This window comes from Anas platyrhynchos, chromosome 3 (assembly GCF_047663525.1).
Source record: "Anas platyrhynchos isolate ZD024472 breed Pekin duck chromosome 3, IASCAAS_PekinDuck_T2T, whole genome shotgun sequence".
In the NCBI taxonomy this organism is placed as follows: Eukaryota; Metazoa; Chordata; class Aves; order Anseriformes; family Anatidae; genus Anas; species Anas platyrhynchos.
The window spans coordinates 44896782-45013394 of NC_092589.1; the positions used below are offsets into that span (position 1 = coordinate 44896782).

Consider the following 116613-nt stretch of genomic DNA (forward strand, 5'->3'; position numbering starts at 1 on the left):
TGGTGGTTGGGGGTATCTCTGCAGCATCTGTGACTTGGTACCTTTTTCTCTCTGCTCCTCTGTGGGGATGAAGAGGCAAGTTAGGATATTAGAAGCACTGCAACATGGAATGTTAAGTTTGGCTTAATGAAGAAAGACTACACTGCTGGAATTATTAATTGCAAATTCTATCGAGAATAATTTAATAGGAGATTGAGTTACTGCATGCCTTGGCCTGATCTGAAAAGATGCCATTGTTTTAAATGACAATGCTGAGGGTGTGCGTGTGTACACGTCTCGGTGTTAATCAGACCCCAGATTTCATAATTTCACAAATTAAATTCCTCGTTTTATTCAATTAGTGTGCTAAAACTGATCCGCACTGCTGCTCACAACTGTGAGCACAGAGCCCGATTACACACCGCATTAGCTCAGGTCGCGGCACATCCAGGGCCCGGTGAGCAAAGCGCTGGGGGTGGTTCTCCAACCGTGACCAAGAACTCAAAGAAATTCCCATTTGGTTCATCACATTGATCGTCCCGGCCAGTGTGTGGCAGGTCTCACTGCAGGGGCCTGTAGCAGCCTCTTTGGGTCCCCTCTGGCTGCAGAGCACGCTTGTGGGCTTGTGGGCTTGTTCGGCTACCTGCAATTGATGAGGTGTGAGAGCCCAGGGGCACTGAGCGTGCCAGACTCTCCTCCCTGCTCCTTCTCTGGTACAGGCCCACTGTAACCCCATTTAGGTTTTCCCCTGCGAGGTTTCTGCTCCCTTTGTGGATTCAAGTTTCCAACAGGTGATGTCTGAGACCCAGCACAGCCGCCCACGTCCCGTGTTCAGCCCTCCCTCTGTTCTCGAAAAGAACGAGGCAGAAAAAGCAAGCAGTAATATATCTGACTGTATTTCAAAGTTGTTGATTGTAAACAAACTTTGTTGAAGAAATAAAATCACATGACAAGATATCAGAGTGATACTATAAATCCATTTTGTTATTGTTGCCACACTTCACATTTTTGGAACTCAGAATTTAGCTCATGGTGTACAAAACTTGTAAAAATTTATTGCAAGCGTGCCTTTGTGTAGAACAAAACTGGTGTCACAAAAGTAGTTCCCTGTCCCATGCAGAAATACAGGTGTGTAGGTCTCTGTGTGAAGAGGTCACACACCTGCATTTCCTGAAAGACTTGGCTGTTACAAAATTGCTCTGAGAAGTTCAAAAAAAAAAAAAAAAAAAAAAAGGAAAAAGAAGAAAAAAGCAATTGCAGTTTATGCTTTACCTCCGGAATTTACATTTTCAACATAAATTTCTAGAATTTTAAAGAGTATGGAACTTGCAACAGAACTGCAGCCGCTGATGTGAGCACAGCCCATTGGATTCGTTTTGCAAGCACTCTGGCAGCTAAGGCCAATCTTCATGTTTGGTGCAGTCACTGCATTTGATGGAATGTCAGTTGCACATTTTTAATGGAAAATTAAAACAAAACATGTATGGGAAGAAGATTCCTTTTCCAAAATTTCCATCATTCATGTCTCTCCTGTGGCACTTGAGACCCACTCCCTCACTGTGTTGATGTGCAGCAGAGCTTTGACCCCCCCGGTCTGCAGCTACCACATGTGTACAGTGTGAGCAAGGGAGTGGAGTGAGGCCAGTGATGGAGCTACAGCAGGGCTTATGCAGCAAAAGCAGCTCTGCGGGGTGGTTGTGTTAAACATCAGCCTTTTATTTTTCATTCAAAGGCAGCAGGGGAGGGGGAATGCGCATGCTAGAAATATAAGTTGGACGGGATCATCGGGCTCCTCTCCCTCTGCATGCCCAACTTCTCTGCTTCCCTCTGCCTCTTCCAGTGTGCTGATTCCCCTTAAAATCCTCATTTATCAGACTGTACCAATTAGCCTCACATACAGTGGATCTATCTCTGGCACAAATCTTAGTTTTGTTGTCTCCAATCTCACCCCAGAACATGGGGTAAAGTTATTTTTAATTTCTCTATTGAAATGCCAGGCAACGATTTGGCTTATAAATAGAGGCGAAGTCCAGGTTGCAAAAGTAAGTCTGAGACCTGGAATACGTTTTCCATCAAATGAGTAACTCGGTTTCATGGAGAGGTGTGAATTGTTCAGCACTCACGTTTTGCACACACCTTGACACACTTTAGTTGGAGCACAAGACCACAAAGTTACTTTGATGCCAAGTGGGTCGGGGTTCTGGACAGATGAACCTAGCGTACGGGGCTTTGCTTTACGGCTTCTAGGATTTTTGGTAGGTAGTGAAGTTAAGTGCTCTTTTTGACATTCAGAGCATGCTGTACATACTTGAAGAGCAGAAGCATTTGCTAGCTTCTTCATTTTAATGAACAGATGTGCCAGGGCTGGAAGCAAATTGTATGGGCCTAGCATGTTCCTTTCCCTAGTAAAACTTAATTTGGCTCCCTCCGGAGTCCCCGTCCTTACCAGGTGTGAGATCAGCCAGGCTGTTTCTTTTTGCCTTGCATCTGTTTGCCCAAGGAGCTTGGATCCCAAATTGCACTCATCTCTCCCTGTTTGCTTATCTGATCAGGTCTTGAATGTCACAGCCCTATAAGAAGGTGTTACGGTCCTTTACCGCTAGGTTCTTCATCCAGATCCCCGAAGCACTCCAGGATTGTTGCATTTACATCAAATGAGCACTTTTGCAGAGTGACGTTTTTTGATGGATAAGGTTTTTGCACTAGACATTGTGTGGACCACCTTGACATCTAATGCTAGCAGTTATTACTTCAGAAGAGTGACACAAAAGAGATTTACCACTTAAGGCCTTTTCGTGATACCTAACAGCTGCTCACCAGACCCATCAGAGTGGTGAGTGTGTGAAGGGTTTAAAAAACCCAAAAGCACAACTCCGCAGCCCCACAAACCAAATCCAATCCCCTCTCTTTGACAGCAATGCAGAGCTGAGGAATGTTTCAGCCATTCCAGTGGGAGCAGCGGGAGGGTGATGCTGAGATCTGCCCCGGGTCCACACGAACCCGATGGGGCAGCATTAATGGGGCAAAGCAGGCAACACCGTCACAGTGACTGCAATTAGTATAGGCTTCCGAAACAATACCCTGTTTCATCGGCGATTTGCCAGGTAGCAGGAAGGATCAGCAAAGTAATACTGTAAAAGCAAAGGGAAAGGCCAGCTCTGCGTTGTCACCTCTCCCAGACTGACCGAGAACTAGTGGGATGATTTGGCTGGGTGTGCTCCTAGTGCAAGGAACAAGGGAAGCAAAGCGTAGGACAGGGAAGCTCTTCAGGGCTAGATTGCTGAAGAGAAAGAAAAGGCTCTCAAGAGGAGAGAAGAGACCCTTTTTGTACAAAAGCACAAGTATTTTCAGCTGTTCCCCCAGCACTGAGATGCTTATGCAGGGGGTTTTCCAGTTTGAGTTCACAATGCTTGTGGAAGGAAAGGTAGGTTTGGGAAGAGCCTTTACAAGGAGGAATATATACCAAGTAGCACTGGTGGTAGGCTTGCATTTGAGCAGATGACGACATGATCTGTCCGTGCACAGTACCCTAGTTAATGACAGGCCACGTACACAAATGTATTGAACTTGGAGTTCCTTGCCTTCCACATCACTGCTAACATTCCTTTGCTGCTTGCACGTTTTTCTCAACCAGACTGAAATGAGCTCTTGTTTTACAAATCACTAATTTCACATCAGCAACAGCAACGAGGAAGTGCCATGGCAAGCTCCACTACAGAGATGGCTGGAAGACTTCACATAGTCTGAGTAATTATTTGTTTGGACTTCACATTGATGACTGGAGGATAGCACAGCTTCAGATTCTCTGTGTATCTCCTCTAAGCTCCTCTAGGCAGGCTGGGCTGCTGTTTTATTTGGTTTTCTCTTACCTTCAGGACATCTTGGTTTTGACGCATGCTGGCCTATGTGGAGCAAAGAACCTGCGCTGACAAAGTCCTACAGCCCCTGCTGAAGAGCAGGACGATGTCTGTCATGCTTTCATCTCAAATTTGGAAAAGTGCATTTGAACAAGAAAATGCAAAACATGGACTTAATGAGAAAGACTGCAAGCTCCACTTCACAGTTTCATCACCTGTGCTGTGCCTCAGTGTCTGATTATGGAAGTGGAAGCTTCTGTCTGAAGGGATAATGACAGCTGATGATTACCGGTGGTGTTAAGAGCACTTTCCAATCCTTGCATGGAAAGAGGCAGACATGCAGAATTACCAGTGCAGCATAAACCCCCACTCACCTCTGCAATCAGCCACAGGACTAGTGGATGCTAAGACATGTAAGACTGAGCCATTGGAGGCCCCCCTCAACACCAATCAGCTAAAGACAGACTGCTAAATAAATGGTAGAAGAAAAGTAAGATCTCTTCAGGAAAAAAAAAAAAGCCACGTAAGTGTAGCTGAAGGTGAAGAATGGGAATGCTGTTTTGAGTTGCTGTTCGTAATGTCAGTCTGGAAAGAGCTAAATTCATTTTTCTCTAGGAATTGTCTGAAGAAAACAAAGTTGTAGCCATTAGTGACATCGGACGTCTTTTAAATTGGCATACTCAGACTACCTTGCAAATGAAGATGGGCCGGGGCTAGAGAAAGGAAATGGAAAACAGAGACAAGATGTTTTTCAGTTGTGCCCTAGTGTCGAGTGCACAAATGGGCTGAAGTAAAAAGTGGCAGAGTTTCTGCAAGCCCTTGAAGCTTTTTTCAGCTAAGACATCAGCAGTGGAAACCATTTCACAGTGGCTTCTAAGCTCTTGTGAGTGTTATATTACACACTGGGAAAAGAAATGCTTTCCAAGAACAGCTCGCGGCAGGACAGACATTTCTTGAAAGAAGTCCTGTGCATAGAAGGTGGTCAGTATGTCTCACTGATGGTCTCAGTTCTCTGAAACAAAGTTTGCATACCACCAATAAACTGTTTTCAGAAGTACACGTGAAGGAAAATTCAGTTCATCAGGAGAGACATGAGCCTTCCCGACCCCATGTCTATTTCAGCTTCAAACTCTTATTTCTCCCCCTGGAAAAATTTAGAAAAGTTCCTCTGTGACCTGTTTGGCATTTCCATTGTCTTTTAACTACTGTTGAGCTTTAAGATCTCTTACCCAGATTGTCTCAAGGATACAAAGAACTAAAGGAAACCAAAAAACTTGGCATCATATCACAAGCCATTGCACAATTAACACACACGCACACACTATAACTAGCATCCTCGCACTACTTTGAGACTAAATTCCTTCTTTTCCTTTAACTAGGGAGAAACTTTAGTGTTACGAGCAGGTGGGGAACCAAATCTGAGTGAGCCAGTTTGCAGGAAAGGAAATGCTACCGAATCTGAGCTGCAGTTAATAAACCTTTGCTCTTCTAAAGTGATGAAATTTCTTCCTTAATTACTTTGCCTTGTTTGTAGGAACTTAGAGAAAGTGCAAGACGCTTTTTTAACAAGGAAAAATCCTAACTTTCCTCAACCGTATCCCCTCCAAGTCAACAGCTGGAGAAGATAAAGTTGAACAGTTATCTGTGGATATAGACTATGCTTTGGTGGGTTTCAGAGCCCAAATTCAGGCATTTTGTACATATAAATATATATAAATATTTTTGCTTATTTATGGAATGTTTGTGCATGTTTAGGGCACCAGTTCAAAACGATGAGGGATGGTTAAGGCTAAGAAAATGAAATTCATTGCAAAGCTATAATTTTGTCTTAACGTTTCTCCTTTACAAAGGAGACTAAAGCATCTTCCCTGTAATAGTCAGCCACTGTGTAATCCCCCATCAACTCCAATTCTAGGGAAAACTACTCAGGACCCAGTCCCTGAGGCAAAAAGCTAGGACCTCGTCATTTGAGCTCAAGTAATCCACATAATTAAAAACATAACTTGGTGGAAAAATTAAACATTCGAAGGCCGTGGGCCTACTGACACCTGAAACTGAAAAGGCATTTTCTGAACAGGAAGGTGTAGAGCCAGGCCTTTGCGCATACACAGCAATGTAACAACTGGCAAAGGGTGCCAGATCTAGCTTGAGAGGGCCAGGATGTAGCTGGAGAGTGCTGTGTTTGCTCCTCAGAGGCACGAAGTGGCTCTCAGGAGGTCATGCGGGCCTCTCCATCTCTGCTGGGGGCACCTGCCTCTTGCATGTGCTCTGGCTCTGCGGGGGTTCAATGCAAGGAGGCCGGGCTCCCAGCAGCTAATCTTCGTTCCTGTTGTCAGACCAGCAGAGTTCTTGCCAGACCTTTCCTCGCTGCCCTAACTCTGACCACTCAATAAATTTGCAGGGCTTAATGATGTTGTAGTTACTCTTCCTGCTGTAATGAAGTCTGGCGTTGGCTGAGCCAGCAGTAAGAGCACCATTTGTCTTCAGGTACCTCTGTGGAGCTTCCTAAGAAGCGGAAACTTGGACGTTTGCTGAACTTTTGTTTTTCACGCCTCATGCTAGCCTCTCTTCCACCCTCAAATATCTAGAAGCCTGACAAGAAGCAGCCATGCCACACGTTCAGTCTGGAGAGGGGTGGCCTCAGTTCCTGCTGGGACAAGATTTGAACTCATCCTTGGCCTCCTACATAGCCTGGCACTGCCAAGGATTAGAGCAGTACAAACCCTCTCCTTCCTCCCGTGCACAAGTTTGTGTCCTTCCCCATGCTTGTCTCCTGGGTGCAGACCTTGTGGACTGAGAGGTGAAGGGGGTGCTTAAGGAACCTGCTGGCAGGCAGGGCAGGCTGCGTGGGGCCATCACCAGGCTGTACTGCAAGCAGAACTACCATGGACCTGGCTGTCCCCTTGCTTTCCCTGCAGCCAGGTGAGATCTGCCTAAGTCTACTCCAAAAAATAGGACTTTGGTGGAAATCGAAAGCTGTCAGTGCAAGAATGCTCTTTGGGCTAGTCAGTAATTTACAAGCCCCTGCTGGATTCTTCTGTGATGATTTACAGGCTTTGCGCTTGCACAGTGCCTTGGCATCTCTGATAACCGTAAGAGTGAAATTTGGAGAGTTCAGAGGGTACTCGGTCGCCTCTCTCCAGACAGAAACATATAACCTGTGGAGTTACAGACTGATAAAGAAATAAATCAATTGCTCTATTCCTCTTAAATCAGCCCAAGTCATTCTTTGGTAACACCTTCCAGAAAATGCCAGGCTTGTGGACCTAAATCCAGCTGGTTCTTTAAGCAACGTGGTTGTGCCCTGTAAGTTAATGACATTCGGTTTGTTTCCATCACTGCTAACCTTTAGGATATGGAGCTTTTTTGTTGATTGAGCTGTAGACTGAAATCAATACTGTGTAGAGGGCAGGGCAGCATTTCACCTCCATGTCAATTCTCTCCTGTTTCGGTCACACTCCCCTCTCTCTCTGTTGCTTTCCAAGGCTTCAGTGGCCTTCGGATTCCACCAACACCAAACCAGAGTGGTTCAGCCACAGGCACCGGCTCACCGTGATGCTCATCCTCTACAGTGCTACTCAGAACAGGTGAACCCTTTGAGCTTGCTCTGTTTTAGTTAGGTTTAACATCTGGTTGCAGTCGGACTTCTTTCTTTTTGCAAAACACAATGCTATGTTATTTTGCTAAACATGTAATCTGCTTAATTACAACTACTGTGGCAAGCCCGGCATTCTAGTAAGAAGAATACTTATAGAACATCCCGCAGTGATGATGCAAAACACACTGCTATTACTGAATTATTTTTTTCCTGCAAACTGTGTGCCAAATGAAGTTCTAAAATGGACTTACAAAAGGAAAAGAAACAAATTGTTTTTCCTAAAAAACTTGAGCCCATTATGTCAGACTTTTAAGCAACATGTAAGATACAGTTGAAATAAAAAAAATATAATTGTTATACTCTCGTTTTTGATCTGTATACTGACCGTGGCAGTTACGATGTGAGGCAGTATTACTTCACTCTCTGGCTGTGTATAAAATGTTTCATTTCATCCTGGTTTAAAAAAAAATCAATGTCACGTTTTTCCATTTTAAATTCACTAATGTATTTGGTTACTTCTAATTTTGCTGTGTTCTAGCTGGGATCAAATTGCCTTATGCTTTTTTTTTTTTTTTAAGAAAACAAAATGGAAAGAAAAAGTTTAACCAGTTCTCAGTTCCTGGCTGCCTGCCTTAAAGGTTTTGCTTGTCAATATACTTGCTTAAGTGTTCGTGTCTCTGAACTGCTTCTTTTAGCACACTGTGAGGACAGCACTGATTCCCTATAAGGTGGTAAGCACTCTCAACCACAGCCCATGGTGCAGACTTACATTACTTGTCCCAGAATTGAGTAACTCCAAGTAAGGTGTACAGAGTTTTTTTGCAATGCCCACCTGGGACTGCTGAGTTATCTCGGCTTATGACAAGCTCTTAGCCCAAGAAGGACTTTACAAGATGACCCTGTTCGACAAATAGTATTGAGAGATAACGAATTTAAGTCCGTTTCTGGTGTACAGATACCCACGGGGCATTCACTTATGCAATTTTTTGTCAGCTTTTCTTGTGGCACTTTCTGTAGAACATGTTTACATCCAGCTGCTACTAGGAACAAAGTTTCCACCTCTCTAGTGGCATCACTTGGCATTTTTGGATAAGGACAGCACTGGTGGTGTCAGAAGTTCCTTGCTTTGCTGTTCCAGGTGTGGTATCTTCTTCTGCTTACCTTCCTCCCCCTGCCTATGCCACCAAGAACATTGCATCAATGGGAGGGTGAGGTGTCTTCCAAGCCCAGGAGCTCCTTTACAAGTCTTTCACCGAACTGTGCACGGCTATACCTTGTCACGTGGTAGGCCTCTGACATTTTGTAGAGGATGTAGGCATTGTTTATAGCGATGCTGATGGCAAACCAGAACACTTGTTGCCAGGTCTTGTTTGGTTTGTGAGAAATGAAATACCTAGAAAGCCAAGAGAGAAAGAAGAAGTAGAAAAAAAAAAGTGGTATTCAGCCATCACTTCCATCTGGGAGGCAAGAAATAACCCTGGAAAAAGATTCCTGCAGTCCCAACGGGGAAGCAGGACCACAGCTTACTGCCAAGTGCAAGTATTAAAGAATTTTGTACAATGCATTTGACAATCATTTACAGTTAGTTATCTGTCTCTTTGGTTTTGTAAATTTCTAGTAGTGATTTGTTTTAAGAGCCAAACCTTAGTAACCCTTCCCTCTGTATCACTGCACATAAGCAAGAGTAATGATGCAGACTCCTAGAGCTTGCCTGTGACAAACATCCAAGTAATGGGAGCTGTGGGTCTGAATCCCTTCAGATTGTAACTTAAAATTGCGCCCCCCTCCCAAACTCAGGCCTATTATGTTGCAGTTCAGGGAAGACTGCTCATGCCTCTCCTCTCGTTTATCTCGATCGTAAGTGAAGAATGATTTCTGCTGTTGTCAACAGCACGTGGGAGGATGTGGGGGTAGAGCCAGAGCGTGCAGTGCTGGTACGTGGAGCACCTCCTCTCCATAAGGCAGGAGAACTAGGAAGGACTGACAACCTTATATTTAGGTTCTGACTAATTCCACAACTACCAGAATATTCTCTTCAGTCATACGATTTCCCACTTCCCTACTTTTCATTTTTTTAGGAACCATTTAAATCTACTACCTCATCTCTTTCTTGTACTGCTTTCCTCAGACCAGATCCCAACACTGGTCTCTAACAACCGCCTCCTCCTCTTTCCTATCTTATGCTCCATTCTTGCTGCTTTGCTCAGAACTGACTTGGAAAATCCCTGCTGCTTTTTCTCTTTCCCCAGTTTTTAGCTCTTGAAATCTTCTGCACCTCACTGCTACTCCCACAGCCAAGCTTCACCACTGCTATTCTTGTGTCTGTTTCTCCCCATTACATTAAGAGCTAGCCAAGAGGCCCACAACTGGAATCCCAGAGCCAAAAAATCTAAATTCCCATGAAAGGCTTACATTCTCCCAGTTTACCTAGATCAGGTTTCCATCCAAAACTGAGTATCCTGTTCTTCTGGCTCAAGGTGACACAAATATCATCAGGACAGATAACCACCTAAACACCATATGATGATAAGGGTGGGGAGCTAGCCAGCCTGAGAGACTTGTAGACCTTTGCTGAATTCTCAAGCTAGCCTTGACTTTGATGTGGCCCAAAACATGACCAACCTGTTGGCTCATCTTCCCAACTCTTCTTACAGGTCATTTTCAAGATGGTAAGAACATAATGCTCTTAATTTTATTTATTTATTTATTTTTAACTGGTGGAAGGGGCCAAAGCAACATTAGCATGCTTTTGGGGATTATTCATAAAGGTGAAAGTTAGGGGAGTAAAAAATTCAATGTGTGCAATGATGTACTCATTCATCTCCTCACTCCTGCAGAGATTCCTACAACACGGCTGGCAATGCAGCTATCCCCATTGTGCAGAGCCAGCTTCTGATCTTTGACTAAAACAGGAGTTTTGTCAGAGATGAATTAAGTGAAAGTAGGTCTGGGCTCTCAGCTGCCGCTCAACATGGAGAGCTCAACCAGTCCAGCCATGGGGAAGGAATGAAAGAAACACATCCACACACAGACATACACATCCTTATTCTCACTTACTTGCTGTATTTGTCGTCGTATTTGCAGATATAGCTAAGGTGAGCAGCAAATGCTTCAACAGCCAAAGGGCATGGAATTTCTCCACTTTTTCTCTTAATTATAACTCCTGCATAAATTAAAAACATAACAGATTTTATTCCATGTGATAGGTTTAGCAATTTAAAGATACATAGTTTATTATAAAATAAACCTTATTGCTGGTTTCTGTCTTCAAATTGGGAAGTGGTTCCTCTGTTATCTGTAACAGAGATGCTAATTTGATTTTTTTTCCATTGGTAGTATATTGAACAAGGGAAAAGGGAAGAAGAGGGATCATTATTCAGTCAGAGATGCTTCTACCTGCTTGTAGAAGAAAGGATGAATAAAATAAACTTGCAGTACTTTACTGAGGAGTCCATTCCCTGATTTTTGACTTCACGTTCCTTCAGGGTTTCATGGTTGGCTCTCAAGGGACCGTCTCTTGCTCCATGTCTATAGCTTACTGTCTAGTGGGGATCCCTGCTCTCTCCCAGGCACAACAGTATTTTTCTCTGGGTCTAGTGAAGCACAGGCTTGGTTGCATCCTTTCTCAGCACTGTTTCAGTACAGATACAATTCTGGGCTTTCTCATTTCTCCAGCCTTCAAGCTCCCATTGCCTGGATTCTGCAAACTCTTTTACAATCGCCCTTAAAATGCTCCTCATGATTTGATTGCAGACTTCACCATTTCATTCCTTCAGCTGGAAGTCTTGTTCCATCCATTATCTCTGTCAAGCCCCCTGTGCTGTCCGGGCTGGCAGGCTCTATTTTGAAGCAAGACTTATGACACATACTAAATGTCATGCTACATCTGAGCCGCGCAGCAATTTATTTCAGTTTTTTAAAGTCTGATTTTTCAGGCATCCAAAACGATACCGCCTCTGAATTGTTCAGCAATTCTCCTTTCAACTCCGTACCCCCAAACTGGGTATAAATGTTCTTCCTCTCCTCCCCCTGCTCTCTTTTTCCCCCTCTTTTCCCTTCCGGAATTTATATTTCCTTTTGCAATTTGCTTTGTATTCGCGATCCTTAAAAATGCATTGTGATGGCAGCTCTGTGGGCATCACACACTCCCTCTCACTTTTTATTATATTCTGTGCAGCATTCCTCTGTATTGAGACCATAAATATCTTTATATGCACATTATTTTTATAGCCGTTCTTGCGTTTGTTCTGCAGCCACAGGGCCATCCCTCCAGGGAGGCAACTGCTGGAGCCGGGTTGTTTTTAGCTGCAGGTCTCTGTGGCGAGCAGCCCCAAGCAAGCTGACTCACCGGCACCTCCGATGAGTTATTTCCCCTCCTGGTCCTCCCCCAGCAGCGCTGTGCTCCGTCCCTGGCAGCCCTCCAGGGGAACACACCGCCTGCTCTGCAGCCCCGGCCTGCCTTCGCCTGCGTGCTGCTCTCCCTGGTGCAGGCTGCTGGCATCAGCTTCGGGTTTGGTGTTTTTTCACCCTGTAAAAACTCGGTACCCGGGATCCTGAGATTAGCCAAGACCCGGGGGGTCTGTTGGAAAGTTTCTAGCCAGTACGCTTGTCAAGGAAAGCTTGGGAAATGGCAGCCTAAATGAAATAAGCAGAAAGACAAGGGCATGTGTGTTTGTTTCCTTAAATAGTTAAGTTTATGCCAATCCATAATTTTTGGAGCTAGAATCCTGCTTTTTTAAAGTGAAGGCTCAGTAATATCAGCACTTACTTCCCCCTTGGCAAGCGTGAAGATTTCATAACATAATATAACAGAGTGGGCACTGCGTGTTCCAAGTGCTATACGGCTTTTTTCAGGACTTGAATTTGTTCCAGTTTTTTATCAGAACTGCAGCCAGGCAGGTTCGTACGAGGTCTCATGTTCATGGTCTTCCCCTCAGAGCCCCACTGGCCCCATCCTCCCTTTCACCGTGCTTGGACGTAACCCTGTGAATTTATTCCCACAAAGGACGCATGGAAATTCAAGGTTAAAATCCTAAGCTACCCTGTCCTCAAACATACTTCTTAATGTTAAGCTGCTTTCCCCAGACTTTCCAGTTCTGAGCCAGTCTCACACTTCCAGCTCCTCCAGGGCTAAGAATCACACTGGGGCTTGCTTGTACAATAGTTTCATACAGCTGCAATGCCTCCACAGCATCTCCTATCTTTTTTCTTCCAGCTGCAGGGTCCTCAAGGCAGGGTGGGCAGAAAAGGTACAGGCAGCAAGGAGAAGCTATTGAGAACTCCCTAGGGAAACCGCAGCCCTTGATACTGGCTGTGTCAGTAGGATTTTATTAGTAGCTGGTTCCTGATGCTACTTCTTTGCTCCCAGCTTTCTCATCGTTACCGCTGTCTCCTCTCCAGCTGCCTCTCCATGCTTCCCTTGCCTCTCTTTAGCTTCCTGTCTAGTCCATCCCCTAAATGTTAAACCCTATTTCCACCTCTTGCCACCCCAATCACTGGTGGGATGCTAACATGCCACTTGCAGCTATTTGGTCCTTGCCTTCTGCACATGGGGCCCAGACTTCATTTTCTGTCCTTAGCTATTGTCCATTTAGCATCTAAGCAGAGCGGGCTGGTGAAGAGCATCTCTGAAAGCTCTTCTCAAAAATAAGCTGCCTCTCCAAAAGATCTGGGGTTCAACAAGTTTCTGTTTAAGCACAATAATGACTGAAAGGAAGCAGCCCAGCCCCTTAACAACTTGCAGAGGAGCTGCTTGCTGCTTCCAGCTCTGCACGCTGCCAAAGCCATGGGATTTCCAGGGTCTGCACTGGGCTGGGAACCCTACATGGCAAACAGGGCCCTGCTTCCCGAGCACCAGGGACCCTGAGGCTCCTCCCTGCAGGTCAGAAAGCCCAGGATTCCCCAAGTTCCTGGCCATCCTGCTGTGCAGCAAGTGAGCTTGCTGCCTGCCCCATTCTGCTTTGCACAAAAAAATAGAGGTTTTAGTTATTTCTAGAACATCATCCTGGAGCTGCTGGGAAAGCAGACACCAGACCTTGAGTGGAAAAACAAAATGCAGCCGTGTCCCACAGATGGGGAGGTTTGAACCAGCACATCACCTGCTTTAGATTAAGGGCAATTTTTTACTCCCTGGGGGTCTCAATCTCTTTTGACTTCTCAGTATTTCTGCAGAATAGGCAAAAGGGAAAAATTCAACTCAAGCTAAAGCTTAAGGGAAATTAAAAACCCTGCTGAATTTTGTTCTAGGCAGAAAATTCATACTTGTTAGCAGCGTAAGCAGGACTTTTTTGCAAGACCAAAGAAATAAGACTCATCCTTTAGCATCTGAGGTGATGTATTATGACACACCGGTTCAAAACATCCATAATAAATAATGTGCTGCGTCTAAGAATAGTATTCATAGATCACCTCTGACAAGTGTACTGCCCTCCTGGTGCCTCTGGCTTGGGTGGGATTTGTACTCTAAGTACTTGCAAGATTTACCTTCTTCTCTACCTTCCTTTCAATTGCAATAAATAGTTCACTATTAGCTACATCAATCCTAGGTCTTGCTTTGAACATCTCATCATCTGTGTTTTTACGTTTTCTTTTCATGGCCTCCTCCACCCCCATCAATGTGTATGCTCAACGTGGAAACACACGATTTATTGGCAAGTGTTCCCACTGGCTCCAGTCTCTGTCTGCCTGCCCTGTATGGGTTTTATTTCCATTTTTCCCTACCTCCTCTCCCATTTAACATACCTGCCCAACCGGCCTGTGCGACAGGCTTGCTTCAGGGAGCACAAATTCTTCGTCTTACTCTTCCTTCTCCTTGTTTACAGCACTTTGAGGAGACTTTGGTGATCAAGCTTCAAGTTGGTTTAAACCAGCATTGCTGCACTGACTTCAGAGATGCCAAATTAGAGGCAGGCAATCTGGTCTCCTATCTTCCCGCTGAGCCTCCATCTGTTCTCAGATTTTCACTCGAGACTCTCTTCCCCCTGGCATGGCTCTGAAAAGCCAGCCTCAAGTTTTCTGCTCTGATTCACCCTGAACTATCTTGGTTGTTCCCGCAAGCATTCGGTGAGCAAGGTATTATGCAGGTCCTGCCCACCACACGCACAGGTCCTAATCAGTGGACCTTAAACCACCTCACATATGCAACCTACAGTCCTGTCCATGCTAAAACCTGCCCAAGGTCACTCACAGGCACAACCATTCACACTGCTCTGTGCTGTGCTGAGGGCCACCGCTAGCTCAGAGTCTCTTTGAAAGGGGCAGTTAACACGGATGCTCACAAACAGAACAGTTTTCTAACTCTCTTTTTCGTAGCATTTATGGATTTATACATTTATGAAACTGCAGGCTCCACACTAGCACGTATCAACCAGGTGACATTTAGTGATATCTCATCCATCTAGAGCACTTGGCGAAGTGCAGACAAGAAGCAGCACAAACCCTGACTGACTGCTCACGTGGGTGGGCACTGCTCCAGCGACTGGTTTCGGCAGCAACGCTGCAGCTTCATTTTTCCTTCGCGTGCTTGTTTTCAGCATCAGCATTCAGACACCAGCCTGTACATGTCACTAAGCCCTCACTGTGCAGTACAGAGGGAGGCGAGGAGCCCAGCAGAAACTCGCAGGATCAGCCCCGCTTTGCCAAGGAAACAAGCCTTGTGGCAAGGCGTTGGAAATGCAAGGGCATGGATGGGTGACTGAGGTTCAAACTCAGTTCAAACTCAGTTTTTCACCCCAGTGCACAAGGTGCACCGTACTTGTACACCTTCATCTGCCTAGGGTTCACCTGGGTTATGAGCAGCACACATGAGCAGGGACATTGCCAGCTTCCCAGCTTATTGTACAGCAATTCATGCTCTTAGCTTCTGCAGTCTAAATGCATATGTGAGAATCACTCGGGGCTCTGAACATGAGCGTACGTGATGTCTGTGACTTGGTGGCTTTACAATCAAAGGTTTAGGTTATTCTTGTCTGTCTCAGCATAGTTCTGAATAACAAAAATTAGGAGAAACTGAAGCAACTTTTTCATTGAAATTGAGTTTCAAAGAGTTCGCTCATCATATTACATCTTTCAGACGTTTCCAAACCATCTTAAAAACATTTGTGTATTTTTGTAAAGAGAAAGGTTTCAAGCATTAAGAAGGTCTTTGAACCTTCATTTGAACTATCCAAGTTATCTGTTTCGGTTTCTTTTCATCAACTGCTAAAATCAATTTAACATATAACAGGAAGCCTTAATCATATTTACTTCTGGCAAAAAGACATTTGTTTGTGACTAGTTTTTTTTACTGGATAAGATAAATTAATTGTCGGATCTGCTCAGAGTTCTAAGTACATCATGACATTTATTAATTTTTCTGTAGCAACAATCCTACAAGATGCTTTGCAAACGTGGCTAGTGTGTTATACAAAAATAACACCCTTCTTCCCTCCTCTGACTATCAGCAGAGATATCATCTTTATACCTAAAGGATGCAGCCTCTACCAGCTCAGGCAAAGGAGGCTGCATTAGCAATAGGCTTTAACCTTTGTATGGGAAACAACCGTAGCTGTAAGAAGACACAAAAGGCAAGTCGTCACCAGTGCAACCGTTTATCTAGGATATTGTGATAAAGCTCTTTGTTCAGGCTTATTACCAACCTCTGTGACTCATCTTACCTTGCCACTTAAAGCACGTGCACTTCCCAGATGAGCAGTACCAACACCGCTTACCTTGTTGAACCGGTGAGTAGGCGTTAGTCAGGAAACGAAAGTGCCCTTTATTGTACCAGCAGATCAGGGACATGTTGCCCTTCATCCTTATTCTGTACTGTCCTCTGGACGGGGGAGTGTCAGGGTTGTTCAGCATGGATAGAGGTAGGCCTGTGCAGTCACTCTTCCTGGTGCTCAGCAACCCACAGCAGTAAATCGCTGCATGTGGAAAAAACCAAAACATTCCCTATCAGCAAACCTTTGCATAGACCCAGAAATCAAGAGCAGTGGAGCAAGTCTGGGTGACCTAACTAGAGAAATAGCTTGTCCACAATGTTCTAGTTGAACAAACGCTTCAGCCAACTGGCCTTCTCCTGCAGTAACATTTAATGTGTTATTTAACATACCTAACATTTGTGTCCTACCTGAATGGCTCTGGAAACTGAGACAAGGGTGGAAAACCTGCCCTCAAAAGGAAATGTATTGACATCTCCTGCACTGACACAATGCAGTGACAAGGAGAAGAATGCAGGGTGTCTTCCCGATAATGACATCTATAATCTGTGTAATATTCTGCACAACATCTTTTAAATTGGACTGAGAAATATAAGCCGTGATATGCATTACAGAACAAATCAGAATTTATGATCCAAGAGAGTCTTTGATGTTTAACTAAGAGAATAAATTGTGGAGGGAGCAGGAATGGAGGGAAAGCTATAACATCTTTGCTGTTAACTGAAATAAATTCTCCTACATAACTCCCATTATGCTTTTAATAACATACATAGCTGACAAACTCGTTTAATCTACTGCTCCACTGTGCCGTCCAGTTCTTGTTCTTCAGCTTGGCATTCCTTGCACCTGCATAATCTGGTTTGTAAGGGAAATACTTGTTAAGCAATTAAGAAAAAAAAAACTTAAACATGGGTTTAATTAAAAAAAAAAAGAAAGAAAAAAGCATATTCCAAAGAATGGAGAGGATGGAAACACAAAGTCCCATGAAAACAGAGTTTAGGGAAAGGAGATAAAAAAAGTCCTGGTGGGTTTACCCTGGGTGGTCACTGGGTGCCCACCCAGCCACTCTCTCATTCCCTTCCTCAGCAGGAGAGGGGGAGAAAAGACAAAGGAATGCTTGTGGGTTGTGATGAGCACAGGGAGATCACTCACTGTTACAGGCAAAACAGACTTGGCTTGGGGAAGATAAATTTAATTTATTGCCAGTTAATAACAGAGTAGGATTGTGAGAGCTAAACCCACATTAAAATAAGCTTCCCCTTGTTCCAGCAAGCAGTGGCCTGGCTGAGTGAGCACTGATCCTGTTCTGCAGGCACTGGAGGCTCCGCACACGGGACACCAGGCAGCACATTCTGCTGCTCACAGCTTCTTGGCCTTTTCATAGGTGAAAGAAGCAATGAATAAAATCTAACTCTGCAAATCACATCTCAATGCAGCCAGGTGGGGACAAGCGAGATTTTGCAACTAAATTAATAATAAAAGTGCCAGAACTTGCCATCAGGCCATTAAATAATAATGGTCTACTTCCATTATTTCAGGAGAAGGGTAACTTCTTGAACAAGTTAATTAAATTCAAGGAAATCTTGGATGGAAATTTCCCCATTCTCCTTTGGTTTTGCTTCAACCCACCTGCGCGGAGAAAATAGATGGACATGGGCAGCTGACATCTGTGCACATCATCCACGTGGCAGCTATGGCCTGTGGTAGTTTAAAGCTTATCTGTCAGCTAAGATTGTTTGATCAAATTTTTCATCAGGATTAATTTTCCACACTGGATAATTGAATATCTTTAAAGGGGAAACGTTAAGTCAGACTACAGTTTCTGGCTTCCCCAGATCATGTTACCTATGATGTTTCCATTTACGTGGCTCTTCTGCCTCTGTCTTTCTGGAATGACACAAGTTCTTGAGGGCGGGTGCAGCCTTTGCCCTTCATTCTTTTAGTGCTTGGTGAACTGAGCATATCCTCAATGGCTAAGGCTCATAGATACGACAGAAATACTAATGTAATAATTGCTAATACTCATGGATCAGTTCAGTTTTTGTGGGCATGTCTATGAGGAACTGAGACTTTCTCATCAGAAATTTGAGACGCTCATGTCAGAAGAAGGTCAACCATCACAGTGGTGGGGCTACTTTATTCGAGAGAGGAAAGCACTCGACTTGTTATTTCTAAGGAATGAATCAATCCCTGGAAATCCGTAAGTTCCCTCCACAAAAGACAAGAAATGTCTGATAGCAACAGGCTTAGAATCAATATAGCAGGAACTGCACCCCCAATCAAAGGCTTTTTTTAAAAAAAATCTTGTCTTGCTATGAGGTATACAAGCACTGGCAGTCACATTCCTGCAAACTTAGGCATTAACATACCAAACTTTTAAAAAGCTTTCTTCTAGCCAACAGTAAGATTTTCCTGCTCTGATAACGCAATCCTGAGAAGTTTCCTTAGCTGCCTAAGGTTTATGACTCACTGAAGGGTGATACTAACTCTCTCCATAAGACTGCAATGGTACAAAACCAAGCTAATAACCACATTAATGTGCTACAGCTTCAAAATAGCAACAGCCATCTCTCCAATACCATAACAATAATTGTAGCCTTCCCTTTACTGCAGGCAGTAAGCCTGCAAAAAGCTTCCAGCAGATGTTTCAGTCCTCATACAGAATGATGGGAACCATTTCCTCACTCGGGAGCACGCAGTGTAACCTCCTTGCTACACAGCCCAGAAAGGTGCAACACTTCTGCAGATTTACTAGGGTCTCCTATCATGGATGACACCCTTAATCTATAGAGATTTTAAAAAACACGCGGTTACTATAGCAATAGAAGTAATAAAAACTAAGCCCATCTGGCTCAATGAAGTTTTTGCATTTAATTAAATCTGAATCACAACAGGTGTTTGCCGCATACATACGAGTCAGTGGAGACAGGTTCTCCTCCTCTGATCTTAAACTGTAACTGCATATAAATGCAAAAATATAAGTTAGCTTGGGCAGTGACTAAAGCAAGTAGAGGAAGTACGGCATGGTCACTCAGGTTCATTCCTGAGTCTTCAGGCTCTGGAGAGCTTGTGCTGACAAGTGTTTCTCCACATCTTCATTTGTACCATTTGCAAAGGCACGAGCCAGTTCAGTTCCTCCAAGTACACATTCTTCAGTCCTATATCCTGAATGCAACATTGGGTTATGTCAGAATCAGCACAAGTGTGGGGCCTGTTGCAGCAGGATTCTGCAAAGCTCCTGCAGGTGCCATGGCCACTCAGGCTGGCAAGTCCTGCAGCTTCTGCCAAGCCCAGCTGCTCTGCAGGACAGAGCCAGCTGCTCCTGCTGGTTCAGAAAGTGCAACAGGGACTTTCAGGGGTCATAACATTAAGGGAAGCACGGGACATGGGGCTTTGGGACATGCTGTCCTCTGCAGGCAACAACGCTTGCTTAGAGGGGAGAAAGGAATGTGCACTATGAATGACTGTCACAGCAAATAACAATGACAGCTGTCTCAAAGAAAAGAGAATTTGGGGCATTTCGGTGCAGGTTTCCAGTTCTATTCAGAGGCCAGAAAAAGAAATGTTTTGTATGTCCCCTGAAAAAGAGCTCTATTCAGGTTTTTGATTTTGAAAAAGATCAAAGTGCCCGGGCTTATTTTTCTGAAGCTTTCTCATCTCTTGGTATCTTCAAAAGCCTTAGAATTATGTTCACTGATATCCCTTTATATTACTAGACACATATTCTCTACCGTGGCACAGTGAAGGTGCTACATGGCAGGCTGTCAGACAAGAACACCGTGTTTTTTTGCAGTAATGCATGTGTGGCTTAGGAAAAGCAAACGGTAGTCGCAGGTCCACAAAAGTCTTCAGAGGATCACAGGATCCTATGGATCATTGACTCATTCAGGTGGGAAGGCAACTCAGGAGATATCTCCAGTCCAAAGAAGGGTCAGCTCTGAGGACAGACAGGGCTGCTCAGGCCTGCTTTATCTTGTCTAGGCTTGAAAACTTCCAGGAACAGAGACTGCACAGCCTCCCTGTGCAGCCTGCTCTGCTGTCCTCAGAAAATCCTTGAGTTTAGTCTGAACTACTTCTTTTGTTCCAACTTAGGTCTGTTGTCTCTCATCCATCCACAAAGCACTACTGAAGAGCTGGCTTCATTCTCTTAATACCCTCCTCTGGGTACAGGAAGGCTGCTGTTGAGTCCTCCTGAAGCCTTTTCTTCTCTGGGCTGAACTAGTTCAGTTCCCTCCTCAGTACGGAACATCTGGTCCAGCCCCTGATACGGTTCACTTACCTGCAGGCTACACTCCTGCACAGCTGATGATAGTGCTGACCATCCTTGCTGCCAGGGCACGCTGCTGAATCACTTTCAGCTCACTGGCAACCAAGAGTCCCAGGTGCTTTTTCCCAAGATTTTGAGAGGAAATAATATATTTTTGGTGAGTGTCTCTTTCTAGATTTTCCAGAATTCCCTTTAGTTCCCTTAAATGTCAATTTAGGTACCAAAAATTTATAGTTTCTCGGCATTACCTTATTGAAATCTTCCCCTATCTCTCTGTCAAGTTACCACGACCCTCCCCTCAAAAGAATAATGTAAAGGAATTGTTAAGATGAACCCCAATTTTTTTCTGTTTACAGCTCTCACTGGGATCTCTCTCTTTCTGCTACTGATCCTAACCCAGAAACTATTTTTTCTTGAAGAAGAAAAGTAAATTTGACAGTTTAAGAATGGATCTTGAACTGTCATGAACACCTCAGCACAGATGCTGTACTTGTCAAAAGGCTCTCATGCCTCTTCATCGTGGTGTGGCCCTGCTCAGGTGTAGTTGGCCAAGTCATGTACCACAAAAGCATTAAGGTCACTGCTGAAGGTGGCTGTGTGATACACTAGGAGAGATCTCTCTGCTGAGTCCAGGCTTCTCTGCCTGCCTCTCCCCAAATGTACAGTCAGTGCAGCAGGATCCCAGCAGGTGCTGGCAACACGTTACCTTACCTGCTCTGCAGTGCAGTCAGCACACACCATCTCCTCCAGAGCTCTTACTGACTCTACCACTGCTTGACATCTCTGGTGTCTGATCTCTTCCAGTGTATCATAGCCCTTCCAGTTCAACACCCCCACCGAATCTGTGACTGAGCCCATAGTACCCCATGGCAAACACAGACAATCCCCTGTCCTTATTAAACATACAGACTACCGTGTTCTCACCATGATCTTCTTTGTAAGGGAGTTCTAACTTATTTTGCAAAGACAGTATATCTGCTGTCTTAGTGTCTGCCTCCCCCACCTCATAGTTTCACCCCTAGGAAAGCGATGGTGTGTACTGGATCATAAATTTAATTTTGGAAGCAGCTGTCAAATATCGTAAAATGTCTCAGGAAGCCATATAACAACTCATGAACCAAACTGAAATCAATATAGCATTAGCATATTAGATCAGACAGTAAGTCAAAACTGCATGTGGTAAGAAGTCATTATTAAATTTGATACCTGCTAGAAATTGTTAATTTGAATGATCTGTTCAGTGTAAAGACCATGAATAATTTACCCCTGTAAACAATTTGAATTATCTGTAAGTACTAAATGGGTTTAGTACCCAAGCACCTTTTCCACAGGGGCTGTGGACCATCTGGGTCATGCTGCATTGTCTCTGACCTCCCCCAGCTAAGCACAAATGGTGTGACTCAGAAGTCAATTTTTGTCTGCCAGTCTTTAAGTTTAAACCTGACACTTCTCAAATATAAGGAGTATATGGGGTATCCTCTAGTTTTTTGACCAGCCAACTCCATTTTAGTTTTGGTAGTCTTAAAAATGTAATTGTTATAATCAACTAATAATAAAAATGGTTATCGACTATAGAACAGAAGAGAAACCATCCAGCGCACCATAAATGTGCTTGACTTTTTCCCATCTGTCTGTTTGCAGCATTTGGGAAACCCATGACCTCTTTTGTGATAATACAGTAGTATTCCTCTGCACTCTGTGAGCTTCCAGTTTACCTAAAATAAATTAGGAACTAAGTCCTGCACAGAGCTCAGCAGACAGCTGTTGGTGCCAGAGCAGTCTGAAGTGCAGGAATGAGGGGCTCAGCTATAGCACTGTTATCAGCTGACTGGTGTTCTTGTTTGAGATAAGAATCAAACTATTGTCTCAATTCCAAGTCATTCCCTCTGCTTTGGACCACATTTCACTAATATAATGCCAGAGGTGTGTTTAATTTTCAGCAATGGAAAACATGTCAAAGGCAAAACTCGGTTGTCAGTGGTATGCTGAAAAGGGAAACAGCCCCGTGGCCTCCTCCTACGTGATGCATAATGGCAACCTCAAGTCTTAGTGCTGCAAAGGATCTACTGAATACACTACGCTGACCCTGAAAGGCTGTGCTGACTGAAGAACTAGCTGAAAATTACACTGAGATAACTTTTAACTGATTATCAGAGTACAAGAGCCTGTAATCCAAGGGAAGTCCTCAGTATTTCTCAAATAAGGTAGTATGGGGCTACTTCACATTAGGTGAAGGGGCATTTGACAGAAAGGATGTCCTGGGGTTACTCTCAGCACCAGCATACTGGCTGGTAGAGCCACACTGACACAACGATGGGCATTCTGCTGGCAAATATGCTTTGGTCAATGTAGAGTTCATTATGCTTTCAAACTAAAAAGTTTCCTACCAAGGCATATTTGTACCAGCAAAAAGATGAACCATGCTAGGGTTTTTGCAATGGCATAAAACCGTCATGCAGAGAAGTCACATCTAACGGATATCCAAACAGCAAGGACTTCTAAGGCACACCTTGCAGGATTCATCCCAGCCTTAGTCTTTTACAGTGGGAACAGAAAAATCACAGGCAGCTAGGGCATGCCTTGAACAGTCCCCCAGGTCATGCAGAAGATTAGACCTCACATTTCTAAGGCAAAGAACAGAAGTAAGGGTTTTGAATACCCTTATTAAAAATGTTTTTATGTTCTCATTTTTAACTTGGAAGATTTAAAGAGCATAGACTCAACTTAGAAAGTCCTCTGCATAGTACCTTTCCATGAATGAGAGCTCTTCCTAGAGATGACCAATTTATTTGTACAGCGATATTTAAAATCTCACTGAAGCCTTTGGGAAGTTTATTGAATTCAGTGGCAGGAGGTCTCTAGGTCTATGATCATTAAAACCCAGTGAGTCACCACATACACACCTTGCTTCTCAAATTCTTCAAAGAGATTGAGGCTGGTAATGCTTGGGCCAGTGAAGATGATGTAGTTCTTCCCAGAGGCATTCTGACAAAGGCTTTTGGCCACCATACTGTGCAGCTGCGGCTTGTTCTTCAAAGCATCCAGCCCGTCAGCACCACTCCCTTCTTTGAGATGGACATAAATCTTAAACGAGAAACAGGAAGAAAAGTCAGAAAATTATAATGAATCCAGAGGGAGCAGATGCAATTGCTAACATACCTTCTCATCTGGACACAAGCTGAGGATCAAGACAGCAGATACTCTTTATAAACTGCTAATATCTAAAGACCGTTTCAAGGAGCTGTTGCTTTAAAACCACCCCAGGTTAGCTGGCATAGCCACCAATAAGCACAGGGTCCTTTGTCTCAGCTCAAGGGCTTCCTGAGGTTTTTGCCACTGCCATTGTGCAGTTTGAAGACTGTTTACTTGGCAGGAAACATCTCAAGTCATAGCAGAGATTACATGTTGTACTGAATCTGCATTGCCTTTACTGCTGCCAGCAAAAGAAGACATGGAAATTTCAGTTCCAAAAAAGTCCTCTACTAGATGACCAGAAGGAAATGGCCCATTAGCTTCCCTGCAGTAATGTTCACATTTATTTCTGCTGGCAGCAACCATTTAGGCTGCAATGCAAGTAAGTGTGTATGAACCCCTGCAAGTGAAACTACTGAGGCACAGCACCAATTCCAAGATCCTTTACTTTGATCAGGATTTGGAGACAACCCACCAGAACAGATTGAACCAGGAAGCAGGGTACACTGCAATATGCTGCTTTAATAGTGAAATAAATGCCTGGCTCATTTGTAAGGCTGCAGTAGCTCTAGCACGTGTGCTGCTGCTGTGCAATTCACACTGCTATGCATGGCAAGACAGCTGCCACCATCATCTGTAGGTGGACATGCATTAGAGGGCAGGAACATTTATCCTTAGCAACATTATTGTAACTGAACACAGACAACTAGCATGGTCACACCAACTGAAAGAGCACTGAAGGAAACTATTCCTGCTTTTCTACAAGTGCTCTCTCTAGAAAAGACCTGCATTGTCATTCAGAAGGAGAAAGCACATAACCCTTTCTTTGTACAGAAGCCTTTGATTTTATTTCACTGACAGTATTTTACAAGCATAACTTTCACCAAAGTTGAACGCCTATCAAAACCAACTAGGCATCTGACCTTCACCTTGTTCCAAAAGTCAGGAGAAATAACCTGCTGGAAAGAGAAATGAGAAGAAGCAGGCTCTGTATTCAGTCACTCGAGTGGCACTGTAACTCCATGCTACTTCCAAAGATTTAAACACACACACACAAATGCAAATTTTCAGTGGAAAGACATGTATTTGCAACAAAACTCAAATCTGCAGAGAGAAAGATTAAACTTGCTAAGTATTCAGGGGTAGGGAAAAGGAATTGTGCCTTGTTTGCTGGAGTGATGTATCCACAACATTTTGTTAAATTTGCTTAAGACATCAGCCATCCAGAATACACAGCATTGCTTTCCTGTAGATGCCATTTTATCTTACCAACAGACTCCTTCATAAAAGAACCTTCATTACAATGTTCAGAGAATAAAAGTACTTGGATGTTTGCAGTAGTGCGCTCTGTAATTTTTGCTATATCAATGATCTTAGAAGGAAACAAAATTAAATTAAAAAGCTTCTCCCTGTTTTAGATGGTGCATCACCCAGCACTGATATTCTAGGGATATTAATATAATATTCCTTAGCTATTCATCCATCATGAAACAGACCCCAGAGGAGTGTGTTATGTATGAAATCTCTGAGCAGTGATGTGTGCTTTGTATTTTGGAGTAACTGTAGTGCTGAAGAAGAAAGTTGGTGCAAGAATAAATACAAACTAATTCCAAAAAAGTAAAGTGCATCTTAAAGGAAGTCTTAAAGACACATTACTTAATAAATAAATAAACAAACAAATCCCCTTTTAATAAAAATAGTTTCCAGTTGAGGACATAGGCAGAAATGTTCATAGACTCTCTGACCATGCTCCACTCCCTTTTGAAAGCTGTCAAATTTGTGCTTTCCCCAATGCTAAACTTAGGACTAGCTAATTATGATAAATCATTTAGATTATTAATTACGACTCAAGAGAGCAGTTTAACAGCGGAATGCATACAAAGGGCAGATTGTTCCAAATTTACAGCAAAGATTGTGTGTGTGATTACTGGCGTGGAAATTAAGATCAGGTTACTAGTGTGGCAGCATAGAGACCACACATCAAGCCCTTAAAAATCTACAGACAAGGAAGAGAAGACAAAAAAGATGCAGACAGGTTAGTTTTGACCTTGAGTCAGTAGTTGAGCTGAAAACAAAGCAGGCATCTGTAAGTCTAGGAAAGTGTCCTGCACTTTCCCTCCTGTATTACAGTAAGTCTAAGCTCCTCAGGAGTCCCTGCTACTTCATGCTGACTTTGTGTTCTCTGCAGAGCCTGCTGCCAGGGGATGAGGCACTCTGCTGGCACTGGTGGGGGCACCACCTGGTCCCTCACCATGGGCTGGTTTGGGTCTGCATGCAGCTACTCTAAAGAGCAGCTAGCTGTCCATGGCGTTATCACTGTTTTCATACCAGGATGCTACATGTTCTGTACATCTTGCTAGCAGAGCTCTCTGTGCACCTGTCACCCTCCCTTTGTGCTCCCCTCTGTCTCAAGGGTCCTTGTAATGGCCTCCTGGTGATTCTCCTTCCCTCTTGCTCTGTTCGCCTCCCCAGTGTCCTTTACCCAACATCCATACCACTGCGGAACATTCCCTCCTCCTCCAATGTTCAATATATACCCTTTTTTAATTCTTGGGCACTCCTTTGCCTATTAAAGCACAGCCTTTGTTCCTGGCACAATTTTTCTTGTTTTGGAGAAGCATCGTTCAAAGCTTTGTTGTGCTCAGCTCTGTGGGGAGGATGGGGGTTGGAAGGCATAATGTTGGAAGGCATTAAGGATGCTGTGCTACTGTGGCTGGGCACAGACAACTGGCAATGGCATAGCTTCAAATATTCCTGCAAGTGCCTAAAATCCCATACGGCCTTTATTTTTCTTCTCCTTGTCCCCTCATCCAGTTTATACCATTCTACCTCAAATCACCAAGACCTCCCCACTGAAGCCCCCAGCACTCCCTCACATTCTGTAATTCACCACAGAGTTAGCAGTTAGCAGTCTGCAGACAAAGCACGGAATTGCCAGAAATTGACTGCAAGACCTTCATAGGTGCAGTCAGAAGCTGCTCCCCTGAAACTGTTTGTTAAACCTTTCACCAGAGCTGCTGGTTTGCCTTGTGACAGTGTTAGAGCTTTGTGCCTCGTCCATGTGCTCCAAGAGGAAAAGATCAGCAGCAGTACAGGCTGGACAACTGCTGCTGGACAACAGATGGAGATGTTGGCAGCAACATCCTCTGCTTCTGCGGGTGACAGTCAAAGCAATGTTTCTCAAATATCTGCAGAGATTCCATTTACTGTGCAGCTTTTTCTAGTGGCTACTGATACTTTCGATCTACAACACCAAATGGGATAATTTATATAGACGAAGCATCATTTCTCTTAAGAGACAAGTACAAGCTGAAGCTCTTTGTCTTGCAGTGCTGGAACAGAAAAGGAGCTTTCTCCAGTCATCCTTCAGTTCTTATCGGAAGAGCTACACTTTAAATTCTGCCATCTTTCTATCTAGGGCAGCCCTACTGCACCAGATACTTCTAATCCAACATTTCTTAATACCACATGCACAATACCAGCTCTCTCTTCTCACACCCTTAACTCATCCCTCAAACTCTCCTCTCTTCTGCCTTCATCTTCCAGGCAGAATCCTAACAGTCTCTTGGTCCCTAAAGCCTGTCAATAAAAGACCTTCACAGTCACTGGCTCTCCTCACGTCCGCTACAACTGCTTCTGCCTTCTCCCATCACAAATAAAAAAGTAGGTATCAATCAATATAACTCAATGCCAGAGCAACATGGTATTGGTAAAGACCACTTACCTACACAGAGGCAAACAGAAAAGACATCACATTTCTGAGCAGGAGATTCCACATGCTGACAGATGAGAGGCAAATCAATCACCTGTCATTCAGAAACTCAAAACAAATATATTTGGCTACAGAAGCAGGCTGTTAGAAGGAGCACTAACAGAGAAAGGAAGATCTCATAGTAGACATCCATGCCACAAGCCAACAGAGCTTTCCTTGCTCTGTGCTGGTGATTTACTGTGTGGAAAATTCATGTAGCAGGTTCATAAGATCTTGCTAGAAATGGGGTAAAATATGAGCACTTAGGAACAATACTTGCATCTTGACCACACACTAAAAACTAAAACATTGACTGTTCTGTTGATAATCATAGCTCAGATAGCAAATTGAAAGCACTTGTGAATAGCACGTCCCAAATACTTTGCATTCATGTATAATCAAATCACCCGAGGGTACAATTCTCAAATAAAGTAGCTGACATTCAGAAGATAAAAAGGGCAGGGGTGGTAACAAGCAGGAGTAGATTTTGAAGGCTACATTGTGCAAAATATCTACCAAAAAGTAGTAGGTGGTAGAGTTGACACTGAAGGCCCAGTATGGCTAAAACTAAAGCTTTGTTTTCCTTCCCCCGACATCCTTCCTCCACGTGATTTGTTCATCACTGAGGACACCACAACATCTTACCTGTATGGTCAATCTACAGCCTGTGGATCACCAAATGCAGACCTCTCTATATCGTTTCCCAGGCCAGCCACATTTAAAGCAGATTCATCGCCTGTAACACCTCTATGATAAAGCCTTTCCTGTTCTGTCAAATACTTAAGAACTGGCTGGCTCTCATCTCAGCTACCTCAATCACCCTTTTGCCTGGTCTTGCGTACATATATCTTGACACCGAGGCAGTATGTCAGGCAAATAACCCTTTGCTTTGACCATGTCAGCCTTCTGACAGCTCCCTCTTCTTTACAGCATCAAAAAGAAGCGGGCCTGGAAGATGGAGACAGGCCCTTGCAGTTTGGCACTCTCTACTGAGCTCTTCCTACACCTTTTGAGTATCCTGATTCCCACCTACGCTTCCCTGAGAAGCCAGACACTCAACTATTGTTGCCAAACAAGGCCATTTTCGCTCCTTTGCATTACTGACCCGGTAGTCAGTAAATCCCCAAGCAGCACAGGCTGGAACTGAGCAATAACCTTCCCTCCCACCCAAAAACAGACGGCAAATGCATGTCAGCTCTGGGAGGGACCTTTGCATTTGGTCACACCTAGATGTTTGTATTTCCCATTCATCTAGAAAGACAGCAAGCTTTTAAACTCCACAGATATGAATAGGGCTGGCCCAACACACATCTACAAAACTACCTTCCTGCATAACACTGGTGAGCAATAGGATTACAGACTTTTAATTGATACCTGAGATTCTCAGATGCTGACAACAGAGAACCACATGCTTTAAAAAGCCAGAGCCTGGTGGGAGCCAGAGGAAGAAAGTAAACAGGATTTTCCAGCCAACAGTGACTGGCAAATGAAGGCGATCAGATTTCCTGGGATCCCCTCCCAGCCAAAGCTTGACCTTGAGAACCCGTCCAAAGCAGCTGCTATATCTGTGTACTCCGAAACTTTTTCGACAACAAGAGAAATTATCAGGGCACTGTTTAAAGAAACCCTTCAGCTCACACTGATCTCTAAACAGAAGTTAAGCAGCCAGTAACACCAACATTTCTAAGCAGCTTTATTAAAAAATGCCATTCTCCCACAACTCCAACCTTGGGAACTGAGTTAATTCCAGGCTTATTTACCCTTGTTTATCCACCACAAAAGGGAACGGGTAAGAACAATTACAGCTTACCAGTGACTGAATGCACCTCTGTGATGCGTTGTGATATTATAAACTCTTTGGGGCACCTTCTCAGCTTCCCTAAGTTCTTACTCTGTGAAATCAGCAGGACTATGAAGTATTCAAGCTAACTCTACTAACCCTATTTGGCATCAAGAAAGAACTACAGCATTTACTATAAAAGTATGATATATGCATTGTTTTCTTTTATTTTTGCTGCAGTTGAATGATGCAATAAGAAATGAAGACATGCTGCAGCAGAAACAAGCAGCAAAAGGTAGCAGATGAGGCACAGCAGTTTGAGTCAGGAGAGCTGAGGTTTATTCCCAGCCCTGCCACTGGTCCGTGGAGTGACCTCAGGCAGCTCACTGCAGCTCTTCAGGGACTTGAAAAAAAGTCCCTGAATTGCTTACCCTCTCAAGCACGGGCCACCCTGATCCGGGTTGAACTCATTAAATACCACCATGGTACAAACTGATAATAATTCAGTAATGTGGCAAGTCTCAAGCTGCAGCAATACAATTCTTTTTTCTGAAACTGTTCTGACTCATCCCTTCTTCAGGATGAACAGTGGAAGATGGAAACTCAAGTTCAGGCCCTGCACAAGGACCTAAAGGACTTCATAAATCTGAGACACACGCTTCAGAAGGATATTAGTGAAAATGAAATGCATTACTGCTGGAACTTTCTGCCAGTGAATAAAACCAAGTGCAGAACCCATAAATTGGGGGGGAAGGGAAATATTGCCCAGAATAGCCTCAGAGAACAAATTGAATCCCAAAGAACAAGAAAAGATACAGGCATCCACAAAGTCATCTCTTCTCATCCTCTGTCATGACGTCACAGTTTTCTAAGCAAATAATTAGGCTGATGAACTAATTCCATTACTGCCCATCATAGTGATTAATACTGCCCAACCATCCCTTTGCAGTGCTCTCTACCATCTACATATTGCCTTCCATTTTGTTGATTAATGGTGCTGGGCCAGGGACTGCCTTTTGGGTTGTCCTTGTGCCATGGGCCTACGGGCCTAGGCTCTATGGGAACACCTCCTCCTGCCTGGCTCTGTGGTGTTCTGTGCAAGGCAGCAGCTGTTTTTGCTTCCTTCTGCTGAAAAAAATGACAAGGAAACACTCTTACTTGTTCCTTATGAAGAACACAAGAGAAGGAAAGAGAAAACATGATGTGTCCTACCAGTACAAAATAACTAAACCTGAATATTTGGGAACTCTCATCAGGTTTTCATGAGCCCTATTGCTGTACCAAAAATGAAAGAGAGACCTACCAATCATATACAGGTGCATCTTTTGCAAGCAAGAGTTCAAGGATTTCTGTGAAAAAAAACACCACTGACACATCTACAGTTTTGGTTTAAATACTTACTCAGCAAATACTTTAAAAGGAAACACTTCTAAGCTACTGCAGCCATTGAAACTGGAATCAAGGTATTAAAATACTAGTTTGAAAAGTGTCTCAGTGGTACACAGGGAAATGTATTGCATGGTCAGCTCATTGTCTGAGCTTGTACTTGGATCTGAGTTATCCTGAAAAAGGTAGCCTGAAGTGCTATTGCTACCTAGTGTAGCATTCTCAAGGGAAACAAATATAATCATCCTGCCTTTAACAGGACTGTGACTGTTCAGTGCCTTCCAGACTAGGTTCCCCCAGCACCGTATAAACCCTAAATAATCCTGTATTTAAACACGGCATAGCCAGCCAGCCAAAAGAGATAATTCTTCTGCTATATTTAGCATTGATGTAGCCTGGCCTTCTGTGTGGCCACGGATGGTAACGCACTACCACCTTCATACTACAAATGCAGCAACAAAATTCCTCGAGTGGGATGCCCACAGCCACCGACCAGATGTGAGGCAGAGGCAGGAGCTCACTAGTCCTCCCACTTCCAATCCACATGCTTTGAAGAAAGTGGGTGCCTTCAGTTACTGCCTGACCATTGATTTCATTTTAATGTCATTTATTTTAATGGGAGTGACTGCAATCTCCCCAGCACTGGGCATTCCCAGAGCTGGTTTAAGGCTTCTCAGCAGTGTCAGCCGAATCAGCTTTTTCTGCTTTACAAATGAGTCTCATAGCCTACTAGAAGGTGGGCTTCTGTCATGGAAAGGAGCAAAGCAAAGAAGATGGAGAAGAACAGGATGCCTGAGGTACTGGAAATTGAGATTGCTGTTCTTACTGAATTAGAGAGAAAGAAATAAGAAGGCCTCAAGTCCTGTCCTGTAGCACTGGCCGCTGCCACCTTGATCTCCAGCATCAAGGACAGGTGAAACAGGCAACAGGATCAGGGCAGTTTTGCTGCCTACTTTGCCATAGTCATTCCTCCTGCAGCAAGACATTTATTTTCATTCTAAACCCCTGGAAGGTTTTGCTCATGTTTCAAGCTGCTGTAGACATGCATTTGCTATGTTTGAATGATCTGTCCTTCCTGCATGTTCCCACTTGGCCAGTTGACTGTGAAAAAAAGATACTCAACAACAAGGTTATTCACTGAAAAATGATGCTTTGCTTTGGAAATTCTGAAGCAGAGATACAATCTGAAATTGAGCACCTGTCTTAAAACAAAGACTTAATTGTCAGGGTGGAGTCGAGTTATTCGTATGACAGAACACAGTTGGAAAAGTAGTCTAAAGTATGTACACTATTTATTTTATGCACGTATATACCTCTGCACCTTCTTATACCCACAAGCAGTATTTTTTAATGCTGCTTCTTTTCCATGATTGACTTACTGAGCTGGATGTTTAAGCAAACACTATTTGCCTAAAAAAAAGGCAATCAAGGAGAAATGTTTCATTACAACAAAAACATAATAGCGACTTTCATTCACAAGAACAAGCAAACAGAAGAATTTAGGGAGTCAAAGAGCTGTAACTCCTAACATTTGCAACTATCTAGTGAGCTGTGTACCAATAGCTGTTCACAGAGTGGCTTAGTATGTGGCTTCAAATCACTGATACCAACTTTACATTAGGAAAACAAGCCAACCCTTTTTGCAGTAAGAAAAGCAGATCACTGGGAAAAATTGATACCCCTGAATGGAGATTTTTCACATCAGGCTAATTAATTAATCAGGTTAAGAGGATCTTGCTTTAGGCCAAGAGTATCATGAAACTCCTGAGGATGCTTCTATCCTCAAGAACCAGTCACATATTGTTCAGTTCCTTCTTCTGCTGGGGCTGCCTCACCTTTTTATAGCTATATATTTTTCAGACTTTTGAAACTGCTTGATTTATGAAGTGTTTGGTGTCATCTTTTATCCCAAATAAAATAATCTCTGATGTCATCATGCAAAAACAACGAGGGACAGAATTCATCCAGACATCATTACAGAATTTCTATGTATTTCCAAGTAGGTGCCTAAGTTTTTTGACATCAGGTAAGTGACAGACTAGTCAGAGCTCAAATATCGGACTATCTTCTTGTTTAGGTCAATTCTCTTCATATGTTAAACATAGAAATAAGATCTTTTTAATACAGAGAATAAACCAAACAACCACCAAATGAGTGCTTTGGATTCATCACAATCCTTCAGAGGTGTGACATATAACTGAACATAGCTCTTCAAACATATGTTAATTGAAGATCACCTCATCCCCAGACTAAGTATTTCCATTTTAGTATGAATATTCATGTTCCTGTATATTCTTTTTCATGGTTCTCTAAGGTCCCTCTCACACAATCATTTTAGCATGGAGATAATCAGAGCCAAGTCACAGAATGAAAATAGAAGGCTGTTAAGAAGATCCTGGACGTCATCCGGATGCAAGTGAAGCGTGAGTATCTGTTTCATTAAGGGAGAAAGAGGATTAGGGTGGTGCTGGGCATCTACTCTGCTTCAACTGACATTCCATTAATTTACTGTCTCAATGGGCAGGAAGGGAGATGCAACGTAATTACAGCTCAGCATCTGAAACCTTTGGCATTTCTGACGACTTATTAGTCTGGTGGTGGTTGGCTGGGGGGAGCATGGCAGTAGAGATCAGCAAACTTTGTGCTCTCTGTACACCTTCAATAAGCTGTGTCTGGGACAGGTGGAGTTCACCTTGGTGATTAGGGACACTGCGTCTGTGTAGCAAATGACTTTCCAAAAGCCTGGAGAGTGGAAACTTCCAAGGCACACTTGATGAGGTAAATCTATTTTGTTTTGGACAAAACTGTTAAAATCTGGACAGAAAATGTATGATCCTCATGTCCTTCTTACAGTGAATAATACTGCTGAAAGTACAAACCTTTTTTTCCTAGACAGGCTCTTTTCTTACGTAGCTACTCAAACAGTTGTAGCGATTCACAGCTCAACTTGTACTGTGAATTCAACCACAGCAAATCCGCAGGCCCCACAGGTCTGACATGCATTCAGCCTGGGTGGTCAGCACTACCAGCACCTCAGCATTGCTACTCTGGGGCATTCATGACACCAGGTTTTCATGGAAGCTCTTGGGAAAAAGAAGGTTCAGAAATTATCTGCCCCCTTACCCTTAGGTACCAAAATAAGTGGCCAGATTTTCAAGAGTGCTCAAGAGTGCTCAAAAATACACCAGCAACTGGGGAATCTGAGAATCTCAAAAGTTGTCCCTAGTGCTTTACAACACTAAATACAAATCTCTTAACACACCTCCCACTCAAGTTTGTATCTCATTTGAAGTCACATCGGATTTTATTTCTTTGGTAGAGAAGTAGAGAGGTGTGAAGAGATGTAAAAGGAAACCCTGTTACTAAGTTTCTCCCAGAAAAATGGACATCTTGATACCATATTAACCTATCCTACTGGACACGGCTGGCTATCACAGTCGCAACATTATACTTGGAGGAAGAAGCTGGCCCATTAGAAAGGACAGGAGTCACAGTACCTAGACCTTTTGATAAACTTAGGATGTACAAACAGACGGACCCTTTAACTCCGCTTCAATTTAATTAGCTTAGGACTGGCAGCCAGATGGATTGTGTTACAGACAGGCACCCTCAGTTAAATCATCAAGCAAACAGAGCACTGGGAACTTCTCATCACCCTCCTTGGGATCAAGTATCTGCAGGCACAAGAAGCCTTGCTGAACTCTGCCTGTAGCCCCTGGCAAGGCTATGGACAAAAGCAACTGTTATCATTCTTCCTGCAACACATTCAGGGGCCTGCTAGGAACTAAATCAAGACACCTGAAGAGGTAAAACCCACCTGGCAGATAAAACCAGTGGATGAGCACTGCCGAACCCAAAGGCTGAATTTCCTCTTTTTCCTCTTGCGCAGCTCCCTCTCTGTGCATGTGGCAATGAAAACAGGATCCTCATCAATCAGGGGCTCGTGTAGTACCTGCAATTGGATAGAAAAGAGGAGAAAAAAAGAAACCAAAGAGTTCATGATTGCTGAAATCCTCCAAGAAAATACAATCCTTGTGTTGTGCTTGTGCACATCACTTCCATACAAAGACGCAAAATTTCTTTTGTTCAGTGCTGCCACCCAACAAAAAAACAAAGCCTGGCCAAGCACACTCTGTTGTGGATGGCTGCTCTACAAGTGCCTTCTACCTCTCACCATCAGCTATAGTTCAATAGCCCTCCGAATTGAGGCAGTGTTAAGGGTGGGGAGATTGTTAGTGGCATGCCGCTCCAAACTTCATCATCAGCTTAATCTTGTTTGGCTGAATGTCTTCCACCCAAGCACCCCCTACAATATGTTGTAAGGTACTTGGTTACAGCAAAGGAAAACACACAGAAAAGGAGAGAAGTGAAGGAAAAAAATATATTTTCTGCTGCCACTTAAGAAGGTGGTGAGAAGATAGAAAACATTTTTTCCTGGTGGCAGCAGCTTCAGGGAAGGCTCTCTTGCCTCAGGAGCTGAAAAATTTGACACAAGGAGATAGAAAGATAGAAAACCAGAGAGGGGAATAGAAAAAGACAAGGTAGACTGGAGAACACAATGAAAATCTGTGGAAATGAAGCAATTTTTGCATTCTGCATCCAGATGTGATTCCCGATTGCTTATAGCTGTTTTGCTACATTTCTCTCCATTAATTCTGCACCAGAGTTATTAGATATTACACCATAAAAACCACCTGCAGAAAAGCACAGTTACTTCCCTCCAGCTCACAGGTAGCTGGGCATTGCGTCCACATCCTTGATTGCACGGTGTGTGAATTGTCTAGCAAGTGACTTCTGAGAGCACAAATGCTCTGAAGCTGTTGAAAAGTCTCAGCTGATGAAAGCAGGTTTCAGCTGACCAAACCTGGACATCTGCATCCAAATCACAGCAAGCCCTGGGAGGCTGCCCTCCTAATACACAAGGGGGACGCATCTCTGTAGGACATAGCTCAACCTTCTTAAAGACATGTGAAATAGTCAGATGGGTTATCTCCAAAGGAGCCCACTCTTTTCCAGTGACTATCACCCTGCAGAGACAGGGCTCTGATAGAGGCATCCACAAGGCAGAGGCTGTCATACCCCCAGAAGGACCCTTTCCACGCATGCACGCGTGTTACTTTTGTGCCCATCTGCATGTATCCAGTGGCCAAAATGAGAACTACGCTGTATTAAAGCACAGAGCACTGTCTGTAGGAGAGATGCGGTGGGTAAGCAGTTAAGCACCACTGATGAGCAGCTGCTGGCCTCCTGAACACAAGATGTTTGCTGAACATCACTCTGTCAGCCCAAAATAGGCATCTGTGCCCTCTCTGTGCAGCGGCGGCTGCACGCTTTCATTTATACGCACTCCACTTCTTAACGGCTCATAAAACATTCACAGGACCATCTGAAAGCACTCTTGTGAAATGCTCAAATTATACACACCAAAATGCAGATGCAAGCAAGGAGTGTCGCATACAAAGCTATTTGTTCTTAAAGCTGCAGCTGCCCCACTACCCCACTGGAGCCAAATCCCGTTCCTCTCTCATTCCAGGTCCCCTCGAAACACTGCTCTTCTTTCCCAAACGTGCCCCTCGGGATGGGGGTGGATACACTGGTAAGAATTCGGCAGCTTTGGAAAGCCCCTCTTACTTGCCAGATGGTGTGGTTGAGCTGCAGTAATCTCCCCCCTGTAGGATGAGGAGCAGCAGAAAGCAAAGGCTGTCTAAGCGTCATTTGAAGACATTTTTTACCCTCTGCCCTTAGCTTGGCTCCCTCTTCTGCAGCACAGCATCAGCTCTCCTCACAGCAGCTCTACTGCATCCTGCTTATACCTTTTGCACTCCCTCCGCCTTCGAAGTCAAAGTAAGGCCTGTCAGTCTTAAATTTAGGAAGCAAATCTGAATTTTGAAAACATCTCCTCATCCTTCCCTTATTCATGCCCATGCTCAGCCCAGCCTTCCCCTGGGTCCCAGAGACTCCTCTTCTTTCTCCTACCCAAAATTTTATGTCATTTGCATTTCTCCAAAAGACCAAAGCTTCCCAGAAGCTCCTACAGAACTGCTCTTTGCTCTTGCTGAAATGAGGGAGCGTGGACAGGCAGAGAAATGGAAATGGCAACCTTGGAGCTTGCACTTCTTGCTTCCCACAGAAAGGGTGGGGGGACAAGTGTTGTGTTCGTTCCCCAACCACCACGTGCAACAGCTGTAAAGGACTTTGCGAGCAGGATGCTGTATGGGCTGTGCCTGCTGCTGGGACAGCCGATCCCCATCTCTTTTTCAAAGGAGGCAATCTGTTGCTTCTGGCACTGACATGGTTGTCTTATGACAAAAGTTATCTGTGTTGCTCCTTGCCAGATCCATTAGTTTATACTCCCTCCATCATCTCAAACTCATCTCCCTGCAAATCCCCATGCAGTGACACTTGCTCCCTTCCCTTTCCCCACTCCTGCTGTGTCTGCAATGCCCACTTTTCCAGGAGCAGGCTTACTGCCCCCACGCCACATTCTTCCCTGCTTTTCTTCTTCCTAGATAAAAATCTACTTTCAAGCTTAATTGACTCCCACACGTATTCTTGGCAGCCTCTTCAGCATCTTTGACTCACTCTGTAAGCTCTCCCTTCTTCCTATTCTGACTTCTTTTGATGCAAGATATCTGTGGGTTTCTTCACAGAAATCTCCCCCATTTTCTTCTCCTAAATCCCCAGTTTAGTTGAGGTCTCTGGAACTCCTCATCTAGCTGCTTCACTCCCTCCCAGCTAGTTCATTGTTGGTGGGTTTTGCTTTTTTTTTTTTCCTTCCTGTTCTTCACAGCCATCTTCAACCGTGATAGGTCTTCTTGCTGTCTCTTCAGTCTGTAACCCTGGAGAAACTGCCCCAGCCCACCTTGTTTCTGGCTTTTGGTGGGTACCATCCAGCTGTGAGCAGGGTCCCCCAGGGAACTGCACTTGTACGCGCAGATTCACCTAATGCTTCTGCGACAGTAGCTTGAATTTCTGCTTCTTTGCCTCAGAGCTCCTCCCACCCAAGCTGAATTCTCTGCAAGCATCTGACATCTCTGCTGCTTGACTGTCCAACTGTCAGTTCTGGTTTTGTTACGCTACATTTGAGAGCATCTCCTTTCCCCTAAGATAACCCCTTGCTATCTCCTCTCCTGGTCCTTGCAGCCATCCCTCTCCTCCTGCCGCAGATCCGTGAATCTCAGTGTCAGACCTTACACCCGGGTCCCTGCAAGGTGCTCTGAGCCAGGCAGTGCCTGCATTTTCCACGCTTTCCGAATAACAGCTCTAAAATACACAGCTTTTCCAACCCACCCACTCTGTAAAGTTTTCATCCAAGGTCACAGACGCCTGGCAGCACTTCTTTTGGCCTCAGTATGAGGCAGCCCTGCCCTAATGATGCGTGCTGGTAAGCCCTTCTCCTAGGCCATCACAGCAGGCCATATCACTTCTCTCTATTTCTCCCTGATAGCTCTCCTTCTCCAATATATCAGACAGGCTCCCTCCCTTCACTTTCAAAGACCGGTTCAACCTATCCATATTTTACTGATCCTCTTTGCCATACTCAAAGGTTAACTGCCACCTCCAATGGAGCCATGATTTAAAGCTCCTCTCAAGATCCTCTGCCCATTTGTTCAGCCTTCAATTGACTTTCTTCAGAAGGAAATCAGTTCTTACAGCACTCCATTGCCATGAGGTCATTTAAAAACAGCCACAAAGCTCCATCACTTTCTGCAGTCAAACTTTCCCTAAAGTCTGGCTTCAGCAGAGGAACAACTGGCCAAGAACTACGGGACATCAGAAATTTACCTTGCTATTCAATATCCTTACTGTTCCTTTGCCTGTCCGTCTTGATCCGTGTCTTGTACATGGCTGGCATCCTCTGAATACTTATCATCTTTGTGTTATGCTCACAGAACCTCAAAACAGAGCAGTCCTGGGCTGCGACCAGGATCCTTACTCACAAAGGATCTTTTTGAAAAAAGGGAAACTGAGACACAGGCATATGGCTTGTAATTTGGAAATTCCCAATGCCAAATCAACATTTAATCTTGAGAACACAGAATAGCTACAATTTAATTGGCCTGTTTAAACACCTTTATTTTTTTAAGAGGAGCTGTTGCCTAATGCTGTCAACTGGTTTGGAAGAACTATGATACCACCAAGAGCAAAAATCAAACAAGCCCCGTAGTAACTAGCCCACTTAGAGCAAATGCTGCCTTCAGAGGATGAGGTTAGAGTTATGGCTCTGTTTCTGCTATGGAGCTCATTGCCTGAAGGACTTAAGTCAGCTGCACAAACGTGCTTAACTGCTCCCAGCCGACATTTCTCTGGGCAGATCCAGCTACGTCTGGTTCCAAGATGCTGAAGAGAAGATGCTTTGGCAGGAGAAGGAAGAGCAGAGTGCGCAGAGTTGTATACCCAACCTCCCCCATACCGACAACAATCTCGTGTAGTCACATCCTGCTGACAAGCACATAAATACTCAGCAGGCACAGAAGGGTATTTGAGCAGTGATGTTATTTTCCACATCTTTGCTTCTTTCTGGAATTCGGCTTATGTCCTTGGCAGGTGAGTACCCTTGAATTTGTTGCAGGGTACCTTCTGAGCTCACTCAGGGTGCCTTCCCTGTCTTCAGGTTTCCACTTGCAGATAGTAGCATAGCTACAAAGCTACATGGAGCCAAGCAACAAGGAGATGATTCTAGGAACTGAATCCCTAACTCCAGCTTTTCTTGTTCAGGTACAGGCAGCAGCGATTTATACTTGAGTTGTTGGGGAGGAACAGGATGCGGAGAATATTCCTGTCATTCTTATACAATCCAGGTCAGAATACCACTTCTGTTATTTCTGAAATTGAAGCTTGCACTGATGATACACAATTACATGTTCTGGACTTTCAGTGCCTTCAAAGACTAGAAAGTAATTATTTCCTTCTGTTTGCTCAGTATATTTAGCAAAATAATTATAACTCACTAGATCTTCTCTTTGTTTTGGTATATTGGCTTCATTCTCTCCCTCCCCTCAATCTGCTTTCATAAAAAGCGCAGTGTCATTTTTGCATGCGCACTTTTGGGGGATTGCACATGAGGGGAAAAAAAATTCTGAGACTGAAGCTCAATTTAAAGAGTCTTTTCTAGCTCTCCAAAAGGAAAATAGCAAAGCTACAGAAGAAATAACTAAGAAGGCAGGTTATGCACGGCCTGCCTGACTCCAGGACTGTTGGTTCTGTCCACAGGAATGAGTTAATGTGGCAGCCTCCTAACCCATGTTCTGCAAGTGCACATTGCCAATGGAAGAAAGGCACTACCAAGACTATCTACGAGCCCAAACAGCCTGTCAGCATTGAACAGCCCACATCATTCCTCTGCTTGATACCATTTACAGGACATTGGCCTGAAGTTTGAGTATAGATTGTGGCTCAGGCACAAACCATCTGGATGCCAAAAGTCTTCTGTTTAAAATACAGGTGTAAATCAAGCAACAAATGCATTTTGAACTTGGGATTGCAGGTATTGCTGACTACAGAAACCTGGGCCCCTCTTGATAAACTGCAAGCACACTCAAAAGCCCATCTGAATAGTTCTTTCCCCTTGCTTCTTCCCTTTGTTTCCATGCAACTGGGTTGTTATTTCTAGCCTCACTGACTCTGACAACCTGGGATTGATGTTTACCGCAGTCTGCTAATCTGTACTCAAGACAATTTCCAGGGAGAGGTCTCTCCTGCTGTTTTGAGCAGATGGGGTCCGTGTCCCTTGAGACTGGTAGTGTGCAGCTCTGCCTGATGGCACCCAGAAGGGCATTAGGCACAAGGCTCCTTCTGGAAGGAGGACTGGAATGTCCCTCAGTAGGATACTGAAGCTACACCAGACTATTTTTAACAACAGATTCAAAACCTTTTTCTTTCTCTCGGTTATTTTTGAAGCAGTATTTTAGTGCTTTTTGTTCCGCTCAATACCACTGACACATGCTGTATAGAAATCACTGACGTAAACACTGAAAAGGGGGCACAGAAGTGAAAGGGGGAGGAAGAGAATTGGGCTGCCACTTTTTCCTCCTTTTTTTTTCTTAAAGTAGAATCTCCTTACCAAGCTTAGCACAAGCATATGCTTCGCTTGTGGAAATTTAGAGGTTTTATCACTGCAAACAGGACACTGTGGATTTCATCAATTCAGTTTTCAGACCTCATTTGGGAAAGGGAGAAGGGATATACATGCAAATCAAATTTTTTCCTCTAATGGATTTGCACTCTCAGTATGTCCCACAGCACACCATTATAAGCATCTACATTAGACACAGTGATCACATTTCTGAACCCTTTATCTTGTGCCCATTGAAGTCAGGGGATAAGGATTAGATTTCATATCTTAATGGGAGCTTGGTCCCAATAATACCATGCTCCTAACAGCCTGTTCTGTCTTGATGGAAAGGCATCTAGCTAGCACGTTTTAGTGAGAACACTCCTGCTTCCCTTCTCCCATGTCTACCTTAATTGCTTTTTAGACAGATGAGTTGTCCTGGATTATACAGGTATGCTTTTTTATCGTCTGTAAAATAGACAGAAAAACTCAAATTACTCCCTGGTCACTCCCAATCTTATTTTTAGGCATACCTCCATGGATATGACGTATCTATGTCTCCATTTATTTTGTGCAGTGGGAAAAGGTTATGCTTCAATGGGAAAACAGGAGGGGAAAGAGGAAGGTGCATATTACACCTTTTCCCAATGCCTGTGTGAGATCAGTTTATATCCTGAAAACAGAGAGTTGACTGAAAAGTTATTTCAAGCAGCAACATATTTCACATTTATTCCTTTTTCTTTCCAGACTTTCGAACATGACCAGCAATTCCAAAAGGATTTCATTTGTACTGGAACAAAGTTCTTTCCAGCTGTACAGCTGTAGTCAGACAACCTCTAGCTTCCTAAGTTTCTATATTTAGTTTCTTACATTGTTTGCCCAGTCTCCAGAGCAGTCTTCCTACAGAATGTCTTTCTGTTATGCCCCTAATAGTACCTGGAAATGAAAATTCACTGAAGTCATTTACTTTATAGTTTAGAAATAATAGTTTAGAAATATTTCCAGTTCACTGACACTTTGGTTGTATACACACACAGCAGTAAGTTCTTCCATGGGAGCATCACCCATCATCAAAGAAAAGACTGGCACAAGGCACAGGCTGACAACTGCAGCAAGCAAAGGCACCTGCCCTCTGCTTATTTTGCCTTTTCCCACTAGTGGGGAGAGTGGGTAGCTGTGCTGCTGCTTCCCTGGAAGGCCTGGACCATAATGGCAAGCACCTTCCACTAAGGTCTAGGCTGGTCACTCCTAGCAACCCCCAGTGAGTCCCTGGCTCTTTCCACAGGCAGCTACGCTTTGCATTTTCAGTCATAGCAAGACAAACTAGAGCATGTAGGCTGTAGTTACATCTTCCCTTCCAACAGGTTAACTCTTACCTGGGCTTGTGAAGGTCTAAAAGCAGAGTCAAAGCCATTCTGCAGAGAGTCCAGGAAAGGCTGGATTTTGTAGAGGCCATGCGTTGTCTGGCTCGAGCGGAAGGCCACAATATGGAAGTACTTCAGGATCTTTTCAAATCGTGATTGTGTCATGATAAGTGCAATGCTCTTGTTGCTGTAGAAGCCGCTGCTCCAGATGCTGAGAACGGACTCACAGTGGTGGATGCTGGTTGATATCATATAGCCTAGGAAGGCCTTCATTTCTGTCAAGGTGACATCAATCCAGGTATCGTCACTACCGAACCTCTCCTGGTACTTCTTGGCATACATGTTGGTTTGGACCACCATGTTCTTTAGCACGTTGTCAGGGACAAAGAGTTGAAAAAAGTCCATGGCACTGGCAGTCAAGGGCATTTTCCGTGTTGGACCTAGGACAAAAGTAGGAAAGGAAGATAAGCTTGCTCCTGATCATCCCAAGGCATGTTCAAACTGCACCAGCAATTTAAAGCAGGGCTAACGTGAGTATCTGACACGAGTTAGCACATGCAGATCTGAATTAATTCCCTTGCTACAGTTGCAGTGGAAACACACGGAGCTCAGACATGACTACTTCAGGTCAATACACTACTTTGGATACCATTAGAAAATTCATCTGTGTAGACCCAACAGAAAGCAATGACTACTCAGTCGGGACATTTTGAAAACCAGGCCAAAGTGATGGCATGGCAGCTAATTGCTTTGGAAATGTATCCATTGTCTGACAGATCTCATCAGGAAACTTCCCCTCTATAGTCTCTGTCTTCCCCTACATGGCTAGTGTCACTACCCCATATCACGTGGAATATTTTTAAGCATTACAGTGCACAGCCTGGTCCTCTGCCTCACAGAATGGAATAAGCCTCACAGTCCTATACTGTCATTGCTCTGGCTTTTAAATGATCTTGCACCTTTGTGGCAGGTTTCAAGTATTTTTTTTAGTTCATAAGAGGGGGCAGGTGGGAAAGAGGCACTAAAGGTTGGCAGCCCTGTATCAGTGTAACGAGGTTATCCAGCCAGACACTAGATTACATTAAGTCGAATTAGGAACATCACGCCTGCAATACCAGGGACACAGACACCAGGCCTCACAACCTTCTCTCCTCCAATCCCTTCCACGAGCTTATTAAGCTCCATTTTAAAAGTAACGTTTTTCATGCTCCCTGTGGCAGTGCTTGAGTCACCAGGTAAGGGCTGCAGGGACAGGGACATTCCCTCTTCTCCTGCAGAAGCTGTGCCACTGCCAAACACACAAAATCGATGCACCTGAGAGGGGCAGCACGGGCAGGCATAATGGACAGGGCAGTGCTAAGAGCAAGCAGCTCTACGTCCCTCTGCAGAAGGCAGCTGGGGGTAATGCTCATGATGCTAAGAGTTGGATACCATAAATATTGTGCCTTATTTAACAGATTCCCCTCAGTCTTAGGACTTTCTGAACAGTGTTCTTCCTGATGAAAAGCAGAAAGCACAATTTATTGTTTGAAGTTCTGCCGAACAGGAAGGAGTCTTCCTAGCACCAGGTGGCTGAATGGGTCTCAGCATCTGCTCTCCCAGCTGAATCAGAGCAAGAGGTTTCCCATTCTGTGATCTGGAGCTGAAAAGACCCTCTAATGTGTTGGTCAGGTCACGTTCTTCTGTACGCCCAACTTCAGTTCACATCCGAAGTTACAGCAAGAACTACATCTCGCAGAAACATTGCACAGAACAGTAATGCTTAGGAACTACACAAATTCTGTGGTTGGACTTGCTCTAAGCCTGTTGCTCTACTTGGCTACAGTCTAGTGAACTCAAGCTACTGGAAGTACAGCAAGACATTAAAGAAATAAACCTTCAGATTGCAGGGAATGGGAAAAAAAAAAGATGTTTTTTCCAAATACAGTGGGGAAAGACATAAATTAAAATGAGAAAGGTAAATTTAAATATGTCAGACTGAGAAACTGGAAGTGAAACAGTTCAGCTGAAAGCACAAGAATAAGAATTCCACACAAATCATGGTCTGGTAAAGGCAGAGCAGAAATTTCAGCTTAAATGATAAAAGGTTTTCAGTATCAACTGAAAACTATGGGGCTAGAATAAATATACTTACTTAACGTGAACTGCTATTGCAATAATAAAGCCTGTTACAAAGAGTTCTTTTCTTTTGATCAGGAGATTTATATTCTGCTAGCACACTCTAGACTGTTATAGCTGACATAAAATGCTCTACAAATGATTGTGCATGAATGACTTATAGTACATCACTCCCTCCTTCCCCACAACTTAATCAAGTTTTGACATTCTACAACAGATACAGCTTTCTGATAACAGCACACTGCACAGGATGTATTCCTAGTTATATATGAAGCCCCTGAGTAGCTGTTGAATTCACCTCCAGTGCCCAGGCAATCTTCCCAGTAGTAAAAAGAGGTAGCTTTTAAATTCTTGTCTTTAGAAGCAAAAGCTGGAAGTGGGGGGTAACATTTAAAGTCTGGCCTACTGCAACCAAAATGTGTTTATAAAGCATTAGGTCTTACGAAGTGAAATATGTTGGTCTTGAGATAGGTCCATACAGACAATAGGTCTGCACTGGATTTCACCTTTAGGAAGTCAAAAGCAGTCAGAAGCACAAAAATGTAATTTAGTACACTATGAAATTTTCAGCAGTGGCACAAGTTTACCTTGAAAAGTGATTATGGAAAACTGCCAGGTAGGCTGGATAAGACACTTTCTTTCTTACCCAGCAGATCTGCTCCAATCTGCACAGAGCATCTCCTATCTGCTCTCCCTCTGGAAATAAATATGCAAGATTGGTATCCCATTTGCCTTGCAGAACCCACACAGCTCTAGAAGCGAGCTGAATCACTTTCTGACTCAGTCATCAACCTAATTGTTGACTAAATATAATCCTGAAAGCCACTGTATAATCTTATTGTCTTAAAAAACAGCCTTTATTGGCCAAGTGAGCACACTTGATTCATAATTTACTGATATGCAATAAAAAACAAGAGTGACATTGAGTTTTTATAGGAAGAGACCTGAATTTTTAACATGAATTGGGTTTTGCATAGTTAATGACTAGTCTAAAATCAATTATTTAAATATGATCATCTAAGTACATAAATATAACCCATATACAGAAGAAACTGCGTAAAAAACCTAAATAGTGGATTCGCGCTTTTTAAGGACTTTACATGGACTTACATGACAACTAAGCAGAAAACACTGATATGAAATAAGCTCGCAGTTCTATATATACACTGTTTACCTTTCAAAGCCTTATTCAGTCAAATAAAATAGTGGCTTTGACAAGTCTTCCATTTTCTTTTAACGAATGGGACCTCAATCAACTGAAAAAAAAATCTACAGGATTTTTCAGACATTCAGAATGAATATATAATTATGACTGTATATCAGATTTAGAGTTTTCTCTCTTTCCTTCCTTAGAGTTTCTATATGGAGCATATATTTATTTGTGTCATGGTTTTTGCTTTAAAAATCAATCTTAATTTCCAATATCAGTCATAGAGTCAGAGCGCAAAACTGCTCTTGAATTTCCAAACACGCAGCAAGACTGAGTGGTCTGTGCATACCCAGGTGGGATCAGAGCTTTATGGAGTAACCTCTGGTTGGGCAGCACTCCTGCCAGCACTAGCACTCGGGGCCTACTTTAAATCGTGTTTGGCAGAGCATGGGAAATAACATGATCTTAGAATCACAGAATCATTAAGGTTGGAAAAGGCCTCCAGGATCATCTAGTCCAACCCTCCCCCTACCAGTAGAGTAAAAAGCCTAGTAACTACCTCTAAATGGAACCCTCTATTTTCTGTTTTCCACAAGATGCATAGATATTTATTTATTTATTTATTTATTTTCCTAAAGGGAAACTCAACAAAACAGAATAGAATATAGAATAGTGAACAGTTCAGTTGAAAGGCAACTTCAAAGATCATAAATACCAAATGCTGGACCACATCAGGGGTAATGAAAAATAAAAGCACGTGAAAGCACATCTTCCTCCATGACGATGCAATGTGTGCACACATGCTTTCTTTCTTCCTCCTCACTTTGACCACCAGTAAAAACTTGCATGTGCAATCAGCAGCAGCCACTTTGCAAGTCACCACTGTTACTAGATCCCATTTTGATCAGATTGGTTCCACTTTCTGTTTTGCACTCAGAAGTAATGTCTGTGTCAAAGCCAACCAGCAGGGCCGGGGCTATTTAAATCATCAGGAGAGACTTAAAATAAATGAAAATGCTGAGCAAGCAAAGCCATTTGAGTCTCCATCCCGGAGGTGTGACTGTGGAGAAGAGGCTGGCACCTCGCCCTCAGACTGTGCATTGCAGGGAGCGTTTTGGCTCAGCTCAGCTCAGGGCAAGGCGCAGCAGCCTTGCTAGAAGCCAACTTCTCAGCAAACATACACGTTGCAGAAAAAAAAAAAAAAAAAAAAAAAAAGGAAAAAAATAAGATAAAATGAAGCATCTGTGTGACCCTCCTTCAGGCAGCTCCCCCTGAACCACCGGTGTTTCTCTTGGATGAGCCCTTGCCATCCGTATTTTTCCCACTGCTCCAGCCTCAGCAGTGTTTCTGGCCTTCCTCATTGACTGGGACTTTAGAAAAAAATAAGAACTTCAAATGAACTGAGCATTTTTTTACTTGTCTGGTTTGCAGGACTAAGTAATTTGAATGCACATTTTTAATAGGTTAATTTATCCCTTGCCATCTTTCCTGTTCTCATTACTGGTCTGATATTTAGTAGCTCGGAGTTCATAGGCTCAGAATAAAAGATGGAAAGTTTCAAAACCTACTTTAATCCATCAGTGCTCACAACATAACATACAGATCTTAAAGAGGTCAGAAGCATTGCCATTTGGGGCAGGGTGAATCAGATGTGTGAGGAAAAAAAAAAAAAAGGCTGTGGAAAAAAAATCTCTTTTTGCTCTGCTGTGCAAAAGACTTAGTGCTCGCATTCCAGGTGTCACTGAGGTTCATGACAAAATATCCTGTTAGCTTAACAGGCTGAGGTATTAACATATGTATGCCAATCCATATCGTACAGTCTGGAAACAAATCTTGTACAGAGCTAATCCAGGCTTGACTTTGACATTAATTTAACTTCATTAGCAACTGGGCAGACCCCAGGACTCCTGAATCATGCACAGCAGTGGAAGCATCAGTTTATGAAACTAGTGATTTAGAAGTCATATTATTGTCCTCTTTGAGCAAAAACCCACCAATTTATGGTTGAGTACAAAGATAGCATTTAGGTGCATTATAAACAGACACATACCTAATGAACAAGTCTAACCAGAATCTGTTATTTTCTGGCAATTGGGAAGTATTTTCTCCTCTGACATATGGCAAAGCTTTCAAAGAGCAGGGCTTGAAAAGCAAATTAATTCCTTCATCCTAAGTCCAAGCAAGAAGAGACTGTTTTATATTCCTGTGAAGTTACTTCTCCCAAAGTACAAAACGTGATTCTGGGGTCTTATTTAGAGAAAGTCAAAAAATGCTGATGGAGAATTGCTGTCAGAAAACAAACATTCATCAAAAAAAATCATGATGTGTTCACGGAGTGTCAATTGATGAAATATGGCAGACAGCTTAAACAAATTTTCAGCTTTCTCAAAGAGTACAGAGCAATATAAAGAGCTGGGGGGGGGGGGGGGTAGTGGTAAAAGAACAACAAAAATCAAAAATAATGTTTTATTATTTCCCAACTTAATTTTTCAGAATTTCTGTTTCATGCTAAGTTCTCTCACGTAAGTTTTGGAAGCACTGGAGCTTATCTGGTTTGCCAGAAAAATCAGTTTTCATATCAGCTCTGTTCTTAATGGCCTGGAAGAAATGTACATCAGACCATTCTCAAACCATAGCTGGTCTGACAGCCTTATGACAAACCTGTCAAGACAGCTTGAAGTGAGAGCATATAACAGTTCTCTTCTGCATTTTATTCCTGTTTATTTTGGATACTGCCCTCCTGCAGAACCTTGGCAGCAAAGTATCCAGGTCTTTAATGCAGTGTGTTATGATGTATGGATTTCATTCATCTTATTAAAAACCAGCAACCAGGTCTTCAATAACAACTCCACTTTGTCAAGCCAAAGGAGTCACCTTAATTTATATCAGCTGTGGTTCTGACCAGTATTTTGCAGCATGTAGGATGTTTGCATTTGTTATTTTGGTGGGTGAGTCTTACTTCCCCTTAGAACAACCTAGCATGAGAATTCTGTATCAATTACCAAAACTTGAGCCATGCTGTGGAGTTGCTTGGAGCCCAGAGACACACTAGGAGGATGAAAAGGAAAAAAACACAGAGACTACAGGGCCTTTCTTATATGAGAATGAAAAAACTGGACACCATCTTTACGAAGATGGGTCTGCTAGACTCTCAGAAGCCTGTGCTTCTGGATGATTTTTTTCTGTATGATTTTTTGCTACAGCACTTCCACCAGACTTACTTTATACCTTGTCTTGGCATTCAGTAGCACACACTTTTTTGCTTTGCATTTGTTTTCAGTCAAGTTTATTCCAAACTATTTAGCAAAGCATGATTCGACTGCATTACTCCAAGCTCCATGAGCAAGCATTTGCCAATGCCTTCGTGTCTGCCTGTAATAACCATAGGCACAAGAACTGTGTCAAACAGCTTCGGTGGAAGGGCACTTTCTCTTCTCTCTCCAGCGTTAAAAAGGATTATTTTCCTCATAGCAGTAAAGCGATCCATGCATTGTATGCCAACTTCTATCCACCGTGAGAATGCAGAGCTAAATCTAAAATGGTCCAAGGACAAGCGAGAAAGGACTTCCCAGGTTCGCCTGGCCCCGAGCAGCTGCACACAGCAGCTCTGTGCTGACTCTGGTGGAGAGGCCAGCTGCACTCCCTGGCCTCCCCCTCAGACAGCACTGAGTTACGACAAGTTAAATAAAGAATGCGTTTATTCAACAAACCAAACAGTAACATTTACACTAAGTGGTAAAATTCAGCAAAGCGTTTCCTGCAATGCAAGCTGCTACATATTCCATCCAGGTTTCCACCTCATTTTCTTCAGTGTTAGAGCAAAAACCTTGACAGCCAAGCCTAGCATGTCAATCCAGCGTGGGTCAGGCAAAGCCATGCCCCTGCTCCCCCTGGCACGAGAGGGGCTCCTGCTCCATGTGACAGTGGCACAGGGTGGCAGGGCCAGCCAGGAGGGTGGCCTGGGGCAGCCCAAATCAGCTTTCAGTGGGGCAGCAAGAACAGGACTGGGCTGTCAAGTGGGATGGTGGAGGGCTTTGGCTGTCACTCAGCAGGTTGCTGCGTGGGAGAGGACACTGCATGAAAGCTGTTCAAGTTCTGGGCATCTTCAGGGGAACAGGCAGACAGGTCTCGTGCCCTTCCTGTTGCCTGAATGTACGCTGTGCCAACAACAACAGATCGGAAAATGAGCACATGTGAGACATGTTGTGGCAGCCTTCCACGGAAGTGAAGCTTGTTGTGGATTTAAGCCACAATGAAAAAACATTTAATTAAGGGTATTTCTTTGTTTACCATCATTTTTTAAGCCCTCAAGCTGTGGGAAGTGAAATAGAAAGACTGAAAAGCCCACTGCAGATAAGGCTGACACCTTTAATTATACATGTACTTTATTTCTGTGGTGAGATCCTACAACCTACCAATCAGCATCATCCAACAGAACCCAAACACTAGTACAGGATCTTATGTTTAAAACTGTTAAAAATAATAAAACAAGCAAACAAAACAAACAAACAAAAAAAACAACAAAACCAAAACACTTTAAAGCAGCAGAGACATGTTGAAACAGCACTGGTGTGAGCTCATGCAATACTTCGCCCATTATTCATTTGACTGTGGGACTGAACACGCTTGTCCCGTCTCAGGGGAATTCCTGCTCCAGGAGCTTCTATGGCAGTCATCCACTGCAGTTTTCTATTAACATTTTACCATACTCAATCAGAGCAGATAGGCTGCTCCTGGCAGTCCAGCTGACACTGAGCATACCTAGCAGGTCAGAGACAACCGTCAACACGCTGACTTGATGCATCATCCCTAATACAGGCTTCTGGTAGATCACTGAGCTGTACACTTCTGGTTGTAGGCGCAGCTGTGCACATTTTTCTGACATAAATCTATCTGTGCTGCTTTGTAATTACGTCAGCACAACTTCCATTACTAGCAGAGTGACCTCCACCGCTAAATCCCAGAAAGCTGATTGGGATGGCCCCATGGGGAGGACTCCACACAGGGAACCCTTGCTGATGCAATCCGTCTTCACATCTTTCTCTCCAGGGCTTCTGGTCAGTTCTGGCGCATGCTGTTCACAGATACCATCACCTGCAAGCAATTTGCTCCTTTTCATCGTGAGGTATACTTGATGCCAGGACCCTCCCTTTGTAAAGGGAGAGATTGTGTTTGACGAAGGGAAAATAGCCAGCATGTTTTTCATGAAAATGATCAGGACATTTAGAAAAAATAAATTAAGTAAAGGTCAACATGCAAGTGACCCATCTAATGAGATGCTGAAAGTTTTCATGTCAACCCCTGCATTTATATGCAAAACACACATATGCCTCTGGAAAATGGACCTCTCACTTTTGAACAAGTCTCATGAGGAAATTGTTTTCTGCTTTGTTCAGAAATTGATTTTTTTTTCAAAGTATGAATGTAAAAGAGACAAGAAAAAAAAAAGATCATTTGGAAATCCAGACAGCTCAGCAAAGCATTTACAGACAACCTGTAGTTCTTTCATGCAAGAACATTCATTTCAGCACAGAACCTTCCAGTGATTCATCTCCATCCCACATGTGCTAAGGCAGCTACAGGATCAGGCTGTGAAATTGCTTTCAGCAACTACAGCCTCTTCCTGAAGAGGAGGGAGAATAGCCATTAGGAAGCCCATTGCCCTAGAAGTGTTCAGTGCTGTTTCCCATATGCAGAACGAAGCTCCTGCTGCTTCACCCACTTGGGAAAGGGTGACAAGGCCATGGCACAATGCTCCACCAGGCACGGAGCTGGGGCTCTTGCTGCAGCCCAGCTAGAAGAGCTCCAAAACTGAAATCTAGCCAAGGAGGCTGAGGCTGGTGCCAGGGGCTCTAGGGGATGGTATTCAGGCTCTTTTTCCATGCCTGCTTCCTTTGGGCTGTACCAGCCTCCCTGGGAGGGTAGTGCTCTCCATAGTAAAGTGTGCACATGCATTTCTAGCAGCTTCACATGCTGCCCAGTCAGACATGGTTTCTCTGCTGTGCTCACCCCAAACAGGGAGGCAAAGGAATTCTCATTGCTTTAGAGACAGTAAGAATGAAATAAATCAACACTTCAGTCACTGGCACCCTCATTTGAAGACACCTCCCCTCCACCAGAGAGGACCATAATACATGATCATCTACACAGCTGCTTTTAAATTTTGAAGTTCACAACTTTTTATTCTCTCTGTTCCACCCAGCAGCCTGAAAAACCTTGGGACATGCAGTTATAAACCACGTGCTCCTTGCTGAGAAGGAGATCGTGTGTTAGGTTTAGGGGCAGACAAAAATCTAAATATTTTATTAGGACTACTAACTAGGAAGATGCAAGTAGAGATCATGTATCTGCAACTCTTGCTAGGGTCAACTCCTATAAACCCACAACTTCTCAGTTTCAAGAAACCAGAACATTTCTTCAGCAACAAAGTGCAAACAAAATGCAGTTGTACTAGAAGGTGGATTTCCCACTTGTTCCGCCTGTGCTGACTCCAGGGTGATGCACACCTGTTTACCAACACCTGTGCCCCCAGGGAAGGCTTTCAGGGAGCTGCATTTGCAGAAAGCCAGAAGCACAACTCAGAGCTCAATACCACAGTGAGGTCAGAGTGGGACCTCGAAATGTCAGACCCTCAGCAACACAGCACCGCTCCTGCAACCTCTCCCCAGCTACCTCGAGCAGCAGGCCTCACTGCTCAAACCAGGCCCCAGCCAGCCCGATGGCCAGCGCTGGGATGCACAGCAGCTGGGGAAAGTGGAGCAGAAGCAGGCCATGGAGGGAAGGTTTGCAGAGAATATCACTTGTGCTCCTCCACAGCCTTTCAGAAGAGATGGTGCTTTACTCTGGAGCCAAAGTTTGTCTCCTCAAATGCAGCCTCGCTGTTTATTCTGCCCATCAGGCAGGGAAAAGACTTGGTCATGATGCAGGCAATGCTTCCTGCTAGCCATCCGTCTCAACAGATGCAAACTCAGCACTGGAAAAGGTTCCCAGCTGACATACCTGGAAGCCAATTCATTCCTGGCTGACTAGCTTGAGAGCAAGCTTGCCCTTCCTCCTCCCTCCCTTCCACTCAATGCACTTCAACGTTACAGAAATCACCTAAAAATATGATCACAAATATACCTGGAGGTTGTTTTTTCCAGGCTTCTTGGGGACTGCCAACATAGTCAATAAATGCTGAAAGACCTGTAGGACTTAATCACAGTAAGAACACACCTCAGCTTATAAAAGAACGAAGTAGCTTGTATCTCTCGCTTCAGACCTAGCAGCAACACAGATTTCATACAGCTGACTTTCAAAGAACTTCATGTGCTCACATCCAAAAAAGCCATAGGTGATGAATGCTGGGTCATATTTAGTAGTGGGATGGAAGACAAGACAAAGCCAATAAATTTTTCTGCTGTATAAAAAACAGGCTCAGACATTGGTTCCTTAAAATCTGCAGGTAATTATGCAGGATGCACCTGCAAGGTAAATTTAAATTAGCATCATGGGAACAACCACTGCAAAATATATCCTTCTGTTCATAAAGTGCCAAGCACTTTACACTGAGGATTCCTACAGAGGCTTCTGGGCATTATTAAAACAGAAATAATAGCTTCCTGTTCTGTAACCACAGAGTAGGACATTTATAGCTTGAGACCTCAGTAACTGAAGGTTCACACTTACTAGCTGTGTTCTTCCTGTTATATTCAGTTAGAATTTGCTGCCTTTTTGTTGTTTGTTTCTGTTTTTTAATGTTCCCTCCCCCCTTTTTTTTTTAAAGCATTGCTCGAACATACAGAAGTATACGGTCTTCACACTAGGGTTCAAAACAGATCTTTGGATTAATATCCCAGACCTTAATCCTCTAGAATTTGGAAAAATCTTAGTCTGGAACAAAAGCCTGTGACAGGTTAGAGGCCACAGACAAAGTCAACGTCATGTTTAAGGTGATACTTTAACTACATAGGAGTAAGGAAGTTCCTGAATGTGTGTTTTTACTCTGTAAACCCTGGCCCCCCTACTCCATCCTGCACAGTCACCTGGGAAAATTAATTTTCTTAATGGAAAAAAAAATGTAAGCTTCTGTTTCCGTATGAGGCTAGTTTATGATACAACAAAAAGGAGTATATTTACTCAGTGACAAATAACTGGAAAAGTTCCCATTAAACAAGGGCTTTGAATTGTGACTACCACCCAAGTGGTGCTTCCCTTCCAACCTGCCTGCCCACCAAGCCAGAGCAAATACTTTCCTGAGTCAAGGAACTGGGAGTCAGCCTCCCTGAATGCTTCCCTCTGCTACTGACAGGCTGTGCTATCTCAGCTTAATCATATCATCCCTGCTTCTGGTTTACCATGCCCCAGGCTGGCACTGGGCTTTGTGTCCTGTTTTCTTTTGTTCCCTTCTGCAGATTCCCAGCCCTCCCTGCCTGCTTGCTGCTATCTGACCCTGACCTTCCCCAGACTCCAGTCCTCTGCTGCTTTCCTTTCCCATCCTCCTGCATTTTTGAGACTGCCATACCTCTTCCCTTAAGTGATGAGATGAGTGAGGTTTATGTTAGCATGAATTCTTTAAGCATGCAACCACAGTTTCAGAGCACTGCTCCAGAGCACTGCCCCTCATGAACTAAGAGTACTGACGTCTGCAGTCATACGATCACACGTTGCTTTTCTACTAATCCCTTTCTGGCAAGGAGTATCTAGTTATCAGGTAAGCAGCAATCAAATACCAGAACTACATATGACGGAGGTCTGCAGCTGGAGACTTCTCTCTTTCATTTTGAAGTTAGTGCAACATTACATGGAAATGCTGAAAGCTGTATTCTGTCTCATCTCCTGCAGTCCCTTGGTACCTCAGCCACTCTCAACATAAAAAAGAGGCATTCAAAATCTAAAGCATGGACTCGGGTTCTGATGGCTTAAAAACAAACCACCAAAAGGGTTAACTACATAGTTCTGCAAGTGAGAAAAGGCAGAAACGCATTCCTCTGCATAGCCCATCCACCTGCCCCACCAAATCAGTGTGATTTCATGGCAGACATGACAACTCACATAGAGCTGCTGTTGCAAATCCCTATATTCTCCTTGGCCAGTCCTTGTTGGCAAGGAAATGCCCAAGACCTGTGTGAGGACTCCTCCTCAGTGCCACATCAGTATTTACCTAGCACCACATTTCCTATGAGGTATACTCAATTCCCTAGCTGCCCCACAGCTTCCACTTCAATAACAAACGGCTGAAGGTTATCCAAGGAAGCCTCTGCTCTCACACAGCAAAAGTCATCTCTTCATTGTGACTGACATCCAGGCTTCTCTGCCTCTGTAGAGCTGCCTTTTCTAAGAAGCCAAGACATCCCTCCATGCCCTCACTGAGGCACTGCCTCAGTCAGCATTCATTTGTCACAAACCTCAGCGTCGACTCAGGCCTCCTGGAGAGGTCAGCCTATGCTGCTGCTCCAGCCAGGACTGGAGAACTGCAAATTCGGTGCTGGAACAAATATGCTCATCTGTTTCCAGACCTCCTTTCATTTTCTGATTTGCTTTTTAATCACTCTTTCAATATGGAATCCCACAGGAAAAGGGGTATCTGAAAACCTCAAGTTCTGATTGCTAAGTCTCTCCCTGCTCTCTTGACTCTGTGTGCAGGAATAGAAAGGCAAATAAAGAAAAAGAGTATCTGTCTCCACAGGGAGCCTCCTCCTTCCTAAGCCTTCCAGACTTAACTGTTAGAGCTGTTTTTGTATTGTAGACAGATTTTCTCCTTTGCATAGTCCCTCCACTTCTTCAGCCGCTTGTTGCTATATTCACAAAGGTCTCTCATTTAAGCAACATTTTTCTCTGTTCATACTTTATTTATGTTGACCGCCTCATAAAGCAAAATTAAGAAAAGTAACAGACCTGCTGCGTCTCATTCAATCCCATCAGCTTCTTCCATCATCTCTGATGTGGCTCCTTTCCTTCTCACTAACTGCGAATTGCTCTGAATCAGGAGCATTTTCCCTTCCACATCAAGAATTGATTACATTCCTCCCTCAGGGCCAGGTTCTGCTGTGTCCTAAGTGCTATAACCCCCATCGATGTTTGAGAGGAGAGAAAAAAAAAACAGCCTGCAGATTATTAGGAAGGCTGGGCCTGGAGTTTTTATAACCTACTGTCAACAAAATCTTAAGCCCCTTAGGCAAGCTAGAGTGTTATTTATTTGGGGAGGAGGGAGAAAGAATAGAAAAGACAGAGGAAGGAGGTGAGCATGCTGCTTTGCATCACTGCTAAATACCAGGTCTGGTAGCACTCCTGGCTGACAAAGCCAAGCCACTTGACAGAAATTCTGTCTCTGTGTCTGGTCTGAGACAGCGTATAGCAGAGCTGGACGCAGATGGCCACAGTCCTGCTTGCTGGGCATTGTCTGCCTGACCTGAGATGAACATCACATCAAGATCCTCCCATTGGCCTTACAGAAGCAGTCTCCAGTACACAGTGCCACCACCCCAGAGAGTGCACGAGACAATCCATTCTGGTGTAGGAAGAACATTTTTTGTACTGTTAATAAATAATAATAATATTTTTCATCTTTGTCTCATCCTTTTTAAAACATGCACAGAAACAGAAATTATAGTATGTGATCTATTAGTACAGTATCACATATATACATTTATAGATAAATTTACATAGATACACAGTACCTGCTCAAAACAAACCTTCTATTGATAGGGGTGCACAATCCTGACTCAGGTCACCCTCACTTCAGCAGAGCTGAGTGTGTGCTTGAATCCTACCAGCTCCAGGAAGGCTGGATCTACCAGTGGGTTTTACACCAGCATAACCAGTACGCTTTCAAATTGAGTCCTTTCCCTTTGTCCTGGCTAGAAAACTGTTTTTCTTGTAAAAAGAGAGCAGTGGTATCAACCAAATACTTTTGCATTGGTATAACAGCTTCCATGTTAGTCTGCTTTTAGCATGTTGCTGTACTATGTCATTAAAGCAGTATCACATAGATATACACGGAAAGCTTGGATTTACACATGTGCTTAAATGCTTCCCTGGATTCAAAGCATAATGCACTTTATTAACGTCCCTTGACACTTCTTGACTTCTAATTTGCATCACTCACAAATCAAAAGGACGTTTAACAGCCTTGTGTTTTTCTTTAGTGGAAATAAATTTCCAAAGCACACACTCATTGTGCAGTCAGCCATTCAAATTATTAATCCTACAAGCAAGACTGCGCCTGCAATATGCATACTGTTAGGAAAGAGACTTTTTATGGTAGAAAGACATTTCCCTCCTCTAGTCATTGGTGCAGCCTCATCATCCTCCCTTCAGGGCCCTGAAACTGTCACTCAGCAGACTCTGATCACTCTCCTCAAACCTTGACAAGCAAATTACAACCCATGTATTCTTCAGGGAACACAGGTTTTTCCTTTTGATCACAGGTCTTAATGTTAGTTTTTACCACTTATACACAGGTCTGATACCAAAGCGATTACTGCTTTAAGCATTTAGAGTGCTGATTAAAAGCTAGTTAAATGCCATTTTTAAGGAGCAATCCAGTCATACAACTTGCTGTTGAATTTTACGCATGCAACTATGTCAAGCTTTTAAGCTCCTCATATAGTCAAAGCAAACAGGCTGTGCTTTTTGATAAACACCCAAAGGGATCTCTAGATGCCTTACAAAAGAAAAAAGATCATTTAAGTGGCCAACTCCCTAATATACTACAAGAGAGTAGGCAGAACAACTTCACGGTTGAGGTTGCTTTACTTAACCTGTGATTGCTCTTAAATCCACCTCCCATAGGCATACACACAACTGAGTTTTATCCATCACGGGGGAGTAGAGCCAAGGAATATGACAAGAAAAAGCCTATAGGTTTTTCATCCTGGGGATTAGGTAAAGGCAAGCAAAGTCTTCTTTGCAGACAAGGGGAGACTTGTGTCTGTGCCCACTTAAAGCTTTATACTCCGGAAGAAATATAAAAGCTGGATTGAGGGTACAGAAAGGCAGATGTTTCACATAATTTTTCTTTAGAGTGTAATACATGACAATGCAGAAGTCTGGCAATATGAGCATGTGACTGCTGTTTTACAGCAAGCTCCAGAGTTGCACCAAAAGCTTTTTACTTGCTTATTAGAAGCAGATAGAGTTGCTTCATAGAGCCAAACTGCTTTTCCATGGTGATTATTCATTTGGCCCGTGTTTATCTTTGTTGTGTTTCACTTTAATTATCTTGACAGTTTTGATCAATTCCTGCTGATCAGCTGAAAAGTGAAATGCAGGCATGGTCTGGATGTGGGTTTGCTCTTCCACACAGAGCTATTTTTCCAAGTGCTTCAGCAGCACTGCTAGCAGTGCAGTCTTCGCTCTCACATTGCATGCTTCTGCTTGATTGTTTTTACCTGTTTTTCCAAATAACCCATGCAAGGCTGATATTCCTGAAGAAGTAGGTCTGCATTTCAAAGCAAAAATCAATCTTATGAAAAAAAAATCAGAGGTACAGTTAGGGAGTTAACTGACAACATCTCCTTTGGGGTCTTTGAGACTCCAGTGCAGAGACCCTTTTAGGCAGATACTTAACTCTGACCTATAGTGTTTTTACTAATTCTTAGGCACCGGCCCGACACTACACTAAAGGGAATGTTTGTGAGACTAAACATGTTTCTGGTAGCCCAGTGTTGCTGTAAGCAGATGTGTTAGTGCCAAAGAGCAATAGTGTCAAGTGACAGAGTCAGTAACAAAAAAAAAAAAAAAGTAATAGCTATAAAAGAATGGATAGTAAGAAGTATAGCAGAGTCCTTGAAGACACAGCAAAACGTGAATTTACAGACACTGCTTAGGAATGACTTAGTTTTTTGAGTTTATAAGCTTGATTACTCTTTCCTTAAGTTGCAGACAATAGCTGACTACACCCCTGGTCACAGAAAGCAAAACTTAAAACATTCATCGCTCCTTACTCATACTGATGGACCATGAATGCTTGCTAAAGTATCTGTGATACAAAATAATGAGTTTAGCTAGCCTCAAGAGGAAAAGGAAAGCAACAGACATGCTTATACACTGCTTATATTATATATACTTATTAAACTGCTTATACAAACATAACATATTGTTTAATAGATATTACCACTTGTTTTTGACTACATCCTCCTGCCTCTAGAATCAATGCCTAGTTGATGTAAGGCTGTCCAAGCTAACTGTAAGCAGGGGAAGAACTGGACAAAAGAGACCCAATCCCTACCACCACCCACAGGACAAGGGAGGAGATATAAAAATATTCTTTAATTCTTCAATGCAAGGAATTTGGCCTATCACTCAGTGCATTAGCCTCTACACTTCTACGATCATCCAAACAGAAGGTTGATTAATTATGGTATAACCAAACCCACAGATAAACACCACTCCTATCAGATCCACAACAAATTTTGTTGAGCTGCACGACATTCTTTCCAGCTTTTTGATGCTCTGAGCTTGATGTTGTGGTGGGTGTGACAGTTGTTCACATATGACATCTCCCACACACTCCGATCTGGAACATCAGCTGGAGCGGGTGTGGGTGAGCAGCGTGGTGGAGGGGCATCTGGCCATCACTTGGGTATGTTAGAAGTACCAACTGTCTTCTCTCTGTGATGCTGAATACAAGAACAGGCATAGCCTGGTTTCACATGGCCTTGTCTCTTAACATCAACTAGCTTTTTCATCGCAGGAGATGTTGTTAGACCCTACGGGCTCTTCTCACTACAAGTTTTGTCTAATGAGGATTGAATTTGGGCAAGCCATCTCTCAGCAGGAGCACTTCAGAGGGCTCTCACCCCCATCACCTCTATTTTCATAGAAGGTAGGTAAGAATTCAGTATCTGGAAGACATTTACCATCTCCCACAGGAATGGACCTGGGCACATTGGACAGAGCAAAAAAATCACAAAAAGCCTGACTTACTAAGAAACAAAATTTCAACAATGAACTCCTGCCCCAGACTACCTGCAATTTTAACACAGTGGAGACCTGGTGTCCAGCAGAGCTCAGAAGAATAAAAAAGGAAGCTTATAAAGGCTACGCATATGATGTTAAAATGTGAAGTATTAGTAGGATCTATATTAAGATGTAGGAGAAGTGGTCGTTTTTGTGATGGCAAAGGGTTCTAGAAAGCGAAACAATTTGAGAAACTAAATGCTGTAGCAGAGAAGAGCAGGTGAGGAAAAGGTTACAATACAGATTAAAAGGATTCACTAGAAATGGAAAGCTTCAAAGTAAAGTTTTGAACAGCTTTTGTTATACTTGTTTCTTGCTCCTTGTCTGATTAAAGTATTGTGCTAAAGCATTCTCCCTTTAGCTGCCCATTTCAGCTTGAAAAGAAAGAATACCATTTCTCATTTATCTTAGGAAGAAAGCTGACATTAGAACAATTGGCAGCACACTGCTTAACATCAAGCCACTCCAGGTCAACTCACAGACCCCTTCTCTCCCTTTTAAGTCAGCCTTTCAGCAAAAGGCCTACAGAAAAGGCATCGTTTGTATTTTAACATTTGACTCACTCGACTTCTATATCTGCCCATAAAATGCTATCAAATGGTTCTACTTCAGCATATAATACAAATAGCTGCTTTTAGAAAGAACCTAATGCTCATTTAGTTTCTTTGCATTGATTCAGGGAGTGACAGCCAACACTCAAAAGAACAGAAAAAGTTAAAAATTGATACCATCTCAAAAACAGCATTACCAGTATCAAGTCCATTTCATATTCCTTGAACAATTTCATATTTGGTGCCCAGTTTTACAGTACCAATTCAAAAATATCCACAGCTGAATATTTTAGACCTACCATCTGTCCCAGAAAGCAAGTCATTTTCAAATTTGTGCTTACAGAGCTCTAAGTGGCTTGTATTTACCCCAGTCTAGTGGAATTGTAGAATGAGGTACTTCTGGCTATAATCCTATAGCTCCTAATCAGAAACAGCTGTGCCTTGCACAGAACAAGCCAAAAGGTTCTTCTGCAAAGTAAAATGGAGAGGAAAGTGATGAAGAAGGAAGCAAGGTCAATACAATTTTCAGGACACAGATTCGTGATAACCGAGGAGTGATTCAGTTGTTGAGGCAAAGATTTTGCCTTAGTTTTCAGGCCAACTAACGAGGCTCATACGAGAATAAGTTTCCAAGTCTGAGGACAAGATGCTAGGAGCTGCAATACCTGCAACAGGGACAAAGACATAAATAATTCATATGTTACAGTTTAATACACATTTTTGTTTCTATTCCTCAACTACTCAGAGACCCATAACAAGAACCTAAGTGAATCCAAGTTCAGGGTAACAGCCTCAGCTAAAAACAAGTTCTTTCCAAGAAAAAGTGGAGATCTGGTGACTTTAAGCTTGTTACTCTGATCTCAATATTTCTCTGAAGACTGAATAGATTTTATAGGAAAGAATAAACACAAACAGAGACAAATGCAGAGCAGGATGAATTATGCAGCTGCATCATAGACAAGTCACCCTATAATCATACTTGAGATAAATATCAGGAAAAGAGAAGACCCAAGTGCCAACGGTATTCCTTGCAAGATGAAACAGTTTTGCAAAGTTCACAAAAAAAGCAAAGAAACAACCTTCTGATATGCAGTCTGTAGACTGGAGAAATATGGGGCAGACATTGCACTGTCCCAGCCTGCCAAGATATCTGTTACTGCAGGCGACTGGACCAGGGACTTAGTCGGGCCTATTCCAGACCTGTGCCTGTCTTTCTCCACAGATCCATCCTCACACTGTACAGCAGTCTGCTGCAGCATCATACTGTTTGAGGGTTTCTATCATAACTGCTTTAGTTCTCCATCAATTCAACTTAAGCCCCTTATTCCTTGTATTCAACTTCCAGAGCAGATAAGGCAGATAATACCCTTTCCTACAATAGTCTTTACTTATCCTCATGGCCACTTAGCTTAAAAACAGAATTCTGAAATGTGGTCCAGTTGGTAGATTTTCTCCTTCTCAGTCTGTTCTCTTCATATTTGACTATTTACTTCTCACCTGGGGTGGTGAACTGGACTACCTCTCCTAAATAGCACGCCAGTCTCATCACAAGTCTTGTACACTTCTGTTTAAATAGCTGAGGAGGATGTTTGCCTTTTCACGACAACATGACGCTGAGTCACATTCATCTTGTGCTCAGCTTCAGTCTTCTGTTCCTTTTCTACCTAAACACTACTATTTCTTCCCCTCCATTTTCCATTTCCACTGTTTATCGCTGTTGCCCTCACACTACGTGTTCCTCTCTTGCACTGTACCCTTTTACTCCCCAGGATTATTTCAGGTTGTCAAAAAAACATGTGAACTCTGAGCCTGTCCTCTAGTGTACATGGAATCCCTCCCAACTTTTGTCTTATCTAAAAGTTTAATATAACGATTTGGTTAGCCTGCCTCAATTAAGGAAGTCAGTTTCAAATTCTCAGTAAAGAAGAAAAAAATATTTCTTTCATCAGAACATTTAAGCTTTTGCCAGATCCTCATACAGCACGTTTTTGGAGATTCTCAGACAGACCTTATTATATTCAAACAGAGAGAAACAGACAGCTGCAGTAACAACAATTTTAGAGAGAATAAAATCTAGTCCACAACAGATATCTATTTGGTCAGCAGTTTCCGCATCTGCTCCTTAACCCCACCCCCCCCCGAAAATTCAGTCCCTGCAAGAAATTGTTTGTTGTAATAAATAGTGCAATGCAAAGCAGCATGAGACTCAGAGCCAAGATGGTTCCTGCCTCAAGAAGTTGCCCTTGATTCAGTGTAGGAAGCAAGGAAGCAAGTCTGATGAAGAACACAATGACAGCTGTGGGTCTCCTCAAGGCTCAGTTAGTTAGCTCCTAAGCACACACAAGCACTCCTGGCACCAAAACCACCACGAGCTGATACCTTCTTTCACAGCTGTGATGCCCAAGAAATGGGGAAAAGCCTTTGGCTTAAGAAAATCTTCTCATTCAGTGATCCATTAAGTTATACAGTACTTTGAAAGACTAAATAGGAATTTATATCCACACATATGCTAATATCCATCACGCAACATACCCAGCAAGACATATGTAAGAGCATCTCACACTTGTCAAGACCAGCTCAGAACCCTCTTGACCCAAACTGAAGGCAGTTTTTGCCAAGCCATTGCAGCAAGGGAAGTTGTAAGATCTACCAGCCTGCCTTCTGGGGAAAGCTGACAACCTCTTGCCTTGCAATACCACTCCAGTTAAACTGCTCTGCCACTACCAGGGCAGAATAATTAGCCCTAGATGCCCACACCAAATGCATAAAAGTACACACGAGTTTCAGAGGAATTTTTCAGGGAATGAATGGACAAAATTACCACTGTCCAAGCTCTATATGAGCAGGGTACATCCTGCAAGCAGACAGCACTATCACAGCAGTGGGAATAGCTACACCCACATTTACATACCCTAGACTGCACACCTGCAAGTGCTCCCCACCAGGACGTTAGCCAACACCTATCTTTCAAAAAACAGAGATAACTATATGCACTGGATACTCAGACTTTCCACAGCAGTGAATTTCATAAGTAACTTAGAGAAAGATACTCTTATTTCTTACTCCAATTTAATCTATTTCACGCACACCCACCTCTCTGCCATATGTAATCACAGATGAGTCATGGTTATAGCAGCATCTGCTTTTAGTCTTCTGTGGTTTTTCCCCCCCACTAGAAATAATGTTTGTACCCACTGTTGGGCTCACTGTCTTTTATCTCAGTCCAGTAACGTTCCCATTCAAAACAACTACTTTTCCCCACCTGTACAGACATATGATACTCTTTGCTTCAGTGTCTCCTATGTGGCCTTCTCTAAAATGATTTTTGCATCTTCACAGTGCAACAAATCAACCACACTTCATTTTGCCCAGTTCTCAGTCGCACAGCTACGGCTTTGTGTTGCTGGCTAAACAGAAGCTGCTTGTGTTTGTTCTTTATCCTTCTTATAGTTTGTCCGTACAAGTCATGTGAATCCCTATGTCCAAGAGCAAAACTGAAAGCACGTTTTCTATCAGGAGTCATTAATACCAGTCATCTTCACAGAAAACCAGGGGAGATAACCTGGAAGTACGTATACAGGGCCCACACAAACTAAGGAGCCTTCCAAACACATTTCCCTGCAGTCACGCATCCTCAGAGCTCTGGCTTCATTTTTAAAAGAACCCACTCAGTTATGGGTCCATTCATTTTCAGGTAGAGCCAATGACTGATTAAGACACTGGTCTTTAAGAAACATGAAGTGGGAGCTTGGATCAACTCTGGAAAGGATGCCTTGCCACAGGAAAGCAAGATGTCAAATGCTGGTATTCTCACACATTTGTCTTAGTCATATATTACTTTGGAGTCCATCTGTTCTATTTTCCAATAGCATGCAGAATTTTTGGCAGTATTAGGAAAGGTGAAGTATTTTTAGGGTTATATTCCTCTGATGTCTAGATAAGATGTATAGCTGTATCCAGCATTACCTTCCCTTTGGGAACCACCTTGTATTTCCAAACCACTCAATCCATCTGCTCCAAAGTTTTGGAAGACAAGCATGGGACAAAAACTAATTAAAACACCAACATGAACAAGCACACCTAAGATAAATTTCCAGCTCCTTCTAATAGCATCCAGGACAGCTTCTTGTGACCCAGCATCCTATACGGAATTAGCAAGTCGACTCAGCTATTAGCATTCTCAGACTCAGGAGGGAAAGGCTAATTTGCTCTCCAGGTTGACTTGGAGGTATGCAGACAAGGAAAATGTTTGCTTCACTGTTACTGGGGTGTTGATAAATGAACACGAGTTATTTGTAGGAACTTACCTACTTCTTTGAAATGACCCCATAAATAGCTGCAAAGGGAAAAGACTCATTTGATGCACTACCAGATCTACAGAGAAAAATCATATTTACTCCATGAAGTCTAGGCAGTGTCTATGGAGAAGACCTTGATCTGCAGAGCTTTGAGACATGAAGGTCAATAGTACTTATCAAAATTAGTTCTCTGTATAAAAGCATAGAATAGTTTTTTTGTGATGTTTATCAGCAGTTTGTTATTCACAAAATACATGTTCAAAAGCAGAGCTATGGGCAAAAGGAAAGGAATGCAGCTAAGTTGCTCTAAATTTTAGAATTAACAAGGCTGTCATGCACTTGTATTGCTTCAGTGATGATGGAAGCAGGAAAGTGTGCTCTAAAACCATGTAAAAAGCTTATTTACGTTTCCTAAGAGGTATGAAATATTAAGCCTTTGCATAATTCACATATTTAGCAAAACATCAGACCTTTAAGTCATCCTATAAACGATGTACACTACCACTTTGCATATCTTTGTGATGTATTCATCACAACACGTAACAGCATCACAAAACATCTAGGAAGATATAAATAATTTCTACTTAGAATGCAAGAACAGCTTATACAGATACGCCATTTTCCCAGTATTTTCCATCGCTTAGCAAGTCAAAAGTGGCTAATTCTGGTGACAGAAGTAAGCAAGAACAAGTCACAGCAGAGACACTTTATTTACTGAGAGAGAATTTGACCTAGATATTTCTGAAACAGACTCTTCCATAAGCAATTAAGTAGCTCTCATAGGTTTACTTATATGCCTGGACTCATTAAGTATTAACCTCAATCTAATAAGACTAAAGCCTTCAGATTCGGTTCAAGGCTTGAACCGAGAACTTTTCCCATCTGCTGGAACGCTGGCTTCCCATCTGCCTTTCCAAACAAGTTCTCTCTTCTTCATAACAACAATGAAGAAAATCCAATCATGTCTGAATTCTTATCAATAACATGCAAAGAAACACTTGCAAATGAACAAAAGAAAAAAACTTTTACTGGGAGGGTGGTCACACACTTGAACAAGTGGCCCAGAGAGGCTGGAGGCTCCTGTCTTTGGGAATATTCAGAACCATTTGCATATAGCCCTGCACAACCCGCTCTAGCTGCCCGTGGTTTGCACAGTAGGTGTCAGACTAGATGGTCTCCAGAGCTCCCTTCCAACCTCAACTGCTCTGTGATTCTCTGGGCTCTTCACTTACTAAATTGGCTTGGACAATTCTCCCATTTACCTCTTATTACTAGTTAACCCAAAAATCATGCAAACTTTTCATGCAAGTTTTAAACGTTTAAGTTCCAATTTTCATATCACAGACTCAAAAAAACAAACTGCCTCTCCACTATGTGCTTTGGAAGTATTTCTACTACTGTACATGACACTTGAAGTAGCGACCTGGCCTAATGCAATGTAATACTCTGTTAATTAGGCAGAGCTGCTGAAATATACATATTTAAATTTGAAGAGACGTCTGTGAAACAGATCACTCAGCTAGACTGCTGGAAAAAAAACCACTACTGCTCACAAACCAAATACTAGAGAGTGTTTTATGCAGAAGCCGTTGCAGACAAAGCTATGTCTGGTTAGCTCCCAGAAGGTGTGGCTGGCTCCCTGCTTCAATGTAAAGCTGTGCCTGCCTTCCCTGACAGCAGCTGAAACATGCTACCATCCTGCATGCGGGCTCATTTCATCTGCCAGGTAATGCAGCCCTGCTTGTGCAGAAGATGATCTTTCATGTACCAGTCATGATGGAATAAATGATGGTTTCCCATAACCTGGTCTTTTTGGCAAAAGAGTACTCTCATAAAAAGTATATTGAAAATAACTTTAAATATTAATTTAAACCTCTTCAAGGAGAGCCTGATTGCTAGACACGCTCTATGCAACTTTTCCTTGAGCGCATGCTGTTCTCCTGAAGCGTGCTCTCCAAATACGGTAACTTGCAGCACATTTTGTGTTTGACAGAAATACCCTGAAGTCCATAAAAAGGTGGTTATGCTCTCCAAATGCAACCTGTTGAGCAGAAGCTGTCACGCTTTCAGCAAGGAACATTCTTAACATTTTGTTCTTGGGTCTAGGCCTAAGAACAGACCTGTGAGAACACAGAGAAATGAAGAAAACAGTGGCACTAATTGTGTGTAACTTTGGGAACTTCATTTTTTTTTTTTTTTTGTGCTCAGGCTTCCCTGCTATTGCTGCCACTCTAAAACATGATCCTTAAAAGCAGGAGGGCTTTCACATCTGGGGTCCAATTTTCTGGTCACTGAACTACATCGATATAAGAAGCATTGGGCTCTAGGAAGAGAATAGCAGCTACCCCAAATCAGGAACACCAAGCTGCAGCAGTGCCAGGATATTTGCACTGCCTAAGACCCTCCCCAAAGAAAGACTAAAGCCAATAGTTCCTTGCTTTATACAACATTTCCTCAGCAGATTACTGAGCTAACAGAGGAAAGCACTACCCAGAGCCACCCAACTGTTTCAGGAAATAGCACAACAATGAAAAGAAGTTTGAGGCAGGAGCAACCAGAAATCAAGACTTCGTATTGAGTTACTAGCACTTGCTAGCCTGTCTTTAAAGTAATAATAGTTGTTTTCTCTAGTTTTCAGTTCCATGTTCCCCATCCTAGCAGCAATTTGTTCCCTTATTCTTTCTGTGCTTCCACCATTAGCTCTTTCTTGCCCTCAGAGGAAGAGAAGCCAAAGAAGCTCCTAGCTATGCCTCCTTGCAGACTTGAAGTCCTGTCTGGCCAGAGGTCAGGCCTCCTCTCCCAGAAGATTCTCTTTGTAGGTCCGTTTCCCAGCAGATCCCTTCTACCTTCCCGTCACAGTGAGGCTTGGAGAGGATGGGAAGTTCTCTCTTTAAGAGCACGAGAAGGGAGATGCCAAAATAGGCCTGGATCCAACATTTGATCATGGATGTCATCACCCTTTCAAACACACGTATTGACCCACCCGCAGACCTGCTGGAGCCAGGCACTCTTTCTCAAGGGAAAGAAAGCCTTTAAACACCTGCCTCCAAGATCTCCTATCCACCACAAATCCCAGTACTTCAGAACTCACTTTACTGCTTTGATATCTGTGACAGGCACTCAAGCTGCCTTGTTTCCTCAACCTATTTTAATCAGAACTGCATAGTGCCACTAGTTATCAGTTTGAAAGCCGGGGCATCAAAATACATCTTATTTTCTTCTCAGCAACTAAAGAAAATGATTTTGCAAAACAGCTTAACTGGAAATAACACCAACAACCAGCAAACCATCTGTTTTAACCTCAGTGTTAGAGTTAACAGCTATTTTGGACTTGCACAAAGGAAGTCAGATAAAGCTATTTGTGTTTTTGTTATTTCTTTCCCAGGGACTCTAAGCACCCATTATTTTCATTAAAGGTAACAGAAACAACAGCAACTGCAGATGCCTGAGAAGAGGCAGAAAACAAAACTCAGGGACACAAACAACATTAATTCAGTGTTGTGCAGTGATACCAGTCACTTCTCTCCCAACACCCGAAGTTGATCCAGACCCTTCCCTGTCTGGCAGCACCTGCCCCATGGGCAAGGCAGGCTTCACCATGAACACACAGTGGCTGACTACAGACTGAGGCTGTCCTGTACCACCTCACACTGCCAGCAGCAGCAGCTGGGCCTATACTGTGCTTCTGAGATGAAGCATCAGTTAGCCTGATAATGCTAGGGACTATTTCTAGGTATGAATAAGACATCGGGCTGGGAAGGGAGACACACTACTAAGTAATTTGTTTCTTAAAACAGAAAAAAAGGGAAGCAATAGGATTTTCTACTTCTAGCTAAAAAGACCACAAGAGTATTGTAAGTGGCTCTTCTTCATTTTCTTGATAGCTTTAGCTCATCCTTATTAATTATCTTAAACCTTTTTCTCTTCCACATCCTCCCTTTCTTAAAGGGGCTGTCTTCCAAACCAAACAGCTTGACACTAGTTTGAGCCTAGTCAGCTTGACACTAGTTTGAGCCTAGTCTGACTCAAAAATTTATTTCCAGCACTGACGTAGCTGAAGTCTCAGAAGATTGCAGTCTACAAAGACTCTTCCAGCATCAGATGATGTCAGGTGCTTGCCACTAGGATACTTCTGTTGAGATTTCAACCAGAAGATCACACTCTGAAGTTTTAGTTTTTGTTCTGATTTCAATTCTATCTCAGTCTCATGAAAAACTCTTCCTTTCAAGCTCAGAACCTAGAAATGGAGGATTCTTTCATCCAACGATTTTTAAGTGAGAGAATGGTTTTGTTAGTGCTGCATGCCTACTCCTGCATTTCTTACTTGTATGTTTCACTACACTTGACCAGCAGGGACTCAAAGATGTGTTGTCACTGCAAGAGACAGCTGTCTTCACCTTGACTAGAACCTCTTCTTCAGTGGGTACAGACCCTTAGGTCAGAACAGTGTCTGATGAAGTGACAATAGTGCCAGTACAAGTAGGTCCATGCTAAGGATATGATACATGCATGGCCTAAAAACATTTGATCTACAGACTAGAACTACAAGAGTTTAGTTGTACAATGCAGTAGTTTCTGTAGTCTGGAATTTGAGCAGCCAAAAAAAAAAAATCACGGAGGGTACACGCTTCACACACATCAAAGCACTACACTATCTGAACTCCTGCCAAACCAAATCACCATGCTAGGAACAGCATGTAGCATCTATCATCATCATTATGATCAACGGAATGAAAGGGCAGAAGCAACCTCTACTCTGTCTATTACTGGGAGGAAATATTCACAGCAATACCCATATGCCCTTCTCAAGAGACTTCTGCATCTATTTCTGACAGCCATAGATCAGACTCTTTCATTTCAAAGGAAATCTGAATTCCAGAGTTAATAGGTCAACTTAATTTTCTTTCCCAAACCAACAGTAAAGCACCAACACCAGTTCTATGTTACAGTGTATATTACCATAAAGTAATGACATGAAGAAATAAGCCAGCAGAGGCAGAGAAACTGAGTGATAACTGATGCTGAAATAGCACCACACCATGAAGCCTATGGTCCAGTTATCTTACATATACTTACGAATGAGAGTCAAAACAGTTTTTGAAGAGGCACATCAGCTTGGCATTTAAGTATTTTATGGTGTCTATAGACTTCTGGAGTTAGAGGAAAATGGCAACTTTTACTTGCCCATCTGTCAGTAGCATTACAGAACTCTAGGTTTCAGTGCTAGCTGCAGCTTACTCCCCTCCATCCCAAGCTGCTTCTTCCAATGGGTTTCTACCAGTCCCATCACACCAATTTCAGCACACTACGCCAAGTGTAGCAGCACTCACCTGCATTTACCTCCTAACAAAGGAATTAAACTCTAGAAAAACAGTGAAGACAGCAACCTGAAGACTGGCAAGCCATCCATCACCTCGGTGGAGGATGGCAGCAGTCCTCACACCCAGCTTTGTGCTGCAAACATTTTTTGACACCCCGGCTCCTCACAACTAGTGAGGTGTTTCAGCAAAGCCTTTCTGCCACGCCACCCCCCTGGCTGCTCAGCCCTGCGGACAGGCACCTTGCAAGGTCTCCCCGCGGACACCAGCGGGGCAACTCAGCCCTAGGGCTCTCAGCATCCCGGTGGGGCCACCCTCTCACCACTTGCTTTGGCAGGAGAGGGTCAGGCGAGGGGTGGAGGCCGGGACCCGACGAGCCGCGGGATGCCCCGAGCATCCCCCGGGGCTGGCGCTGCTTGTGACTAAGCACGCCCGCGGCCCTCAGCGGCCCCAGCAGCCCGGCTGCTCGGGGGCAGCCCCAGGAGATGGGACCCGACCCCTGCCACCCCGGGGGACCCCCATGAGGGTCCCCAACCCCCTCCCCGGGTCCTCCTCGCCGCCGCCCAGCCCCAGGCCCCCCTCTCCCACCGCCTACCGCTGCCGTCCTTGAAGCGGGGGGGCGGCACGTCTCGCAGCGACCGCGTCCAGCCCCCCTTCTGGGCGCCTTCCTCCTCCTCCTCCTCTTCCTCCTCCTCCATGGGGCCGGGGCCGCCCGGCACCGTCCCCCCCCCGCCGCCAGCCTGCCGCTGCCGCCGCCGCTCCGCCGGCCTGGGTGCTCGGCGCCGGGCCGCCCTGCCCCGCGGGGACTGCCCCCCGCCTTCCTCCTCCTCCTCCTCTTCCTCGCCTCCATCCTCATCGTCCTGGGAGGAGGCTGCGGAGCGGGAGTCGGCCGAGGTGCTGTAGAAGGGGTTGCCGCTGCTGTCCTGGCCCGACTCCCCGAAGACGTCGTCGGAGATCTGCAGGCTCTCGTAGCGGGAGCGGGCGGCCTCCAGCAGCGACAGCGCCTTCCTGCGCGCCGCCCCGCCGCCACCGCCGCCGCCGCCCTCCGCCATCATCTCGGCCGCCGCCAGCAGCCGCCCGCGCTCCCCTCGGCCCGGCTCGGCCGGGTCCTGCGGCCGCAGGCAGCAGCCCAGCAGCTGCAGGGGCTCGGGCACGGCGGAGGGCAAGCAGCGAGCGGGGGCAGCCCCGCCACTGCTGCTACCGCCACCAGCACCGCCGCCACCGAGCCCTGCCTCCCGCTCCCGCCCGCACCACCCGCCCCTGTGCGTGTGCAGGGACATGGGGGGAAGGAGCCAGCTCAACATCTCCAAGTACCACATCCAGCCAATTACCGCGGCACTCCGCGCACGGGAGGTGGGGTTATATGGGCCAGAGCCGGCCGCCCACGGGCCGCCCCGCCGCCCGCCGCCGCTCCGCCCATTTAAAACCACAGCGCCGGGCTCGGGGCTGCCGCCGCCGCTGCGCCGCGCCGCCAGAAGGGGGGGATCCCCATCCCCATCCCCATCCCCATCCCCATCCCCATCCCCATCCCCATCCCCATCCCCATCCCCATCCCCATCCCCATCCCCATCCCCATCCCCATCCCCATCCCCATCCCCATCCCCATCCCCATCCCCATCCCCATCCCCATCCCCATCCCCATCCCCATCCCCATCCCCATCCCCATCCCCATCCCCATCCCCATCCCCATCCCCATCCCCATCCCCATCCCCATCCCCATCCCCATATCCCCATATCCCCATATCCCCATATCCCCATTTACCATCCCCATATCCCCACCCCTTCATCCCCATCCCCACATCCCCATCCATCATCCTCAAATCCCCATCCACCATCCCCACATCCCCACCCCTGCATCCCTATCCCCATCCTCACATTTCCATCCCCATCCGTCATCCCCATATCCCCATCCACCAACCCCATCCCCATCCCCACATCCCCATCCCCATCCCTCACTCCCATATCCCCATCCCCGTCCCCGCCCCGTCCCGCCCCGTCCCGGAGCTGTCCGCCCGCCCGCGGTGCTGAAGGCGGCCCCAGCACCCGTGGCTGACCCTAAAAGCACGGTGGTGGCGAGGCATCAACGAGGGAAGGGCTGTGCCGGTTAAACACGGCTCCCGAGGGCAACCTAAGGGTTTGTTAAAGCAGCCGAAGTGTCTGGTTATGCACAAGTCAGAACGGTGTGTCTGATGTTAGGGTAATGTTTGAAATCCCCAATCAAGGTTTATTATCATTACTATTGGCTTCCCGCTGTGCTGGTTACTGTACAAATGCTCATTAAGAAGACAGTCCCTGCCTTCCCACTTGCTGACAGCCCACCCTTTCGCAGCACTGCTCTCAAAATAAACATCCATTGGATTCTGTGGAATGGTTGCGTTCAACTGGGGTGGAGGACACACACATATAATTTGCATTTTTGATGCAATTCTTTGGTGTAGGTTATTCAGAAAATCTGTCAGCGTCAGAGATTTCGCAAATTTTATAACACTGAATCTTTCTGTCTTTTAAAAATGAAGATTATGCCCTTCCAATGATTCTCAAGGACTCTAGCACAACCTAGGAGATGATAAAAGTTGGGATGTATAAGTATTTAAAAATTCAATCTTATGTTCTATTCGGATGTTTTTAAATTGCCATGACATCATTAAAACTTTAGGGTTCTGTATAGCGCGTACAGCCAAGTCCAGAGAAAAGAATCCATCTTTTGAGCACCTTTAAGCAAATAGAAAAGCCCAGTGCAATCTGAGGTGTGAGATTTAAGCCATATTTCTACTTCTGAAAAATCTCAAAAATGTCTTATTGATTATATTAAAAAATTACTAAGTTTATATACAAATGGATTTTATGGATTTTTCCTTTTTTTTTTTTTTAATTTTATTTTAATTGCAGGATCTGCCAACTTAGCCTGTAATGTGGGTTCTTCTCATCTCACTGGTCAACAGAAATCATAGGTCTGTATGCCAACCTGCCCTTTTAATCACATCTATGCCACCCTGTTGTCTTCAGAATACCTATAAAAAAATATCATTTGAAGACAATGAGGTTGCAAATCTGCCACTGGAGACATAACTGGACTGGCAGAATTGTTCTTGCTGGTATAGACAAGTGACCAGTTTGAGCCTCATGAGTCCATTTGGACTGGCAAGTAGAAAACAACAGATTACTTTTCCCAAATGTTGTCTGTTTCGTATGCAGTACCCATGAAACAAACAAAATACAACAACAAAAAAAGTGGTGCACTCTGATGACCTTTTCACACAATGATTTTTAAGGAAAAAAATATAATTAAAGGTCTTAAGGTCTTGACGGGTGTCTTTTTTGTTTGTTTGTTTGTTTGTTTGTTTTTGGTACTAGAGACATGGATGGACCTCTCCATCCAGGTGAATTCATCTCTGCATGCAGGTTTTATGAGTGTGTCCTTGGACATTGAAATGTCTATATTGTTTCTATTTTTTCAGTAAAACACAGCAGCAAGAAGGACTGCTCTGAAGACCAGGACAGAAAAAGAAGGCTTGCCAGGATGGGCTCCCAGTAGAAGTATTAATGAGAACAGTCCAGAGACCAAAGAAACCCACACAGATTTTCACAACTGCTGGTTGCAGCAAAGACAATTTCCCCCACTTCCAGCACACTTCACTCCAAGTTCTCATTACAGCTGGTTGAGGCACACTGCCATGACTTTCACTCCTACTGGCATGCCAGATGCCACAATTTCAGCTTTCATTTTTTGAAGAGAATGCTGGAAACAATAGCTCTGGGACCAGACGGCTACACCAATAGGGAGCAGCAGGATTGACCCTTGCAGTTACCCATCCAACACAACTTTTTAAAGATGGAGTCTTCTGCCATACATGTGCACCTTTTGTTGGTGAAAGTATCCCCTCTTTCAGCCTCATCTGTTCTGCCTGTCTCACAAGCAGAGAGACTGCTTTGAGTTTTTCATGAATGCACAGAAGGGTAAGATCACTTTTCTGAGAGAGGACCATAGAGGGTCACACAAGGGCTCTACACATAGGATTTTAGCTTGCATTATTTGCTGTAACACATAGCTGTTTGAGTAGTCCTCTCAGAGCAGGTGTATAAGCTGCTGGTTGATTGCCATAATCCAAAATAAGGGTTATAGATTGTGAAAGTTGCTGCATATCAAATGCTAATAGTCTTTTGATGACAAATAATTATAGAGAGGCAAAGAGAGGAAAGGTGATTCTAATAACATTCTCATCAGGTTGCAGGGTTTTGTGAACAGTCAAGAAAACAGTCACCAGTTTGTTGGTTGACAGAACAAATTATATGAACCTAATGGGACATTATACACATAGACGTGTTTTCTCCTTAATCACTTGTACTTGTGTTTAGCTGCTAGAAAACATTACTACAGTAAACTGACTTTTGTATCCATGGCAACCTGTGGATCCACTTTTAATTTGTCTGCAGAGAAAATGCTGGGATTTTTTTCCTTGAAGTTTTCTATTTTTATTGCAATAGCAATGGTGCCTTCTATGTGCTCCTTCTGATCATGCCAGCTTTCAAGGGTAAGACCATGATAGGCCTGAGCCTCTCTCATCTTGTGCAGTACGTCATCAAAGTGCCTGACACTTCATTTGCAGATCCAGTGGCCAGCTGTCAGTGGCTGATTCCTTAAGTCATCTTTCAAACAAATTATAAAATATGTTGAAGAAGTGGCATGGTGGGTCACATGCATAGCAGAGCAGTGTCAGCACAAGCGGTCAGGTGGTTCCCTGTCCTCAGTTTGCACAGTTTCAAGTTTTGTACTGCTTCTACTACAGCTGAAGGTAGAATAACCCCATTGCCCTGACCAGTATGTTCCACACTGGGAGCAGGATTGAGCCCTTATTTCCTTAGTTAGGTTGCAAAGGAAGACCACTTCAATCTAACATTTGCTGTAGTGATACTGTAGGTCTATTGACTATGGGCTGTCTGAAGAGCTCTTGCTGAGAAATTGAACCACTGAAAGATGGCAAATCACAGGTTTCTAACTCCCTTCCTCAAACTACTTTTGTTTACAGTGTTGAAGACAGCTAGAAATATATCAGGGTTTTTCTTGTACTATTATTCCATGTGTATCAAGAGGTGGTTATCTTTCACTGAAAATATACATACTACATGAAAAGGATTGTGAGCTAGTCTGAACAGGCCTGTTAAGCCTAAGGTGGTGAGTTTTAAAATAGAATAAGAAAAGTGACGCCTTGAGCCAGTAGTAGAAAATCCCATATTTCTGATTTTTCAGTAACTTACTCTTTGTAGTTAGACATCAAGCTCTTGGAGGAAGGGTCTTGTACTGTGTTTGCACTACTTCATGCTGTTAAAGCGTGGCTCAGATCCAAGAAACCATTGACATTTCTATCTCCTATCTAAGCTTTCTTACTTTCTATTGATTTCATAGAGTTTGTAGACCTAAGCCCCAGTGTGTACCTGGATCCTTTCACAGCAAAAATTCACCAAGTTGGAATAATATTTAATCAGTTCACCAATTTATTATTTTCTAACCTCTTTACTGCAAGCACAGCCCAGAATATGAATTTCAAGCTGTCTTCCATCTCAAAGCCCTCCTTAAAGTAATCTGCACAGTTGATACTTTACACAAGGGTTGATTTCTTCATCAAGTATCAGGTGAAATAGACTCCATTTCCCTCTTCTACTATTGTTTTGCATCAGGTGAACAGGAAAATTCAAGAAAAAGGCTTCAACAGAACTGAAAACTGTGATAACTTGGAAAAACAGAAGATAAAAACTTTGAGTTCAAAAGTAGTGGTTTTACCCAGCCAGTTCTCTGACAACAAACACATTACAGCTGTAAATATGGAGCTGGCACACAGTTTCCTCCCAGGCCCCAGAGAAAAGGCAGTAAGGGGCTGTCTTGTCCTTGCAAGAAATCATGCATCAGGCTGTTTCTCAGCACATCACCACATGATATCTAGTTTACTCTCACCTCACGGGAAAGAAACCTTTGCAACCACAACCGGTAATGTCACATCACTCTCCATGCTCTGTTATAAAGGCTTCATATTACGTGACTGGCTGCATGGCATGGGGAAGAGCAGCTCTGTGGGGGTTGATTTCCACTGTACTGCCCTGCAAAATACAGATCCTCCATATTGGGAGGTATAGCACAGCTTCTTTCCTCCTTACAAAAGTTTCTTTTGAACTCCTTAGGTAGTTGTAGCATATGAGATGTTGGCAGCAATAGCAATGGTTGTCTAGATATTTCCTTTTCATTCTTAGGTTTTCAAATTCTTGGTAGGGTCTGAACCCTCTGCTTCTTGGATTGAAAGAAATTTTACATTGCCTAAACATGATGATAACTCAAAGCTCAAGGAAATAAAGCAGGTTGCTCTTTTCAAGAATGAGAAAGGGAACAAATATATTTTACTACAATATAAAAGAGAGAGGTGATTTTTGACAGTTCTAACAATGAAACAAGGTGAGGGTTGAAATTTAAAACTTAGCAGAGAAATTTGAGTATTTCGGTGATAAATCGTTTTGATTTACTGGGCTTAATAGCCTTTGAAAATCATGTTTTGTGCATACATGGTACATTTTTAGCAAAAGCTATTTTATAAACAACCCTCACCTAAGCTCCAAAGGGAAAGATAAGGTGTGTTGCTCAGGCATGCATGGAAGATTAGTGGTTTCATCAATAATTTATGGAGGGTCCACAGAGTATGCTGCAACTGTCTGCAGAAGCCCTTGTTTTACTCTCGCTTTCTGGTGCGTACGTGGATCCGAAATTATATCTAGCAGGCCAGAAGCACAGAACTGTGCTGTCTTTTTAAAAAAATCAAATGCTGAGTGCTCTAATGCACTTTTTTTTTTTTTTTTTTCAATTGAAAACCACACCTGTTTGGAAAGCACTTTTTGAAGGACTGACCCCATGCACACACTTCATAGTAAGAGCAGATCCAGTAAGGCAGAGCCCCACGTGAGCTCTGTTAAAGGCTGGAGTCATTAAGCCAGTGCCCTATGACAGTCTGTGTGTCCCACAGTGTAAGTCACATCCAGCTTTTGATCAAGATGGGAATGGAACCTAGAGAGGACCTGGGACTGGGAGTGAGATAGCACCTGGAATCTCTTTATTTAGCTAGTTATTTCTATTATAACACACTACAGAATCAATAAGTTGTGATAACATGATCACTCGTTACTATGTAAATAACACATCAAAACTTGCCCGCATTTCTACCACCTACAACCCTTTTTGCCACAAATATTTTTGTCTCTTATCCTATTTGATCAATTAGCTCAGTAAAGATAAAAGCTTTTTTTCGGAGAAACCCATGCTGTAGCAATGCATGAAGGAGATGACTAGAGAAGAGGATCCCACCCAGGCTGGCTCCTAGTTTGGTATCTTGCACAGTTTTCACTTTACCATGACTATCCTTGATTTCCAAGTTCACCTTCTTGAACCCTTCCTGGAAGGATGCTTCAGTTGCAGACACAGGTGCCTTCCTGGCTGAGTGAATGGATACTGCCATATGCTATTTGCTCTACAGGCTACATCATGGTCTACTCTTTCTGTGGCAACTCAAGTTGGAGGCTTATCCAGCTGCAGAATTCACTCATTTGCTTCATCTTCAGCTTGTAAATTTACCTTTCCAACATAAAACTAGAGTGATAATATTACTAAATAGTAAAAATGTTAAGCACTGATTTTTTTTATATATTTAGTGGTTAGTTAATAACCTTATCAATATTATAAATAAATGAATAACTTCTAGAATAACATCATAAAATAAGTAAAGATCAAGGTTGCCCTAACATTATGAATACTTATTGGAGGTACAATGCATAGCCTGTAACTGGGTAGAAGAGCAAGAATACCCCAAAACAGTTCTTCAAATTGTCTGTCCACCTACCAATATTTTCCTTTTCTCTGCTGAAACAATTTCTGTTTTTTAGCCCTTTTTCCTAAGACACCTTCTGAAACCACCAGGAAATAAAGTGTCCCATCTGTTAACTGCCAGATGCTTTGATTACTATTATCTAAACAGGCTTCAATCTGTCAACAGTCTATGCTAAACCTTCTCATACGAGATTATCTCTTTTTTTTTTTCCTCTTTTGTGCAGTAACTTATCAGACAATTATAATTCTATTGAAATTGGTTCTCCTTGCAAAGCACTGTAGGCTAATGAATTATACTTAGACCAAAACTGTTGTATTTCATCAGATACCAAACTGATTAATTTATATTTTGGTCAAAAGCATCCATCTTGGTTACATTTTTTAGGGGATTCGACTTCTCTGCAGAGAAAAGAAAAAGAAGCTGAAAAAGCAAAATATGCTCTGTACAGGGTGATTTGGATTGCTTAAGGATCTGAAATGGAATCACATCTTCCCACAAAAAAAGGAATAATGTTAGTTATAGAGCATGGCAGATGGCTGTTTGTCACCATTAGATTTGGAGTGTTTACCCACTTCGCTTAATCAATATAGCCATAAGTGAGACCAGCTCCCAGTTGCCTCCTGGAAAAGAAGTCTTTCAGAAGTCAAAATCTGATCATAGAAGGGAGCAATCTGAAAATGAAGGAAGGGAGGGGGTGAAAGAGAGAGAGACTATTTTCATTAACAAAAATAATTGTTAATCTAAAAAATACTTTCTGCTTGACATTTCGCCCTGTAGGAGAAAATTCATTTTTCCATGCAAAGGCTGAAAGTTCAACTATCACAATACACATAGGCTTTGCTCTTGATGATAACTGAACATCTGCAGCAGTGGATGAAATGCACAAATACTTTCCCGGATCTCAAGATTTGGCCCATCAAATGATCCTTTCAGAGCACATCAATGACTGTTAGCTCGACACATTATGAATTTCTATTCCGAGATACACCAACAGAAACTACCAATTCCAGAAGCTGTAGTCTCAAATAGCTTGCAATGTTGTTAGAAATAGGATATTTAAAAGATATCTGGAAAAAATGTTCATCAGCCTCCATCAGAAATTGTTTATTCACTTGCCAGTAGTTCTCCAAGTACACATTGAGGATTTGAAAGAGGAACATTTCCAAGGCATATTGTCAAGATAAAAATCAGATTTCTTGATACTGCAGAAAGGAGAAAATGATCAACTGAAATGCATTTATTAGAAGGCCCCTCTATGTGTTGCTGAAAATTGCTTAAAGTTACAGAAATATTCACCATGTTGTGTGTTAAATCACACTGTCTTCACCCAGACGTTGACTGGGGGACCTGACCTGATCCAGGGAATAAGCACCGCCCACTTGAAGTTGGAGCACCAAGTTTCTCAGAGAAACCCTTTTTTCCTTCTTCTTTTTTTTTTTTTTTTCCTTGCAACTCACATCCCCATGCCTGTAGTGTCCTGGTAGATTTTCTATCCCTTTTTCTCATTTCCTCTCCATCATCATGTATGTAAAACCACAGGGGGCCACGGGCTGTGTATGCATTCTGTCATCTTCCTTACACAGAAGGAACAGGTCTGGGGACAGAGCACTGCCCACTGGAAGTTGGAGCACCAAGTTTCTCACAAAACCTCTTTTCCCATTTTTTTTCTTTTTCCCTTGCAACTCATGTTCCTGTGCCTGTAGTGTCCCAGTAGATTTTCCATCCCTTCTTCTCATGTCCTCTCCATGGAGACATTGGTAAAACCACAGGGTGGCATGGGCTGTGTACCTGCTCTGTCATATTCCTTGCACAGAAGGATGCTTTCCCCAACACCTGATACAGACACTGGTTTGTGCAGTAAGATGCTGGGCTACAAAGAGGGTGGTCCTGGCCTACAAAGTGGTTCTTTTCAAGCCAGGGACCATTTCAGCAGCTTCCAAGCTAAAGAAACAGTTGACTGCTCTGTCATAAGGTGTTTCTGGTGAAAAATTTCAGGGACCACACCTGGGGACCACACCTGGGGACCACACAGCCCACAGTGAGGTGTTCCTCTAGATCCGGAAGTTTGAAGATGGCTGGAAAAGCCACCTGAGTGGTTAGAAAGCTACCTGATAGAGAAAGACCTGGGAGTATTGGTGGATAGTCAGCTGAAGACGAGCCAGAAGTGCTTATATAAGGCTTTAGTAGACACCAGTGCACAGTGTACTGTAATGCCATCAAGCTATAAAGGGCCAGAACCCATCTGTATTTATGGCGTGATGGGGGGATCCCAGCAGTTAACTGCATTGGAGGCTGAAGTGAGTCTAACTGGGAACGAGTGGCAAAAGCACCATATATTTGACTGGCCCAGATGCTCCGTGCATCCTTGGCATAGACTACCTTAGAAGAGGATATTTCAAGGACCCAAAAGGGCTCCAGTGGGATTTTGGCATAGCTGCCTTAGAGACAGGTGACATTAAACAATTGTCTACCATGCCCGGTCTCTCAGAGGACCCTTCTGTTGTGGTGTTGCTGAGGGTCAAAGAACAGCAGGTGCCAGTCACTACCACAACTGTGCACCGGCGGCAATATCGCACTAACCGAGACTCCCTGATTCCCATCCATAAGCTAATTCGTCAACTGGAGAGCCAAGGAGTGATCAGCAAGACTCATCTACGTTTTAATAGTCCCATATGGCCAGTGCAAAAACCCAATGGTGAGTGGAGACTAACAGTGGACTATCATGGCCTGAACGAAGTCACGCCACCACTGAGTGCTGCAGTGCCGGACATGCTGGAACTCCAGTATGAACTTGAATTGAAGGCAGCCAAGTGGTACGCCACAATTGATATTGCTAATACATTTTTCTCCATCCCTCTAGCAGCAGAGTGCAGGCCACAGTTTGCTTTCACTTGAAGGAGTCCAGTACACCTAGAATCGGCTGCCCCAGGGGTGGAAACACAGCCCTACCACTTGCCATGGAGAGATCCCGTCTGTGCTGGAGCAGGGGGAAGCTCCTGAACACCTGCAGTACATTGATGACATTATTGTGTGGGGTGACATAACACCGCGGACCATCAAGGTAGAGATGCAACATACAGATGGGCTCATGATCAAGGGGTGGACCTGACCATGGACACTATAGCACAGGTTATTCATGATTGTGAAACGTGCTGCAGTCAAGCAAGCCAAATGGTCGAAGCCTCTTTGGTATGGTGGGTGATGGCTGAAATATAAATATGGAGAGGCCTGGCAGATTGATTACACCACACTCCCTATAACCCACAATGGCAAGCGCCACGTACTTACAATGGTGGAAGCAACCACCGGATGGCTGGAAACATATCCTGTGCCTCATGCCACCGCCCAGAACACCATCCTGGGCCTTGAAAAGCAAGTCCTATGGCGACATGGGACATTCAAAAAATACGCATTTGGCAAAGGCTGCCTGGTTAGTCAATACTAGGGGATCTGCCAACCGAGCTGGACCTGCCAAGTCATACCTGTTACATACTGTAGAAGGGGATGAAGTTCCTGCAGTGCATGTAAGAAACATGCTGGGTAAAACAGTCTGGGCTACTTCTGCCTCAGGAAAAGGCAAACCCATTCATGGGATTGCTTTTGCTCAGGGACCTGGATGCACTCGGTGGGTAATGCAAAAGAATGGGGAGGTCTGGTGTGTACCTCAAGGGGATTTAATACTGGGTGAGAATAGCCATGAGTTGAATTGTATTATATTAATTATTATATAATACTGTATGTCATTACTGCCATGATTGCTATATACCATAGAAGAAAACAGTGATTAATTAGAATGTATTGGAAAGAGTGTAACCTGAGCATGGCATAAATGGTATGGAATAAGTGGTGGATATATGGCCTGGTTTCAGTTAGGATAAAGTTAATTTTCCTCCTAGTAGCTGTTAGGGAGCTATGTTTTGGATTAGGATGAAAAGAGTGCTGATAATATGCCGATGTTTTAATTGTTGCAGAGCAGTGCTTACACCAAGCCAAGGACTTTTCAGCTTCTCACTCTGTCCTGCCAGCAGGCAGGCTGGGGGTGCAGCAGGAGCTGGGAGGGGACAGACCCAGGACAGCTGACCCAAACTGGCCAAAGGGGTATTCTGTACCATATGGGGTCATGCTGAGCAATATATATGGGGGTGTCTAGCTGGAGTGTGGGGGGGCGGCTGCTTGGGGATAGGCTGGGCATCGGTCAACAGGTAGTGAGCAATTGCATTGTTCATCACTTGTTCCGTACACATTATTTTTATTGTTATTAATAATAATAATAATATTCTCCTGTCTTACTAAACTGTCTTTATGTCAACTCACAAGCTTCACATTCCCATTTCTCTCCCCCATTCCAGAGAGGGGGGAGGGAGGGCGAGCGAAAGGTTGTGTGGTGTTTAGCTGCCAGCCAGGTTAAACCACAACAAAACAGCAGAATGTTCAGGGAACAGTTCATAGACACTGCTGTAAATCTGACAGTGCTTCACATCACATCCTGGTCTGCTCACTTTCAGATGGGAAAAAGCAGTGGAAAAAGAAAGGCACCAGATCTCCATTAAATTCTGGAGTGACATTGATATTTGCTAAACACTTTACTATTAGGCCTTCAAAATTGCTCTGTAAGAGAGAGAGTGAAGTAAAAAGTAAAGAGAAAGAAGGGAAAGCTTTCTGAATGCCAATTTAGTTACTGAAGCTTAAAATAAATACTATGCAAAATATTCTAGCTGCATGCTGTAAAGCCACTCATTTGTTCAGTGCATTACCCACTTACTCTTCCTCACGTGGGTCACCTGCCTTTTCAAAGCTCTTAATGCGTAAAATTAATCCCTGGAGGAGATTACACAAATAAGCTATGGAAATACAGCAATGATCTCCTGATTTACACAACATTTGCATCTTTCTTCATTTTCCTCATTGTAAACAACTGTTGCTTGTTCCTCTGGGAAGACTGCCATCATTGATGAGAGCCTCTTTCATAGTCCCTAGGCTGAAGACACACTGGTTCTCTGGATTTTACTGATACACAGCCCTGAATCAGCCTCCTTGATCTCATTTGGCCTATCCATCTCATCAGGGTGAGCAAGAATTTTTGTCACTGATTTAACTAAGCATAGATTTGTGGACTACATCTTCCTTGTAAGGTCTCCCTGACTGATTTCTGGGTTTTATGTGTCTTTTCCCGCAGTGGTTTATCATTTTTGCCAAATTATTTTCCCCTATGTGTTCAAAATATAGAATCTAAATTAAAAATTAATTTAGATTAATTTAGATACACTGACTGGCATCTATTTGGGAAGTGATAAGGAATAAGCACATTATCTTTAACTGACTTTACAGACATATATTTATGTCAATAAAAAAAAAAAATAAATATATGTGGGGTAGCATGTAAAGCCATTGCATGGCTTTATTTTCATTCCAGTCATTCTCATTTCTGGATTGCTGCACTTATGAAGGAAACATTCTCTTCTGACCACAATTTCTTACACACTGAAGAGAGGAAATCATGTTGCTCTGTAGACGAAGACTTCACAAGCTTATCCTTCTCACAGGTAAGGACTGAACCACCAGGCCACCAAGAAATGTCACGGGCATGCCGTTATCCTAGTGATGAAGCTATAGTCCCTGTTGCTTCTCTCCTTTATCCACCATAAGGTAAATTTTCACCTGCCCTTGTGGGTCTCTGATTTCCTAACGCTTAACCTACGCCATTGCCTTCCAGATAGAAATCAATATCAAGTACTTCATTTATTCCCCTCTCAGTTACTGCTACTAGATGTCTTCTCTGACCTCTGCCTTCTTCAGGAAAACTTCTCAACCTCTTATGCATCCTGGCCATCTTCAACAACATCAATATTACTAACAAGGTGGTACCTCAGGCAAATACTGCCAGAAGTATGCCCTGCTCCCAAAGACCATTACTCTTAGCAGTACTTAAAGATTGATATGTAAATTACATTTCTCTAGAGCCTTGAACTTGTTAGTAGAATAGACATTTGCTGCAGGCAGCTGCAGCTCAAGTCAAACCAATTTATTTAGTGTAGATTAATAATTTGATACAATTATTTTCTAAGGACACTTACTAGGGTTATTTTAGAATGTTCAGTCATTTCACAGTCTTAAATGTGCTCTATGATGAATGTAGCTGGATTTATACTTCTAAGTCAGTTTTGTTTCATTTCAGCTTCTTATTCTAAGCAGATGCTCTACAAAGATGAACAGAGGTCAAATCATCAGCTGTTGGCTGTAATGCTGTCCCCTTTCTGCTAGTTCAGTGAGCTCAAATCCCATAAATCTCCTTGATCTTGAAATACACAAAAGCAGATTGGAAACTTAAAAGAAAAACCTGAGCATTTAGCTGCCTCAGAAATGTCTTTCCAAATATACATTCTGCAAGATTTATCTTGCAAAGCTTGTTAACAGATCTGTTCAGTAATGGGCATCTTTTGACTGGTGTTTAAGTAAAGCGACATTGATTCCACTGAGAGAGAGTAAGTAAAGGCTACCGATAAAATATCTGAGCCTATATTTGCACTTCTTCAGAAATGAGGGCATATACCTGAATTTATACAATTGTAGAAAATATACTCATGTTTTAAGGTACATCTGGCTACTCTGTCATCACATAAACATTCAATACAATTTGCAATATCCATGGATAGACAGTTGCTTGTTCACAAGGAAACGTGTCTGTGGCAGGCATTAGGTGATATAAACCAACAGGTTAGGCCTGATAATCTGGGGCTCTAACTGTCTATTTCAATAATATTCATCCCTATTAGCCTTTTCTGGCCTTAAGATGTATGCTGATCATGTTTAGGAAGCTCCTTACTTGTTTGTGCTTGTGTCTGCAGTTTTCCAGCTCATCCATCTCATGCACAGACTTAGAAGAAGCCCAGAGATGCAGGCTCACCAGGGCAGGCCTGCACTCTGCCCAGCCACAGCCTGCGCTCAGACAGCCACCACCAAGACCCATCTTATCAGTGCTGCTTTCTCCTTCAGAAGGGCTCTGCCGTATTAACTCAGGAAGGATCTTCAGATGCGGCAGAGGGCTGGCTGCTGGCTGGAGAGTTTTTTCCAGCAGTGCCAGCCAGCTCCAAGTGACTGGATGTATGCCCATCATGTTAATTAAGAAATCGCTGCTGTTACTGGGTGACGAGTATGTGTCAGATTGCTCCACAGAGTGCCAGACGCTGTGCCCTGATGCCACATGAATGTCTTGTAACAAGACAGGAGATGGGCCACGTCTGGGGGCCCTCCATGGGAAGCATTCTCCTTTGGCATGAGTGTGGAGTCTCCCTTTTGTGAAGGCCCCGCTGGGGAGGGTTTCAGATGTCTCCAGCACTGTCTTAACTTTTTCTGCATTGACTCAGAAGCAAAACTCATTCAATTGATTAATGCTGAATGCACAGTTCACCCATCCATCTTTTTTTTCTGTCTCTTATTTTAGTTTTCCTATTGATCTCTGCCACCACAAGAAAATCTGTGAGATGTGGGCACAATATAATGAAGCTGGAAGAAGTGACATTTCTTTGTCCCTGAAGGCATTCTCAGCAACCTGCAAAAGTTAAAAAAGGATGCCACATTCTAAAATCAGTTTATGTTTCAGTTCAGGTTATGACACACACAGTCAATGTATAAGGCTAATCGAGATGCCATTCCAGGATGACTCAACGCCCAGGAATCCCTGTGAAAGAGGTGGAGGACATGGGACATTTACTGCAGGAAAGGTGACCTGTTGGAGGAGACGTGTTGGAGGAAGAGACCAAAAGACAAAGGGTCCCACCCAGAGTAAAGGAAATGAAATAAGACTGATAACATTAAGGGAGATCAAAAGTCTCTCTTGCCCACATCCTCTCCCTGTCAAGATCTATATGAGACACTTAGAAGAAAAGCCTAATGGGACAGTGCCCTGATGCTACCAGTTAGCCCTTAGCCTTGAGCTCTCACCTGCTTAGCGACTTTCAGAGATGGAAGTTGTAACTGTTTCATCTCTGTCTAATGGCTTGGTAGGCTTTATTTCCAATGATTTTTCTAAAGTTTTTTTGAGCAGACTCATACTTTTGGCTTTCTCAACACCCTTTACAACATGCTGTGGCAATGAATTCCAGCTTAAGAGCAGTACGTAAAAACCCTTTGTTTATAACCTGTCACTCGATCATTTCATTGCATGTCCCTCCATTCTCGCATTGTGTGAAGCAGTCGGTAATTATTCCCCATTCATTTTCTCTGTGGTGTTCATGATTTTATACTTTTTGTGCCTTTTCTAGTTTTATGTTTTAATGTTTGATTAATCAAAACCATGTGAAGTTTTTGATGTGTGAGCTTGTTGCAGATTTTTGCAATGGCCTACTCTATTTTTTTTTTTTTTTTTCTCCATATTCCTTTCTCATTAGTTTTTAACTTTTGATTTTCCTTCTTCACCAATGCTGAAAACTGAATGGATGTTTTCAAGAATTACATAGAAAAATCCAAGTTCTCTTTCATGAGTAATATTTGCTTTATGGAACTTAACGAGATGCAGAACTTCAGAACTGAGGTGTTTTTATCTAATGTAAAAACAGAAATAAAAACATGGAAAAGAAAACAAGGATGCATATATTTGTAAGAAGATGAATGATACAAACTCTGTTTTCCTTCAGAGAAAAACAGGTAGCTGAATGAAAGAAAGCTACAGAGAAGCAAATTACAGTGTCAGAGAGAAGAGTTGATCAAGATGTGGACCATACAACCCTGCTCGTCACATTCAGATGAAGCAGGCATTATCGATGAGGAATAACAACATATAGTGCAATTCCTGGTGAAGACAGATGGTAAACTTGTGATGATGATGGAAACTCAGTGGAAATGGGAGGAGAAGGAAAGGTGAGAGAAGAAATGATCTGGCTGTTTGGCACACAAATGCACCAGGAACCACTCATCAGAGGGGCCCAGGTGCAGTGTAGGAAGACAAGGGAAGCAAGAGGTGAGTGTTGGCCAGCAGCATAAACAGCCTCATTCCAGCCATCGTACTGCTGCCCGTACTAACTGCAAAATACCACTGAAGAGAAATACAAAACTAGAAGACTAGTCCCAAGTTCCATTTCTGTTATTTTTCAAATTGTAAGAATGTGAGCTGAATGAGAATATATATATACATACATATATATATATAAAATTTTCCACACATCTAGTGACAGAAAGTAGTTTACTTGTAATGTATTGGCTCTGTTAATGAGTTACATATGAATTTACAGCCATTATTGCCTTAAGAGGTTTCCAGCAGTTCTGTCCTACAATATTTCATGTGAAAATTCATGTGCTCCGAGCATTATTACTCTCTATTGCACCTAAGGTATTGTAGTGCACATATGTTGGCTTTATCCTAGCAAAATAGTTTAATTGTTTCAGTCTCTTGCAAGGAGATGACCATCAGTAAAAGTGATTTTTACACTTCTCTATTGACTCCATGAATATCTAGATAGTTAAATTAACCTGATTATCTCCAAAGTAATATAAAATGTTAACTCACTTGACTAGGAATAAGATGGAGACCAGACAATTTCTCCATATGCACAGTTTAAAATCTGTTTAATAATGGTAACAGGCAGCTTCTTCCAAACAAAAGTAAACACTACAGTGATATCCACAAATGATGCAGAATTCAAGCTTCCCAAGGCAGTGGAGAGTATCTGATTTGTCCCATCACCTCACTAGAGGTATCAGAGATATCAGAGGTATCAGAGATATTTGGTATCTCTGATGGTGTGTTCCCTGGACACCAGAGACAGAAAATCCTAGGAGAGGAACCTATTATGCCTTTCTGGCAATTTTCTGTCTCCCTGGTGAGAACAACAAGGACAACCCAGTGCACCTTGCTCACCCAAGCACTGAGGAACACCAGCACTGCTCCACCACAGCAGTCCATGTGGCTGACCATGGCTGGGAGCTTCTCAGGCTGCAGCAGAGCTGCTCTCAGGACACTGGTTGGAGGACTGGGCTGGTGTGTGTTCAGCTCTGCTGGTGCTGAGGCAACCAAAAAAGATGTTGGGTACAGGCTAAAGCATCCAACAAGCCTGGGTGTTTCACCTTCTCTTTCACAGTGCCCTGCTACCATGCTAGAGGTGACATCTTCAGGCCCACATATATATTGCTGTGCTGGATGTGTCTGGGCTAGCCTCCACATTTAACTAATGCCATAGACAACGCTTCTGATACCTGGGAGTACTAGTCACATGCACATTAACAGGCTGTGAAACAGAAGAAAAAATCTTCTCCATCACCTCCGTCTCCTCTGGTGCCTGGGGTCAGACTGTCTGTGTCTAGAACAAGCAGCTGTTTCCGCTTGCAAAAGCTCCACTACATGAACAGAGACCCTGGAAAATTACAAAGTCTCCTGAGCCTCCACAGATTGCAATGCATAAAATAAAATGCTAGGGGAAGACTGAAGTTCAGGGCCTTCTTTTCCTCATGACAGCTCTGTTTCCACTTCGCTTGGTATTTGAATTCATGCCTTGGCTACTTTTAAAATCACCTCTTGCACAGCAACCTCTTCTCATATTCAGATTTCAGTCATCCCCTGAGGTAAATAAAAGCTGGTGGCTGCTGGTTTAGGAACCCACAACCCTAACTGATATCCCTGAAAGAGAGGAATTTGCCTTTTTATTCCACATGGATGTGCTGGGAAATCACAGTAGATTTCCCAGGAAGTCATGTCAAAGACTTCATATATGAAATCACATAATCTGGAATTGCTTTTTGGTGTGACTAAAGTCTCTTCTACACCAACCCAGGGAAAAAATATCAAATCATACAAGAACTGTATTAATTTTATTTGGCACACTGACAGTTCTGACTTCATGTATGGAATTGAATAGGTATTTACTTCACAGATCCAAAAGGTATGGGCCAAATGATCACTGCTGTTAGTCCACTGAAGTAAATGAAATTAAAGGAGGGTGAATCATTTGTGAGAGCCTAAGATAATTCATTAATTTGAAATATTTTTTTCATCTATTTGGTTGCAATGGTAAATGTATTGTGGACAGGCTTTTTCAATTTGGGAGAACGTGATAAGGTCTGGAGTAACTCTATGCAGAGATTCCAGATGATGGCGTAGAAACGAAAACAAACTTTTCTGGCTGCTGAACCAGGAGTCTTATTAGGCTTATTAGGCTGAGAGGAGGGATTAAAGGACAATCAGAGCATGGTAAGAATTATAATCTGTGCAATGTAGGACAGTTAGAGAAACAGTCTGCCCTGGGATTTCCTCTGGGTTTACAAATGATAACTGAGGAACGGTAAAGCTAAAATGGCAAGGTTTGCAACTTGAAGGAAAAGCTCCGGACTATTAATCACAGGTGTCAGAGGGACAGGATTAAGCGCAGAGACAGCTGCATAACGTGGGACTCATCCTACTTTAGTTTCCTTGTCCTGCCCAAGAAGCAAGAGACGATCAGGCAGCTCAGCTGAGACAGTCTGCATTTACTGCACTGTAGTCAGTCAGAAACAGAACTGCTTCCAGAGATTTTGTACATCCTGCCTAAGGAAAAAAAAAAAAAAAAAAAAAAAGACAAACAAACAACAACAACGACAACAAAAACAAAAATATTATCCTTGGTCTTTGTAAAGAATTTAAAGAGTTTGTCTCTATGTGACTTATATCACCAGCTACCTTTTGTTTCACCTCCTAGCTGTGAGAAATGCACATCAATAAGGACAGAATGACATTGAGGAGACCCCTGCAGGGGCTGGGTCAGATCATTAATTCTCAAAACACCCACTCCCCGTTTCTTTGCACAACTGCTTTGCTCTCTCCCCACTCCTTATTATCCCCCTGCACACCATCAAGCACCCTTCCATCCTAGCTGGTGATAACAGTGCAGAGCAGGCAGGCAGGAGCTGCCTGAGCAGAGTGGGAGGGAAGGAAAAGCACCACTCCTCAGGCTTGCTCGCTGTGCAGGCTGAGTAATTTTTCAGATACAGAGACACACACACAAAAAAAGATAGTGGCGGCTCAGGAGACTGATTGTGCTTGACGTCTCTTTTTCATGCCCTAAATATTGCTAGGGCTAGGGAGAAGGATTTTGTAGAATCAGAATAAAGTACTTAAACATATTTAAAGTCACCTAAATTCTGATTTTTTTTATTACTATTATTTTAGTTATATTTCATTTCAGTACAAAATGCAATCTCTTTTTAATACTTTGAATTGCCTGCCAAAAATATTCAATTTCTGACCGTTTTTTATCAGACATCTTTTCTGTGGATGTAGGGAGATTTTTGAAAAACTGCTTCCTTTAAATGCTGTCTTTACATTTGGGACCCTCAGCTGCTTGGGGGCCTTGGCTGGTGGCACAGAGGTCCCTTTTAGGCTGAAGCCATTTACAATAACCAAAGTCATTACTATTTATTTTTTAAAAAGTTTGTGGATTTCTGACCTCTTTGACTTGCATATTTGTAATTTTGGAGTCTGTGCTCAGACACATCTAATAATAAAGAGAGGTATAATAACATATACCTACAGCTGTTTCTATCCCTCATCAACAATGGTGATGTTTTCCACATTCCAAAGGTTCCCATATGCCACACAAGAAAAAAACAGGTTTTTAGTCCCTGGAGCCACCTCACCTTCTCAGCTAGTCCATTTTTATTTTTTTAATGACTTTTACTTCTATTGAATCCCGTTTCCAATTTCACTACACCTAGACCCTTTCTTTTCTCTCCTTTTCTATGCCTATAATTGAAAATCAGAACTCCTTGCTTCTTCACTCAACTGCAAGAGAGCATGAAGGCTGAAGCTTAAAAGAATGAAAATTGAACTGCGAATAGATGGCTGTATATGGTCACTTTATTTAATAGAGGTTCAGCTTTTTAATAATCCATTGTGTGATTACAGAATTAAAGAGCAAGGAAAATCCGGAAAAAGCAAACAAAAATGATAGAGAACAATTACCAAAATGAAACAAACTAATGATGAATGATGCTTACTTTAAAACAATATTTTATTGAATTAGGAATAATTTGACCTATATTGGAAACTGAAGGAATTATAGTGATTGTACTGGGATAATGCCAGAAAGCAGCTTGGCTGCATTATTAAGCTCGAATGAATCAGCTTCGACTATGAAATGCATTGCTAAGTAGACAAGGACAGTAACAAATTATAGAAGAGAAAGTGAGGGAAGAGAGAGGACATTTTGTCACTGCATGGTATGCGTGCAAGCATTGATCATCTGTCTTGATGAGGACAGTTCAGGGAGGTGGGGAAATACCTGCATTCTCAGAAAACGAAATCAAACCTTGGCACAAGGCCACCATGATCACATCTGATGGTATTAAAGCACAGGTAGCAGCCTGCAGTTCAGTGTACTTAGCAGAATCCTGGGGCTGGATCGAGGTCCTTTGGGAGAAGGCAGGTCCTTTTCATGTGCAGGGATGGTCTCGTGCTGTGTCTGTTTGCCATCTTGCCAACAAGGCAGGCAGATCAATGTAGGCATTATTTATTACAGATGCTGATAACGCAAATATACCAATGTTCTTAACACAAAATAGAGCAGCATAAGGTGCCAGGGTGAGAAGGGCAATTATAAATGGAGATTAATTCAATCTTGGTTACGGCTTTCCTATGTCTGCGATGCTAATGGAGTTGCTCGGTTGCTACTAAAATTAGCTTTTAAACCAAACAGTAAATGAAGACTACTTTGTGGTCTACAGCAGCAACATAAGCCTGTCATGTGTGTGTCTGTGTTTTAAGGCAAATGTTCTCAGGTGCTAAACCAATAACTAAGGAAGAACACGCTCTCAGCAACCTCTTGCTTCTAGAAGACAGATGCATGTATGTAGATACATGCAAACCATGTGGACTAGTGCTGGGGGCGTTTAATGTGCCAGTTACTACAGCATGAGGAAGCGACCTGATGCCACTTTGGGACAGAAGGTGGTTGAATGACACAAACCAACCCTCTAATTGCACAGATGAGGACACTCAACATCACAGAAAATAACTTGTTATTAATGGGCTACATTTAGTCAGTGAGAGGTCTTTTGGAGGCACTAAGCAGCATGACTACAGATACTACTATTTAATAGCAGAATTTGAGGCTGGTTTTCAAGCTTTCAGCTGCAGAAATATCTGCTGTTAATTTTTGCTGCAGGGTTAGAACAGCCTATAGATTTCACACTGGAATTTTTAGACCTTTGTTGTATGTTTATATGCTACAGGCCCCTTCTCTTCTGTTAGGGATTGTCTCATGGGCTTGATTCACCATCTGTAATTTCCTTACGGTGCTGAACTTTAAGACATCAGTTTCTTTCACAATTTAAACATGCTTTTTATGCTTTTTTGAAAAAGAAAGAGAGAGAAACAAATGAATATATTACTCAGTGTTTTGAAACATGTTTCTGTCTAACTTATGAACTAGATGTAGATCAATTTTCTCAAACTTTTTTTAGGAAAAATAAAGCAAACAATTTCACATCTCTATAGACAAAGACATGAAGTCCCGTTTTTCTTGTTGTTGTTTTGTTTTGTTTTTAAGTAAATACAGAAGGAAATTTAGTTTGGGTCAATTGTTTTTTTGAGAAACTTTGAAGTATTTCTATTGAGTTACGAGAATTATCTTACTCAAACAACAGATTGTCTTTCAACATGAAAAAAAAATAAACTGTCACAATTAAATACAGTGAAATTAAAGAGAGATGAAATTTTTTGTAATTGCTTTTGAAAAATTTTGATGGCAAAAAGATTGCCAGAACTGACACTTTCCTGTAAATGGATTTGACTTGAATGAATCAGCATTATTTCACAGAAAAACTCTGTGCTCAAAATTACATCAGTGTACCACAGATTCATTCTCAAAGAGAGTTTACTTCCATACCATCCCTTTCCTAAATGCATGAATTCTGACTGTTTGAAGAACACCCTAAGGGGCTACTTTGTATGTTAAAGATATTTTTCTGATTTAATTCAGACCTTACAATTTTGATCACCTAATTGGGGTTGGGGTGGGGTGCTGAAATATGATCTCTCAGTTGAGATTTGACTTTTTATTTTTAACCTGAAACAAAATGTATTTGGCTGTCTGAGTTCTTCACTATATGTAATTTAAAAGAAATAAGTTTAGAACTTAGACACATGAATTACTCAGCAATGAATAGAAAATAACTTGCTTTTGTACATGGTTGAGTCCAAATATCTCTTTAAAAGCTGAAGCACTAAATTTATTTGGAAGGGAATTTGATTTGCTTTTTGAAAATACCAATAGTTTTCAGAGCAAACATTCCTGTTCATGAAGGGCTGTTTGTTTATGTTATTAAGTCAATGCAAATTTGGACTGATCATGAACACTTCTCTGTGAAATGCCAGGCATGAAGATTGTTCCCTTTTTTGATGCAAAATGTCCCAGCATGAAGGAAGATTAATCTTCAGGATCCCAGACTCTGAAGGGCAGGAAGAACCAGAGCTTGTTCTTCCTTTGACTGTGGTGAATCCAGGATCCCATCCTTGCCTGTAAAACTTGAAAAGCTGATTTTTTTTTAATTTTATTTTTTATTTTTCCCAGGTAAGTGCTGAGGTTAGTTTATGAACATTTATTAAACATTTAGAGTTCACCCGGTAGAGAGACTGCTATAGTTAATGTTTTATTTAAAAGCTCCAGATTAGGGTTGCTGCAAGGGAAGATAATCTTCATGTGTGAGGAAAAGTGTTGGCCACGTCCCATAAGTGTACTGAACAGTGACACCTCTGGGTTATGATTAAATTATTTTTATCAGTTGAAGGTGTGGCTCCTGTTTTGAATCAAATGTCTAAAAACAGTGAGTTTTGGATTTCTGATTTTTTACCTTAAATGTTCCTTATAATTTGCTGTAGTCTACATGCAAAATATCTGTTAAAGCACCAAAATTGTTCAGGATAGAGTAAAGAAAATATAATTCCTTCAGCTAGTTTAAAAAAATGTGTACCTGCCTTCAAGATGCAACACAGAGAGGCAAAGCTGGTTTCACCTCAGTTTGATGTTAGGCATGTCTGACATCCCTGTCAAAAGCACCTGTCATATTGCATTACTTTGGATTAAACTTTGGTCCTTCAACCTCTCCCTTAATTCCACCTGTTCAAGGAGTGCATGGAGTGAAACATCAGCTCACCAGGATTTCTGAGTTCTTTGCTTCTAAAGTACTCTGAGGACTGCAAACTGGGAAAGGAAACTGATCACCAGTCATGCTGATCTACAGATTTATGGGTTTCGTTTGTTTTTAACCTGGAGAAACAAGAAAAGATGTTCATACCAGAAGCTTCTTCACAAACAAACAGACAAACAAACAAAAAACTCTGTAACAACTGTTTGGCATCTGTCTGAAAAGATACTGATATTATGAATGGATGAAAGGCATTGCAGCACTGGGTGCACAGCAGGTGCATTTGTACTGCATAACTTAAAGCAGTTTGTCAATAATTTCCTGCACGATGGAGATAATATTGGAAAATGTTAGAAGCAGTGTCACATTTGTCACCTGCACACAGAGGCAGCATGGACTTTTCTGCTGCAAGCAAGAATTTGGAGCTGTTCCTCCTCATCAGTCTGCCAATATGATTTACACTTCAGATAAGCTCAAGCACAGTAAAGAAAAAGCCTGACTGAGCACCCTCCTTTAACTGTGGTGCACAGACAATACAGCACACAACCTAACCCACAACCCATAAGGGGGGAATGGTATCTTGGGGACTGGCTGAAAAAATCTGTGCTGGTAAGTGGAGCTCTTGGTCCCGATGTCAGTGGGGATCCCAAAGTCTCCCCAGGCAAATTTGCTGTTGAAAACTGGGGCAAGGCACTTCAGAAAACAAACAAACAACAACAAACCGAAATCAAACCAAACCAAAAACTTAGCTGTGTTCATGGTTGCAAAGTGAAGGCTGGGTCTGACTGTAGAAAAAGGCAAGTTCTGCACCAGTGGCAGAGCTTCTGAAGAGTGAGCTGTTTGGGCTGTCACCAAACAGCACTCCCAAAGAGCCCTCTGCCAGCCTCAGTGACAGGCACAGACCTATTTAGGGTGCTTTTCTGCCTCAGCCTTTTCCTCTCCCTCTGTTCCCCATTACTGCATCCCACAGAGTACAAGCAAGCAGCAGCGTTTTTCTCCCTGGAGTCAGACAAAAACGGTTCCCATCCCTTGGCGGCCTCCATGCAGGTAGGGACATAAATTTTCAACAGATAAGGGAAACACACATGAGAATTGTGCCATTAAGGATTCAGGATTCACTATGTATAAAAGACTGAAATCATGAATATTTACTAATTACTGAAATCTGGATGCTTTCTCACCTGTTTTACTCTTTTATTGCACTCTTAGCAGATGTTACTGAAGGAATATTAACATCAAAAGTAAACACCATGGTGAAAATGTTTGATGGTTGTTACTGAGTGCCACAATTGAAGTAGAAGCAGGGTGGCATTTATGACCTTTCTTTCACCATTTCCCTGATGCTGATGTGATCATGGGCAAGCTGGAATGTGGGAGGCTCCCTCCAAACACCAGGTCTCATTTTCGTGCTGTGGGGTAATATAGCCCTGGCACAGGCTGCCCAGAGAGGCTGTGGGGTCTCCTCCTGGGAGATCTCCTAAAGCCACCTGGACATGGCCTTGTGCAGCCTGCTCTGGGTGTCCCTGCTGGAGCAGGGGTTCAGCCAGGTGGGCTCCAGAGGTCCCTGCTCACTTCAGCCTTTTTCTGATCCTGTGATTTTGAGCACAGTGCCATGCATAATTTAGAGCAGCTCAAGGGCTGCCCTTCCTTTCCCTGTCTTTGGGTCATCCTAACTCTCTTGCAGGCACTGCTTTGCCCTGGCAGAGGCATCCCCAGGCAATGGCAACCCCCAGCCAGTACATGGGAGCCAGCATTGCCATCCCCTTGTGAAATTCCCCGTCTGGGTGCAGCCTGCACATACTGAATCCAAATCCAGCCGCCGGGATGCCATTACTGGCCTGTCTGTCACATTGCTATTAGTGTGACGGAGAGGAACGACTCTAGACAGGAAAAGACATTAGCAAAGGTCATTAATGAGAGGTTCTGGGTATTCTTAGAAAATCGCAGCATTAGTGGGATGACTTGAAATATTTATTAACATGGGGAATTATGTCAGTTTGCAGATATTTCTCATTACCCTACTTTTTTTTTTTCTTTCTTTCTTTCTTTTTTTTTTTTTTTTCCTTTTTGCAAGGCTACAAAGCAGGCCTGTGTGAAATCCAGCAGCGGTCTCTTCAATCACAGAAAGTGCTTTTAGAAAACATTATGGTAATGCTCAGCACTAAACGCTGTTTGTCCCTGAAAAAAAAAAAAAAAAAAAAAAAGTAAAAAAAAGAAAAATCATTGGGAAGAAAATAAGAAAGCAGCACAGAGAGAACAGTGTTCTCTGCAGGAAAGCAGCTTCTTCATCTGCAAATGTTTTTAGAACGCAAAATCAGGATGGTTTCAAGCAACAAAATTCAGGTGGTAAATAATTCCCAAGCTTGAATGCAAGTCATGTTCTAGTCAAAGGAAAATCCAAAAACATTGTTTTCATTGGTGGACTTCCTTCTATTTGCCATGTATGTTTATGACCCAAAAGAAAGTATGTAAGAGTGGTTAAAGAACAAACATTTAGGGTAAATTTTGAGCTAGTTGGTAAAATGAATATCTAATACATATTTGGAAGTTCTTTGTAGGTGCTGGTGAGGCTGGATGCCACAAAATTTTAATCCTTTCCTTACAGAAAGCTTAATGTCTTCCAAATGCCCATCATAACTACTTTGCAACATTTGGAGTCATGACATCCTCTGCAAACACTGCTGATGTCTGCCTACAATTGTAGGCTGGAAAAGTACAGAAACTGCACAGAATTAATTTGCAGGAGTGGCTTTCAATATATAGGTTCTCAAGGCCTATGCAGAATCTGACCCATGTAGGAGAACTGCTACCAGAAAAATCGTGTTTGAACATTAAACACATGCACACCTCCAGATGAGCACAAGCACCCACTCAAAGTGAGCCTGAACGCTGATGGTAGAGGCTGCGTGTTCAAATTGTTGCTGCAGCAGTGGAGGGGCTGTTAGAGTTACCTGATGAAAGGAAAAATGATGATAGCCTTCATATTTGTGAGCATTTAGGTGATTGTCATAAACAGGCAACAGAGCATTTGTCTTTCATGTAGGATGCCAGGCAGAGATTGCCATGTGGGTGTGTGGCTGTGCGTGTGTTTGTTGTGATCGACTTAGCTCAAGTCAATAATTCTGCTGAGATAAGTACCAGAAGTGCCAGAGGCAAACGAAGGCAGTAAAAGGCACCTTGCTAAACATCTCTGGATTCTAAAATAGAGTGTCGTACCTGCACAGTTACTATCTAAAAGGCGTTGGCAGCCAGTTCTGGGCAGAAATTGATTTAGACTGGAAAACTATTAAAATATAAGAATTTACTACGCAAGAAAAACTATCAGATGATTTTGTTGTTAGTGTTGCTTTTAGTAATCACTATAATGATTAATCATTTGCCTTCTCTGTATCTAAAACAAAGCAAGGTATCAGGGAGCAAACAGAGATGTAAATAATCATGTAAACATGGGCTTTAGAAATTTTCTATTAAGCCTGCCACACCTGTTCCTCTTGTCAATGGGGGAAGCACCTTGAAGAAGGAAGCACAGTGTATTATTAATTTTTTTTTAAATGTAAATGAAGGAACATAGAACCTATAACATATATCGACTACTGAGTCATTAAAGGAACTCTGAGGAGCTCAAATTCAGAGGGAAAATGCCTACATAAAATTATACCAAGCAAATCTGGCATGGCAGTTTTCCATTAATGCAAAAGAAAGCGTTTCATTATTGATAAGCAGAATGCATTCTATGTTTAAGTAGCTGGGTTCAACACAAGGGCTGAACTAACAGGCATGTTTACCATGCACAGCCCAAAAGTGGGTCAAAAACAAAGGAAGGTGACCTTAAAATCTTCATTTCAGATGTCGTTTACAAATCTGGATATGAAGCTTATAAATGTCTTGGTCATCTGTCCCCCTGTTTTAGAGAAGTGACAAAAACAACATTGATCATATTTCTTTCCAAAGTTACAGACCATTGACCCTGGGGGTGCAAAAATTCCACGATATTCTCTCATTCATTTAAGTAGAACTTCTCAAGTGACGAAATGTTCATCAGCATGAATAAAGACTACCCCAGAAAGATCTTCATAGTATTGCAAGATGGGTTTTCTTCTTGTATTTATTAAAAAATATAGGACACCTTAAAATGGAGCATTGTTGCTTAGATTTAATTATATATATATTTGTAACATGGTAAGTACGTTCTCCCAGACTGCAATAATATCACTTTTGGGTGTAAATTCCTAGAGAAATGATTCCATTGTATAAACATAAAATGCATTTTATTATTTTTGCCATTACTATTGTTATTGCTACAACTATTATTTCTATTATTGTTGTTGTTAGTGAAAAATGCTCTCCAGAAAATCTCTTTCAAGAGCATTCATGCACAAGGAAATTCCTACACTTTTATTAAAGTAATTTTCTTAAGACAAAACTTTTTGTCATGTTGTCCCACCACATATTTTCATCCTTTACGTGTGAAGGAATTAAAAAGGCCTTACGGCTTTAACAAAGACCATTCCTCAGCATGACCTCTAGGAACAGCAGAGGTCAACTATCTAAATGGAGTTCAACTGTAATTCATCTTTAAAATGCCTATAACATTCACTGAAAAATGGTGTCTTCCCCAGAAATTTAAAATGCTACAGAAAGCACATCAACTCCTCTGAAAAATAGTACATTTCTACCCTGAAGGGCTATACAGCACAAATGAAAAATCCTCCAAATGAGTAATTTCTGAAGCCTCAAATTGCAGTAATGCCATTTGAGAACCTGTCAGCAGTTACGAAGAAGCTGGACTCTGACCAGTTTGGGTTTTGTGCTGAGGAACGTACGTGGCTGATGAAGCTCCTAAAAATAACTGCTGTCCATCCTGCCTTTGTACCTGGTGATGGACCCCAAACCTTTCCACGCAACATCAATGAGATGCCAGTGGCATGGTAGGTCACGGTTTTTGGAGCCGTGGTAGGAGAGAAGAAGCTTGTTGCTGCACTCATGAAGTGAAACTGTAGCTGAGATGAGAAAAGTGCAGTGAAAAATGAAGACAAGCTGTAAGCCCTCAGAAACTAATTGGCAGCACAACCAGTTTCATTCACTAACTCATGGGCATAAAACCAAATTGCTTTCTCATCATGAAAATAGTGAGGGTTTTTAATACTTTTCTTTTAGGCTTTCATCCCTTTTACTATTTTTCGTCTACAGTTTTATTGTTTCCTTTTGTTGGAACATTGCTTTTCTTTTTCCTCTTAGTTTTAGCATTTTTGCAAATCTAGCTCCTATGCACATATGCTACTTGGTGAACTAAACCAAGAGGTGGTAAGTGGAGACAAGCAAGGAATTCTCATTTTAAAACCTCACAACTTGTGCAAAGTGAAAAGTTATTGAGATACAGGCCAAAAAGTGCTGAGAGTCATAGCTCTATGTGTGTGTCTAACTTCAAAAACTAATAACCCTCTGGGAGAATTCACAATAGTCTGAAAAGAAGAGAGACAGACCCACTGTACTATCGCTAACGTGGAAATTTTCTTTTTTCTTTGTTATCTGAAATAATAATTAAAGTCATGCAGCCTAAAAGAGTTTTTGGCCATGTGCATCAACACAACAAAAGTCACCACTTAGCACAGCACAACAATATATCGTAATGAGCAGTGTCTTTTCATGCAGCAAAAACATTCCTTCAGTGGTAAACCAGGTGCAAGTCTGTGGTGAAAAATGAGAAGGCTCCACAAAGAAATACTCGCTCTTTTCCCTGTAATTCTGCTGGTCATGTCAAAACACACAGGGAAGGAATATTCTCATATGCAGTTAGAGCCCTGTCTTAGTCACCTCAAACATATAATTTTATATGAACTAAGATTCCCTCTCAACCATTACTTGGCTTCAAATAGATCATGTGGGATTTTTGTTTCCTTGCTTTTTTAAAATATTAACACTTGAGAAAGAGCAATTTGAGTGAATGGAAGTCTTGGGAATAACAATACATTCAATTAAATACCACCGTTTTATTACTGAGTATGACAATTTGGTAGCAGCAGTGTCCATGTACTCTTAAAAGGATAGATGGAGCATGCAGCATATGCAAAAAGCCAAGGTCAGGAAACTAAAAGACAGCTCCAAATGTTTTCCAAAACCAGTTTTCAGCCTCTCTCAAAATGATGCAACATTTATAAATCAGCTGGGTCAGAGGTAGGTAATGACACAAAGAGAAAACAGGATAGGCTGAATAAAACACATCACCCACCTACAATTGCATGTCTTCAGTCATCAGTACAATTCCATCAGAAACGGACCTGCTGGGTGGGTGGGAATGTGGTATTTCCCGCTACCTACCTCTTCAGTCTTCGGCTTCTCTGTTAGCACCCTTCATCACTGACAGACTGATAAGAAAACCAGCTCTGGGTTCCAAGTCATCAATATTTATTGTGGGACAGACCAAGAAACCCACCTTCACTATCTGTCTGAAGAGCTATACCCACTCTGAATTAATTCCTACCCAAAGGAGAACAGTTTCTAATATGGGATTTTAGGACAAAGTGCCATCCATACAAACTATCAGGCTTGGTCATGAGAAATGGCCCAGGGTAGAGCAGACATAGATAGTAAATCCCTATTTTGTCCCCATTTGAATTACTAGAGCTTGAAAATGGAGAATGATACCATACACAGATGGGCCACAAGATGCTAATGACTCTTGAGCAGTACAGCCCTGACCTGGATTTAAACTGACAGCCAGAGAGGAATGAGATACAGAGCCTCTCCCTCAAGTCATCTAATTCTTTTTCCTGTGATGTGATTTTAATATAATTCTTTGCATTCACATAGCATAGCTTAATCCGAATTAGCTTTTTGAGCAAGATCTGACATGGGCTGATCATTTTGCCTTTCCAACTTGTTTTATCCCAGCCAGGCTTCATTTTAGATCTCCTTCATATTTCCTCCAGCTGTTTTGTTGTGACCTTCAGTAGCTCTAGCCTCCCTCTGGCTGACCCAGATGCTTTGCTGCTGTAATCTGAATCCCCAGCTCTCAGAGGTCACCCCTGCTCCAAAGCTCCTTTCTAAGCTTTCAGTAAGCTCTTTCACAGAAAGCTCTTAAAGGAATATAGTTATCATGACATATGAAAGAAGGAGCTATTGTCATTAGAAACTGCTTATGACATAGGGGAAAGAGGATAAGAACAAATGGCTGCTTTTAATAATGAAGGGGAATTATCAGCAAAGATCCCAAAGATTTTAAGCTTGAACTTGTGAAGCACCTATATGTGACTGGAGAAGGAGGTGAATGACAAAGATTTTGTGAATGATAAAAAATGATTTAGTAAAATCAGTTCTAAAGTGAAGAAAATCTCAGATCATCAGTTGCCCACAGCTGAGGTATCAAGAAATGGAAGAAAGGTTGTTTTGTATTTGCCCTTTCTCTTTCTTGTTGTAAGTATCCAACTGGCCAGTGTCAGAGACAGGCTGCTGAGCTAGAGGAGTTGTCATCCTGACTTTGTATGGGCATCCTCCTGCAATTAAGAAGGAAGGGCTGTACAGAAACCATCTACCAAAAACACTTTCATGTGTTGAATGAAGAAAAATAATCACAATGTCCTGCTCAGATACCTCCAGTTCACAATCAGTACAGCCTCCAAAAGAGATTGTACAGATGGCACTTATATTTGGACATGCAGGAAGTGTGTTTCCAAGGCAGGATCATCCCAAGAAAATTCTAGCCAAGGAAGAGTCCTGTTCAGATCTTGTGTTGCCCAGATCTTTGGATGCTGTGTTAACATATGTGCCTGTGCAACCCATCCTGCTCAGGAGAATTTTGTGAACCAGCTTCCACAATCAAATATTCTGCTGCATGAGGAACGAGCTGATGATGATTTCAAGTGAGCTATAAATAAACTGAAGAACATTAAACAAGCAAGTCACATGATGGATGTGGAGATTAGCTATTATGAGGAACAATAACAACTTCTCATGGGGGAAAATAAGAGCACACACAATATAGTTGTTGCTAATAGGCCAGGCTTTGTGTCAGGTGTAGAAAGCAGACAGCAACAGAAGGAAATATGAGCTACATGTACTTCTTGGCATGGACATACTCTGAATGCAACAAGCAAAAACCATCCTAAGAGACAGGCCAAAAGCTGTTTACATAACTATTGGGGGGAAGGGAGGGAAGAGAGAGAGAGAAAAAGGAAGGAAGAAATGATCCAAACAGGATGCTATATTTCAGGACATAAGGTGGGAAGTGTTAGTCACAGCATCAGGCATGCACATCTTTCATCCAGAGAGAGGAACCGTCTGTGTGAAAGCATTGGCTCCACTTTCCAAAGCTATCTGGTACAATGTGTTTTCAAAGGATGCAGGGAAAGATCACGAAATGAGATACTGAATGGGGGAGCACGTCTTGTCAGATGGATAAGTTAGTCTTCCCCTTTGCTACTGAATCACAATGAACAGCCTCTCTAAAGTACTACAAAGAATGGAAATTTCATCAACTACTCACCTACAAAAACAACATTCAATTTGCTTCCATCCATCCAAAGAGATAAGAAGCCATAACTTTCGCTGGAAGGTACCAGAAGCTTGGAAATTGAGGAGGTTTCTGAGTTCCCAATAACAAACACAAACAAACAAAAAAAATCTGAGAAAATGCAAAAGTAGGTGACATTCAGATAATTAAGGTAACAGATGTATGTTTTTAAGCCATCTATTCAAAAAAATAGTTTCCCAAAGTTTGGTCTCAAATCAAGATTGGAAGGCAAAAGCTACAGTCATTAAAAATCTGCTAACTCCTTGCACTCCTATCAGCAGAAATTTTAGTTCGGGGTGTATTTATAGTACAGCATTCTGAATCCAGCTATGATTGACTAATTTTTCAGCTTTATATAACCGACATGGTAGAACTGGCAATGTCATATATACAAGCAAAGTTTCACTGCTGTATGCCATATTCAATATGTGGCTTTGACCAGGAGATCAGAACTCAAAAATGAAGTGTTCCCTACATTATACGAGAACAGAACAAATGGTTTTTGACTTGTAGCTGTTGCAGAGGAATTTCTTGAGAGTGCAAGAATAAAGAGGGAAAAGTTCAACACCTTTTTACATTCTGAAGTCATACCCAGAAAAAGTAGTGCTTTAGTGAGTTTGTTTGTGCGATGACTTATTTCCCTAGTTTTTAACAAAACTGAGATGTGAGCTTCTCTTCCAAAGGCAGTGTTTCCTTTAAATACCTGTATAACCCATAAACACTTCAGAGGGTCTGCCGTGTCTCATGTGCCTCTGGACAGTCCACTGGTGCTCTCTGTTAACTGGAAATGGGGTCCACGCCTCCCATTTGTTGCACAGCTGAAGTGACCCTGCCAAGACAGGGCACTGATCCTTGGGACAAGTATTTTTCTTGTTCACTTTCTGCAGAGGGAGCCGAAGCTAAGAGACATGAGCAGCATTTACAGCAACAGGAAGGATTCATCCTTCACACTGAACCACAGCTGGACATGGGTGTACTGGATGAACTAGGGCCCTGATGAACACGAACATACGTAGGGGTGGCAGCTGAGAAAATATGTGAAGGGTAGAGTGACAGTCTTCATGCAGTTGCAGTCAGAAAGCACTTTTGGAGCGCTGGTCTCCAAGCACAAAGGAACAGTCACTTGTAAAGCTAACGCACAAGGACTGCTTGCCCCCTCAACAAAAACTTGCTACTGCATCTGCAGCTCCCAGCATTGACTGAAGCAGTCCCTTGCAAGGGTGAAAATACATATAAAGGCTTAGCGTCTTCATTACTGGCAAAGCTGCTTATTTTTGCTCTCCTTAGTTTCAGAAAAAATAGAGCCAATGTACTGCAATGCCTTGCAAACTGAGAAGTCGTCATGTGCCAACATAGAATCAGTGGTGTCTTAAAATGGATAGGTCACTGAAGGAGACCGATGTTTCCAAGACTAGGGTATTGCTGCTTAGGTTAAAGAGCAGGCAGTTTTTCTATTTGCTCATGCCAATAGCCATATATATCATTATTTGTTAAGGAATCTATTCTGGATTGTCCTGGTTCATAGGATGCCATTCTGGAATTTACTGTTCCAGATGGTGAATATCATGGAAAGCTTCTCCAGGGTTTCTTTTCTGCCACTGAGCATTTAGATGGCATTAAAAAATAAAATAAATCTATTTGTGGCAGACACCCAGCAAAGCAAGTTTCATCCTAAACAGCTAAAGAGTTATATAATTACAGTCAACAGAAAGCAGCCTTATCTGCGAAGTGTCAGGCAGCCTTACAGGCAGCAATAAGAACTCAGTCCCTGCCACTATATGATTTTTCATGTTTCTTCTCCTTGTTATTGCTTCCTCTGAGTAACTTTGTGCCCCATTTTTACACTGGTTGTATTGGTCCAGTATTAGCCTTCTGTAAAATCAATGGGGATGCTAAATTAAAAAATATAGATTAAAAGGATATTTTTTTTTAAAGGAAGATTTTTTATTTTTTTTACCAACATAGTATTAATGACTTGTAAAGACAGCAAAGCTTGGCATATGAAGGAAGCTCTCTTTGGCTAGCCAAAATAATTTCTGTCATAATTGGCTTCTTTCTCCTATTTTTGACAGATGTGTCCCCAGTATAGTTCTATGCAACTGACATTTTATGCTCCTCATCATATTAAGGAACTGCAGGAAAAACAGTGCCTAAGCCACACGGGGGGAAAAAATGGCCATAACTTTGCTACCAGAACTTTCTTCAGCCATTCTATTAAGAATTTAGAAGTGAGGGTACTGTAAGGAATCATTCAAATCAGTAACGCCGAGGGTTCTCACAAACAGCAAAGTCATCGCAATATTCAATGAATGAAGAAGTTATTTCCCCAGATGACTGTAAAATAACTTCCAAAAAACAATCAGCAGCTATTGTGACGGAGGTGCTTTTAGCAGCTCTATCGTCCTGCAGTGACACCAGACAGCAGCAGCTTTGGGTTTTGGCAGGCCACCCAATTGATTGGGGCCTATGTGTGCATTGACCCGGAAGGTGATGCCCTCGGGCTTTGAGAAGGAGTGGGAAATGGTGACAACCGAAACAGGGTTCAGGCACTTCATAAGCTCATTTTGACGGTGGATAAGAGAGATTAATCAACTTGGCAGGGGCAGAGCATGTCTGATGCAGGTGTCTGTGCAACCGGGCTCTTCCCAACCCTGTGTCATCTGCAACTTCTGCATATCTTCCCTTCCAAGTCCTGGCGATGGAGTATCGCCACGGTAGAAGCACGTGAGCACTCAAAAGCAACACACCTGCCCACACCTCAGTAATCCTTTGTTTGAGGAGAGGAGCCTTGCAGATACTAGGAAACAGAGGAACCATAAGGCAAACAATCATACACCTTTCCCTCTCTGTGAAAAAGAGTAAGTCCAGGCTGTTCTAGCCTGGTGGTCAAGGATATCCCTGTAAGGACTGACAGTTAATGCATGGAGTCCCTTATGTATCTTACATAAGGAGACTTTTTTTCTCATCAGCAAAACAGCTGAGCACCTAAAAGAAAACCATAACTAGAAGAAATAGTACCGGGTAGTGACTTCTTGTAGTAACAAAATTATGCTAATATAATAAAAGATACAGGTGTAAGAAAGTGCTGTATTAGCAATGAATGGATGAATAATCCCCACAGCTGTGCTTTCAAAGACTCCCTATCCAGCTATTTTACTGGAGCCTTTATAAGAACACAGAAACCCGTTCCAGATGACAATAAAGATAGAGGATGTGTTACTATCTTAAAAAAAATTAGGGTAGTAACACAGCTTGCAACATGGACAGGACCAAGAAACTACCAGAACAACAAGATGGTCACGTTTCCATTGTGTTTGTGATATTCTTCATGCCAACCCTGTCGTAGGCGAGCTCTGCTGAATATGTATATGCATCATGCCTCACTTAGCTGCTCAGACTGGCAGGTCCTTTAAGTTTTAGCTCAAGAAGAAGAAAGAAGGAAAGGCCAGAGGGGTGGGAATAAGGTGGGAGCTCCGTTCCCTCTCACTCCTGCAGAGTCTTTGTGGCTTGTGGTGGTGCCACCAAGAAGAACCCTGTGATGCTCTGTGGCTGGCCAAGTTCTTCAGTGCCTGGAGTTCCTCCTAGCTTGTTGATCGGCTTCCCCATTGTGCTCTATGCAGCTTAATCACATGCTGGCAGACACTAATGGGGATGTTAATCAGCTAATTAACATTTATCAGTAGCTGAGCTTCCTGGGAATGCTACAGGAGCTGCTCTTCGCATATGTCACTAGGACAGCCTCTGTTCCCAGCTTAATCAGAGATTTCCACCTGTTGTTTTCCTTTTTTTTTCTTTCCTCATTGTTTGGCATACCTTGATGGTACAGAGGATGATGTGAACCAAAGCTGGGAAGAGATATACTGCACAGTCATTGTCACATCACGGATCCCAAGAAGATGCATCCATCAATGGGACAGGCAGTGGTAGAGAAGAGAAATGGAGGATCAGACACCAGAGTATAACCATGCACATCCCATATATCAACCTAGGAAGCTGGCTCAGTCCCTGTGATAGCATGTTCTAGAGGAATGTTATTTCTCTTACCTATTGGGCACAGCAAGAATGAGGAATTAAATGCTTGATACATGAGATACAATAGACAAATTGTTTGAGTGTAAAAGGACATCCTCAAAAATGATTCCATGTTTTAGGCAAGGCATAGCTTGTCAAAGAAAATCAAAAATGCAATGGATATTGTCTTCAAGAAAATACTGATACTGCTGCAATAAGCAACATTTATGAGAGAGTCTGGGCATTAAAGTTAAAAGAGCTGTGGCTTATTCAGAAATGAAGAAGTATGCACAAAGCCTACCAATGTACTGTATCTCTGCAGAGAAAAAGCAATATATGGGATAGATCTGCCAAATTCTAATGTGTCATCTGTGCCTCAGAAGACACCAGATATGCTGAACTCCAGTTCCTGTTATGCCATTTTTTGTCTATAGCTGAAAACGGAGAGATTTCCCTGATTAAAATGGATTTTAAATCTGACTCAGTATTCACAGGATCCACTGGGACATCTGGGCAACTCTTGCAAGAAGGTTAAGGAGAAGAATTGGAATGGAAAACTGAAGAGAAAAAGGGAGCAAAAACTGATGGATGATAGAGAGGAGAATAAAGAGAAGTTTCAGAAAGTGTATGCACGTAAAAGATATACTAGAGAAAAGGAAGTGGGAAAGGTAATGTATCACATGAAAAGAATATTTCTATTCAGTTCTCTCTGCTTTCTGAAAGCGTCAGACGGACAAGGCACTAGTGCTGGTGTTATAACTGGGTTATGGTTGTGGAATGGAAGCATGTTGGTGCATTTAGGGGAATAGTCAAATACGACTATAAGTATTTTGCATGGTTTGAACAAACGATGATTTGAGAAGTACTGGAGATTCACATATTGCTCTGTATTAGCTTTCAGGGCAGGGCAGACAGAAATAAAAGGAGTAGGTTTTGTTGCAGTTGCCACTTCTTTTGAGCATCATGCAGTTTTGATCCTAAGACAGGACTGCAATTTGTCAAAAATGTGCTGCTGTCTCCTGTACAGTAGTGTCCTATTAATCACTGAGGCAGTGTGAGGACTTCGGTGTGCAGGTACAACAGTGCCTCGTCACAGGTATATGACTTTGAGGAAAGAGGAGTCCCAAAGCAGGGATATTTTTAAGGACATTACACATAATTTTCCAGAATCTTTATCTTAAAATCCACCCTAGTTATTTGGAAAGAAGTGGGTTGAATAACATGAAAATAGTAAACAATATTTTAAATAGTGAATTTTAATGTTACTAAGTAAAATTTTTTTTTGTTTTTTTTTTTTTGTTTTTTTTTTTTTTTTTGTTTTTGTTTCTTGTTTTTGTTTTTGTTTTTTTTTCCTGTTATTAGGTATTTTTTCTGAGCTCTTTCACGACTGGGATGAAACAGGATAGTAGTGAACTGATAAAGCTGCATGATATGAGGTATCAATTCTTCGTTCTTCCACTTATGCACAACCATAGATAGGTATCATTACAATTTCTGTGCCTTAGTTTCCCTGTCAGGTAAGGTATTCCTACTAATAACTTCACGATGACTTGGCAGGAGTGAAATGAAGCTTAAATTACATTGTTTTCAGATTCACTAATAGAATAATGCTAAAATAAAATAAAATGTTGTTCACTGTCTGGGTTTCCACAGAAGACAATGAACAACTGGAGAGAAAATGCTAAATGATCATACTCTTGAATGATTGACTTTATTTTCCCAGACGCAACCCGTTTCAAATAAGTTGGGATTGTTTTCTTGGTTTCTGCTGAGTTAGTATTGCTTCTCTTCTTTTCTACTGCACTTTTTATATCCAGACTCTTTCAGGTGAACAGCCAAAAGGTTGAGGGGAACAGGGGGAGCTGCACTGCTTCATCCCAGGTCACACAAGCCAGTGACATGCCAGCTGGTGCTATCTGGACAGCTGATATCCCTTCGTCTGCAGTGTTAAATCTGTGTTTCCTCTCTGCGTTAGAGCTGTAGAGAGCCAGAAATAACTGGGGCAAATTTGGGGGGGAGGGGGGAAGAGATCTTGTAGTTTTAATTCCCTGTTGCATAACGCATTATGTGAGTGCCTGAAACACCAAGTTAAGACTTATCTTCAATTTAATGATGCAATTGCCCCATTCCATACCAAACTGCAGGAATCACTAATTACATCTCTTAGAGGCCAAGCTATTCAGCTTACATCAAACAAGAGGCTGGAAAAAATAATTACTCTTAACAAGTGAACTGAAACTATTATGCAGACTTCCCCAGTGTGCAGAAGCCGCAAGTCATAATCTGAGATGGAGGATAATAAACAGCAAATGGTGTTAGAGCACACAGAATTTCCTGTGTCCTATCTTAAAATAAATAATATAAATAAATAAATAAATAGATCTGAAAGGTCAATGCAAAAAATTCCAGCACAGATTTCTGCCCTAGGGTCATAAAGACAAGCTAGGATGCTGATGAGACACTGCTCTCTGCAGAGCTTTCTGAGCTGAAGGAACAAACTGAATTATTGCCATCAGACAGGCCAGTGAAGACTGTCTGAAAGTCTCCCTTCCCTTTTGTACTCTTTCTGCTTCCAGCTGGTCCTGTCAGCTCAGATGTTGTGAAGAAAATTCTCTTCCTTCTCTGGTGAGGAGCAAATGTGCACTGTAAAGACTGGCTTGAAATAAAACTGGGCCAGCAGCCAAGCTTGGATTCAGGGCTCTAAGTTGCTCTAAAATAAGCCCATTTACCTTCCCCCATGTGGTGAGAGCTCATCCTATGGCTGTCTTCATCTCCACCTCTCTCACTTTCTCTCTGCTCACCTCCAGTGCCTCGCCCCTCGCTGCTCCCTCCTTCCTCAGCCTCACCAGAGCTTTTGCAGGGCAGCACGTGTCCAAACACCGGCCCAGCCTTTGCGTGGGCTGCTGTAGAAGAGGCCTGGGAGCTGCAAACCCACTGCCTCCCACCAGAACACATCCATTGCTCCAGCATCATCACCACCTTGTGCCATAGGGCGCACAAAACTGTTAATCCTCCAAGGAGAAAGAGGTGTTGAATTATCCTGAATTAAAGCTTGCACATCAGCAGTTGCTGCAGAAGGTGGCTTGAGGGGATGCGGGGCTGGGCAGGGTGGTACATGGCAAGGTCCTCACAAGTACATGATTACAGGAGTTGTTGGAGTATTTCTGCCTGAAGCTGGTTCTAACCGTGTAAGTCTTGATCTTTTGTTTCATTAATGAGGACATTGCAATCACTGTTTGGGTTAAGAACAGGTTTTTTCTGACATCTCAGGTTGTTAATTTGCTTTGAGGCATCTGAGTGCTTTTGAGAATTAGCTAGGGAGAAATTTAAGTACAATGTCTTTCAGGGATTAAATAAATATCCTTGTTGTTTTTAAACACTATCAAAGGCGGAATGTGGGGCCAGCTGAGCTGTCAGTCAGACTTTCTGTGGCAACTGCTATCACATATATATTAAAAGAGAGAGAGAAAAAGAGAGCCCAAAAGCTGAGCTGGAAACATTTTTAATTTACGGATAGGAATAGAGAAAACATTTTAGGAGAGGGATGTTGCAGCATCGGAGAAAGCTGGAACAATAAAGTGGAACCGAAACCTCACATGCCGTACTTTGTGAGACAAAGAGAGAAAATAGCCGTGAGTTATATTCGTAGCAAGGTGACCCAAAGTGCTGTCACGGCTGAACTCACAGGCTGCACAGAATAGTCATGGTTTGGGGCCTGTGAGACAGAAATAAATTTTTAATCTGCATTTTCTACACTGCAAGCAGTACTCCCTTCCTTCTTCTGCATTCCCCTGTCCTGGTTGGGTGTGACACTTAGAGCCTGCGATAGGAGGGCCTGCTAGAGAGGGGAAGAGGGTGTGATGCTGGATTTAGTCTATTTATAGCCACCCGAAATGCACCTCAGCCTTGAGAATTCTCCCAGGCTCTTTTCTTTCTTCTACGAACAATGCTGTTGTTGTTTATATGCAGACAGCAGCATACCCAGTTGGGCATCACTTACTGTAGTCATAAGAAATACAGCTTACAAAGCTTCAGATGGATACAAAAGCAATCAGGCAATGGAGATAGATCTAGAGATGCTGTTCCTGGCCAAGTGGAATCAAGCTGTGACTAGCAAAGAAAAAGGTCATCACAGAGCACCAGGCAGCATAGCACTGCCATGAATTTTGCAGTCAACAACTTAGAGGTGGGCTTCAGAAAGGCGTAGAGTATTACAGCCTCGTTGTTTTCACCGTGAACCTCTCCAATCATTCAGACAAGGGCTATCCATTTCCTTGAGTTCAATCTACTTTCTTCAGTATTCCCAGATGTCCTGTAACTCTTTCAGGTTTGTTTTCTCTGGTTTCTTTACTTCAAATGCTTCACACAGCACTCTTGGGCATCTCAGCAGCATCCATATATCATTCATCTTCATCAACGACCTTGAATTTGGGGGTTGGACCCAATGATCTCTGGAGGTCCTTTCCAAGCCCTACAATTCTGTGATTCTGTGATATATAGGTTTATTGGGTAAGTTCAGAGCACTCTGCCTACTTCATTATCTTTCTTCCTCTGCTTTTGCCCTCTTGCTCTCCTGAACTGAGATGCAAGATGTACTAGGATGCTCAGTCATGTTTTACGTGCTCCATGGCTTCCCCAGTGCTACAGCCTTTTAAAGAGTATCCCAGACCATGCTCTCAAAAACACCTCTCAGCCCAGTTCTGGGCTGCACTCCATATCTGGGAGGTGTGAAGCTCTGATTTTAGGCTGAGAAGTTCTCCTAACTTTTCTAATTACTCATTAAATGTCTTTCCCTGGTCCCCTGTACATGCCCCCAAGGATTCACTCACTACTGAAAAGCAGCTGATGTCCATTTTGCCATTTGGCTATGGGAAAGGAAAGTGAAAGAGGATCTAAAGCACCGAAGAAAGAAGTGGTGCATTGTGAGGCTTGTTATATAGATTACCAGCAAGCAGCATGAGTGGGAGCACTGAGAGCTGCTGGCATAAATTCCTCCCTCATGCTGGCACAGGTTCCCCCACTGTGGGGTGGCACAGGGGTGGCCACCCCTGCTCGTTCAGCAGATTGGGGTCATGGGTGATGTCTGTGCAGCCTGGCACCTGCCCTCTACCTGGACGCTTACAGTGAGTGGATGGGGGAGCCCCAGCAGAGCACACCGTACACCCAGTGCCACTCATGCGTGATTTACAGAATAGGCCAACATATTAATTTACTCCAGAAGTGGGGAATAGTTGGTAGCTGATCAGTGAGGAAGCAGTGGGATAAGTTCTTCACAGCAAATAAATGGTTAGCATGCCTGTTTCTTACCAGCCTTCATAGCATACTTTCCCCATATCTCCCAGGAGCCATACACTGACAGACAGCAGAGGACAAAACCACTGATTTTGCTCTTCAGAAACCGTATCAGGATGGGCATTGTCTTTTTGGCAGGATGATTTTTTATCAAAAACAGTGACTGCTTCATCAAAGCAGGTCCCTATAACCTCTAAGAAGAAGTTATATCTTGCCATCAGTCTTCTCTATGAGAAATTAGAGCTTACTTGAGCTGTGTTCTGCATTGCATAGCAATTATCCTGCTGTGAAGGGATGGACTTAATGACCAAATAGGTAATTTCTATCACTAATTTCTTTGCTTACATCTCAGGAGGCTGTATGCTAAAAATTCTTTTTAATAAGAAGAGCTTTCTTATCCTGGTGTACATAATTACATCGCCAGTAAAGCAAAGGTACGTTCTACTTTTTTATGACTCATGATTTTGCCTGCCTTGCTTTTCAGATGCTGAATGTGATCCATCTCTCAGCCATCTGATTCTTAAGAAGCCTTAACCATGGCTTACAAACATTCGGTCTCTTCAAAGTGCTATAACCTATCTAAACCAGAAGCATGATAAAACAAGTTACTGAAAATTTCATCTGCAATTACAACCTCTTTCTATATTGTAGCTGAGGTCAGGAGGAACTTTTTTAAACAAAGGCACTCGGCTGCAAAAGCGTCCTGTCAAGAGCCATTCATTACGTTTAGACTGCAGAGGACAGCCTGAAAATGGTGGAATCAACAGAAAATATAAATTCATGCCTGATAATTTATTGCCACGTGCAAATTAGTTGGTAGCCTAAGTGAGAACCTGACAAAGCTGGATTAAGGGCAGAATGAGGGCTGCAAAACAGAACTTTGGGTTTTTGGTTTTTTTTGTCTTTTTTTTTTTTTTTTTTCTTTCCCAGCTTTAAATGTAGAGCATTAAATGACAGTGAATCACAGCCTGCATCTAATGTGTAGTTTGGGCTAGCATGTGTCTCAGACGTGGTCTTTTTCCAACTATAAATTTTGCCTGGGCAGAATGAGAGGATTTTTCACATTTGCCTATGATTTTTGGCATTATTTCTCACTAGCTCCAACAAGTCCATGGTATGTCTGGAAAGCTGGGGTGTTTCCTCAGAGTACTGACAGGTCAGCTGTACAGTGCTTGAGCTGCAGGCCCAACACAGGAACACGTGCTTGTGCCAATATATCCCACTCTTCTCGGGAGTATCAGCAAGTCAGCACATGCGATTGATGTGTTGCGTGCAACATATCCTGAAGCACTGAATAATCTGCATGGCTCATCACAATTAGCTGAGTCTCACAACTTAGCACATGTCCCATGCATTAATTTAACAAATCCAGCACAGAGCTAGTAAAATTTTCTGTGCAGATTAAAAAGGTTGTTTCCCAGTGACTAATCATACCAAAGCTCACCTACCTAAAGTGTGTTAACTGGAAACCATGGCGTGACAAATACAAAAAAGGAATGACACACACAGTATTCCTATGAGGAGCTCTTGAAACTGTCAAGATGTGCAACTTTTTTTCACAAATATTTTAATAGAGAGTATAAAGATCTTCCTGGCAGTGAGTCAAATTCAAGTCCTTTATCTACAAGTGTATTTTTGGTGATTTCAGGGCAAGGATAACGTTTCCTTATATAGCTGCATCGGAAAGATGCTTTAAATCACTTCTGAAGATTGCAAATTTCTGTCTCCTGGGAGTGTATATGTATCTGTGATAGACACGGCACTTGAATTAACGGCTGCCCAAATCCCGTCAAGACCTCATGGACATTATTGACAGAGAATGTTGATCAGGCACCATAAAAAAATGATGGGGGAAAAAAAAAAAAAAAAAAGAAAAGTAAAAAAGTTCATTCCCTTTTAAAATCACTTTGTGGCAAGGTGTCAGAGAGCTTTGCATGGAGTGGTGCTGTGCCAATGTGAATAACAAATGTCTGCTTGAACACCTGCTGTCCTAAACAACTCGACATCCTGTAAGCATCGAGCAGTCCTTGGATGGAGCAGGGGATGAGGAGGCTGATGGCTGCTCAGGAAGGCAAACAGCACCCATGGGGTGGGACCTGCTGGAGGAGGCCAGGTAGAAATTGAGTGCCTCGCTGGCCCTCTTCCCCAGCAGCTCTGCCAGCAGCAGGCAGCTTTCAGTTGTCTCTCAGCTGGTAAGCAGCCCTCCCCTGCTGGTCCCATTTCGTTTTCGGGCTAGCTCCTATCACTTAGCAGCTGCAAGAGGTTGCCAGCATTTGGTGACTCTGGTCCCACTGCTCCAGGAGGAGCTGGGATGCTGGGGAAGGTGGGTGAGGAGCAGAGCTCCTCCATTATAACAAGGCAGGGTTGGCAGGGTGGGAAGGATCTCACCAGGAGGAGAGGAAGAAATATTTTTCACTTCTCATTTCCACTTTCTTTCTGATCACTTGCTTTGATACAGGCTGAAGTGCCAGTCATACTTCAGCACAGAAAAATGGGAGGCTGAGACTGAGCCTGATCGCACAGGTTGCTAAGAGAGTAACCTAATTTACAGCAGATGGTGTTTATTGTTACTTCCCATCTGCATGAGGATTAAGAATTCTTCTTAAAAGAAAACGATGCAGCCTGACAGCACCCTGTTAGGAAGGGGCAAAACTAATTCCAATCAAATATAGCTTTTCTCATAAGAGAGGTTTTTCCAAACCTTTGGGTAAGCTTAGCTTAAATGGAGTTTAGGATTTATTTTTTTTTTCCTTTTTAAATAATATCACTCTAAGTTTCTAGCTGTGCACAGTCATTTTTAAAAATGTGGAGGAATGGAGTCAAGTAAAGGTTAAGTGCATTGCTTCTGATCAGAAAGGAACTTAATGTCAGAGCCAAGATTAAAGTTTCAGCTCTCCAAGGTCTAAAATAAGGATGCAGTCCTACAAAGGCACTGATAGCACAGCTTGCAAGCATCTGTCCTTCACCCAAGTACTGACAGAAGAGAGCCATGGATATGCTGTCTATGAGCGACCGGTCCCTGAGAACTGCAGATGTCTCTCCTATATTCAGCTCCCACTTGCTGATGTTGTCTCATTGCTCAGCATGCCTTTTTGTTCATATTAAGAAAGTAAATTTTTGTTCTATTGGTATAATCCACATGAAATCATAAGAGTTATACCAAAGTGATTAGCACACTGAGCCTCATTACAGTCTGACTGTCTGTTTGTTTTTTATATACCACACCATAAAACTCACACCTAGCATATAACCGTGTGACTATCACCCTCATTTGTGCTCAGGCTTTAATGAGCAATCATCGAAATGACTACAACTTTTAAACAGTGATGAAACTTTAAACTGGAAGTGGAGGGAAATGACAGTGGAAAATTACTAGAAAGCAAAGCAAAAAAATACTAGTGTTCAAAATAGGGATAGCAAAAGAACAAAGAATGAATTGATAGTTTGGTCAAATATGTGTATGTGTACAAAGGCAACTTGCCTTGATATGTGGGCCAGTCCCCAGACTGCAATGATTTTACTGTATTTATAATATAACTTCACTTCTGCTCTATGCTGCTTGTTTATAGATTCATTTCGGGCTTAGTATGCCCTCTTTTCCTTCCTGCAGTTTTTGTCCTGGAAAAAAAAATAAAGCAGAACCTGATTATTTTTCTGGGATTTCTAGAAATCAGGCAGCACCTGGCAGATGGCTGGTGGTACACAAGCAGACTGACTGGGTATCTCAGGAAATTCATGGCATTCCCAGCAAGGGGAAGCCATCTGAGGCCACTGGATCTGACCAAAACAGCTGCCTGGATACCAAGAGATACCCATCCCTTGCTCTACACTTGATCTCTACATTCACAGCAAATCTGAAGCAGCTGGGGTGCGTCTGATATCTGGCATATGTGCTGCATAAATAGAAATCTCTCTCTAGGATTTCTAGAACAGAAGTCTGAAAGTGCTAGATACATCTGCAGCAGGTATTCTAGTGGTTGCTAATTTAAAGCAAAAAAATCATGATTTGTCGTCTTCTTGAGACTTGCAGTAAAAAACCCTCTGAAAAGGTTTGCAGACATGGCACCTACATGGTGATGTTGTCCGGAAGATGTTTCGCCATTTTAAGGTACAGTTATTAAAATCCTCAGATGTGTATTTTTCCTCTTAACTGGTTTACACAACTGTGGCACATCTGAGCCTTTTTCATTTTTATTTCCTCTTGTGGTGGTAATAGGTGAACAGTGTGTGTGTGTGTGTATACACTCACAGGCAGTGTACTTTATATATATACCACAACTCATTTTCCAGTGTGGAGTTTCTCTTCCAGCTTGGTTATGCTCTTGTTTCTTAACTGATCTGTGCAAGAAACCCTTGAAGGCTTTGTTTTACAGTTTCACAACAGAGCATCCATTTGCTACGAACAAAGTTATGAAGTTCAACACAACTTGGTGATCCCAACCAGATCTATGCTTATTGAACACTGATATAATTTGCTCCCAATTCCACGAAGAAATACTTCTCAAGACCTTCTGCTCCTTAAGTCTTTTTTTTTTTTTTACAGCCTGAAAAATGTGCATGGATTTCTGTGTTTGTCTGAAGCATTAGTGACATCCAGTGGTTACCAATGCAAATGCTAAAAATGTTTAACCCCAATTGTTGAGGGACACCTAAACTTCTTCCATCTCCTTCTCTAACAGGTAGCAATTAGAAAAGGAGAAAAGCAGAAAAATTGTGTTTCCTGGCTCTTCTCAGTACATTTGTACTGTGGACTTGATTAAACCTCACAGAACTTGCAACACAAAATTGTAATTTTTCATTTGTGATATCTGTAAGAAATGACAGTGCTCCTTTAAGAAACCAGGTGGCTGAAATCATGCCATATACCACCAAAATAGGGTTACAAACCACAGTACAAAACAACCAAACAATCAAATGTGAGACCAGAGAGAAATATAAGCTGCATACGCACAAGGGTTTCTACTAGGTAGTCTTCCATGGATGTATGTGCATGACAGGTGAGAGAAGCTGAAATAAGAACACAAAACAAAAGGAGCAACAGTGATCTTCTGGACAGTCATGAATAATGTCATCCTGATGAAAAGCCTCAAAGGCACTTTGGGGCAGAGCTCTGGCTAAAGGAGGTTTGGATCTATAAACAAATACATTACACTGTTGTTTGAATTCTCTCCTTTGAAGTAGATAGGCTTTTGGACTTTGTTGTAAATTAGGATGTTCTCAAAGAAATAAGTACCTCTACCATCTGTTTCCCCTCCCAATGGAAATAGGTTGATAGTCTCTGAATTTTGGGTAAGAGTCTGCTGAATCAGCCATAGGCAGTTATCTGAGCTCCAGTGTTGCCACTTCTGTGCTGCCTGGTATATCATTAAGCTCCAAGTAGCCAGCTGAGATGTCAGCAGCCCAGAATAAATTTTCAGATGATCTCCAAATAATTATGTCCCATTTTGAAAGCTTCGCTCACTGTCATGGTGAAGCTTGTCAGAAGGAGAAGGTAGAAACCCACTGCCTTTGTCAGGTATTATTTGG

At 42.7% G+C, this 116613-nt stretch overlaps 1 protein-coding gene across 1 annotated transcript; it reads right to left on the minus strand.

The window, feature by feature from the left end:
* Nucleotides 1-859: 859 nt before the first annotated feature.
* PGBD5 (piggyBac transposable element derived 5) lies at nt 860-70655 on the minus strand. Its single transcript, XM_027454181.3, has 7 exons — nt 69902-70655; nt 41943-42370; nt 34330-34464; nt 23307-23487; nt 16143-16340; nt 10492-10597; nt 860-8827 (listed from the first exon to the last, which is right to left on the minus strand). The coding sequence occupies exons 1-7, from the start codon at nt 70623-70625 to the stop codon at nt 8632-8634; spliced, it is 1968 nt and encodes a 655-aa protein (XP_027309982.3). The 5' UTR covers nt 70626-70655; the 3' UTR covers nt 860-8631.
* Nucleotides 70656-116613: the final 45958 nt, after the last annotated feature.

Coding starts and splice junctions, on each gene's coding strand:
- PGBD5 (XM_027454181.3), bottom strand. CDS start 70,625: ATGTGGTACTTGGAGATGTTGAGCTGGCTCCTTCCCCCCATGTCCCTG. Junction 42,371..69,901: donor CCGCTTCAAGGACGGCAGCG/GTAGGCGGTGGG, acceptor CTTTTGTCCTAG/GTCCAACACGGAAAATGCCC. Junction 8,828..10,491: donor TACGACGACAAATACAGCAA/GTAAGTGAGAAT, acceptor TTGGCTTTCTAG/GTATTTCATTTCTCACAAAC.